At 36.9% G+C, this 101,671-nt stretch overlaps 1 protein-coding gene across 2 annotated transcripts; it reads left to right on the plus strand.

The window, feature by feature from the left end:
- Nucleotides 1-20,823: 20,823 nt before the first annotated feature.
- LOC150090344 (TBC1 domain family member 25-like) lies at nt 20,824-79,003 on the plus strand. 2 transcript variants are annotated; one of them, XM_090369079.1, is made up of 5 exons: nt 20,824-21,043; nt 54,598-54,707; nt 62,813-62,958; nt 65,523-65,623; nt 76,626-79,003. In XM_090369079.1, exons 1-5 carry the CDS (start codon nt 20,978-20,980, stop codon nt 78,585-78,587), a joined length of 2,385 nt encoding a protein of 794 aa, XP_090225205.1. In that variant the 5' UTR covers nt 20,824-20,977; the 3' UTR covers nt 78,588-79,003. The 2 variants fall into 2 exon arrangements, with proteins under 2 accessions (XP_090225205.1, XP_090225206.1); XM_090369080.1 differs by lacking the exon at nt 20,824-21,043 and adding an exon at nt 59,720-59,842 and having other exon boundaries at nt 54,633-54,707.
- The last annotated feature ends 22,668 nt before the right edge of the window (nt 79,004-101,671 follow it).

Here is a 101,671-nt window from a genome sequence, read left to right on the forward strand (position 1 = left end):
AGGGAGAAGATGGGATTTTCCTGTTTGCATCTGGGTGCTTATAATGTTTGAATGATCCTGGGCCGATTTTCAAAACAGTGTTATTGTTGGAGCACATTTAGCAGGAGCCATAATTCAGAAAACAAACGAAATCGCTGTGTCGAAAGCAACCATCTGAAAAGTATACAATGAATGGCCTATTCTGTTCCTTAACTCTTCCTTTGTCAATGAATCTGATTATTTTTCATATATGGGACACAACCCACGCATGTGTATAACCTTAAATATCCGAAGCAGTATTATCTCTCTACACATTAAAAACGTTTTCCTCCTAGTGATATTTATTCGAGCCAATGGGAGAAGAGAGCGAGACAATTACATCACTATAAATGCAATTAATTATTGACAACTGCCTCCATAAAGTTCACCAACTTCGTGCACGTGTTTTGCTGTCTAACGTTTGATGTTCCATTGTAACGTTTTTTGTATATTAATGAATATTGTATATTTAGTCCTGCTCTTTCGGATGCAACAATATTCCTCATGCATTATGGGAAACTAAAGCAAAAGGCCTTTTCCTAAGTGACCTATGTGAAGGCAGGTAAATAATTACATAGTGATATTTTGTCCGACCTTGAAAATGCCGCGCACTACAAATGTACAGGAAAATAATTACATAGGTCATTTCCTGATTAGATGTCGATCACAGTGGCATAGTGTTTATTTGTCTGGCAGCACCAGGGATCTCCCCCAACTCGGCATTTTTAGTCTGTAAGTATTTTATTTTACTTAATCAAAAGTAGAATGTAATACTCTGCATAAGGCCAGAGCGTGTGCTAGTGTGTGTTTTGTGAAGTATTAGTGTGGGTTGTATTGTTCCTCTGGCCACTCATTGTTCCACAGAGAGCCACTTAGTGGCTCTCTGTGGAGAGCCACTAACAACCCCAGTTTCCGTCACCGCCACGGGGAGGCGGGCCAGGGCACATTAGGAGAGGAAAACGCTCTGGCAGGGTGAACCCTGGGGTAGCCTAGGCATCCAAGGAGAGCCAAAAAAAAATTATTGGAAAGGAGATAATGGGGAGACCGGAAGAGGGTGGGATAGAAGGGGTAGGGAACAGAGGGGCAATGTTGCGGCACTCGCCTGATTTAAAAGGGGAGATAGTAAGGGAACCCCTGGTACAGAACGCCCATCCTGGGCCAGAGGGTATGAGTTGAAAAATTGGGTGGTGGGGTGAGCCACCATGCAAAAGGGGTTGGGGTCACCCAGGGTGGGGGAAGGAGACTAAACCACTCCAGGTGGTAGGAATAAAAGAAAATAGGGAAAGAGATTCCTATGGTGGAGCGTGCTTTTTGCAGCTCTGTCCCACACTGGCCCCCAGGCCAGTGTGGGACACCCTAATTTGTGGCTATTACCCTAATGGCCACCGTCAGCATCCCACACCATGCCACCTAGGAAAAGCTACAGCATGGTTTCAGCTTGGATAACCATGAGGCCCCTGAGGGCCTGCATAGCCATCAGTCTGTCCGGTGAAGAGGCTAAGGTAGAAGATGCAATTAATAATAACTTACTTTCATTCACTCAACATTCACACAATTTTACTTTTTATAGTTTTTTCTTACGCTTTCTATTTTCTTTTATATATTAGATTAGATATCGATCAGTGCGTTTCGACAGGTGTGTCTTTTACATAGAAAAGATTTGACTTACTCCGTCATACCTCTACATATTACGTAGAAAAGCGTGCGCGGGGGTTGGCGAGCAAAGCGAGCAGGGGGCGGAGCCCTCTAGTTTGCATTATTTATGTATGTATTTAACAAAATTGAACCAAAGGTGATTCGACCCCTGTACAACCAATTAGTTAAAAGGTACACAATATAATAGTTAGCAATATGCAGGGTATAGAGCAGTTTACAGATTAATTTCGTAACGCAGAAAGTCTCAAAGAATTACAAGAGTTGTTACAAATTACACAGTTTCTACAAAGTATACAATATGGAAATTACAATAAATAACGAATTGATATTGTTCAGAAATAACTTTGTCTCGGTTAAGTTAGTTTGAGGTATATTTTATGACTCAAAAGTCCACAGATTTGTCCATGTAAGTTAAGAGATCAATGCATTATCAAGTGAGCAAAAGTCCATTCAAGCCGCACAGTGAAATACTCGGATTTAACTACAGCTCGAAACCACTACAGATCACACCAACTTATATACTCAGGAAAACTGTCCCAACTTAAGATTATAGGTTGATTTATATGTGCTTAAGATAAAGGTAAGAAATGATGAAGACAACAGAACCAAAGATCATTATTAAACATCTTAAGGCTATCTGTCCATGTCTGGGTTAAGTTATGGTTTTGGTTTTGCCTAGTTAAAGCTTGCTGTAAGTTACCATTTCATCATACCCAAGACATGCTCGATAGGCGATAAATAAGGGGACCTAGCAAGCCAGTGAAGCATGTCAACATTACAGGGAAACTGTCTGCAACATTAGTGATATGAGACCGAGCGTTGTACAGTTGGAAATAAAATGTTATGTGACTATCGCACAGGTTCAGCGGAACTTCGACCTGTAAGATTTCTGTAATCAAAACCAAGGGATGAACGACTATTATAAGAGATGGTGCCCCTTATTACCCAGTGTTCGATTTTTTCGCGATAGTTAAATATAGGAAGGAGCACTTGTTTCAACAGGGCATCGCTCCACAAGGATCAGTTTATCATTGCCTCGCAAACAGTACCACCTCTGTCAATGGTACTTTCTGATACTGGGTGTTCTCAAAGATGAACTAGAATCATCTATAATCCAACTCAGAGAGGCATTGTTGACCGCAGCCTTTCGCGAAATATCTACTAATCATGTTCTGACATTTGTTTCGGTATTCCTGAACAACGGCTTGCTCTGTTCTCTGGGATCGTAAGATATAGGTAGACGGCCCGGCTCCAAGTGCCAGGTCGGCCAGGGTACATGCGTAATTGCGGCCCATCTCCTCGTGGTGTAGACGGACACCGGGCAAACTTTCCAGGTGATCGCCTTCCTACCAGCCAAGGAGCAGAAGATCAACGTCTGTATGCCAAATTTGTACACAGTTTTAAAAGAAGGAAGTATACATAGTGTATTTAGAGGAATAGTTGAGCCCTGTAAAATTGAACGAATTTTATATAATCAGATTAATTAGTGCATAATGTAAATAAATTAATACGTAAATAGTGTAAAGTGTACGTATATTGTATGAATAAGATTATATAAATGTACATAGCCAAGTAAATGGTTATGAATTGTAAATGATAATTTTATGTATCCTTCAACTTTTCTGTTAAAAATTATATCCATGAGGATTCCCGAATAATGCTGAAACAATTTCTAGTATATTGTTGTATTGAGATGTTCTTGATTTTCAAGCGTAAAGTGTACAATGTTATGCTAATGTATTATAACAATTATAAGTGCGTACAGACGTCAGTCCAGAAAGCACTGTATTGTATGATTAAATAAATGAAAAAAAAAAGTTTTCCTGGTGGAAAAGTTATCAGAAACAAGTAAACAACATAACAACACTTATACTGCACAAACATAACATTATTACACACATTTCTAACTTATACAGAATTCTGTTTCATTAGTGTACTAAGGTGGAGTTGTGTACGTTCTGGAGCCGCCCTACATAAGATTTTTTTGCTAACCTTCAACACTGCTCATCTTAATTGTCCGAATTATTTGCTGCATTATTCCTTTCGCTTCAAAAGTAATACTTGTGCATATGTCCGGCCTGATATTCCTTCCCAGAGACTTCCTAATTTGAAATCTCCTCAATTTCGTTTCCTCTGGCTTAAATCTCTCTGACCCGTTCTGTCGAATTCGTCTGTTGTCTCTATCATCCTCCCAGCTCCACTAATCACATGGAACTCTTCTTCGACTTCATTATTTTTGAAACTTGACTTTCTCCAGTCAAAATTTCCTAACAATGAGGTAATATTTCTTGGTGATTTTATGTTTGTAAGTCCTGCTGGCTTCAATTTTGTAGTTACACAGACCCTATTAGTCTAAATGCCGAGCCTTTTATGATTACTAATGACCATACGGAAGTAATTTGTTTACCTACCAGACTATCAGACAACTCTAACCATGCGTCCAACACGTTTCCTCGCTAACAGCTCTCGACAGTATGCAATCAATATTTGCAGTCCTCCTGGCACCTTAGATCACAACTTGGTGATGATTTCTTTTAAACTGGACTTCTCTTTCATGGTCACTCAGACCCTTCGTTTAGCATTACAAGAATGCGAAAGGGGATAATCTGCGTGATTGGATTACTGTTTGGATCCCTGGTTGGATTACTGTTTTAAATTTTCTGATCCCAATATTTGCTGAGATCGTATCACTGCAATTTTTCTTATAGAAATGAAATCCTTTATTCCTCATTCCACCCCAAAATCTCACCCTTTATCTAAACCTTGGTTTTTCAATAACTGTGTTAAGGCTATTGAGATAAGTATGTGGCATATCGCAAATGGCTCGTAAACAAACCTCCAGTTTCATTTTCTGCCTATGCTAAAGTTACAGTAAACTTTCTCTCTCTGTCACACTGCATTCGTTGTTCTCGATCGAAGACTGCTTTGATTTTTCTTACCCCAAACTAATTTTTCATTCTTCAAAACAAGAAAAAACGACCACAAAGAACACGCGGTTTGCAGGCTGTACATATCATAGCCTTAGCTACCTTTGTAATTATTCTCTCTCTCTCTCTCTCTCTCTCTCTCTCTCTCTCTCTCTCTGTCTTTGCAAAAGAAATAGTGTCCCAATTACGCGCCTCCTTTGTGAATTGTTTTGCATTAAATAAAAATTTGAAGGTTTTTCACTCAACAGAAGGTTCAACTGTTGAGATGCAATATCAGAACACGAAAGGACAATGCTTCTTCATAATCTGATTCACTAATCTATTTTAAACCCGGGTAAATAATGTAACAGAGGACATCAATAGATGTGGAAAATATTCTGTTTAAATATTGTTTTCTGATGGTTAAAACTCATCACTCCATCTAGATTAGATATCCAGTGGCGATTACACAGATAACAGCCTCCAGCGAACGCTGAACTTATAAATTCGAGATTGTCTCCGCACGTGGAGGATTGGCGATGTGTAGCGCACAAGAACTATTGCCGAAGAGTTTTCATTTCTATGTAATAACATTTGGGATCGTGGGAGTTTAATGCGAAACTGAAGGTTTTACATTGAACTGCAATATGCAGTTCAGGGCAGTTCAGGGCTAGCCGAGTGGGTCAAGTACCTGCCCGGCAACCCAAAGGTCGCGGGTTCGATTCCCACCTCGGGCTTGGATCAAAGTACTGCAAAAACCTTGGGAGGTGCAATATGGCCACAGAAGCCGATGCGCCAACAACTACCAAATCAAAAAAAAAAAAAAAAAAAAAACTCTTCCCGAGCTAAAGCTGGCCCTAAGCAAAATAAATATCCATAAATGTCCGGGTTTAGATCTTGTGGAAAATGCTGTAATTATCAAATTTGCTGAAATCTTTCCAGAAATACTTCTAACTATGTACAACAAATGTCTTACTGAGGGGATATTTCCAAATCTCTGGAAGGTAGCTCTGATCAAAATTATTCACAAGCCGGACAAAAATAAATCTGATCCCAAAGCATACAGACCCATCTCTCTTTTGGCAAACCTTGGCAAACTATTTGAAAGACTATTAGCACCCAGAGTAGCAGATTTAATTGAAGGCCAAAACTTAATGTCTCCATCCCAATTTGGCTTCAAGAAGGGAAAATCCTGTGAAGACGCCTTGGTCTCTTTAGTTAACCACATATCAGCTTCGAGGGCTAAATATGAAATGGCCATATTCATTGACTTCGAGGGAGCTTTCGATTCCCTCTGGTGGGAGAGCGCTCTCAATCGTCTTACCAAAGCCAAGTGCTCTCAGCAACTATTCCAAGTTATTAGAAGCTACTTCCAAAATAGACTCATCCAAGTAATCTCAAAACAGCAATCTCTCTCAAGGACCATCTCAAGAGGATGCCCCCAGGGATCAGTTCTGGGGCCCCTCTTCTGGAACATAGTTCTGGACAGCTGGCTCACGCAAAAACCTGACAATATCTCTGCCTTCGCCTACGCCGATGATTTGGTTCTTCTAATTCCAGGTCGATCGCGTCTGCAACTAGAACAATCAGCCAATATAACTCTTTCTCAGCTAATCAAGTGGTCAAGTATACATAAACTGCGAATATCTGCCACAAAAACAAAACTGATGATTTTTAAAGGCAAGTTAGATTATAGAAGACCTCCAAATGTAAAGATAGACGGAAAGCAAATCCCTTTTGGTCCTGAACTAAAACATCTTGGCGTAATTTTAGACGACAGGTTAACCTTCTCCTCTCATATTAATCACCTCGCCTCGAAGATTAAGAAGTTCACTGCAGCAGTTATCCGAATTTCCAAATCGGACTGGGGACTAAATAGGAAGACTCTCTTACTATATTATACAGCAGTATTCGTACCAATAACAACATATGCTTCGGGAGTCTGGTTCCATAGAGCCGTTAATGTTAAACTCCGTTCCAAGCTCATCTCCATTCAACGGATTATGCTGCTTGCCATGCTCCGGGCCTGCAGGACAGTGTCCTCTGCTGCTCTGCAGGTCCTTGCTGGAGTCTTACCACTAGACCTGCATGTCATCTTCAAAGGACTATGCTATCGTCTAAAGCATGGAGTTCCCGGCGAGATTCTCGGCATCTCATGCAACTTAACTGCTAACATCAAAGACGAGAAACGGAGAATCTGGAATGAACTTATCAGTGTGTGGCAATCACGATGGGATTCCAGTACTACTGGTCAAGTCACCCACTCTTTTGTTCCTGCAGTTACCTTCCCTCTCAACAAGAGCGTCCGCCAATGGTTTTCTCCTAGCCTAACAACATCGTATATACTTACTGGGCACGGCTCCATCAACTCCAAACTATTTCAATTTGCCTTGTCTGACACCAATCTCTGCTTGTGTGGTGCTGAGGAAACCTGGACGCACATTCTGTATCGCTGCAGCCTGTACCACGATGACAGATCTAAACTACAAGTTGCGGTCAGCAACTTCTCTGAAGGAAATGAAGTGGCGCTGACTGAAAATTCTCAATCGTTCTCAGCTCTACAACAGTTCTGCTCTGCTGTTTTCACTAAAAGAAAGCAACTCTTCTCAAGTTTATCAACATATCAACAACAAGGAACCAACCCAACACCTGCAATGTCTATCGCCTCTTGAAACTGATATCGCCTGCCATCTATTCTCTCTTTTTTTTTTTTTTTTTTTTTTTTATTAGCTGGTACCCCAGTTTGGGCAGCTGTGGATACAGGATTAGCTAACACCCATTGGTATATAGCACTACCTTCAGTGGGTGCGGTTTTCGTTCTTCCTAGGATAGGAAAAGACTGCTGTCTTGTGGTTCCTGGGACACAAGTAATACTTCTGATTAATTACGTGATGTGATTTGCTCTGTGAACATGATACATGTTCATCACACCTATAACATTGTAATTAACACGATTATATGTATATATCATTGTATGTATCATTATATATTGTATCATATATATATCATTGTATATATATCTATGCATGTACATAGCGGATTTGCCAGTTTCTGGCTAGGGGCCGCTTGCTGTTCTTTGTTAATAAAGAAGAAGAAGAACAGTTAGTTTTTTGTGTTTTAATCGCCAAAGCAACTAAGGATATGAGGCGTCAGCTTGTTGTGTCTGTAATTTAATTGCGCGTATTCTTCGGTCAGTTTGCTACTTGCTGGACGAGTTTCCTGAAGACAAAAACCCATGAAGTTCTAATTTAGCCACTTTGTGGAAAGTCCTATAAAAATTCCTCGCGTCATTTAGCGTATTCCAATTCAGGCCTTTTCCACCGATGCATGAAGATGATATATAAAATCTAACAAAAAAAAAAAAACGTAAGAAAGCAAAACCACACAGCGAAACCCACCTAAAAAACAATAACAGATATATCACGGTTTGATAAGCAAACAATCGAATGGATAAGAAGCAAAAAAAATAAAACAAAATTCTCTAAAATATAACACCTACAAGATAAGAAAGCAAATAGCATTTTGAAGGACATCTCTCAAAGATAATCGATCGAGCAAAACAATCATAGACTAGACACCTGAAAGGAAAAGAAACCAATTAACCATGATGAACGTTTGGAAATGAGAAGCATATAACAAGTGACAATTGGTTTGAGACTGTCTGAGATCGATGATGTTGAATAATCCATGTTCTGTTAAAGCAATATCAATACCTCTGAAACAGCTGAATTGTTCATTCACTGTCATATATACCCGCTCTCCCATAACATTTGTTGGTCATCCTCTGCTTTATGACTATAGATCGGAAATATCTTGCAATTAGTTACTGTGATGGGCAAAAGTTAAAATATAATCGACTTTGCATACTTATCATTTATAAATCGCACTGAAATCGTGCCCACTAATCAAGTAACTGATTCAAATGCGCATACGTTATTGCAATGTACACCACATACCGATATTTTAATATGAGTGGTTGAATATGAGCCGGTCAAACTTTGTCAGCAATAGCTACAAGCAAAAAAAGTTACATGAAACAAGACAAAAAATTACAGTATGCTACAATATTTATTGCTATAGATGTTTGCTGTCAATCAGCTGTACGGTGTATACTGTTATGGCAAATAGTAGTCGGACAGAAATTAGTCTAATCAGAGTTAGAAACCATTTTTCCTGTACTGTCTCCAGTCAAAGACTCAAAAATCATAAAGCATTGCCCTCATGGGTAGCACAGTTGGTATTATCACCGCCTCCTCAAATTGGGAGGAAAATGCCCGGTTTAGAATGCCATCAATTATGGGAGGAATTTTTGTGGGCTTTTTCACAACATCGCTGTGTTAGTCATTTCAGACGAAGGCTACATGGTTTTTCTTCCGGAAACTCAGGTTTTTCGTCCAGCAAACACACAAATCGATCGCAGAACTCACGCAATTTACAGATGCAATATGCTATTGCCTGATATCCTTAGTTGCTTTGATGTTTAACGCATATACATAAAGCATATTAGGCATAATGATAAACGACTGTGAAATCATCTGCATAATTTAGAAAACTGTTCAACTCTCATGTTGAAATAGGAATGCAATTCGAAAGTACAACAATTGTTTTGAAAACTACTTGGTGGTTGCAATTACATAAAATTTACCTTATCGCTCTTTAGATATAAGACTATTTTTAGCATACATCATTTGAAACTGTATTCATTTAGTATGGCGAAACGCACATGACACAGCATTTTAGAGAAGCAACAAGAGAAAGCAATACTCGTGATCTGGTTATTAGCAGTAATTCTTCATTCATTAAGAATCTGCAAGTAAAAGACCTACTGGGTGGCTGTGATCACAGTGTGCTAATGCCGAATTTAATTAAAGACATAACTACTGTCAAGGGTAAAGGGAAAGGCCTTTGCTTTCGTAAGGGTGAAAAATGATCTCAGACAGCTTTTAAATTCTATGCATTGGGACCAACTGATGATGTTACCAACAAATTCAAAAGGGGATGTGTTTAGGGAAGATCATAGAAGCTACTGGGCTTTTCATAAGAAGAAATTCTTCGAAAAGCTTTTCGAAGAAACACTGTTCAAGGCTTAGACTTAAATGGAGGTCAGATGAACTACTGAGACACGTGGAAGAGAAGAAAATTGCATGGGAGGCATATAAATTATCACGTGATACAGAAGCCTTTGGTAGATATAAATTAGTCTGTAATCAAATCATAAAGAAGGATAGGCAAGCTAAGGCAGATTATATCATGAGAAACCTTTAGAAAAAGAATGCAAAGAAAAGCAGCAAAGACTTTTATGCTTATATTAACAGCAGAAGGAAGGGATTGAATCACATTGGGCCATTTGATATCTATGGGTTAACTGTTGATGACCCTGCGTAGGCTGAGTCATCAACAGTTCGTTGCTGACAAACTGAATAGGTATTTTGAATCTAAGTGCACACATGAGGAATTCTTTAGGTAAAGTGATGCCAGAAGTTTATCAAACTCTAACGAGGAGCTAAATGACTATGTGATAACTGAAAGGAAAGTGGGATAGAAATTGTTGAAGCTGAACATAAAAAAGGCGCCTGGGGTGGATGGGATCTATCCAATCATATTAAGGGAGGTAATAAAGGAGGTAAGCAAGTCCTTAGCCATAATTATGAGAACATCCTTACAGTGAAGAGAGGAGATGTGCAGGACAGGTGATGTACGAATTTATCCCCAATTCATAAAGGAGGATCAAAAGGTAACATGAATAATTACAGACCTGTTAGCTTAACGTCTGTTCAGGGAAAATAATGGAGTCACTGGTTAAAGAAGTAATGTAGGACTATCTGGACAGAAATGCAATTATGCTGCAATCACAGCATGGATTTGTTAAGGGGGGATCTTGTCTAACTAATCTGATAGATTACTATGATGCAGTGACCAAGTGACTGGATGCAGAACATAATTTTTATATCATATACTTGGATTTCAGGAATGCATTTAATAACCTTGCATATAAAAGGCTGCTGTACAAACTGGAGCAATGTGGCATTAAGGGAAGATTTTGCTATGGATAAAGTAATGGTTAAGTGGAAGAAAACAGAGTGGTTATCAATGGGCACTGTTCTTCGTGGACTAATGTTATTAATGGAGTCCACTAGAGTTCAATGCTGGGCCCATTGTTGTTTTCAATATTTATCGAAAATTTCATTGTTATTTTTTTTAACCATTATGTGGAGCTTCTTGAAAGGATCCAAGGTGCTTGGAGCGATTTAGATTTGAAAAGGGCACTCGTATAAGGAAAGACTTTGTGAGTATACAGGCTACACAGTTTGGCAGTCAGACACCTTAGAGGAGGCTTCATTGAGGTCTATAAGGCTCTGAGAGGAAATGGCAAAATGGAAATTAATGACAGTAATTAGGGTGAGCTACTGCAAAAAGATCATGGGAATATTGGATCTATGGCCTGAGAAATGGTAGCTAAAGTTTAACAATGACAAATTCAAAGTACTGCATATGGATAGCAGTAATTCCTGAGTAACTTATCAATTGTGGTACTACACTCAGGGTAGTGAAAATTGAAAAAGACTTGGGAGGTAATTGTGCAGTCAGATATAAAATTCTCTGAGTGCAGATGTGCTGCCAAGACAGTTCCTGGGGTTTTGTGAATAATATACAGAAAATTTGCTAGCAGGGATAAGGAGGTAATTATCCGTTTGCACGAGGTCATGGTTAGGCCGTACTTCGAGTATTAGTAATTCCAAAATGGCTTATTTTGGAATTACTAATAGTTTCGTCGTGTTCTGAATAATTTCTTCAGCTGTTGGAGACTTATGACTTTTCAAGAGGGTTTAAGCTCGGGAAGCAGAAAAATCACAGAGAACTAAATCCGACGAGTATACAAACGAGGGATGTGATGAAGTGCTTTAATAGAAATTCTTGAATGAAAAGCGCCGAATGTGTAGGGGAGCTGCTGGGTTGCAAATGCCTATCCTCCGAAGCCCACTTTTCGAACGTTTACTGAATATATTTAAAGAAGCTTGACGATTTAAATAATTAAGATTATTAGAAGCATTAAAAAGCGTCTGCATAGAAAAATAACCTCAATCCCCCTGGTAATGGAATGAAGATAAAAACATTTAAGTGTCTGGCTATTTGAGAGGTAACTCTCATAAACTAGGTATCTCACCTAGCGCATACGCTGTACAGAGGTTAAAACTGAATAAATAATAATAATAATAATAATAATAATAATAATAATAATAATAATAATAATGACCATCTCGATTATCGTGTCAACCACCAGCATGGTGCCAAAGAGAATCCATAAGAACCTAGCAGCAATTGACCTTCCAGAGAACGCTTATATGGAACTCCAAAAAACTACGATCCTGAACATCTGTAGGACAAGAAGAGAGTTCCTCGACCAACAGTAATAATAATAGTAACCGGACCCAACCAACAACTCCGTACACTTGATATCAGTACCCATCACGGAGTGGAAAATATCCCAAAAAGGAGAAAAAGTTGTTTTTATAATAAAAATAAAACTGGGTGTAATTTTTGTGTGTTCTCTGGTAGTTTTTCGTGTTTCTTGGACGAAATCACACTAGTTTCCCAAACACAAAAAAAAACTTTTTCTCAAGTTCGACTTCAAATTACTATTGTGCAAAAAAAAAAAAAAAAAACATGCCCATAAAAGCACCACGCGTCATTGAGTAGTTGTAATCCTTATGCTACTCACGAAAGCTGAGATGAGGGTAGGATCATTTGTATAGAGATTAAATCAGAGTGGACTCAAAGAAAGCCTTTGAAGTAGGGCTGTAAAGAATGATATTATTTTCAGAAATTTTTCAGTGAGTTGCAGCAGAATTTTATCTACGATTTATTATACCAAGGATGATTGAAACGTTCGTTGCCTGAGTATGAAGGATTTATTTGAGGAGTCTGGTAACGTGTTACCTCCCAAAATATACCACTTTGGAATCAATACGCTTTTGCCATCCAATGCTGCAATGTGCTGGTTCCAGCTGCCAAGAACGTTTTCTCCTCTTGGGCCTCAAGGAATGCAGCCACTGCAGTAATAACTTCACTACTGCTATTATTTCAAATTATAAAATGGGTGAGAGTCAGATGTTGCTAGATCTGATGAATATGAGAAATGGTCTAAGATTTCAAAGCCGCACTCACCCAGTGCAAATGTGGCAATGACAGACTTTTGAGCAGGCGTTGTCCCGGTGCAACAAGACTCCTTTGCTGAGTTTTCTTCAGCGTTTGTCTTTGATGTTTTCAAGAAGAGATCTGCATAATATGTCCCTGTGACTATCTGCCCTTATTGAAGGAAGAAAGGGACTTGGGAGTTACAATACGGTCAGACATGAAGTTTTCCGAGCATTGTAGACAGGTTGCAAGGAAGGCCCATGGTGTTATATCGATGATTTATAGAATATTTGCTAATAGAGATAAGGACGTCATAATCCCATTATATAAGGCTATTGTTAGACTACGCTTGGAATACTGTATTCGAGTGTGGAGACCGCACCTAAAGAAAGACATTGTTCTTCTTGAAAGGGTCCAAAGACGGGTAACTCGCCTGCTGAGATCGGCAAAAGGGCGTCCATATGAGGAAAGACTTGGAATATGTGGGTTGCACAGCTTGGAAACTAGACGCCTTGATTCAGGTGTTTAAGGCTTTGAGCGGCAAAAGTAAAATGAATGAGGACGAAATTTTCATGGTTGTAAATGATTCTAGAACTAAAGGCCATAAATTAAAGTTACAGGGGTAGAAGTTTAGACTGGACTGCAGGAAGTTTTATTTTAGCCAACGAGTTATAAATTACTGAAATAAGTTACCTACAAGGGCGGTTGAGGCTGATAGTTATGGAAAATTCAAGGGGCAGCTACGGGAGAAGGGAAATGCATAGTTCGTGTATTTCATTTTCTTTTATTATTTATTAATTATTTATTTTATTTTATTTTATTATTATTATTTTACACTTTTTTCTTTTTTTTTTTTGGCTGGTGCAGCATAAGCCTTATGCTTCCTTGCACCACATTGGCCATTACTTATACTAATTCACTATCAACACTCGATCAGCGTCCCAAAAAACCAACACCATGACCTTTCCGGCATAAGGAATTGACTTGGCTTTCTTTGTAGGGGAAAAAGAGCTGCGTTTGCACTGTGTGGACTGCTGCTTTGTCTCTGGTTTAAGTGATGAACCCAAGTCTCAACCGTAGTCACAAAACTTTCAAGGAAACTGCTGGATCTACTTGAAAACGATACAAATATTCATTTAACTTAACAACTCTTGTGCATTTTTGATCTGCTGTCAACAACTTTGGGACAATCATGCAGACACTATTTTAATAGCGAGTAACTCTGTTATTATGTGATATACTTTCATATGACATGCCCAAGATGCTGGCATGTACCGAACATTCGCTCTTCGCTCGTCAATCCCTCATTACCAGATCACGTACACTGCCAACAACTTCTGAAGTGATGACCGTTGTAAGTCTTCCACAACGTAGATCATCTTTCAGGTTCTCCATCCCTCGTTTAAATTCTGCTGCCCTTCTTAATCATGGAATGAATAGGAACGGGCATCCTCCCCCATTGCTGTAACTATATCCTCATGAATTGACTTTGGCGTTAGTCCCTTTTTTCCCAAATATTGGATGACTGCACGGTGGTTGATTTTGTCCATCTTTTCTCATTCACGCGACTTTTTTGACTTCAGGACCTGTAATTTATAAAAAAAAATACTTTTTTGAAACTGCACGAAAATTGGTGGGTTACCATTTGTTATACATTAAGTACAGAAATTTTTAACGCTGTACCACTACTCTTTCAAACTCAGGCCACCAAATTTTCAAAACCTTCCTCGTACATAAGGGGATATAAATTTAAATTGAAACAGTTTTAAATTAGAAGGATAGGTGCAGAATAGATGTTTGCAAAACTGCCAGAGGGTAGTGCAGTTGATTATTGAGACAAACTTCTATCTGGTGTTGTGGAAGTGTATAGTCTGAATAAATTTAAGGAAATCGACAAATTATTAGATGGAATGGACAAGTGATGTGGGCATTTTTTTTTTTTTTGGCCTGATGCTGTATCATCCTTCTTCCTTGCATGGAAGAAGCATTCTACTATTACTATTACTACTAAAATACACAGTAGAAGCTTTTAGCAAGGAATATTTCCTTTCTCAAACAAATACAAGGATTTCAACTTGTATTTCAAGTCACACTGCAGTAAAAAAAAGAAGATAGAAAACAAGTGGTGAACCAGGTCCGAGAAAACTTCTGTTCATTTAGTCTACCAGATCCTTGATAAGTACAAAATTTTCAGGTTAAAAATTTTCAAAAACTCCATGGTCGCATTAAAAAGATCAAATCAACTGGCGATTCCTGAGTGACAAAAATGACTTCTTGAAATAAGGAACAGCTATGCATTATATTAAGTAAAATGTTTCTACAGCAATCCTGATAAGAGAATGGTTTAACAATATATGGTGATGTTTACCTCTAGAAAACAGTGATGCCCCACCTCTAACCTCGTTATTTTCTTCTAAGCTAGAAGGAAATAATGAGGTTGAGGAAGACAAATTTTGACAATTGCGTAAATATATCAAAAATTTGACTTAAAAAATATTGAGGATTGTATTGAAATAGAGTGAGGTTATAATTGCTACTGTTCTTGTAAACGATGAGCATTTCTTCTATTTGACATTTTATTAAATATATTAATTAACGTTCTTCAGAGCAGTTTTTCTTATCTGTGATAATATTTTTATAAGATGTAACAGGACATTCATATTAAAAATAAACTCACGTTATTTGTAATATGTAAAACGCTGCCAAATAACGATCGTTGACATAATTGTGTGAGGACGCTAGTGGAGGATGTTAGGTAACTGAAGGAAGTGGTAGCGTTGCATTTCAAGTGTTCAATTTTTCACAATTCGTGTTTGCATTCGCACGCGTCAGTATTTGAGAATACAGTACACGTCATTCTGTATACCCTCGAGCAGAGTGTTCTTTTAGTGGAATCCTACCCGGAAACGAAGTCTTATACTGAATGTCAACAAAAATTTGTTGAAAACTTCCCTAACATTAATCGCCCATGCAAAGCTGCAATTTTCAAGATAATAAAGAAGTTTCGTAAGTGTCGATCAGTTGGAAATAAGGAACATGAAAGAAGAAGGAAGCAGTTACACATCTTCTTACACATGACACTTTAGAAGATATTAGATAAAAAGTTTTGCATTTCCAAACAAATCTGTATGAAAACTCCATTCAAAGGGGGGGGGGGGGGAATATCAACTGGTTCAGCTCATTCGCTGTAAGAAAACACCCCTGAAACTCTTTCCATAAAGAATCTACAGTATACATGAGTTTCAGTTTCACGATAATGTTAAAAGATAAAGTTGCTGTCGCTGTTTTAAAAATTTACTTCGCCGTGATGATATTAAAATTTTGGATAAAATTTATTTCACTGCCGCAGCGTGGTTTCACCTCAATGGCTATGCCACAGTAAAAATGTGCAGCGCTGAAAATCCACAAATTTTTTTTGAGAAACCCCTTAAATGACCAAAAGTAGTTTTAGCCTCGTAGTTGGGCTCATATTTTTTGAACAAACTGTCACCTCTGATGTTTACTAAGGCATCATAATGAAATTTATTGGATTGCTAGAGGAAAGTAAAAGAGACATCTGGATCCAACAGGACGGAGCAACCTGCTATACCGCGCTCAACCACTGAAATATTGCAAGAGTTTTTTATGTTTTTTATTTTAATTTTTATTTATTTATTTATTTTATTTTATTTATTTATTATTTGTGGATCGAATCATATTACAAGGACTTTGGCCATCTAGGTCTCCGGATTTAACATCCCTAGACTTCTCTTTATGGGGATTAATAACGCTGAAAGCTGACGAGAGCAATCCACGAAGCATTTAACAACTCAAAAGGAGCATTGAAAATACAGTCAGGAGTTTATCGACACAACCTCTTTGTTGCGTCGCTTGCAACATGATCAAAAGAGTGAATTTATATATTGCTAACAACGGATACACTTCCAGAATTGTTTATAAACGGGTCCATGCCAATTCATTGCAAGACAATTCATTGTACGACAGTTCGATGCACGACAATTCGTGCATAGCAATTCGATGTACGAAACAATTTGGTGAATGACATTTTGATATATGTGAAAAATTGGAGTATGACAATTCGATGAAAGATACAATTTGGTTTATGTGCCATAATTCGGTGTATCACATAGAGATCAGAAATTAATAAAATCAATGACATAAAAGGTTTAACAAACAAGAGAAATTTATAAAAAAGAAAATAATATATTTTTTATCAGATTATTTATTTTTTTTTTTTTTTATCATACTTACTGAGTTCAGTCCTGTGGTTTTCCTGAAGCATGAATTGGTTGAGGGTTGGTAAGCTAGAATAAAATTACGAGCGCAGAAACCAGGTGAAAGGAACAGATCATCGTACCTTCCCTTCTTTAGCTAGGAGCGTCGAGAACCTTCACGGGTTCCGGTGAAAATGCCTCATTGTGCCAGAGCACATTTCCATATAGGGGACTCGGACTCCAATTCCGACCACTACCTAATTTCCAGGGAAGCTTACCCGCCTACCCTTAACCCATCTACGATACTAGCCTGTTACTAACTCCTTTTAATAAAAACTATAGTGCGGGTTACAAAACGAACTTCAGAAGATGCGCATTACCCAGCCGGCATCCATTAATGATATTTTTGGTCTCTGGAGCAATTCCCCACATGTGTATTTCCAAAAAAATGAATTTACAAAAGTGAAAGTAAAGTGCGAAAAAAGTTCTCTTGTATCCCATGCTTTAAATTGTCCGTGGCACTTTTTTAATTGGATCTCCTAAAAAAAAGTAGAATCTACATTAAAAAAATGAAGACGGTTATTACACTCCATCAAAAACATAAAATATCAAGAACTGTATCGTGATAATTAAATTCACCATTTACAGCATGACATTTAAAAAGTTTGCATTTTCTGTCTTGCTTTGCTATATAGTCAAATATTTGCTATATTTGCTGAGTACGGTTATTCACCGAATAACCGTACTCACCAAATTGTCGTAGCCACCGTCTTTCACCAAATTGTCGTAGCCAGCGTCTTTCACCAAATTGTCACAAACTCTCTCGTATACCGAAATGTCATGCACAGAACTGTCGCACAACGAATTATCTTGCAATAAATTGACGTGATCCCTTAATAAACTATTATTTTTTTAATTATTCTGATGATAAATTGTATTTTCCTTTGATTGTTTTTGAGTTCACTTTTAAATGAACACCCTGTGCATCGAAGTTAAAAACAGCTGTAATTAGGAAACGTACGTGGTTTTCCAACATAAAAATCAGTACCGAAAGTATTCGAAAAAAAAATAACAGCCTTTTCGTTGTGGCTACAGGTTCTAATCGAGGGATAAAAACTACAGTTCTTCTCTAGAGAGAGAGATGCCAACTATCATCTCCCTATAGTTAGGAATAAACAGCGATCATCCTGAAACGTTATAACCTCTGGCTTGTAGCCGTCAAGGGTATTGTGTACGGCGTGTTCCTTTTGTATGCAATAAAGAGTTCTTCTTCTTCTCTTGGTAGAATTTGATAATGTAAATGTTTCCACAAATGTTCCCATCCTTAAAGTAACCATTCTTGTCACGTTTAAGGCCAGCTCAGTTTACTACTGTACTACCATCATCCTACCAATAGTCATTCACCGCTATGAATATGCCAGACGTCCATTTTGTATTCTGCAGAAAGAGAACACCCACTCAGATGCATGCTTAACGTGTTAGATATATAAGTAAATGCTGCCATTTTATTTCGCAGTTTTATAGCTTCCTTGGATATTGGATTATTAATGAATTCTATTCAACGGAATAGGCTGCTGAGAATTTTGCAAATAAAAATAATTTAAGTTATTTTTACAACAACATGTTCTTTACTAGCACCTGTACAAATCCATTCTAATAACATTTCCATAATAAAACTGAGTATTTCTGTTATTTTAATCTAATCGAAAGGCCTCAAAGATATTAGTAGTCCGTCATTATTATTGACGTCGGTATTTATTATCCGTCGGTATTTATTATCCGTCGGTATTTATTATTATTGTTTTTTTGTTTTTTTTTTAATGGAAGGGTGGTTCGTAGCATTGGAATGGATAAGGATTATTGACATAAAGGATATAGCTTGAAGAATCTGGCATGCCGTCAATGGTTTTAGGAATAATCTCTTTAAGCTCTGTCATATTCGGAGGAGTTTTCCCTTCCCAGGAGTTGTGGGAGGAGGACGGGAGTATGAAAACTCAACTGTTCGGATGCTCTCAAATGAGAGCTGGCGTTAAAAATTAAGTTACAAATATATCTTTTCTTATGTTTCAAACTTAATTTTGTGAAATTTTACATAAAATTTAACGTTCTGATGTGATTTAGCATAATAACTCCAATAAATTGGACCTCTCTCTCTCTCTCTCCGTCCAATATCATATATATTTAAACAATTTCCTGGAATGTAGCTACTACCTCACTGTTAAAACAAACAACTTCAATCCACTTGCGTTACTTATACTCAACTGCCAAACTGAAAATTTTTAATACTGAATACTACTTCATTTTTTTTTTTTTTTGAAAAATGTTCTGATACAAAAAGAATATAATGTAATGTTAGATTTAAAGCTTAAGTACACAATATATAGTACAGAAATTAGTATGGTACAATATAGAAATTTTAACCTTTAAATATAAATAAATAAAAAGAAAAAGACCATTCCCCGGCCACCCCGTCTTGGCCGTCTACAGTGAATTGTGTATTGGCGCTCTATAAAATGAATTATGTTTACCATGTAGGAACCGTGTTTATAGCCTGGTAGAAACGGTCTTTCTCGCTCCAACAGCATTACTGCGATTCGATTGCACGAGTAAAATGCACTTATTGTTCAAAAAATAATAATAATTTCCTTTCATTCGTAATGCAGCGCCGCCAAACTAACAGCTTTTCCAACGATAATTCCACATCATGAGCCAATATCGTTGTGTAGGACCATCGAATTTCCCCTAAAAGGAACATTGGTCAAAAGCCCTAAGACTAGCTGGATGGGCTGAGAACTATATGTATTATGTCTGTACCAGTGTGTTCACGGACCGATTATAATGTTGTTCTGTCAAGAAAAAGTCTAATTAATGCCATTAATTAGTCTTAAAATCACAACTTGAATTCTAGGCTTTAAAGGGCCAAAAATCTATTATAAGTATATATATCCAACCGGATTAGCAACTCTTCGAACCCCGAGACAACAATCATTTTCTAATTCATTATTCATATACTGTTTTGCTGATAAAATCGGATTCTCCAAAAGATGGACTCTAGACAGCTGTCTGTTTGCTTAGAAGGTAACCCGGTATTGATGAGGATGACTTTTCTCTTTCTCAAGTAGCAAAAACTAGTATATTTAAATTAAGTAACTGCAGACTATAAACATATTTTTTTAAGCCAAAGGGTAATTAGCCATTGAAACATCCTAACTGCGTGAAACTAGACAAGTTATATATCTTTACAAAATGGTTGGACAGATACCTGGATAAAACAGGTGACTGGGGATGCGTATTCGCACTTATACAAATTTATTCTTTTCATTTTATTTTTCTTCATAATACTGGATTCCCTGCATCATTTTGCCATTGCTAATACCAATGGTAATTTAAAATGTAATATTTATTGTCATAAATATCACTGCCACCAATAACATAAATTAAGAAAACCTGCATATATATTTTCCACGATTAACACAAGTGAAAAAAACCTACATCATTTCTCTTTCTTTGCAATAAAAGAGACATTACTGCATTTCTTGTATTCAGACTTTATTCAGTTCACCAAGAAGTTATTTTCTCTGTCATCGGTGGCTTAGTCATTTATTTTTATTAATTTTATCAGATATGTCATAAATTCTCCTAATTTATAATTATATATCGTAATGGATAACATCAGTCGTAGTTAATACGGATGATTAAAACGAAAATTTACAGTACATGTATATCAATCAAAGCTTCTGAACTTTGTATCCCATATAGGCGAAATGCTAGAATCGTATTAATAATCTAATAAAAAAAATAATTCAGTCCGCCAGAGGACGCCACTATAATCATGGACGTCAAACGACGTCAGATGAACGACTACGAGGGTTATCCGTGATCTAGAAGTGATCTTTTAGAATGAACAGCTGTTTATAAGCAGAGAATGTTTTCTGCGCTAAGGAATCTAAGCGGGTGTTCAAGAAACCTCTTAGTGACCGGCTGTTTATTCTGTTTACTTCGAATGACCATTCCATTCCCGGTGATTATTCGATAGCTTTAAGCGTCATGGTTTGTGGAATGTCAGAATTCATAAGACTGCATATGAAAGACGCAGTCCGAGTGAAAGTAACGGTAAAGAAAATTTTCTTTTTATAACTTAACTTATTTTATTTAATTTATAATTATTAGATATTATTTATCGATACCTGAAATTGTGAAGAGGAAAATTCTTTGTAGAAAACAAAAAAAGCACCAACTATCTGTTTATATAGAAATTAGTTAAAGCTGTTTTTTTTGAGCAGATGGCGTCAGCTATATGCAGAGTAGTTTATCTTTTGGCGTCATGCACAAATATAAAAGTTGAAATTAATTACAGTACATTCAATTTATTTAATGATTATAAATTCAGAATTATTTATTTTTGTTAAATTCCGTTTGTTGAAAGATAATTAGAATTATTTTTAAAATACTATTATTATTAATCATTTAAAATATCGTAAATATCACCACCCAGATCATCTTATAAAAATAAAGAAAAGAAAAGAAATGTAGTAAATGATAGTTACTTTGTTATCTTTTATCGAAATGTAGTCGAATATAAAATACTTTTAAGCCTTCGTTTTGTAATTGTCTTGGTCTGTGTCGTGTGTGTGTGTGTGTGCGTGCATGTACATATATTGTTATATGTATATTTTAAAAGAAATATAATTCTAATAACTAGCCGGTTTCAGTAGTTCCCTAGTCGACCGGCATTTTCTGTCCAATGGTAGCGATTCTTTCTTCCTTGTTAGCCCACACCTCCAAAATGATATGGAGGTGTGGGCTTCCGAAGACGCGCCCATTGTAGAACTTGACCTCAGGACGTGTATATTACTCGTACGATTATTTCTATGTATAATTTGAATACGCTACATATGTGTACAAAATATGATGGTATTTAGCATTATTAGGACTTCCCATTTGTGACCTATAATATTATCGCCCCTTTAATCGAAAAACTGTTACATTTTTACCTCCATTTACATTTAAAGTCCTCGCTGTTTAGTCGTACTCATGCTCTTAGAACCATGACGAACAAAGAAAACGCTGAATAATGTGGCCGATCAACCTCCTTAATGTATTTATGTAGGTAAAAAAAAAAAAAAACACAGGTGCTCTTTAAGATTACATTTTTCAATTTTAATAGACTATAAAGTATTACTAAGGAGAAAACAGTTATCTGCTCAGTTCAGTCCCCTCCTTACTCCATGTACATCTGGTTCTCTTTCCCGCATAATTCGTAAGCTTGAGTCGCCACTTTTTTTTTCTCCTTAGTGTAAACTTCATGAAATGTAAGTTATAAATAAAAAGTTTCTTCCTTTAATGAGTCAGATAGTGCCGCCGAACAGGAAACAGCATCTTTAATCTTGCACAACAATTTCTTGTGCGTATGCTCTCTAGTAGGTACAAGAAAGCATACGCTTCCAAAAGATTCCTGTTTCATCTACGTTAGGACTAATTCAGCTAGATATGCTCACCTGAAAAAAATATTTCTCTTTTATATCGTTGTAGTAGGGTTTAGGAGCATCAGGGACTAAGGCCATATCTTGCTCCGTGTATATTGTCTGTAAATTACATGTGTACTGTGGCCGATTTTCTGGACAAAAAACCCGAGTTTTCGGGAGGAAAACCATGTTACCCTTGCCTGAGACCGATTAACTCAGCCACGTTGTGAAAAGGCCCATAAAAATTCCTCTCATCTTTGACGGGACTCGAACCCAGGTCTTTCAGTCCGTTGTGGGGAAACGCGAACTTACCAAGTGTGCTACCAACAAGAGCTTATTCCTTTTTTTTATATTAATTTCATTAAGAAGTGTATTGGGACCTCTGCAGATATTTTCAGCATGTTTAAATTAGTCTTGAAATTCTTAATAATGGAAAGTAACGTTAAGTTACCAGCTAAATTTATAAGAAATTTTCAGAACTTCTCAATATATACGCAAAGCATAACTGATGACTCGATGTTAGATATCACGGACCGTTATGTGCGCATGAAAGACAAGCGACAACGATTTAACGGAACAACGGACAATGGGGCTACGAATAATAAGGGATTCATTAACATTTACTGTAAAATCGATCTAGAATGAAATGAAAAGAAATATGCCTGTGTATATTTTATACGTATACAATGTAATATCTATTACATCCAGTATTTTACAAGATTGGAACCAATTTTACCCCCCCCCCCCCACGTTCGGCCTCCATAGCCGAGTGGTCAAAAGAAAGAGTGCAGTAGCACACGCTCTCTGAATAGACCAGGGTTCAAGCCCCTGACTGCTAAATAAGGTCGATCTGCCAACTCGGACTGGACCAGCGTGGCAATTATGGTCCATTTCCCTCAACATGAATCGTTGAGGATGGAAGCCTCCTCAACTCCTCCTGCAGTGGGTTGATAATAGCTGCAGTTGACCTTTTTTACTCCCCACGTTCAAGAATTATTAATTCGTCTTATCTTATTGGATTCAATAGACACAATCCACTAGGAATAAGGGAAATAGACAAGACTGCGTTAGTAGATTAGCACCATATTGATGGAAATTATCTCTGGTGTTATGTGTGTATTAAGAAGTTGTGTGCGCTAGGCGCAAAAGCAACTAAGGCTGTGAGGAGATAGTATATAAACTGTATACTCTGTGGTCGATTTGCCTATTTGTAAACAAAAAACCAGGCTTTCCGGGAGGAAAAATCTTTCCACCATCGCCTGAGACATTAATTCAGCTGCGTAGTAAAAAAAAAGAAAAAAAAAAGATAAATTAAATTCCAAGTGCGATTGACGGGATTTAAACCCAAGGTGTTAAACTCATATTCGAAACATGCACGGTTGCGGTTCATTTTCAAATATAAGCTGAATTATAAGTTTAGATTTCAAAAAAATAAAATAATAATACATATATATGTATAAACTAAACACGAACCATGTCCACCGTGGTCTGTGCTACTAACAGGAAAGACTGCTTCTACAGAAATACAAGCTTAAATACAGGGGTACACCAAAATGGAAAGTGTGCAAGAATATTTGCTGATGCTATCGAGGTAGTGCTAGGTGGATCGGAAAACTGCTAGCTTGGGGGGAATATACAGGCTAAAAGATTAACAGTGGCCACAGACAGAGGTGAAAGTGATTCTTGCACTGCTTCAATTTGAAATGAGCAGTAGCCTGGAAAGCAAGTTGCTGGGGATTTCCAAGACTGCTTGCAGTCATAGCGAAACAAGTAAATACATGAGCTGTGTTAGGGCAACTAAGAGTAGGAACAGGTGCATGTATACTTGGATGTACACCAATGCTAGAAGTATAGTTAATCAATATGATGAGTTTGAAGTGCTGGTCAAGACACCAAAGCCGGATATTGTTGGAATATCAGAGACGTGGTGACACAGCTATAAGCAGTGCAGAATTTGAATTTCGGGAGTACAATGTGTACAGAAAGGAGAGACATTGATAGGAAGAGAGGCAGGGTTTTGCTGTTAGTTAAGAAACACAGAAAATCTAAGGAAGTGCATCAAATTGACATTGGTGGACAATGCAATTGTCCACCAATGTCAATTGGATGCACTTCCTTAGATTTTCTTAGAAATTGAGTCAGTGTGCTCTGACATGAACAATGGGAAAGGGAAAATGAGAGTAGATGTGTGTGTTATAGGCTTAATGAATCTGGTGAGTACAATGATTGTGCAGAGAAATATAGTGGGCCAGTAAATCAGAATATCTTATAATGGGAGACTTTACCTTTCCAGATATTGACTGGAACTTGTGGATTGGTCACTCGCATGCTAGCAAGAATTTTGTGGATTTATTGGAGGATTGTTTTCTACAGCAACATGTTCGAGGGGCAATCAGAGGGAGTAATATTCTTGATCTGATTATCAGCAGTGATTATTCATGCATTAAGAATTTTCAGATAAAGGAACCACTGGGTGACAGTGATCACAGCATACTGATGTGGGATTTACTTAAAAATGTAACTACCATCAAGGGTAAAGGGAAGGGCTTTTGCTTTCGTAAAGGTGACTACCGTGATCTCAGACAGTTTTTAAATTCTATACAGTGGGATCAACTGATGATGTTACCAACGGTTAATTCTAAATGGAAAGCCTTCAGGGACCTTGGAGGCTACTAAGCTTTTCATTCAACTAAGAAATACTGTTCAAGGTTTAGGCCTAAATGGATGTCAGATGAATTAATGAGGCTCGCGGCAGAGAAGAAAAATGTATGGGATGCATATAAATTATCAGGCGACACAGAAACCTATGGCCGCTATAAGCTAATCTATAACCAAATCACAAAGGAGGTTAGGCAGGCGAAGGCAGATTACGAGAAATCTTTGGCAAAGGATGCAAAGAAAAACAGCAAAGGGTTCTTTACTTATGTAAACTCTAGAAGGAAAAGGATGAATCAGATTAGTCCACTTAACAGAGATGGTTTGACTATTGATGATCATGCTCAGGTAGCTGATAAACTGAATGAGTATTTTGCATCTACATTCACACATCAGGATTTATTCAAGCAGAGGAATGCCAGAAGCTATACAAACTCTAACAGGGACTGAGTGGTTTTGTAATAACTGAGAGCAAAGTGGAGGAAATATCGTTCAAGTTAAATATAAGGAAGGCATCCGGGGTGGATGGGATCTATCCAGTTATATTAAAGGAGGCAGCAAAGGAAGTAAGCAAACCCCTCAGCCATAATTATGAGAGCTTCCTTAGACTCGGTGAGGTCCCCATGGACTGGAGGTGTGCAAATGTATTCCCAATTCACAAAGGGGATTCAAAAGATGACACAAGTAACTATAGACCTGTTAGTTTAACTTCTGTTCCGGGGATAATAATGGTGTCACTGATTAAAGGAGCATTGCAGGATCATCTAGACAAGACTGCGGTAGTAGTTAAGACACAGCATGGGTTTGTTAAAGGGAGTTCTTGTCTGGACAATTTGATTGGACACTATGATATGGTCACAAAGGAACTGGATGGAAAAAATAATTTTGATATGAAGGACCTGGATTTCAGGAAAGCTTTTGATACTGTTGCACATGGAAGACTGCTGTACAAATTGGAGCGATATGGCATTAAGGACAAGTTGCTACAATGGATAACGGAATGGTTGAGTGGGATACGACAGAAAGTAATAATCTGTGGACACTGCCCTTCATAGACTAATGTTATTAGTGGAGTTCCCCAGGATTCAGTGCTGATCTCATTGTTGTTTTGTGTATTTATCAATGATATTTATGAAAATATATCAGGCTTAATGTCGAAGTTTGCAGGTGATACAAAGGTTGGCAGGGTTGTTAATGACAGTAAAGACAAAATGCTTCTGCAACTGGATCGAGATAAGTTGGACAAATTGGCTGAGAAGTGGCAACTGAAGTTTAACTAACATTGACAAATGCAAAGTACTGCATATGGGTAGCAGTAAACCAAGAGAAACGTACCAACTGGGAGGTACTACACTCATGGAAGTGAAGAGTGAAAAAAACCTGGCTAATTGTGTGGTGAGATATGAAGTTCGCTGAGCAGTGCAGACGGGCTGCCAGAGCAGGTCACGTAGTCTTGTCAATAATATATAGGAATTTTGTTAGCAGGCAAAAGAAAATGATTATCCCGTTGTACAAGGCAATGGTCAGGCCACACCTTGAATACTGTCAGATATAAAGTTCGCTGAGTAGTGCAGACGGGCTGCCAGAGCAGGTCACGTAGTCTTGTCAATAATATATAGGAATTTTGTTAGCAGGCAAAAGAAAATGATTATCCCGTTGTACAAGGCAATGGTCAGGCCACACCTTGAATACTGTCAGATATAAAGTTCGCTGAGTAGTGCAGACGGGCTGCCAGAGCAGGTCATGGAGTCTTGTCAATGATATATAGGAATCTTGCTAGCAGGGACAAGGAGGTGATTATCCAGGTGTACAAGTCAATGGTCAGGCCACACCGTGAATATTGTGTACAGGTTTGGAAGCCTCATTTTAGGAAGGTTGTAGAGTTGCAAAACGAGTACAAAGATGGGAAACAAGATTGGTGAGGGGAACAAAGGGATGCTTTTACCAAGATAGGCTAAAGTTCTGCAAATTGCAGCACCTAAAGACGAGGCACATACGAGGTGGTCTGATTGTGGTGTATAAGGCTTGGAACAGGTTGAGCAAGCTTAATGCTGATGGGATTCTTCGTCTTGCTCAGATTAAGAACCTGAGGGGGCATGGATTCCAACTCAGATGAAGAACCTGAGGGAGAAAAGATTCAAACTGAGGAAAGACAGTTGCAGAATAGATGTTCGGAAATTTACCTTTAGCCAGCTAGTAGTAGATTGCTGAAACAGACTTGCATCTGTTGTTGTAGAAGTTGATAGCTTAAATAAATTTAAGGCTGAGCTGGACAAGCATTTGGAGTGAATAGATGTGTGAAATGGGAGTTTTTTTTTTAATTAAAAGATAGATATTTATATTTTTTAAATAAGACCAACAAGAATACGACGTAGCGAAACTAGCAGTTCTGAAGCCTTTTGAGAGTATAAGTACCGGGCAAAGGTTTTTAATATTCTACCTCCCCCCCCACCCCAAGATCATGATGGCAGTACCAGATTGGGCATATTACTGGATCGCAGCGAACCTGTTGACTGACTTACCAACACATATTAGGAGACTTCAACATGCCAAATCCCTGGCATGCAGATACAAAGAAAGCACTGTTTTTTTTTTTCTATAAATACTTCCACGGTTACTATTCTTCTGAATTAGCACCTGTAATTCCATCGCTTTCTTTCAAAGCAGGCCGAATACATGAGTCAGATGGTCAACCATTCATTCACAGATAAATTCCAGATTCACAGAACTAATTTTTCTTCCTTTATCACTTTTGCTTCTGTTCTTTTGATCATCCTTCTCCTGTATTTGCTATTACAAAATATAGAAACTAAAGTCCAGTGTCAACAAATATTTTCTGTCTTTCCAATCTTCAATCCATGCATGGTACTAGACAACAACAGGTTCTAATACTCTTCATGTTTGGAGTAACTAATAAGAACACTACAGCTAAAGATCTTTAGAAGTATATATTGCAACCATAGACACGAAATAGTTAGCTATTCCCAGATCATCACACGTCCGTCACTGTCACTACTGTCTCTTTTCCTGATATTAGAAGATACTAATCGGGTTATTGTTTCTAGAATTTTCCCCATTATCCCAATACTGCTCATCATATTCGTAGGACTGACTTCTTACGAAGTAGCAGCTACCAAACCGCATTCTTTCAAGTCATCAACTTGGTAGTTTCCCACTTATTATTAGTTGTATTAATATTGCCACCATGATGTAAGGAAGAAAAACTTACATAGCGCCAGAAAAAAATATACCCACTTCAGTTGCCCATTCCTTCTAATAATTTGTTCCAAGCTTTAAATTTATTCAAGCTGCCCACTTCCACAACACTAAGTGAAATTTATTCCAGCATCACTCTTTGGCCTAATGTAAATTTCTGCATGCATATCTGTTCTTCAACCGTCCTTTTTCAATTTAAATGTCCCCTTCTGTGAGTCATATGAGAAATAATAAAGGTGCCATTAGCATTTAGTTTACTGTTTTAAGCATTACACACTTCATTGTGTCACCATGAAGATGCCTATTTTTCAGAAATTGCCTTTTTCGTTCGCCCAACTCTGTTAATCACTCTGGGCGCCTGATACTAGGTGATGATCTTTTCTTCAATGGAACCTCTCTTTCTTGGCCACTCTCAGCCCCTTGTTGTTTGGCATTACAAGAGTATGAAATAGAATTTTCCACATGATTTAATTCCTCTTTTCTTTGTTTGGATTACTGTTTTAAATCTTCCGATTCTGATGTTTCCTGAGATAGTGTCAGCGAAAATATTCTTGAAAGGACGAAATCTTCATTCCACAGTCTACCTTAAAATGTCGTAAATTATCTAAAACTTTGTTTTCCAATAAATGTGATCAAGCTGTTCAAGAAAAGAATGTAGCATATCGCAATTAGCTTGCATCCAAATCTCCAGCTTCAGTTTATTCTTGTACTAAAGCTCGCAATAATTTTAAAATAGTTATTAACCAATCAAAATTCTATTTTGAACAGGTTAATAGTAAGAAACACTCTCTTCTTGTCCAAATGGTAGTCAAGCATTCTGGTCTCTTGCCAAAGCTATTGGTAGCAACTTCTATCTATCTATACTTCCACTTCTGTCAAAACCTGATGGTTCTAATGCATCCTCAGCTACAGATAAATCGATTTACTAGCATCCTACTTTTCTTCTAACTCTTGTATCGAAGATCTTGGTAATTCACCTCCTGACAAACAAATACACGCGATTCAGTACCTCCTGTAGTGTTCCTTCAGAAGAGTGTCAGAAGAATTCTGAATACTCTGGATGTGACGAAAGCTAAAAGTCCTAATGAAATTTCTCCATTTGTTCTTCAAACATCTGCTCTTTTTATGTGTCGCCTTTTTACACTTTCTTATTCCACTGGTGTTTTTCCTTCTGCTTGGGAATTTGCTCATATCCAGCCAGTTCCTAAAAAGAGTAACAAATTCCTCCCATTCAATTACTGCCCCACTACACTAACTTCTACTCGTCTAAAGTAATGGAGAAATCTATCAATTGACAACTCTTAAACCGTCTAGAAATTTTCCATTTGATCAATGATCGGCAATATGGATTCTGTCAGTGTCAATCCAGTAGTGATGTATTGTCTGATCTTCTGACAGGTTCAATGGAAAAGTTTGGTGAAACACAAACAGTTACTTTTGATATTTCAAGGCTTCTGATCGTGTTTGGCATAAAGATGGGGTGTTTTTTGCAATAGTTTTCCAGTTTTTTCCCTAACCACGCACTTCCGGTAATGATAAATGGCTCTTCTTTCTCCAATTCTTTTCCTGTATATTAATGAAGACTGACTGGAAATCCGCCCATAGTTTTGCTTGTGATATTTCAAGGATTCTGATCGTATTTTTTTTATAAAGATGTTCTAAATATCTAATCGACTGTTTTTTTTTTTTTTTTTTTTTTTTCAATTAGTTATCCAGTTTTATCTCTAACCACGCACCCCCGATAATGATAAACGGCTCTTCTTTCCTCCACCATTTTCTTGTATATTAATGAAAACTGACTGGAAATCCCGTCCATAGTTTTGCTTGTGATAGCAGACTGCCATCCACCTTCCACTTTGAGAAATGAGAAACTTGGCTGTGCACAAAAAGTTTCAACTTTCGATTATCCATTACTAATCCTTTTAAATGCTGATCTCCAGTGGGTCGAAGAACACTTAGTTAATTTCAATCGTTTTAGAGTTGAGTTCTTTGCTATGCGAGTCTTGCGAGAAAAAAGAAGCTACTGCTTTTAGACTCATCTTCGACGACACTCATATTTCTAGACAACATCACATCTATCTATTAGAGATTATCCTGACTTTTAATCTCTCTTGGCGTAAGCACATCACAAATATTTCTTCCTCTGCATCAACAAAGCCGGGTTTTCGTTTTTCTCCCAGCGTTACTTTTGTTCTAAACAACTACTCACTCTCTCTAAACCCCGGATTCACCCTATCATGGAACACTGTTCCCACATCTGTGGTGTGACAATATTCTGTAGTAGGGCCATCTAAAGTTCTCTCAAGCTTCTAGACTTTATTCGAAAGAGGACATTCAGGTTAACAGGTTAACAAATGACCAGTCCCTTACAAAGTGTCTCCATTCTCTATCTCATACACATTCAGTCTTTGCTGCATGTCTTTTCTATAGATAGTTCTATGGATATTGTTCTTTTGAATCGGCATCTCTAATTCCATCGTTCTCTTCCAAACCAGTCCGAACACAATCCGCACAAGTTAACATCCATTCATTACCCAACTCAAAACTCGCAGAACCAAGTTTTTCTCTTCCTCATTTATCTCCCGTACCTCTGTTCTCTTTAACAACCTCCATTAACAATCTAGAAATTCGAGTCTAATGTCAAGTATTGCTGTCTTCTTCTCGGCGTTCAACCCATGCATCTTACTAAGTACTATAAAGCCTTTCATATTTAGGATTTGCGTTTAAAAAAATACTAATACCATTATGTTACTCCTAGTGGTGAAATATGATTCATTTCTAACAGTGCAATTTGCTTATAATTTAAGAAGGCGTTTCAGATAGTTGGCTGATAACTTTTTTTTCATGATCCATTAACGATCTAAAAACAAAAATTCCTAAAAAAAAACAAGAACAATATACAGAAATTATAACTCAGTTATTTCGTTAATAAAGGCGAATAACAAAATAAAACTATTTAATTATGGATCATCCCAAAAAATAGCACTTAACAAGATTACTTAATGAAGAATCAGGTTCATGATTATTTATTTCCAATTTTCTCTAACGACATCTTTTTCATACATATATTTTAGCAAGGCATTTTCTTTTACAACACCTCCATATTTTAAGTTCGACTCTTGAATTGTTAAAATTTAAGAATTCAAAAAGTCTGGAAAAACAAGATTTTTAGAATTAAACTCCTCTGTGACTATGCATTTCACTTTACGTCATTGATGCTATACATTTTCAAGACAACACAGAAGGAACATACAATAATAATATTTACTGATACGATCTCTCGTGGGCGACTGGCCTATGTATGCACTTTTAATTAAATGGGGTGGGTTACTACAAACCTGCTTAACCACCTCTGCTTAATCTTAAGGGCAGTTGATCTATGAAGCTGATGAACGTTATGGTCAACTTGGAGTCAAAATATAAAATATTGTGAGAAGAATTTTCTTTTCGGAATGATTTTTGTTTTTTTATGCAAGACTGACAAGATTTTAGATTATCCAAAAGAAAACCAAAAAGGTTAATCTTTACAAGCAGGTACCCCTTCCGTGGATCTTTGCAACAAGCAATGATAGATAAGTGTAGCTCCTCCAACTTGTTGCTCTGGCAGACTGCTAATTACCGGTGGTTTGCGTTAGAGTGAATGCCATCCTTTCACCGAGCCTTTCAAGCCTGCAGGTTTGCGTTAGAGTACAGTACGGAAACATGGGGTACCCTTTTCTAAAGATTCTGAATATGCGAAGGGAATACAGAGAGAGCGAGAGAGAGAGCGAGAGAGAGAGAGAGAGAGAGAGAGAGAGAGAGAGAGAGAGAGAGAGAGTGAATGCTGTCTTTGCGCTGGTTTAAAATCGGGAAACGATTCCCCCCCCCCCCTCCTTGGTACTAATTTGAAATCGTTTTCCGATTTAAAGACAGTGCTAAGGCGGAGGAAACTCGTTTCTCGATTTTAAACCAGCGCCAAAAGACTGCATTCACTCTCGCTGCATTCCTTCGTATCTTCAGAATCTTTAGAAAAGGGTACCCCGTATTTCCGTATATGTACTCTAACGCAAACTTGCAGGCTTTATTCGGTGGAAAGATAGCATTCACTCTAACGAAAACCACCGGCAATTAACAGCCTGCCAGAGCAATAAGTGGAGCTGCTACACTTGTCCATCGTTCATCATCATCATCATCATAGGTTGCCGTCCCATCTGGGATTGGCGATCAGCATCTGTCGTAAACATCATGGAATAATTGTTCTATTTTTGCGTTGCTTCAAATTATCCGGCCATGATATTCTTCTTCTTCCTCTTACCATTAATTCTTCCAGTCAGAATGATTTGTGGCATTGCGTATTCTTCTTGATGTCTCATAATGTGACCAAAAAAATGTCTATCACTGCTTGTCGCAGAGATCCACGAAAGGTATACCCGCTTTTAAAGATTAACCGGGGGGAAAAAAATCATACAAAATTGTCAAATCGTATCGAATATCAGATTTAATATCAGGATATTGCGTCCATAAAAGAAAGAAATTAGCTTCTAACCATTTTAGGATTGTTTAATGCGCAGCGATTAATGGAATTTTTCCGAATTAAATCTTATCAATGACCCAAAGCTGTGTTTATTAATTTTTTATTTAGTGACGCATGTAATCGTCAGTTGATTACAACTTCCGATTAGTTGTGCATCACAAGAGTCTATTACTGGTCTAGCTGCTAGTCAGACCTTATAACCTTGGAAAGGTGATACGTGGAATTACCAACACTAAGAAACTGAAATATAAGCGTCTGGAATATTGACGGAAACTGAACATTGCTTTCGAAACATGCTATCTCACCCTTGACGTGAAAGGGTAAGTCACGTGTTCTGGAGGATGGAAATTGTATAAACACAGTAACATGTTTATGATAAGCAGCATCCGATTTCACCTAGAACTGCTGTAATGGTGAACTGTCCAATATTGGCAGGCAGTTCTCTGCACACATTATAGTGTTAATAACTCGAAGCTTGCAAACAGCAGCGTGAAAGAGTTAAAGGTTACAAAAACAGAGAGATAAAAATAGCGGAAATCCGAAAATATTTTTATGTGGTTCTCTTTATTGTATAAACGGATCTTATTTATTTTTTATTTTTTTTTAATAGCTTCTGTGTGTTTCCATGTTTATCAGTTTTTGGGACCACGTAAAAAAAGGCCCGCGTTCTTATCCTGTTAATGACGAGAAGAATTTTTATGGGCTTTTTCACAACGTGAATGAGTTAGTCATTCTCAGACGTGGGTTGCATGGTTTTTCTCCCAGAAAGTCAGGTTTTTCATCCAGAAAACAGCCAGATCGACTACAGAACACACCACAGTATAAAAACATAATATTATATACTTTATACGGTGCAATATGGTCTAATTCGCTGATGCGCCTAAAACCCTACAACAAAACTACAATCGGTTTTCTGAATATTCTGCATTACTAATGGACGGATTATTCCACTTCTCCCATTTCAAACTGTTAGCTTGTTGATGATGTGTGAGGATTTTTTTTTGTGTTTTTATTTTTAATTTATATTTTTTCACAATGAATTTTCCAGGCTGTCCCTTAAAACATTAAGTCGTGGTTAAAAAAGGTTTAATCACGACTTAATTGTAGAATCTATTCTGGAAAATTTATTCTAAAAGCTTCAATTCACTCAGGAATCCAGAAAACATTAGTTCACAGCTACTGTTTTCTCACAAATACTGTATGTACACAACTATAAATATATAGAGAAACTCCATTTTGCGTTTTTTGGATTAAGGTTGGTTGTATTAGGTTTTAGGAGCATCAGCATCTAAGGCCATATTGCTCCGTATATACTGTATGTAAATTGCGTGTGTTCTGTGATCGAATTTCTGTTTGCTGGACTAAAAACCCAAGTTTCCGGGAGGAAAAACTATGCTACTCTCGCCTGAGGACAACTAACTCAGCCACGTTGTAAAAACGGCTCATAAAAATTCCTCCCGTCATCGACGAGACTCAAACTCAAGTCTTTTCCACCGATTGTGGGGAGGACGGCGATTCTACCAACTGTGCTATCCTCGAGGGCTTTTGGATCAAACAAAATGAATGTAAAATTGACGAAAATGTAGAGCTGAGGATATAATAATTCTGTACTAAAATGAAAGAATAAACCATACTAATGTACACTAAGAAGCGCTATCTTAAATTTTAAATGGACCTTCATCGTCTGACTAGCCCATATTACGCATGCATGAATTGTGGGTAACAGGGGCTAACCAGAAGTATTAGGTCAGTTGCAGATCAACTGTGAAATTGTAAATACTGGCCATCCACCACTGTTCTGTATTTTATTATATTTTTTTTTCCCTCTCTGTTGGGAACAAGTAATACTCTTTATTAGAGCAGGGTCGTTGACAGTTGGAGACGAAGGACCCTTTCTCTCTGATACTGGGACCTGGAATATATCAGTCTACAGCGGTATTTCCTCAAACCTTTTAACTTTCCCTCCACTCAAACATCTCTGTTAATTGAGATTCTCTTCAGTGGTAAAAAGGTAAAGTGCAGCCATTATCAACCCACTGCAGAATGGAAGCCTCCTCAACAATTCATGCTGAGGGAAATGGACCATAATCTACCACGCTGGTCCAGTGCGGGTTGGCAGATCGACCGTATTCAGCAGTCAGGGGCTTGAACCCCGGTCTACTCAAAGAGCGTGTGCTACTGCACTCCCACTCCTGACCACTCGGCTGCGGAGGCCGTCTTGGCTGATAATTGCCGCTAAATCGTATTCAGAATAAAGCTTCTTTTCTCAAGTGATAATCAAAAAACTACCTATTCTTGAAATTCAGAATATTTATAGTATCAGTTAGAAGACCAAATTCGGCTTAGGGAAATCGGAATTGTTGGATAATAAAAAAAAAAAAAAAAAAAAAAAAAAAGAGTTGAATTTAAAATTTTGCTTTCAAATTAAATCAATTATCTGAATTGGTGAATCCCAATTAGTTCCGACGTATTACTAAAATGTGTCCCTAAAGCAGTATCTTAGTATGCATACAAGTTTGGACGCTTCATTTTAGGAATGACGTAGATCTATTGAATGCGTGCAGAGAAGAGCAACAAGATTAGTCAGAAGCACAAAAAAGAGATACTCTAACCAAGAATGACTTGAACTCTGCAAATTGCTGCGTCTGGAACTAAGCATCTGTGAAGAGAAGCTGATTGCAGTGTTTAAAGCTTTAAATGGAGTAATCAACTACTAGTTTTCAGCATTTACGAGTGAATTACGATTAACTCGTAAATGCTGATGGCGTCCATGCTCTTTCTCAAACGACACGCACGTGGTAATATAATTTTAAATTGTAAAATAATGGTCACAGGATAGATGTGCAGGAATTTGCTTTCAACCAGAGAGTAATTAATTTAGAAATAAAATTCCGCTTGGTATTGTGAAAGCGGTTAGTTTGAATTAATTTAAAGGATTAGACAAATGTTGAATGGGTAGGACAAACGAAGTAGGTAGTTTTTAATGGCTGACGTTGCATCAACTTGCCTCCTTGCATCATTTTGCCACGGATAATAATAAAGAGATTTTTAAGTGATATAAAGGTTTTCTGACTTATGTGGTCCTAATATAACTGGACTGAAATAATGCTGTTGTTAAATTAATATTAAGCAAATATATAGTTAATAACTAAAGGGTTGAACAAGCATTGAATCTGTTATTGGTGGTAAAAGGAAATACGCAATTTGCCACTTCCGTGAACAGTTTATGAAACTTAAATTACGTGTATATATATAAGAACCCGTTGACGTCGTAATTTGACCTGTGATAACTTCAAATAAATAATGATCCTTTTGTCCGCTTGTTGTGGCTTTCTTATTTCAGCTTCTGGGAAAAAGATGATGAACTAAATAAATTTCAACCTTTACTTATCAACAAGGATAGAAGATTGGACGCGTGAGTTTACACTTCTCCTTGTTGTCTAGCGAAAGTCACAAATCAGGACGAGAGTTAGTTTAAATTTATTGATGGCAACAAGGTGTGTCCTTTGTACCCCAATATATGATACGAAGTAACCTTTATATCTTTGGTCGACACACACATCGGTCGGGGAAAAAAAAAAAAAAAAAATATATATATATATAGGTTAATCTTATAAAAGCTTCATTGGATGTAAACGAGCCGCTAGCAGTTGGTTTAAAAATTGGAGATGGTGGGGTAGACGTCTGTTACATTTGTTTAAATTCAATTAGATTTTGGTAAATAAGTTCATTTTTCAGTGCTTGTTCTGGGACTACATGGGCAGCTATGATAAAATTTCGAAACGGATCCAAATCCGATTAAAATCCAATCTAACCCGATTAAAAAAAATAAACATGATTCTTGAACCAATAAATATTTTTTTATCAGAAGTACAGAACATCGGAATAAAAATCATTATACTTCACAAATGAATAGAATCGAAATACAATATTTTCCACCAAGTGAAGAATAGCTCGGCTATCAATTGTTTCCCCTCCCCCAATAATTCAGTCCCTGGATGAGTTAAAAAAAAAAAAAAAAAAAAAAAGAGGAATCGTCCATGCTGTAGAAATACGAGTAAATAGTTTTAGCCTTATTAATTTTTGGAGTATTATGATTTCTTTTCAAACACGCTATACCCTAAACTGTTTCTTTATTTAAGGACTGTTTTACTGATCAAGCACAAATATTTATAACCGCATAAGGAAATTGTACAAAATTTACAGTAACCAAATAACCAAAAAAAGTTCCTGTATCAGCAGTTACCGAATCATAGCTGAGAAGGAAAAAAGGTGCAGACAATTGGAAAACTTATCCGGAACTCGGCAGACACCAGTTATAAATTGTGTTATTATTATTATTATCAGCCATATGGTACAAGGAAGCCTGAGGCTTATGCTGCACCAGCCAAAAAAATTCCCCGAGTTACCCTGACAGAGAAAGAGAGAGAGAGAGAAGTAGAAAGGAATCACCAAGAAAGAGAAGAATGATGATTTCTAGCTCAGTTCAATCAAAGTTTTTTGGGACATTTTAACAAAGGGGGAAAAAAAGCCTTTCGGAACAGTAGCGCAGTTTAGACTTGATAACACAGTTTAAAGACTAATACATTTCTCAATTCGTTGTATAAAATATGAAGCGACTGAAATGCAGTCAATATTCATCACCAAAATCAGGAAGAATCTCGATTTAACTTCGATCCCGCACTTTACCAGAAATCAGAACATACTATACATTCAAAGAATAACCTATATAAACGGTGGTAGGGCTGCTGACCTTGCTTCTGTTTAGTGGTTCCAAGAAACTGTTAAAACCCAAACTTTCAGTGTTGTCAACTTGTTGTTTAACTCTGTGGACAGTATTAAGTATCTTTCAACTACACCTTTTTTTTTTTTTTTTTTTGGATAACTTTTTCACAACCCATTGCGACTTAAAACTCTAAATTACACAGGCGGAACTATAAATTCTTCCCTTCCCGTGAGATTTATGAACGGCTCCCATGTGATCTTTAACAACCACAAACCAGCCTCGTACTCCTCCCCCTCCCAAGGGATAAAAGACCTGCCAGCCAGTATGGTAATTTCGCCAATTTACATTAAAACCTAGTTTATATGCCTAAGAAAGAGATCAAAATATAATCGGATGTGTCAAATTTTTGACGGTTTTGAAATAAGACGGGCATAGTTTATGTGCTAACTAATCGCAGAATACAAATTGCTCAACCAAGCATTTTTAATCTGATCAGTGCCACTTCGTTACGCTAACGATCATTCCACACAAAAAGAAACAACAGTGTAAGGTGTGAGAATGATGAGCTAGTCAGCAGGCAGTTTGTGCTGACACATCCAACATACAGACCACTGGAGTTTATTTTGTCTAACCATAAGTTCTGAATGCAGTAACCTTATAGTTTAATAAGGCTAAAAGTAGAGATTAGGATACAAGACATGTACGAATCTTTAAGTAGTTAATTTTTAACACACAATTTCTAAATTTCGTCGTTCTTCATATTTTTCCTCAAAAATTGCAGCATTCTAAAGCTACAGCGTTCTCTGAGAGGGAAATTGTGCAAGTTATTTTGAAATACTCAGATGAATGGGAAAATTCATTAAAACCATTTTTTTAAAATTCAAAGGGTAATTTTTATAATATGCTTTGTATACACCTATTTATTATTCTAGACATGCAAAGATCACTTTGATTACGTGCTAAAACATCGTTCCTAAGTAGGTCAGATAAACTCCCACTGTTTGCGCAATTGTTTTTTTCCAGAAAGGAGAGCCTTGTAAACATCTTGTAGGCTCTAGAGATCAAAATAAACTAGAGAGCAATGGATGAAACAGTTTTGGAATATGAAAATTTAATTTAAAAATATGAGATTAATTATGCAGGACGAAAATATTTATTTTTTTCCCTAGATAGTCAAAAGATATGTTTTAAGAGCATATCTTGTCGAAAAATATGTTAATTCAGGCCTCCATAGAATTCAGACATTTTGACTTGAACGCTAACATGGATATGGATATCTGAATTAAAAACATAACAAAAACCCAACAAAAACATAAAGCAAATCATTAAATATATTCAATAAAATACTCCTATTTGAATAACGGTATATTTGCTTCTCGTTACTTAAAGTTAGGCTTCTCCTAAAAGAGTCTATATTCAGGCCACAATTGGGCATGTGTACAACTGGGAAATATTTTTGTGTCGGTCATGTGTATTCTGTAGTTAATTTTCCTTTTTTGAGGGTTGAATAAACCTTGATTTTCTAGAGGAAAAACAAGTAACTCTCATCAAAAACTGAGTAATGTTCATAGTATGAAAACAGTCTGGTGGCGCTAAAATTGGAACCTTGGCCATTGCCAAGGTTCCAATGCAGTGCTATCAACTAAGCACTGCATTGGAACCTTGGTGCCAAGGTTCAGAGCAGTGCTATCAACTAAGCACTGGTTCCCAAAAGGGATGTTTAAAAAAATCTTAGGGTTATTTGGTTTGTCACAACCAGTACCGTATCATCACGAGCTTGGTCCCTGGTGCAGCATAATTTATTTATTTTTATTTTTTTATGTGACGTTCTCATTTCCCTCTCTCCCTTCCAAGCTGATGCAGCTGCACTACTATGATAGGATGATACACCACTGGTCACACTGATTACGGAGACGATACCACAGAACCTAACATTTGTGAACCAGCTGAGTCACATCGAGCTCAGGGATCTCATTCGAATTGCGTTCGAAATTCTCATTCGAAAATCAACCACAGAACACGCACAATTTACAGACAATATACATGGAGCAATATGATCTTAGTCGCTGATGCTTCTAAAACATTACTACTACTACAACCTTATACGGCGATGGCTTTGGACAACAGGGTTGCATAATTTCCAAATAAATATAGTATATTATATAAAATTTATTTCACGTATGTATATTGTACATGTCGGCCATAGCTCTTTCTGTACGTAGCCGTAAACAGACTGGATTTGTTAATTAGTACATCGATCACATATTGTGGAGGCATTTCGCCACGAGTTGCCTTGGATTATTACACTATAAATAAAAAGCACTGCTCCAATGGAGAAGTATATTGCTTTTTATTTAAAGTGTATGACACTACCCAGACCCGAGTTTTAATTTTATGAATAAAAAGAACTTCAAATCTCAAAAAAAAAAAAAAAAAAAAAAAAGCCTGTAATAGACAGTAGACGAAAGAAAAAGTTGCCAGACAAGGGGGGAAGAGAGAGAGAGACGGACAGATAGGCAGACATGAGACGTGAAATCATCATCGTCAGCCATTTTCAATCCACTTCAGGATGAAGGCCTCTCCAGCAACTTTCCAGTTCCTTCTGTTTTGTGTAATGGCCATCCATTTACCGCCTACGAACTCTTGAATTTCATTTGTCCGACTCCGTTGTTGTCTTCCAGGTTTTCTTTTAGCTCCTCTTGGGTACCATTCGGTTATTTTCTTAGTCCATCTGTCATCATGTCTTCGAGCTATGTGTCCTGCTCAAGTCAATGTCCTTTACTTGAGTTTGCTGCCTAATCCATGTGTTTCTCTTCTTATCCAACAGTCTGATTCCTAATATAATTCATTCCATTCGTCGCTGTATGTAGTTTTCCGCTTCTCTTCCATTCTTTTGGTGAGTTCCCAAGTTTCACTTCCATAAGTCATGGTGGAGAGTATACACTGGCTCATTATTTTACGTTTCAGACAAATTGGAACATTGCTCCACAGTATGTGACTATATTTCCTGAATGCTATCCATCCAAAATTTATTCGGATGGATAACACTGGAGACGTGAAATACCCGGTTGAAACAAAAAAAGCCACACATCAAACCTTCCACTTCAGTTTAGCTCAGAGTTGACAAGTCAGTCCAGACCCGAGTTTTAATTTTGTGATAAAAATAACTGTAAATCTCGAAAAAGACCACTGATAAACAATAGGTGAAAGCGAAATGTTGGTAGAAAGAAAAAAAAAGACAGACACGAGACGTGAAACAAGCCACTACAAACTCACAGCCATAAATTATCCCAGTTGACACGTCTACTCAGACTTCAATTTCGATCCTTGGGATTTCAGGCAGGTTTCGTGAGGACCTAAACAACCCAGTTTCCACATACATCCACAATATATGAGATGCAAGATAGTGCAGTAAATGAAGTAGAAGTAGTTAGGTCTAGGGCGAAAGCCCCAAGCTATGAACTCTATAAAAATAATTTATATATACAATGTACAATTCTTTTTATATCTTTCATAGCTGAAACTTTCGCCGTAGACTTATGTAAATTTATATTATATACAGACATTGTATGTTATAAACACATACGTATTACTTATATTATAAATGCAAACTTTTATATTTCATTATGTAATAATGATTCTTCTGCAGTTATGATATAAACATATTGGTTAAATCGTCCGTAGCCTAGTGGTCAGGCGCGCGTGTGCATAGGTACACGTGCCTTGAGTGACCGGGGTTCAAGCCCGTGGCTGCTGAATACGGTGCGGTTTCTTGTATTCTGTGTATCTTGTAAACTCCTCTGATCGTTTGGTCGTCCCGGAGTATAAACAGAAAATTTATTTATTTAATATCCGCGAATTTTTTTTTTATTTTCTGGTGGAAATAGGTCAAATAGAATATTGAATACTTCTTACAAGTGAACTTTCAACATCATGTCGAAATCTCCTACTCTCTTGAAATTTTGTATATAGGTAGATACTGTAAAGAGAAGATAATAAGCAAAATATAGTTGGCGATACAAACTAAAACATAAAAATATTTTCCAAAAGTATATTCCACTTCCCACCAGATATAATTTAAAGCCTTGATTACGGATGGATTTCTTTTAATTAAAGAATATTGAATATAAGTATAGTACTAACTAACTCCTAACACATAAATATCTTTCAATAAAATTAAACATTTTCAAAATATTTCGTTACAAATTAGAAATAATGAATGACAGAGGCCAAAATTAAGGTTCCAAATATAAAATTTCAGTGTTTTTACTCAATAAATTCCCATCCCAATGACGACATACTTTTTTTTATTATTTTCATCCCTCATTTATATCGCTTTGTTCAATTTTTACAAGAAGAAAAAAGGAATAATTAAGGGGAAAAATGCCAATGTCTGGTTTGATTACGTATATCCGAAGTAATAAAGACATACGAAACTCTTTTAACTATTACATTACTGGTTCATATGTTATCTTTCTGCTTATATCATCCTGATTTGCAATGTCCGTTGGTGATTTGCTCAAACACTTCAATTATTAATTTTGTATCTAAAGAGTAACTCATTAAATTCTGGTTATTTATAAATTCGATTCCTGGTGAAGTCATTTCGAACGATATATTTTTTGTTTCTTTATTTTATTTTATATTTATTTGTTTAATTGCTTTGTTTTGTTGACCTTCCTCTGGACAAGAGGTGTTTTTTTTTTTTTTTTGCGCATCAGCTATTTAGACAATATTGCCCCGTGAATTTCCTGTTTTGCTGAACGAGAAACCATGCAACCCCCACCTGAAACCGACTAACTTAGCCACGCTGTGAAAAAAAAGCCCATACAAAATTCCTTGTTTCATTGACGAGATTCGAAATCGAGCCTTTTTCCACCCGGTGTGGGATGGAAAAGGTGCTACTGCGATGGCTGACCTCGTGGTAGCACAGTTGGTAGGATCGCCGTTCTCCCCCACACCGGGTGGAAACGATCTGAGTTCGAGTCCCGTCGATGATGTGAGGAATTTTTAAGGGCTTTTTTCTCAATGTGGTTGAGTTAGTCTGTCTCAGGGTAGCATGATTTTTTTCTCCCGGAAACTCGGGGTTTTTGTCCAGCGAACAGAAAATCGACCACAGAACACGAAAAATTTACAGACAATATACACGGAGCAATATACTGTATATGGTCTTAGTCGCTGATGCTTCTAAAACCTTACTACAACAACAACCTTCTACAGCGATGGCTTTGGACAACAGGGTTGCATAATTTTGTAAATAAATGTTATTACAGTTGCCATTGCATAATAGTGAATTCGCAATTGCACCAATAACAAAAAATAAATGAAAAATTGCCAGCTTCAAAACCTTTTAATGTTCGCGGGTCAGTTGCAGCAGATTAAACGACTCAGCGCTTTCTTCAGGGAATAAAAAGATACACCAAATCAGATGCCAAACTGAAACTAGGTAGTTATTGCTATAAACTGTATTAAAATGAGAAAAAAAATATATGCACGCTTAAAAGCCTCTTTATCGCTACATTTTATCCAAGAGTAGAAAATGATTTTATCTGTTTCTGATAGCACGCTTAAACTACCTATTATAAGCCATTTCGTCTAGGAAGTCTAGACAATCAACCGAACACAGATACACTTATCAGCTTGCACAGTATTTTTTATCGGACTGATTGCTGTTGGCAGGCTGTATGATGAAACTCCTTCTGAATATCTGCGATTCTGGAAAGAAATGCAATATCTACGAACAGATGTCCACTCATTGCATCCAAATCATATGTTGACTACCAAACTTTAGTGGTCAACATGTGATCACAAATGAGCGCTGAGATACCAGTAAAATGCAGTGCAACTGAGCACTGATAAGACAATTTCAAAAAGAATACGATAACAGAGTGGCGTTATGTTGTTTTGAATTAGTGCAAAGGTAACTCAGGTCATGAGGAACCTTTACATCACGTCTGTATTTTTTTTTTTTCTTTCTGCAAATTGGTTTATCTCGGTGAAAAGTTGAATTTCTAATGAAAAGGTGTGTAGTTGGTGTTTTTTCAATGGTTTGCACGTTGTGTGTTCCAATGTGTACGACATTACAAATACTAGATTTAGAACTGTTTACTGAATGCAAGGTATGTGGGTCATAACAATGAAATTCTTAACCATAACCATTCGCGTTACCATATAGCTGTACCATAGTGGTAACAACTTTATTTTAAAAATACAGTAACTAAAATTGGAAACGAGACGTTAACCAGGCTTGCCGCATTACGCCAAAAGACAGCGATCTTAGCCATAGCGCTACTCGCGTGAGCCAAATATTAGCTATTATATTAGGGTCACCAAGAAAGCTGCTTTCAACTACCCATGTGTTTTGTGTCTGTAAATTGCATGTGTTCTCTGGTCGATTTCCCTGTGATAGTTTTAATAATATTTTATTAAGAACTTTTAATCAAGCTACATATTTTTTTATTTTTTTTATTTATGTTTATATTATAGCCTTTGGTGGCCCCTAGACATTTGTCCAAAAGTGTTAAGTTTGTGTAATGTGTAAGTGTGAGTTTATTAGCATTAGCATTGGCAGAGGCATATGATGCAAGAAAGCAAACTTATGCAGAATCAGCCAAAAAAAAAAAAAAAAAACTTCCACTTCACCTTTCCGTTCAAAATACCTGTCCAGCTGAGCCTTAAATTTATTTAGGCTATCAACTTCCACAACAAGGGATGGAAGTCTGTTCCACCAACCAACTACCCGCTGGCTAAAGGCAAATTTCCACACATCTATCCTACATCTGTATTTTCTCAATTTGAATTTATGCCCTCTCAGGTAATTATTCTGAACAAAAGGAAGAATCCCATTGGCATTGAGCATGCTCAAACCATTCAAGGCTTTATACACCTCTATCAGATCACCTCGCCGGTGCCTAGTTCCAGACACTGTAATTTGCAAAACATAAGCCTTTCTTCGTAAGAGCAACCCTTTGTTCCATTCACTAATCTTGTTGCCCTTCTCTGTACTCGTTCCAACAGCTCTACATCCTTCTTGAAATGAGGCCTCCAGACCTGTATACAGTACTCAAGGTGTGGCCTGACCATTGCCTTATACAAGGGAATAATCACTTCCTTATCCCTGCTAGAAAAATTCCCTGCCAACCTTTGTATCATCTGCAAACTCGGACATTAAGCTTGATATACCATCATCAATATCATTTATAAATACAGAAAACAATAATGGACCCAACACTGAACCCTGAGGGACTCCACTAATAACATTAGTCCACGATGAGCAGTGTCCATTGATTACTGCTCTGTCTTCTCTCCCTCAACCATCCCTTTATCCATAGCAGCAATTTGCCTCCAATGCCACACTGCTCCAATTTGTGCAGCAGTCTTCCATGTGCAACAGTATCAAAAGCCTTTCTAAGATCCAAATATATAATATCAAAGTCATTCCCTGCATCCAGTTCTTTTGTGACCATATCATAGTATCCAAACAAATTTTCCAGACAAGACCTCCCTTTAACAAACCCATGCTGTGTCTTAACTACTACCGCAGTCTTGTCTAGATGATCCTGCAATGTTCCTTTAATCAGTGACACCATTATTATCCCCGGAACAGAAGTTAAACTCACAGGTCTATAATTGCTTGTGTCAGCTTTTGATCCTCCTTTGTGAATTGGGGTCACATTTGCACATCTCCAGTCTATGGGTACCCTCCCTGAGTCCAGGGAAGCTCTCCTAATTATGGCTAAGGGTTTGCTTACTTCCTTTGCTGCTTCCTTTAATATAACTGGATAGATCCCATCCACCCCAGGTGCCTTTCTTGTGTTTATCTTCAACAATTTCTCCTCCACTTTACTCTCAGTTATTACAAGATTATCTAGCTTACTGCCAGAGTTGAATACACCTCTGGCATTCCCCTTGCTGAATAACTCCTCATGTGTGAATGTCGATGCAAAATATTCATTTAGTTTGTTAGCTACCTGAGCAGGATCATCAACAGTTGAACCATCGATATCAAGTGGACCAATCTGATTCATCCCCTTCCTTCTAGAGTTTACATAAGTAAAGAACTCTTTGCTGTTTTTCTTTGCATCCTTTGCCAAAGATTTCTCGTAATCTGCCTTCGCCTGCCTAACCTCCTTTGTAACTTGGTTAAAGACCAGCTTATATCTATCATAGGTTTCTGTTATATACAGGGCAATCAAGTTACATAGATGAAAGATAATGAATTTGCAAAAAGATCGCGTCACATAAAAAATCTTTTTTATGACGAACGAATAAAAACTTGAACTGCTTCGTGGGCTCATTTTTCCTTGGCAACGAACTTCGAAGGTTCTTCGTAAGATGGCGCCTCCATCAATGAATTGTTTTGAAATAGTTATCAATGAATGATAACTTACCCCAGGGGCTCACATCTAGTGAGTATGTGCTTGGCACATCCAGGGTACTAAGCTGGATATCATCATTCTTCTTTTTCTTAGTGATTCCCTTCTCTCTCTCTCTCCCGGGTAATTCAGAAATTTTTATTTTTTTTTGGATGTGCAGCATAAGCCTCAGGCTTTCTTGCATCATATGACTAATAATAATAATAATAACGATTCCTAACAGTTATCGATGAACGATAACTATTTCTAACAGCCTGCCTTGCTGGACGAAAAACTCCAGTTTTTCTGTGGGAAAACCTTGCTATCTATGCCTGAGAACACCTAACTCAGCCACGAGTGAAAAAAGCCCATAAAAGTTCCTCGTGTCATCGACGGGATTCGAACCTTGTCCAACCGGTGTGGGGATGGTGACGATACCACTGTGCTGTTCGCACAGACTGAGCCACAAATTATGTGCATAAGTGTCTTCACAGACCGATTTACATGTTGTGGGGAGTGAAAAACCTGGGATACCCACGGGAAAACTATTTCCTCTGCCTGAGGTCGGCTAACTACAGCCCCCGTTGAAAAGGTCCTTCCTTGATAATTCGTTCCGAATTTAAGCCCAGACCTCACCAAACGAATAACAAGTGGAAAAATCACTACACTGTAATTGGTTTTATCTGTTTTTCTGAAGAACTCTCTATTCAGTCGTGCTTTTCTGGAAGGCTCATTGAGTATGGTTTTTCTGGAATGCTCATTGAGTATTGTTTTTTTGGTGGTCTATTTTTGGGTCTCTTTTTTTGTAGAGAACCCGCTAAGTTATGGAGGGCTCAACGTATCTCAGTGTGCACTAATAAGAAAGTCTACCACAGTGCATAATTATTGTTTTGTCTTTGAATTGCATCAATTAAAAGGGTTCACAGCTTTTAACAATTAGTCAAAATGAAAATACTCATATATAACATACTGTTAAAGACACCAAAACTTGCAAATGTTTAAAAGTTTAGGTCTTATTATGCATAAATTTAACACAGGGTTGGTAATCCTGGGCGTCACTTTATTATGTCTGTAAATTGCATGGTGTTTGTACATCAGGTTTACCTATTTTTCTGGATGTAAAACACAAAATTGAGGGTGTAAAATCCCTTGCAGGTACCACAAAGATTATTATTGCTGTTCTTCTACACTGTATGAAAAAGCCTAGGATTGAGCCCTACTAGGGAATAACTTTTACGGGCTTTTACACTTGATGGCTGTGTTGGTCATTCTCGGCGTGGTTACTTCATTTTTCCCCTAGAAATTAAATCCAGTTCTTTATTAGGCAAAACAGAATACACAATTTTCAGACATACTGCACTAATCCCTCAAACAAACTGAGTTAAAAAAAACTGTCAAACTTGTCTACGTCTTGTAGCAGCAGCATTCCTTGATTCTTGTTAACCTTATATCATCATTGAAATTTGACATGAAAGTTGCCCTTCCCGACCTGAATTACATCGAACACATCTGAGACACCCTAAGAAAATGCATTGTAGCTCATACAAACTGTCCAGGGCAATCAGCTGGAAACAGCACTTATGAAAAGCGAGATTGATTCCACATGAACTCATCAATACCTTGATTTGTCGATGTGCCTCAGATGCAAAACATGCCTGGTAGTTGCTGAGGATTATAAACAATATTAAAGTCATTGTCCATGCACATGCCATCCAGCACAGTGTAAAAAAAAATGTGTGCCTCAAAGCTTACAGTAATTTTCTTCTGATGCATCACATTCAAATAAAGCTGCAAATACTGTTTACTGTGAAATTGCTTTGAACTTTTGTGACATATACTGATGGGAACTTAGCTTCCACTGCATTCTGAGGTACGTATATCATTACATTTACTCATATTGGTTGCATATTCTGTGATCTACTAATTCTCTGATTAGTGCATATTGCATATGCCCCACACCGGGTGGAAAAGGGCATATGCCTAAGCCCATACTCACTGGTATGGGCATGGCACACCCAGGGGCCTGAGGTGGATATCATCATGCTTCTCTTTCTTGGTGATTCCCTTCTACTTCTGACTCTTGTTTTCTCTTGCGGAGGTAACTCAATTTTTTTGTGGCTGGTACAGCAAAAGCCTCAGGCTTCCTTGCACCATATGGCTAATTATAATAATAATTGTTCAGCATTTTTTAATAATATGCAGATATTTCATGCACCCTTTTTTGCTGATACTTAAAAGTGGCCCAAGGCTAAAACAGAAAAGCATCTTGACTATATCACTTTAAAAGTATGAAATAGTGGTCAAAATCTAGTATTATATTTTAAATATTTCTGTTTTTCTTGTACGTATTTCCTGAAAATTACAATCTACAGAAGTTCAAATCCAATGTCAATAAATATCTTCTTTCGTCTTCTCAACCTCCAACCCAAGCACGGTACTAAGTACTATAGGTTCTAATACCTCTCGTGTTTGGGGTTCACATAAAAAAAAAAAGAAAATGAAGCCCATTCCTTTATTAACTCCTTTAGGTCGGGTAGGGCAACTTTATTATAGGCCAAATGAATCTGATGAGTATAATGAACAATTGTGCAGAGAAATAGAATGGGCCAGTAAATCAGAGTGTCTTATAATGGGGAATTTTAATTTCCCAGAGATTGACTGGAATTTGTGGGTTGGTCACTCACACACTAGCAAGGCTTTTGTGGATTTATTGGATGATTGTTTTCTACATCAGCATGTTCGGGAGGCAACTAGAGGGAGTAATACTCTTGATCTGATTATCAGTAGTGATTCTTCATACATCAAGAATCTGCAGATAAAGGAACCACTAGGTGGCAGTGATCACAGTGTGCTGAAGTGGGATTTACTCAAAGAGGTAACTACCATCAAGGGTAAAGGGAAAGGTTTTTGCTTTTGTAAAGGGGACTACGGTGGTCTGAAACAGTATTTAAATTCTATACCGTGGGACCAACTGATGATGTTACCAACAGCAAATTCAAAATGGGAAGCATTCAAAGAACTTATCTTGGAAGCTACTAGGCTTTTCATACCAACAAAGAAATATTGTTCAAGTTTTAGGCCTAAATGGATGTCAGATGAACTAATTAGACATGTGACAGAGAAGAAAAATGCATGGGATACATATAAATTAACTTTAATGCCCTGTGCATTTAATTTTCCAAATACATTACCACCACTCCCTTTTGGCATCTCTCATAAAGTGGATATAACTTCTCAACTGTGATGGCTTGTTGTATTACCTGGGTACTTGTCCGCCCACTGATGATGAAGCAGCACAGCTTCGAAACGATCATCTGGGTGGTGGTACCGCTGAAAATAAATAACAGTAGTCTTCTCTACTAGAGAAGCGTTATTTATTTGAAGTAATGCAATAGTAGCTATCTCGTTGTGAAGGAAACCACATTATGAGATACAATTAAAACGATGTCCTCTACGCTACATACTTAGTTCAAAAATATGGGCTAACTATGGTGTATTTACACTGATACTATATAGTTAAATATAAATTAACATGTGACACAGAAGACTATAATAGATATAAGCTGGTCCGTAACCAAGTTACAAAGGAGGTTGGCAGGCAAAGGCAGATTACAAGAAATATTTGGCAAAGGATGCAAAGAGTTCTTTACTTATGTAAACTCGAGAAGGAAGGGGATGAATCAGATTGGTCCACTTGATATCGATGGTTCAACTGTTGATGATCCTGCTCAGGTATCTGACAAACTAAATGAGTATTTTACATCTACATTCACACATGAGGAGTTATTCAGGGAGGGGAATGCCAAAAGTGCATTCAACTCTGGCAGTAAGTTGGATAATCTTGTAATAACTGAGAGTAAAGTGGAGGAGAAATTGTTGAAGAAAGGCACCTGGGGTGGATGGAATCTATCCAGTTGTAGCAAACCCTTAGCCATAATTATGAGAGCTTCCCTGGACTCAGGGGAGGTACCCCATGGACTGGAGATGTGCAAATGTGACCCCAATCCACAAAGGAGGATCAAAGGGAGACACAGGTAATTACAGACCTGTTAGTTTAACTTCTGTTTCAGGGAAATTAATGGAGGCACTGGTTAAAGAAGCATTGCAGGATCATCTAGACAAGACTTCAATTATAGGTCAGACAGAGCATGGGTTTGTTAAGGAGAAATCTTATCTGACTAATTTGATTGGATACTATGATGTAGTCACAAAGGAACTGGATGCAAACAATAACTTTGATATCATATATTTGGATCTTAGAAAGACCTTTGATACTGTTGCACATGGAAGACTGCTGCAAAAATTGGAGCAGTGTGGCATTGGAGGCAAATTGCTGCTATGGAGAAAGGGATGGTTGAGTGGGAGAAGACAGACAGTGGTAATCAATGGACACTGCTCATCATGGACTAATGTTATTAGTGGAGTCCTCAGGGTTCAGTGTTGGGTCCATTGTTGTTTTCTGTATTTATAAATGATATTGATGATGTTATATCAGGCTTAATGTTCAAGTTTGCAGACAATACGAAGGTTGGCAGGGTTATTAATGACACTAATGACAGTACACTGCTGCAACAGCATCTAGAAAAGTTGATCCGATGGGCTGAGAGATGGCAAATGAAGTTTAACATTGACAAATGTAAAGTACTACATATGGGAAGCAGTAATCCCAGAGTAACATATCAACTCTGTGGTACCATACTGACAGTGGTAGAGAATGAAAAGGACCTGGGTAATTGTGCAGGCAGATATATGAAGTTTTCTGAGCAGTGCAGATGGTCTGCAAGAGTAGCTCATAGTGTCTTGTCAGTGATATTTTTCTAGCATGAATAAGGAGGTGATTATCCCCTTTTATAAGGCAGTCATCAGGCCACACCTTGAGTACTGTATACAGGTCTCGAGGCCTCATTTTAAGAAGGATGAAGAGCTGTTGGAATGAGTACTGAGAAGGGCAACAAGATTAGTGAACAGAACAAAGGGTTGCTCTTACGAAGAAAGGCTTAAATTTTGCAAATTACAGTGTCTGGAGACTAGGCACCTGCGAGGTGATCTGATTGAGTTGTATAAATCTTGAATGGTTTGAACATGCTCAATGCTAAAGGGATTCTTCCTCTTGCTCAAAATAATCACCTGAGAGGGCATAAATTCAAATTGAGGAAAGACGGTTGTAGGATAGATGTGCGGAAGTTTGCCTTTAGCCAGCGGGTGGTTGATTGCTGGAACAACCTTCCATCTTTCGTTGTAGAAGTTGATAGCTTAAATAAATTCAAGGCAGAACTTGATAAACATTTGGAACCAGGGGATGGGTGAAATAAGGGGTTTTTTTTGGCTGATGCCATATAAGCTTGCTTTCTTGCATCATGTGCCCTTGCTAATGCTAACTGTAATTTCCTGAGATTTACCATAAATCTCAGGAAGTGTTATATACCAAAGTGTTATATAAATTATCCATAATTTGCTCCTTAACTGGAATATTTTTAATAGGAGAAAGTTTACTAATAATAAAATCAAGTTTTATATTGTTGGTGTACAGGGCCATGTGAATTAAACTGATTATTTATGTAGAATACTCACTGAGGCAGCTAATGCCACAAAACATCAGTATATTGTATGCATAAATTGGATGCTTTTATCAGTCTGCCCTACTCGCTTGTTATTGTCATTACTGTAGTAGGGTTTTTGGAGCATTAGCAGTTAACACCATTTTGCTCCCTGTATGTTGTCTCTAAATTGTGTGTGTTCTAAGGTCAATTTTCTGTTTGCTGGATGAATAATCTGTGTTTCCGGGAGAAAAAAACATGCTACCCTCACTTGAGATCGACTGTCTCAGCCAGATTATGAAAAAGACCCATAAAAGTTCCTCACATCATCGATGGACTCGAATTCTCGCACATAACATGATGCTTATGATTGCTGACCCTTCACACAGTGCAGAAAAAAATCTTTGTTTTTTTCAAATTCAGTCAAGATGGGGAATATTTAATGACTGAATTTTTACACAATGTGGGCAAATCATTTGGTCTCTGAATGGGTTTGTATTGTTTTCTTTCCATAAACTGAGGTTTTTCATCACACCCACCACCATAGAATACAGTCAGTTTACCAACATAATACACAAATGTCTCATAACCATAGTTTCTTTTGGTGTAAAAACAAATGGAAATAATGATTTCAGTTTTGAAGATGAAAAACAAGATTCAGGGTGAGTACACCAGTGCCAGATTTTTTTTAAAATATAAACTTTAGGAATTGACTTGGAATGTCGACTTGCTCTACTCTGTTTGAGAATGCATGTATGTATGTGTGTGTGTGTGTGTGTGTGTGTGTTAAGCGGCAAAGCAACTAAGGCTGTGATGCATCAGTATATTGTATCAGTATATTGTGCTTATTTTGATTTGCCTATTTGCTAGACTTAAAATCACAGTTTCCAGGAAAAAAAAACGACCATAAAAAGTTCCTCACCATCAACAAAATTCAAACCCAGGCCTTTTCAATCATATGTAGTAATATAGTTGCTATATTTTTCCTACTGCCTTCAAGCATTCTTATTTCTGTGCATGTCTTGATGTATGCATCAGGACATATACATGTACCTGAAATTTAGCATTTTCAAAAGAAAATTTGAAAAATTTTCTCCAGGAGCCTCTGTTGTTATATGCATCTGTGGACATTTTATTTAGAATCTGTAAATGTATATCTTGTCTATGGCTCACAAATTTATCACTGTGCCTCTAACCCTGGCCATTTCCATTGAGTATAAATTGAAAAGGGTGGCAATTTGCACTCATTGGAAATGTCCACAAACTATAATCACCGCCATCCACAAGAGTAGTTTGGAAACTTAAAAAAAATATCTTAAGTCTTATTTCTGTACAAGATCTGGTGTATGCATGTATATGTACTGGTAATTTATTTTATTATTTTATTTCTTTTTTCTTTTCTATTCATTTTGTATTTTTGATCTTCTGGGAAAGGAAATTAGCATTAGTAAGGGCATATGATGCAAGAAAGCAAGCTTATGCAGCATCACCCAATTAAAAAAAAAAAAAAAAAAACTGCTCCCATTTCACCCCTCCCCATTCGTTCCAAATACCTGTCCAGCTCAGCCTTAAATTTATTTAGGCTATAAACTTCCACAACAAAGGATGGAAGTCTGTTCCACCAACCAACTACCCGCTGGCTAAAGGCATCTGTCTTTCCTCAATTTGAATTTATGCCCTCTCAGGTGATTATTCTGAGCAAGAGGAACAATCCCATCAGCATTGAGCATGCTCAAACCATTCAAGGATTTATACACCTCAATCAGATCACCTCGCAGGTGCCTAGTCTTCAGACACTGTAATTTGCAAAATTTAAGCCTTTCTTTGTAAGAGCAACCCTTTGTTCCATTCACTAATCTTGTTGCCCTTCTCTGTACTCAAGGTGTGACCTGACCATTGCCTTGTAACACAGGATAATCACCTCCTTGTTGCTGCTAGCAAAATTCCTATATATCATTGACAAGGCTCCATAACCTGCCCTGGCAGCCCATCTGCACTGCTCAGCAAACTTCATATCTGACTGCACAATTACCCCCAAGTCTTTTTCACTCTCTGCCTCCCTGAATGTAGTATCACCCAGTTGGTACGTTTCGCTTGGGTTATTGCTACCCATATGCAGTACTTTGCATTTGTCATGAATGACTATATAACCACACAAATATTTAGCTCTCATATCTTAGTTATTCTCAAATTTACAAAAAAACATTATAGTAAAAAGATATAAGTTTATTTATGACAGTTATTTTTGTTTTGTGAGAATTTTTGATATATAGACTGCTTTGGTTATAGTGCACTGGTTCACATGGCACATGGTTTATCATGTATTAACTTCATCTCTCAGAGTGTCATACCCTGAGAGATGAAGTTTGCAGGGTGTCATACCCTGAGAGATGAAAGGGTCAAATCTGGAATTTCTTCAGAAAGTTTGAAAATAACAACAGGATGTGATATTTTTTTACACAAAATATATTTTCTTTTGTCCCTGGGATGTAATGTATACCTTTCACCAACACTTATAGGTTTAACAGAATTTTGCATTTAGTGTGCATTATAAAGATTGTGATCTTCAAATCAGACCTCCCTCCTCCCACACACACACACACAACAGGTAATTTTTACTAAAAGCACTAATACCAGTATCAGCATTAGATAAATACCCTTTCCAGAATTGTTTTCTATAAGCAGCAATAATTCCTTCATGTTTTACCAAAATACAGTTGTGCTACAAAAACTTGATGGAAGTATTGCTTAATAGAATGTCTGAGCACATGTTTGCCTAAGAAGTTATACAATTTTTACAAAAATTATAATTAAATATACCTGATTTTTTGCATTTCATAAAATCTTTATGGTACTAATTTTTTATGTAATTTTTTCATGACATTAGGCCTTACACACATGAAAAGTGCAAGGCCTAATGTCATATTTTCACACTTTTTTTTATTGTTTTTGTTTCTGATTGCATATTTTCTTCCATAAAGCATGAAAGCATGCTTTATTTTCCATTATGCCCTTGCTAGGTTTTGCTTAGCAATTTGATACCATTAGCTTTATTACTGCTTTTTTCTGAATGTTTATAGCATTTTTATTAATTTAAGGAAATATTAAATATATATCTTGCATTTTAGTTATATGTTTGGTCTTCATTTGATTATTGTATAATTTGACTACAAGTTATTATATATATTTTTCTCTCTGTAGGTGCACGGACATGCTAGCTCCTCTTACACTAAAAAATTGAGTTTAGACCCTGGGCACACCAATTTTTCAAGGCTTCGAAGCCTCTTGTGTCGAGCATTTAACATCCAAGAGTAAGTATAGTGATTAAATTCATTTTAAGTCATTTATTTGCACAATATTCCAGAAGCAGCACAGAACCAGGATCTGGAATAGGAATCTGCCGATATTTACCATTCCATTTTCTCTGTTCTAAATTCCCTGTATATCATATATTCTATTTTGATGTGATTGTCTACATTTTATTCCCTCCCATCCCACTAAATTCATCTAGTGTTGTGAAAGTGGATAGTTTGAATTGATAAAAGGAGGATCAAAGATGGGCAAATGAAGTGGGTATTTTTTTTTAATGGTTGATGCTGCATGATCTTGAATCCTTGCAACATTTAGCCACTGTTAATATTAAAAGTAACACCTGATCCACTAAATAGTAGCAGTCTGGCCATAAATCTCTAGTTGTTGTCGGCAGACTCAAGGCCAGTGGCACATTATACCTTCATGGGGCCCAAGGCAAAATGGAATTTGGAGGCCCCATCTAAAGAAAAAGCCAATAAAGAACATTTTAAATTTCATTTTATTGTGACAACAAAACAAACAAATTATATGACATAAGAATATAAAATTTCATCAAAATAGATAAAACCATTTTTGAAAAAAAAACATAATTTTCAAATTAATCTTCAAGTAAAATTCATTGACCTTAGCAATTAGAAAGTTGAGTTTCTGATAAAAAAAAAAAGAAAAAAAATCACTTAAAAATATTAGTATTAACTCATTTTAAAAATGAGTTTTTTGAAACAGTGATTTTGGGGGCCCCCCCTGATTGGGGCCCAAGGCATGTCTTTTTTGCCTATAGGATAATGTGTCACTGCTCAAGGCTTGCACTCATTCAATTTCCAGATACTCTTTTAGTTGAATTTAAACACATAAATTTATAAAAACATTTTTCATTCTCACAGAAAGCACCCTAGTGTCTTGGAGCTTTGTGGCTGAGACCATTATATTTAGATAACTTAGGTTTTGATTTAGGCTATTCTTAAGTCCTTTTGTTATGAATTTGTTTAGACAGAGCCGGCCCGAGGGGGGTGCGAACGGTGCGAGCGCACAAGGCCCCGCGTTTCTGAAGGCCCCGCGCCGCTGACTGATTTTGCAGAATAAAAATGGCTTCATTTTTTTTTTTTTTTTGTTTTAATACTGTCGCAAAATCTAGCGACATCGCCATAAAATGGCCATATTTTTAATATACATAAGAAATAAAATGTCAATAATCATACTATTTATTAACATTATCTGAAAGCTCGCCAAAAACTCTCCAAAGAACACGGAAAAATATATTTTATTTCAAATATATTTAAAATATCTCTCCTTTCAAGTCACTCAGACGTACGATTATATGTTGCCAGCGTTTGCATAGTTATCGTACTCTAAAGGCTATATATACCACCGACTAGGTTTTCTCGGCCCTTTTTCGCTTTCTACCTTCGAGAGATCGAGTGAATTCGAAATTATTCAAAAAGTCGACTTAAATTTTCTTCTGAGAAAATTTTAAGTTAATAATACTGGTTTGACCAAAGCACTTATCCTGCAAAGGAATTCCAAAGCACAGTATATGCCCTTCGGAAGTCATAATTTGAATTTAGTTCTTGGAGACATTTCAAAATTATCTTTTCTTGCAAATTCATTTTTTGGGACTTTACAAAGCATATATAATATTTTTGCAAGTTCTGTGATACGCTGGGATATATTAAAAGAGCATGTCAAACATCTTACTCCAAAACCACTGTCAGCAACGAGGTGGGAACGTCGCCTCGAAAGTGTGAAAAGTGTGAGATACCAAGTACCACAATTTTCTCTAGCTTTGAAATACCTTTATGAACATACCAGTGACATGAAAACGAAATCCAATCAATCGAAAATAAACTTACTTCATTTGAATTTTTATTAAGTTTGGTCATTTGGTATGACATACTGAATGAAGTAAATATTGTGAGCAAGATATTTCAAAATTCAAATATAGATACTGCAAATTCACATTTAAAAGGCCTTTTAATTTTTTTTTGAACAGTATCGTGAATCGGGATTCAAATCTTCTTTAATAACTGCAAAGGAAATAGCTGAAGAATTACAAGTGACATCTGAATTTAAGAATCAAAGAACTGGACGAAAAACAAAGCAATTTTGTTATGAAGGAACCGATCAGCCTATTTAATCAGGCGAAGAATATTTCAGAATTCAATATTTTCTAGTCATAATCGATAGTGCGATTATTTCTTTTAAGAAAAGATTCGAAATTTATCACGAACATGAGACGTCATATGTTTTTTTATATAATTCGGATAATATTCAAAAACTGACTGAAAACGATCTTAAATGTTGCAAAGACTTAAATGCTACCTTGCAAGACGATATTGATTGCATTGATTTATTTAATGAAATCAAAATTTGTCGTCGGGTTTTTCCTTCCAGGAACACAATATTACAATATTTACTGAAAAATAATTTATTTGAATTGTATCCAAATTTTGTTACTGTTCTGAAAATTATATTAACCTTACCAATTACCGTCGCATCTGCAGAAAGATCTTTCTCAAGATTGAAAATAATAAAAAATTACTTGAGATCTAGCATTAGTCATGAACGATTTACCTCCTTAGCCATTTTATCTATCGAATCCGAAATAGCCAAAAAACTAAATTATGATGATATTATCAACGAATTTGCTATAAAACATGTAAGAAAATGAAACAAAAATCACATATTGTGACCTTATTCGATTAAGTCGCATACCAAATTGTATTTTATAAGTATATGAAGCAATTATTTTTCTTATTTGATTTATTAAAGATTTTTTTGTGATTGAAATGTTAAGTTTATTAAAATAATTTAATTATTTATCATTTTCATGTAATCCTTACTAAACCAATTTGTGCAATGTAATAAATATCAAAATGCAATCAATTATTTTGTTGTACGAATTTATATCAAGGCCCCGCAAGTCAACTTTGCACCGGGCCCCGCTTTTGTTCGGGCCGGCCCTGTGTTTAGATGACTCACAAGAATTGGTCAAATTCAAGTGCAGCGTGCAACTGCTGTAATTTTTTTCTTGTATGTAAAAATTCCTGTAATAGGGCAGAGACAAAAGTTGTTTGAAGTGGATTTTGAAACAATTAATGCATTTATCAATCATTCATGGATTTTCAGCCTGTTAATTATAGAAAACATTTGGACGTTGACTTCAGTGATGATAAAATGGTAGAGTTTATCAATATGATTTTCATTTTTGCAAGAAATTGGCATACAAGTTTCTTTTTCTCAAAATGATAAAAAATATTTTTAAATTTAATGGTTACAAAATTTTAACATTGACTTAACCAACCTGTTACACTGACTTTTAACAATACAGTCTAATTAATATGTAACTCAATAGTAAATGTTTTAGGGTTATATATTTCAATGTGAGCATTAAAAATAAAATGAAAATTTTATGCATCTCTGAATTCAAGTGATTGTAGCTAAAAGTCAACCATTGAACCGTGATAGCTGACTTTTAGCTACTATCACTAGAAGCTATAAGTCTTTTTTTTAATGGCAAATGAAAGTTAAGAGCTTTCGACTACCTTTAAAAACTATGATAAAAATCTGGATCAGGTTTGATATACAGTATGTTGACAGACTTTTATCTCTCTTTTGAAGAAATGCATTTAATTTAATTCTCATTTTATAAGGCCGTTTTTATCAAATAATGTTAAAATATGATAAATGATATAATAAGTAAATATCAAAATTTAATATATGAAAAGAATGAGCATATAGTTATTTTAGTCATTGCAGTTGTTAGTTTGAAGTGCAGGACAATTTGAAATTCTGCTGTGACCTGTCACAATAAAATAAATACCTGAAGACTTATGAACAAGTAAGCAAAATTTATAAACAATGATCACTTATGTATCATTATGTATTAGTATTTTTACTTCAAATTCCATTTAAATGGGTAAACAGTTCTCATGAAATTACAGATTACATGTACAGAATGACCAATCATGGTGTGTTTTCTAAGAAAAAATAATTTTTTTATTTATGTTAAATGAAAGTAAATATAAATAAAGAGTACGTAGTGATGAATAACAGTGAAAGTTTTTCATGATAAAGCTAAATATTAAGAAGATGTCATTGTTTGTAAATGTTTTTTATAAACAAAAAGCTTGGGATATTCATTTTATTCTGATAGCATTGCATATAGATCAATGTTTCTTAACCTTTTACCACCTGTAAAAATTCCATTCCTGTATATGTATATATATGCTTGGAAAACACAGGATCATTCTAATCGATCTTATAATGATACTAGACCCACATGAAATTCCTTTGTTGCTTATCAGTGGACTACATGTAGGTTAAGAAACATCAAAATTAGCATAAAAGGTTTTCTTATACTGAATGGGTTTTGAACAGAAACATGTAGTTAGACTAATGAATAAAAAAAAATTTGTGTTAAACAATTTTATCCTAATCAGCAATTTATAAAAGTATGCAGGTATTTCAAGTTGGTCTTAGAAGCCTTTCCTTGATGTGATTGCACTAAGGTCACATAGTAATAAACATACTTGCAGTGGTACACATTAGTGAACTCTATGTTTTTTGGTGTACTCCTGTTGTAAACCTTTGACCAGTAATGCTGCCACTGACAAAAACAGTTTTAGAACTCCTCTTTGGAAATACTCTTCAGAATGCATGTCCATTTCTCTGTAATGTCATCAGTATTGAAACTTTTTTTTTTTATTGAGGTTTCTGTTAAGATCTTTTGTGTCAAAATCAAATCAGGTTTAGAAGGTAATAAAGAGAACTTCTTGTGAATATGAAACTTTTTTGCTCTAATGAGTTAAATTTTCACTTTAAATTGTGGCAATAATGTAATTTTCCTTGTTCTTGTTTTTGCAAATGCATGTCTCATTTAATTTTAAACATTTTGCTACTGCTTGGTATGCACTATCATGTTTTTGTTCTTCAAAGTTATGGAAACAAGTTTATATGCTTGGAGCATTGTAATTTGACTTTTTGTTGTCTTTTTTTGTCTCCACTTTTGCAGGTCGGTAGCTGCCATTTAGTTGCAATTGTGGACATGTTTGTTGCTGAGTGAACTGTACACTTGGAGAGGTGCAGTAGTCGTTAAAATTCAGTTGAAGTGACTTTCTGTGGGAAAATGTGCGAGGTATATTTTAAGATAAAGCTTATTGAGATAATATAAAGATTTGAGATTGATTTAAGATAAGGGTTATTTTAATATAAAGCTTGTTGTGATCATGGAGTGCTAAGGTGGATGATGAAAAGTGACATCTCACTTGTTAAAGGTAAGGGCAGGGGTTTTAATTTCAGGAAAGAAGATTATGATAGTCTAACACTCTAAATATCCATTATAACTGGGAAAATACAGGTGAATTATAGAATAACTTTAAAGCCATCATAATGGAAACCCCAAGTGCACATATACCAAATGAAAATGAAAATATAGCATTTGGAGAAGGGATGAGAGGAAGACAAGTAAGGAAATGGTTAATTTAGTAAAGCAACGAAAGATAGCAGTAGACAGTTATAGAGTGATGAACAGCTCCAAGCCATATAGCTTAAATAAATTTAAGGCTGAACTAGACAAACATTTGGAGTGACTGGATGGGTGAAATGGGAACTTTTTTTTTTTTTTGGCTGATGTTGTATAGGCTTGCTTCTTGTAACTGTTATATTAGCATTTGCATTAGTTGAGGCTTCATGCCCCAACTAATGCAAATGCTAATATAACAGTTACAAGTTGATCTGTAACAGAATCACAGAAATGATTAAGCTTGGTAAAGAATAAGTATGAAAAATTACTTGTTGAATGAGCAAAGAAAAGGAACAAGAAATATTTACATATATATAAACACAAATAAGAAGATAGCAAATCAGATTGAATCCTTACACAATGGATGCAGGAAGATGTTAGATAACCCAGCTGTAGTAACTCATGAATTGAATGGGTGCTATTCATCTATAATTACAGATGAAAGCCCCTTTATGGCAAAGGGAAACTGAACACTGTAAAATCAGTGATGCAGAAATTACAGTATTCACTAGAAAAATGTTTGAACCTAAAGGTAAGTTGACACCCCAGTGGAGATTGCATATACCCAGTTATTTTAAAAGAAGTGAGGAAATTCATCAAGCCATTAAGGTTAATCATGAGTGCTTCATTAGACTCAGCGGTGATTCCCTTGAATTGGAGAGGTGCCATTGTATTCTCAATTGTAAATATAGTATGACTACATATTTATTGGTCAGTCTGACTTCAGTGATAGGTAAAATCATGGCAGCAGTGATTAAGAATACTATATAAGTTCATCTAGATAGATATGGTTTTCTCGATGGAACACACAGCCTGACTTTCTAAAGGGAAAATCTTGTTTAACTAACCCATAACAATTAGGACAGTGTTACTCATGAGTTGAATGCAAAAGATAATTTTGATATCCTTTATTTGGACTTTGGCAAAGCATTTAACTTGGTCCCATATGAGAGATTTCTAGATAAACTGCAACATTGGGATCATAAGACCTTTAGATGGATAATACAACAGCTATAGTACAGTGGGACAAAGAGTTTTAATTATTTAATTGCAGCCATTAATTACAACCTATAGTGGTTGTACATAAAATTGTAATTAATTAATTAATAGGTACTCTTTAAGGATGGGATACATAAGTGGAACTTTCAGGGATGATGCTTGGACTACTCTTTTTTGATTTTGCATCAAAACTTGCAGATGATGTGAAGATTGGGAGAGTGGTCAATGATCAACATTAAGCAGCACTCCTCCAGTGGCAACTACAACCCAGAATAACTTATACAGTGTAATATGTATAAGTTATTCTGGGTTGAATTTAAATACTAGAGCAAGAAAGAGATTTGGCAGTTATGATACAAGTGAACATGAATTTATCTATGCAGTGCAGACAAGTAGCAGCGAGAGCCCATTGTTTGCTGTCAATGATTTAATGAACAGTTGCTTTTAGAGAAAGAGAAGTTTAAATTCTGCTGTGAGACTACATTTAGAATACTATGACCAGGTATAGAAGCCACACATCTGAGAAAAAGCATCAAAATTCTTGAAAAGGTCCAAAGATAGGCAATATGCCTGATGCAATTAGGAAAGGAGTATCCATATGAGGAGACACTTCAAATATGTGGTTTACAGAACTTGGTAACTAGTTACTTCAGTTACTTATAGGGGAAATCTGACTGAGATTTATATGACACTGAAAAGGAAATGAATGAAGGCAAAATGTAATGGTATTAAGTGACACTTGAATCAGGTGGCATAAATTCAAAATAAGGGGATAGAATTGTGGAGGAGAGGAATAAATTGCCACTATGTGCAGTTTAAGCTAACAGCTTGAAGAAATTCAGTGACCTGCTGGAAAAGTATTTATAGGCAGAAGAAAACACAAGGAATAGTGATTTTGTTTTCTTTCTTTCTGAGCAGCAAAAGCCCCCTTACACTTTCTTGCACTGTATGGCTAATAATAACTTTCTTATGATTATTGGGATGAAAAAGAAAAAAGATGTGGACTACAGAATTTGAATGACAAATGCCTGTGAAAATAACAGTATTAACAAAAGTGAAATTGGTAGGATATTTGGGTTATTTTTGTTGTCCCTCTTTGCTGTCCTTAAGAATATGAACAAAATTAAAAATGCCATTCTCCATGTTAGTGCTCTAAGGAAGAGGAAGAAATTGTGAGCTGCTGAATCAGTTTTGTTTTAGTCATTCATTATATAATATTCCTATGCAAGATACCATATGAACTGTTTTTTTTTTTTTCTTTTTTTTTTTCATTATTATGTTGCTTGCTTGCAATAAAGATTATTATAATTGATAAAAATTACAAGCAAATATGTAACAGATTTTTATGTTTCTTGAGTTTTCTTTAACATTTAGCACCTGAGAGGGTATCCATGGTATTAAGTGACACTTAATACAGTGATCACTTTTTAATCTGTAATTTAAATATAACAAGCATCTTTTCAAGTAAAATTTGTTTTGTTTTCTTTTTTTTTTTTCTCTCAGTTCTTATCATAGCAAACTTTCACTGTATTACTATAGTTATTATTTTCTTTACATGCTATTTTTATTTTGCCTTTTTTACAGAGAATTTGTGCTTAGCTATCTAACTAAACATAATGGAGAAGGAAGATATGCACCTCTTCTTTCTGACTGGGATTTTGCAACTGCTGTTAGTGAATCGTCCCATCCTCACCTTAGACTTCAACTTTCTTTGATGAAATATGGAGAAGGCAGGTATCTTTAACTTGCTTATAGAAGTTTTGTTTTTTTTTACTTATTCTTTTATTTTTTATGTGGTAAGTACATTAGTTTTACACCAAGAAGCAAATCAACATTTTCATTACTAGTAAGGTAGCTCTTTAGCTTTCATTTCCAATTGTAAAATATCACACAGTGATTGAGTTTGCTACTGGCAGATGTTCCAGAACAGCTATTGCGACTTTATTACTTTTGAATGAACATCTCTTTAAATGAAACAGAAGATGGGATGTCCCCACTTTTGTCATTTCACAATAATCAATGCACTCATCTTTTGCACTCATAAAAGCTGAGAAATGTGGCCATTTCTACTGGCCACACTTCTCAGCATTATGATTCCTCTTAAGGAAACGACTCATAACACAAGACCTTTAGCATACTATTAAGAAAAACAAATGCAGCTGATACTCATCTTATATGGTACTACACTCATGGAGGTGGAGAATGAAAAAGACCTGGGGATAATTGTGCAGTCAGATATGAAGTTCTCTGAGCAGTGCAGACAGGCTGCCAGAGCAGGTCCTGGAGTTTTGTCAATGATATATAGGAATTTTGCTAGCAGAGACAAGGAGGTGATTATCCCTTTGTATAAGGCAATGATCAGGCCACACCTTGAGTACTGTATACAGGTCTGGAGGCCTCATTTTAGGAAGGATGTAGAGTTGCTAGAACGAGTACAGAGAAGGACAACAAGGTTGGTGAGAGGAACAAAGGGGTGCTCTTACCAAGAAACGCTTCAGTTCTGCAAATTGAAACTTCTAGAGATTAGGCACCTGCGAGGTGATCTGATCAAGGTGTATAAGGCCTTGGTTTTAGCATGCTCAATGCTGATGGGATACTTCCACTCGCTCGGATTAAGAACCTGAGGGGGGGCATAGATTCAAATTGAGGAAAGACAGTTGTAGAATAGATGTGTGGAAGTTTGCCTTTAGCCAACGGGTAGCTGATTGCTGGAACAAACTTACATCTGTTGTTGTGGAAGTTGATAGCTTAAATAAATTTAAGGCTTTAGACAACATTTGGAGTGACTGGATGGGTGAAATGGGAAGGGTTTTTTTTTTTTTTTGGTTGATGCTGTATAAACTTGCTTTTTCGCATCATATGCCTCAACTAATGCTATGCAGCTGATACTCATGGGCAATCAGCCAACATGATGATGAAATTTGCATCTGCACACATTTTACATCAATATTTTCATTAATATCTAATGATCCAGTTTAAGTCCTTGCTATTAAAATAATTTTTAAAATAATATAAATTTTCTCTGTTTCTAACAAAGGGTAGAAAGGAGGGGAGTGGTTATGATTGAAAAAATAAAAGGACATCCATCAAAAAAAGTTTCCCTATGTCACTGTAACTAGTTAAAGTAAACCTATCTCTTGGTACACAAGTTGTTTCAAAATTAAGCAATTTTTTTAAATTATATTTTATATAACCAAAGTCAAGAGCATTTATGAACACTCTCCTGTGTGATAAAAATTTTCATTGGTCAGTGAGACTTTTTTTTCTTACAGTCCCAGTTACCAAATTAACTGCCAATATTTTGAATTTCATTTAGAATTTTATGTTGAGGTTAAAGTAGGGGACCTTGAAGTTTTCTTTCTTTCAGAGAAAAGAGGCATCACATTAATGCTAAAAACAATTACTGTGTCATAAATATAGTAATGGTTTTTAGCATTAATGTGACAAGTATTTTCTCTCTAAGAAAAAAAATTCAAGATGCCCTCCTTTGGCCAGATGATAAAAATTACAAACAATGGTTCAAAAATATCATCACTAACCCCAGGGGCTCACATCGGGTGAGTATGGTCTTGGCACACCCAGGGTCCTGAGCTGGATATCATCATTCTTCTCTTTCTTGGTGATTCCCTTCTACTTCTGACCCTTGCTCTCTCTCTCTCTCTCTCTCTCTCTCTCTCTCTCTCTCTCTCTCTCTCTCTCTCTCTCTCTCTCTTGGCTGGTGCAGCAAAAGCCTCAGCTTCCTTGCACCATATGCTAATAATAATGATAATAATAATTTGGTAACTGAGGCTGTTACCAAATTAACAAATATAACAAATGTTGGTGAAAAGAATACCTGAATGCATTAATTAATTGGCCAATTAAAATTTGAGTGGTGCCAGTGGAACACACTAGTTTATTAATCAGTATATTAGTTTAATGTTTATCACATGGAAAAGTTCTTTCTTCTGTTTATCAAAGATTGTTAGATATTTCTATACTGGTGAAAGTTAAATTGCAGATACGGAAACTATTAATATGTTCACCTATATGCTTCATAGAATTTGTTGAAACTTATGACAGGAAAGTCAACTAGAATTTTTTAAATGCACAATTCTAAATTTATTTAGTTGATTATATGGTCTAAAAATTCTGTAAAAATAGCCCTGCATAAACGAATGAATAATATTTTCTTTAAAAATTTTCATGGCAACTAGTGTTGTTTAAAAATTGTATGATGTTGATTATTGTAAAAGTGTGCAAAGCAAAATGTATTGAAAATTAGTGCTAATCTTATGAAATTTCATTTATGCAGATTTAGATGAGTGGGATGTAATTGCTCCAGCTGATATTCCTCTTAAAATAGATGAAACAATATGCGAGCACCAGTCATTAAAAGGAACTATTATAAATTCTGTAAGATGAAATGTTTCATACTTTTTTTAAAACGTTTTATCTTTTGAATTGTACATATCTAACGGAATATTTAAATAATTAGTTACTTTTGTGATATTGCTTTAAAATAGTTAAAAGAAATTTAAAAGAAATCTTAAAGAATTTTGCATATTATCTTGTATAATATACAAAACTTTTTTCCCTGCTTACTGCATTTATTTGAGATTAAAATTTTTGGTGCATATATCAAAAATGTACCAAAATTTATCAAAAATGTCCTTGTTATTGTAATTTATGTTAACTTGTTATTATCATTTAATTTTATGTTAAATTATGTTAACATAATTTATGTTAATATTGAAAAAAACACAAAATTCCAACTATAGAAACATTTCAGACAACATATATATGTTAGCTTTAGCGAAGAGTAGAGCATACCTGATAGACATGTCTTGCTAAATCTATGGAGTACAAATCAGTAATATAGCAAAGGCTTAATTAATCGGTACACACCTCCAAATTATCTGTGTATTGTCACTTTGAAGATTTAAGTAAGATAAAGATAAAAGCAAAGTAAAGTATACACGGATACAACATTATATCCCAAACTAGATAGCGTAAGCTTAGTATAGTATAGTATATAATATAATATTGTCAATCAATCAGTAAAATCTATTAATCCTCTTAAACTTCACTGTCAATTAAATTGTACTTTTTAACTAAATACATATAACGACTTAGATTACAAATGTAACATAATTAATTAATACATGACTTGATACAGAAGTTGTATAAATGGAATTCGTAGATAATACTCAATACTGAAAAATATATATAGCATTATAACTGTGTTGGGATACAAGTTTAGGGTTATAATTTTGTACTGAAATTGAAATTTTATTGAAATTAAATCAAAATCATGACTCAGACCAGAGCAGCAAAGCAAAAGGCTCAAGCTAATGGGAGTGCTGTGGCTCATGGGAGAACTGAGGGGGGGGGGGGCAGTTGCCCTCTGAATCACAGCCTTTTAAAATGCACTGCTTGCATGATGTTTGTGGAGCAATCGGGTATGGGACATGATATTGCCATGGGGGGTGTCTTTGTGTGTGCGCGATGTAAGGAGTGTAAGGAAATCAGGCGACAACTCAGTGCTGTTATGGGCCTATATGAGAGCTTGAAGGACAGGGTGGATGCCCTCGAAGGAAGTAAATTAAGGGGCCCATCAAGCTCTCAGCTGCCCACATCAACGCCAGAGCTTGCACTTGGTCATCATGCAACACAGCAGCAACCCCCAAGGCAGAATGCGCTGGTCCCACAGGAATTAGTAGTTGTTGGTGACTCTATTGTCAGGGAAACGGAAAACATGCTTTATAAAAAGGATAGGTGGAACAGGACCAGGGTATATCTGCCAGGGGCAAAGGTTGATGACATTGTAGAGCGGATATCATCTTTTAAGGGCACAAAAGGCGATATAGTTGTACACATTGGCACTAAAGATATTAAGAGTAGGAGACCGGCAGAATTACTTAACAAGTACAGATCACTGTTGAAAAAAAGCCGTGAATTAGGGTTGAATTTGAAAGCATCTGCAATTCTGCCCAGACACGATAGGAGGGAGTATATAATGACAGCCTTGTCGATCAATTTGACCCTGGAAAGATTGTGCAAGGCTCAAGGGATAGAATTTTTTTCAGCCTGGTCTGTACTTGTTAACAGGAGAGACTGCTTTTACAGGGATGGGATACACTTAAATAGAAAAGGTGCAAGAATATTTGCTGATGCTATCGAGGCAGAGTTAGGTGGGTCGGAAAACTGCTACTTTGGGGGGATACAATGACTAATAGATTAACAGTAGCCATTGGCAGAGGTGAAAGTGATTCTTGCACTGCTTCTATTGGAATGAGCAGCAGCTTGGAAAACAAGATGCAGGATATTTCAGAGACTGCTGGGAGTCATTGCGGTACAAGTAAACATATGAGTTGTGTTAGGGTAGCTAAGAATAGGAACAGGTGCATGTATACTTGCGTGTACACCAATGCTAGGAGTTTGGTAAATAAATTTGATGAATTTGAGGTATTGCTCAAAACATCAAAGGCAGATATTGTTGGGATATCAGAGACGTGGTGTCACTCAGATATAAGGAATACAGAACTGGAATTTGGGGAGTACAATGTCTACAGAAAGGATAGACAGGATAGGAAGGGAGGAGGGGTTATGCTATTAGTTAAGAAATACATAAAATCCAAGGAAGTGAAGCATGTTGATATAGCTGGACAGTGCAGTGTCAAGTCAGTTTGGTGTGACATAAGCATTGTGAGATCAAAATTGAGAGTAGGAGTGTGTTATAGGCCTAATGACTCTGATGAGTATAATAAGAAACTGTACAGGGAAATAGAGTGGGCCAGTAAATCAGAGTCTTATAATGGAGGATTTTAATTTCCCAGATATTGACTGGAATTTGTGGGTTGGTCACTCACACACTAGCAAGGCTTTTGTGGATTTATTGGATGATTGTTTTCTACATCAGCATGTTCTGAAGGCAACTAGAGGGAGTAATACTCTTGATCTGATTATCAGTAGTGATTCTTCATGCATTAAGAATCTGCAGATAAAGGAACCACTAGGTGGCAGTGATCACAGTGTGCTGAAGTGGGTTTTACTCAAAGAGGTAACTACCATCAGGGGTAAAGAGAAGGGCTTTTGCTTTCGTAAAGGAGACTACGATGGTCTGAGACAGTATTTAAATTCTATACAGTGGGACCAACTGATGATGTTAACAACAGCAAATTCAAAATCGGAAGCATTCAAAGAACTTATCTTGGAAGCTACTAGGCTTTACATACCAACTAAGAAATATTGTTCAAGGTTTAGATCTAAATGGATGTCAGATGAACTAATGAGACATACAGCAGAGAAGAGAAATGAATGGGATACATATAAATTAATCGGTGACATGGAAGCCTATGATAGATATAAGCTGGTCTGTAACCAAGTCACAAAGGAGATTAGGCAGGCAAAGTCAGATTTTGAGAAATCCTTGGCAAAGGATGCAAAGAAAAGCAGAAAAGAGTTCTTTACCTATGTAAACCCTAGAAGGAAAGGGATGAATCAGATTGGTCCACTGGATATTGATGGTTCAACAGTTGAGAATCCTGCTCAGGTGGCTAACAAACTAAACAATTATTTTGCATCTACATTCACACATGAGGAGTTACTCAGGAAGGGGAATGCCAGAGGTGAAGTAAACTCAGGCAGTGAGCTAGATGATTTTGTAATAACTGAGAGGAAAGTGGAGGAGAAATTGTTGAGGATAAACATAAAAAAGGCACCTGGGGTGGATGGGATCTATCCAGTTATATTAAAGGAGGCAGCAAAGGAAGTAAGCAAACCCTTAGCCATAATTATGAGAGCTTCTTTGGACTCAGGGGAGGTACCCATAGACTGGAGATGTGCAAATGTGACTCATATTCACAAAGAAGGATCAAAGGCTGACACAAGTAATTATAGACCTGTGAGTCTAACTTCTGTTCCAGGAAAATTAATGGAGCACTGGTTAAAGAAGCACTGCAGGATCATCTAGACAAGACTTCAGTTATAACAAAACCATGTTAAGAGAAAGTCCTGCTGTAGGCGCCTCCGTAGCCAGGTGGGAAGGAGCAGCAGTGCGTAGCACACGCTTCTTGATTAGACCGGGGTTCGAGCCCGTCACCACCAAATATGGAGGATGCGGAAAGGTCAAGGAATGACCACCGCATATCCCGGAGCAATATGGCCTTAGTTGCTAATGCTCCTAAAAACCAAACAACAAACAAACAAACAACAAACAGAAAGTCCTGCCTGAACTGGATGCAGAGAATAACTTTGATATTATTTATTTGGATCTTAGAAAGGCTTTTGATACTGTTGCACATGGAAGACTGCTGCACAAATTGCAGCAGTGTGGCATTGGAGGCAAATTGCTGCTATGGATAAAGGGATGGTTGAGGGGGAGAAGACAAAGAGTTGTAATAAATGGACACTGCTCATCGTGGACTAATGTTATTAGTGGAGTCCGCTCGGGGTTCAACGTTGGGTCCATTATTGTTTTCTGTATTTATAAATGATATTGATGATGGTATCTTAAGCTTAATGTCCAAGTTTGCAGACAATACAAAAGGTTGGCATGGTTGTTAAGGACACTACTGACACTATGCTGCTGCAACAGGATCTGGAAAGGTTGAGCAGATGGGCTGAGAGGTGGCAAATGAAGTTCAACATTGACAAATGTAAATTACTACATATGGGAAACAGCAGCCCCAGAGCAACGTATCAACACTGTGGTACTACACTGACAGTGGTAGAGAATGAAAAGGACCTGGGGGTAATTGTGCAGGCAGATATGAAGTTTTCTGAGCAGTGCAGATGGGCTGCAAGAGTAGCTCATGGTGTCTTGTCAGTGATATACAGGAATTTTTCTAGCAGGGATAAGGAGGTGATTATTCCCTTGTATAAGACAATGGTCAGGCCACACCTTGAATACTGTATACAGGTCTGGAGGCCTCATTTCAAGAAGGATGTAGAGCTGCTGGAACGAGTACAGAGAAGGGCAACAAGATTAGTGAATGGAACAAAGGATTGCTCTTATGAAGAAAGGCTTAAGTTTTGCAAATTACAGTGTCTGGAGACTAGGCACCGGTGAGGTGTATAAAGCCTTGAATGGTTTGAGCAAGCTCAATGCTGATGGGATTCTTCCTCTTTCTCAGAATAATCACCTGAGAGGGCATAAATTCAGATTGAGGAAAGACAGATGTAGGATAGTTGTGCTGAAATTTGCCTTTAGCCAGCGGGTGGTTGGTTGGTGGAACAGACTTCCATCCCTTGTTGTGGAAGTTGATAGTCTAAATAAATTTAAGGCTCAGCTGGACAGGTATTTCGAATGAACAGAGGGGTGAAATGGAAGTTTTTTTTTTTTTTTGCCGATGCTGCATAAATTTGCTTTCTTGCATCATATGCCTCTACTAATGCTAATGCTAATTTGGAGCCGAGTACGGATTAATTAAGCCTTTGCTTTACCTTACTTTTATCTTTGTCTCACTTATATCTTCAATGTGACAATACATGCAGTGGCGTAGCTACCATATAGGCCAGCAAGGCAATTGCCTCTGTGCCCGGGCTCTTTAGCAGCCCAGTGTCTTTGGCTGTCTCCTGTTTTTGTAATTTTCATTTATTAAGTAGGGGCGCAAACATGTTCTTTGCCTCCGTGCCCGAAAAAGTGTAGCTACGCTACTGAATACATGAATAACTTGGAGGTGAGTACTGATTGATTAAGCCTTTGCTATATTATTTATTTGTGAATTAACACAGTACTTTAAAGGATTTTTACAGGTGTTGATTACCCAGATTGAAAGGAAAAACAACTTCTCTCTGCAATAATCAATATTTGACATGGCATTACCAAATGCATTAATCAGGCCTAAAGATTAATCAATCATAGGCATATATTATCTGGAATATTCTTTAGCAATCTCTATCATGAATTTACCAACATATACTCATAGATTTAACTAGATATGTCATTAGGTATTCCCTACTCCTTACAAATGCAAATGTATATACACTAACATATACTATACTTTTCATTTTGGTCTTATACACATACTGATACTGCAATTGTGCTAACACATAATCTGTTTAATAAATATAATAAATATGAGGGATGATCATTTAATTTGTGGACTGGTGCATGACCTTATCTTAATTGTCATCATCTGAACTTCTGTGGATTTTTTTTCTTCTTGAAATACTCTCCCTTGAACGTTACACAACTTCGCCACCATCGTATCCATGCATTAAATGCTTCTTGCGAGACATTTTTTGAAAGCCTGCAAAGTGCTTCCATTGTGGCTCTGCGAGCATCACTGTCGGATGCAAAGTGCTTGTCTTTCAGAGCTTTTTTTAAAATGTGGAAACAGGAAGAAATTGCACGGGCTAAGTCCAGTGAATAAGGGGGATGTGGCAGAACTTTGGCACCTATGGCAGTGATCACTGGCTGCACATTATTAGTCATATCGGGCCTGGTGGTCTTTATGGAGAAACCACTTCACACCAGAAAGTTCTGACATTTCTCACAAATGGCATGGCAAACTTTGACTCTGAGAACTTCAGAATATGCTTTCTTATTCTAGTTGTTCCACGAGGCATAAAATGTGTAACAAAAATTGCTTTTATGTCAAAAAACACAGGAAACAATTGTTTGTCAGCCAAATGAGAAGCTTGAAATTTCTTAGGTCTTGGTGAATCAGAATGCTTCCACTGCCTCGACTGTTGTTTTGTTTCTGGATCATAGTAAAAAATCCAAGTTTCATCACAAGTGATTTAATTTAACAAGTTTTGACCCTGTGTTTCAAAACAATCAAGCATTTATTTGCACAAGTCTACTCTTTGCTGTTTTTGTTCTGGAGTGAAATTGTGTGGAATCCAGCTGGCACAGATTCACAAAATTTTCAGATGATCTTTCACAATATTGTGAGCACTACCATGTGAAATGGACATGCTAACAGCTAATTCACAAAGGGTAATTCACCTGTCTTCATCCAAAATTTCCTGAGCTTTTGTGATTTGCTCAGGAGTTATTGAGGAGGAAGGCTGACCAAGTCTTGGGCCATCTGCAACAGACTCACAGCCTTCACTGAATTTCTGTGCCATTTAAATATAGCTGTCCTAGCAAGATACTCAATACCATATGCTTCATTCATCTCTTTAACTGTTTCCCATGCATTTCAGTCCCATCTGGCGCCTCCGTAGGCAGGTGGGAAGGAGCAGCAGCATGTAGCACATGCTTCTTGATTAGACTGGGGTTCGAGCCCATCACCACCAAATACGGAAGATGCGGAAAGGTCAGGGAATGACCACTGCATATCCCGTAGCAATATGGCCTTAGTTGCTAATGCTCCTAAAACCCAAATAACAACAACAACAGTCCCATCTGACACAATAACAAACTGTTCAGTCCAAATTATGAGTAGAAAGTTGAGTGTGAATAAAGAATAGTAAGAAGGAATAAGAGAGGAAGTATAGTAAAAGTTAACAGAGATAAAAACCAAAATATGTCACACACTAAAAATAAAATAATAACACTAAACTTATCAAACAAGAGAACAGATTGATAATAAATTAGAAAAAATATATATACCAATAATGATGGTATAAGTTGGGGAGGAGGGGTTTAAATATTTCAGTATAAAGTTTAAAGGGGGAGAAATTGTTGCAGATCCTCTTTGGAGGAAAAATTGTTGCAGATAAACATAAGAAAGGCACCTGGGGTGGATGGGATCTATTAAGTTATATTAAAGGAGGCAGCAAAGGAAGTAAGCAAACCCGTAGCCATAATTATAAGAGTTGCCTTTGACTCAGGGGAGGTACCTATCAACTGGAGATGTGCAAATGTGACCCCAATTCACAAAGCAGGATCAAAGGGCGACACAAGTAATTACAGACCTGTTAGTTTAACTTCTGTTCCGGGGAAATTAATTCCACTCAATTTTAAATATAAACTATATTCGACAAAATCTCTAAAATCATTAATTTTTATTTCATATTTTATGAGAAAACTTAAATTTCTTATTCGTTTTTCACCATTTTGCCATGGAGATAAAAGTTCTTTCATATTCCACAATTCCGGATAGCATATGTTTAAAATTTCTTTCAATCCCTCATTGATAATAGGATCTTTATTTTCTTTATTTAATCTAAAATTACTCTATTGCATTAATAACGTATGCTTAATAAGGATAAGTTAAATGTGTTCTTACTTTCGATTTTGATTCCTTCAAATTCTTTCAACTTCAACATGGTCTCAATTTTAGCTTCATAATTTCCTTCAGAATTTTTCATATTAGCGATAGCATTGATAGTTAGAATAATTAATTTATCTGCTTTTACAAAGTGATGCTGCGACTTTGTAAATCTTCTGAAAGGTAAGAGAGCTCCTGCAGAATGTCGATCATTAATGCTAAATCATTAAGACATTCCAGATTGAAAAGTCGGTTTAATAATCCAGAATATTTAACTTCTGATTCAAAATGTTTGCACAAAGCAGGATAATTCCTCCAACCCTCAATTGCTGTCCGCAAGCTACAAGCTGGACATTGTGGCTCGAACACATGACCAATCTCTATAGTTTCTAGCAACTCTACATCCTTCCTAAAATGATGCCTCCAGACCTGTACACAGTACTCTAGGCGTGGCCTAACCATTGCCTTGTATAATGGGATAATCACCTCCCTGTCCCTGGTAGCCCATCTGCACTGTTCAGCGAACTTCATATTTGACTGCACAATTACCCCCACATCTTTTTCACTTTCCACTTCCCTGAGTGTAGTACCACACAGTCGGTACGTTTCTCTTCAGTTATTGCTGCCCATATGCAGTATTTTACATTTGTCAATGTTAAACTTAAGTTGCCACTTCTCAGCCCATTTGCCCAACTTATCTAGATCCAGATGGAGTAGCATACTGTCTTTACTGTCATTACAACCCTGCCAACCTTTGTATCATCTGCAAACTTGGACATTCAGCTTGATGTACCTTCATCGATATCATTGATAAATACACAAAACAACAATAGGCCCAGCACCGAACCCTGGGGGTCTCCACTAATAACATTAGTCCACGTAGAGCAGTGTCCACAGATTACTACTCTCTCATCTCCCACTCAACCATCCCTTTATCCATTGCACTAACTTGCCCTTAATGCCATATTGCTCCAGTTTGAACAGCAGTCCTCCATGTGCAATTATATCAAAAGCTTTCTTGAAATCCAAGTGTATGATATCAAAATTATTTTTTGCATCCAGTTCCTTTGTGTCCACATTGTAGTATCCAATCAAATGGAAGACTACTGTACAAATTGAAGCATTATGGCATTAAGAGCAAAATGCTGCTATGGATAAAAGGATGGTTGCGGTAATCAATGGACACTGCTCTTCGTGGACTAATGTTATTAGTAGAGTCCCGTAGGGTTCAGTGTTGGGTCCAGTGTTGTTTTCTGTATTTATTAATGATATTGATGAAGGAAGGTATATCTGGCTTAATATCTAAGTTTGCAGATGATACGAAGGTTGGCAGGGTTACTAATGACAGTACGCTACTGCAAGAGGATCTAGAAACGTTGAGTAGATGGGTACTGCATATGGGTAGCAGTAACCCCACAGTATCATATCAGTTGTGTGGTACTACACTCAAGGTGGTGGAGAATGAAAAGGACATGAGAGTAATTGTGCAGTGAAATATGAAGTTTTCTGAGCAGTGCAGACAGTCCGCAAGGGTAGCTCATGGTGTCTTGTCACTGATATACAGGAATTTTTCTAGCAGGGATAAGGAGGTGATTATCCCCTTGTATAAGGCAATGGTCAGGCCACACATTGAGTACTGTATGCAGGTCTGGAGGCCTCGTTTTAGGAAGGATGTAGAGCACCTGGAATGAGTACAGAGAAGGGCAACACTATTAGAGAATAGAGCAAAGGGTTGCTCTTACATTGTCTGGTGAATGGTTTGTGCAAGCTCAATGCCAATTGGATTCTTCCTCTTGCTCAGAATAATCGCCTGAGAGGGCATAAATTCAAATTGAGGAAAGACAGTTGTAGGATAGATGTGCGGAAGTTTGCCTTTAGCCAGCAGGTGGTTGATTGCTGGAACAAACTTCCATCTGTCGTTGTAGAAGCTGATAGCTTAAATAAATTCAAGGCAGAACTAGACAAACATTTGGAGTGAATAGATGGGCTAAATGGGAAGGTTTTTTTTTTTTGACTGATGGTGTGTAAGTTTGCTCTCTTGCATCATATGCCTCTACTAATGCTACTGTATCTGTTTGTCTCTCTCTGTCTGTCTGTGTGTGCGTGTGCATCAGTTTGCATTTATTGGAATGAAACACTGGAATGCCTAATAGGTTAGCCCTTGTGAAGCATGAGCTACAGTTCAGTTGAAAGGCTTTAAGAAATTCCCCTAATTGTTAATAACATTTGAGCCCTTTCCAAATGAGTGAAGTGGCAAATAACTGGAAATAATTGTGATCTGCATTAAAAAAATCTCTCAATCACCATATTCTCAAGATCTTGTTCCATCTGATTATCATTTATTCTGATTTCTTCAGTGCTTCTTGAATATAAAGGGGTATAGCAACTCAACACATCCATAAATGGACTTATAATTTTTTTTTTTTTTTGCCTCAAAATCTGTCAAACTTCAACATCTCCTTGTCCAAAATCTGATGAAAAGAGTGCTATTTCTTCACTTCTTATATTTATTATATGAAACTTCAGAAATCTTAGACTAAGAATACTATGTAAATGTAGCTGATGTGAATTCTTACTTATTTCAAAGCATAGCACAAACAAAGATTAGCATATCTGAAATTAGAGTTGGAGCGTGTCTAATATTTCACACACTAACTGGGCTATCACTATCTGAAGAGGTAGCAGTGACTGTCATAACTGCTGGTGATTGTAGAACAAAGATCAGAATAACAAGGCTAATGATTCTTCTGCATGAAATCTAACATAGCTGGGTTGTCTGGTACAGTAGTACACATTTCAATTGACTGTGGTTTGAGCTCACCTGACTGCTAAATACAGTAATGTTTTTGTATTCTCTGCCTCTGCCTTGTAAACTCCCCTACATGGTCATCCCAGAATATAAGCAGAATTTTTATTATAAACCTGATGTAGCCAAGTAGTTACCACAGGAATGGTAACTACTTGGCTTGGATTGGTAGCAAACACACATTTCAGTTGACCATGGTTTAAGCTTATGTGATTGTTAAATGTGTTTATTGATTATATTCATTTTCAAAATAGTTATAAATTGCTCTGACCTAATAGTTGTGCTAGAGTGTAAGCAGAATGTTTTTTTTTTATCTTATATTTTTAATTTACTCAATTTGTTATTATACAACAATGGATATATTATTCCTTTTAGTTACATTTTAGACTCTGCTGTTTGTCGAACTGTGCATGCTTAATATCCGATTTTTTTTTATTTTGTTTAGATGGAAAAGACTGTTCACCTGGTCCAAAGAGCATTCAGTTTCAGTGGTAACAGCAATAAAAATAAGGATCCCATCGAGGAAGGAATGACTCGTGAAGAATTTAAAAATCTTTTTGATAATGAAGGTTGTCTAATACGACCAAGGGAATTACGGCTTATAGTTTTTAAAAAGGGAGTTCAGCCATCCTTGAGAAAGAGAGTGTGGAAACATATCCTTAATGTTTATCCAGAAGGACTGAATAAGCTTGAAATGCATGCTTATATAAAAAGAAAATGTGCTGAATATGCTCGACTTAAGTATCATTGGAAGAAAATGATTCAGGAAAATGAAGTAACAGAATCAATGAAGGCTATCATGAATTTAGTAAAAAAAGATGTTCGGCGCACTGATCGGACCCATAATTTTTTTTCTGGGCAGGATGATAATAGAAATATTATCAGTCTTTTTAATATCTTAGTTACATATGCCTTTAATCACCCCAGTGTATCTTATTGTCAAGGAATGAGTGATTTGCTGTCTCCCCTTTTAGTAACAATGAGAGATGAATGTCAGGCTTACATATGCTTTTGTGCACTAATGCAACGTGTGAAAACAAATTTCAGCCATGATGGGTGTGCTATACAGAAGAAATTTAAACACCTTTCTGAACTTTTATCTCATTTTGACCCTGAATTTTATGCATATCTTCAAGAACAGGAAGTCAAGGAACTACTTTTTTGCTATCGATGGCTCTTATTGGAATTGAAGCGTGAATTTGCCTATGATGATGCCCTCCACGTACAAGAGGTCTTATGGAGTTCGTTACCACCCAATCCACCAGAGGGAGAACTTCGGTTGTTTGAAAAACAGTTCATTTATTTCAATTTAATCTCATATGAGACCTTGACTTCTGATGAGGATTCTGATTTGTACTTGGATGAAAATCATTTCTGCTATTCTGAAGAGAGCAGAAATTCTTCACAAAAGAGTAGCTGGCCAAAATTTGGCAGCACAGATTCTGGTAGTTCTGAGAATATAATTGTGCTTTCTTCAAGGAGTGATCCAGGCCTCACCACTCCAAGGTTTTGTGCTTCTTGTCATATTGATGAGTTCAACAAAACTGTTAATTGCAGCCATTCATCTTGTAGTGATGCAAAATACTGTTATTGTCATTCACAACAGTGCAATGATGAATCAAGAAAAAAGTTAAGCTTTTGTCAGACATGGACTTATGGAGATTATGTAAATAGTTGTTCAATTATCAGTAATACGTTAAAGAAACATTCAAAAGTTTACAATGTGATGCCACTCAAAAGCAATTTCAGCACGGACACCTGGTGTCTTTCTAATACAATCAGTTTAAGGGATATCCAGCAGAGGAGGAGAATTCTGTGGACTAAACATAAGTATATGGTCAGAAGATATTTAGAAAATGACGGCTTTCATTCAATAAACTCTACCAGTGAAAAGAGACACAGACATGGTAGTACTGATTCCAAATCAAGCACACATTCCAGTAGTTCTGATGATTCAAGATGCTCAGAAACTTCAAAGGCTATCCAACCTTATAATTCCGAAAGCATAGGATATGCATCAAAAGAAGCTTCATCTGTGGAAATACTCAATAATGAAAAAAATTCAACCTGTGAATCTGTTAATGATCTTGAGGACTCTGGTTTAATACAGTCAGGAAGTTTTTGTGTAGAAGCTGTTGATTATGATGAAATGATCACCCTTCCATCTCCAGATGAACTTGGTGATGGGAATCCATTTCTTCTCTTTTTGTGTCTGTCACTACTCTTTGAACATAAAAACACCATCTTAAAAAATAACATGGGTTATACAGAACTGGCAATGCATTTTGATAAAATGGTGAGAAAAAACAAAGCACATCCCATCTTAAATCGGGCTCGTTCCTTGTTTTCAGAGTATATAAAGAAGAGTTGGAGTCACTATAATGCTGCAATTAGTGCTGACTGGTGAATGTTATTATTCCAGCAATTGGATTCATCCATATCTAATTTATCTTACCTTGTGATAAATAGTTCTTCAAACAGTGTAACTCTTCTGTTTTGTACTGCATGATGATACAGTATGTAAAAGAAAGGTCTGGAGCAAACTCAGAGATAAGGTTGTCTATGTTACACTGAAGTGCTAGAACTGCTTTGAATTGTGCCATTTACATCTAGTCGACTGAATTTATGAAATTGCGTTGTTCTCTACTTCACCTAGAGGGAACACTTTTGTATATTGTTGTATTATACTGTTATATTTCCTTTGGATTTACTAGCTATTCTAAGAATTTATTGTAATTCCAAAGCCTTATGTTTTGTTATTTTTGGAACTGTTAATAGAATTTATTGTTTTGTACGCACATAAACTCATGTGCAGATACTGCTATGAAATGTTTTATGGGGGCAAGATAAAATATATAGATATTCCATCTCATGTAAAATAAAGCATGCTTTATTGTAAATAAATGCTGCAGTTCTATGCAGCAATTTATGTAACGTGGTTTTGCTTTCTAATTTGATTGCAGAAACATTCTTATATTTCTGAAAAAATCATTGAGCCAAGCATTTTTTAGATGTGCACCCTGTCTGTTCCCAAAATGTTTATACAGTTGAAGCTCTCTATAGTGACCCTCTTTTTAACATCCTATATGGTTGGTTCTGGCCAATTTTTCATTAATACCTAATACCATTTTATGAACAATTGATATAACGCCCTTCAGATATAACAACTTTTTCTCATTCCCCTGGGGGGGTTGTTATATAGAGCTTCGACTATAGGTGAATTGAACTATACATCTTTACCATTAGGTACCAAAAGAGAGGAAAAAGAATAATACAGTGCATATTCCTAACAAAAACAATTTTCCAAATTTCAGTTTTGTACCACACATATAGACTTGATGATTGCTACACCTGCTTGTCAACAAATGGATTATAATAACTAGAAAGACAGCGTACTTTGCTTATATGTAACAATTATTTTCTGGCTCTGTCTGTCAACAAACTGCTTTTCCAGTGGTGGTTCACCAACAACTTTGACATATTCACCAGTCAGCTAATTGCTTTGATGTGTCATTTTATTTATTGAAGTTACTGCCAAGACTGCTTGGGAGTAACATGATCTTTTTTAGAATCATTTGAATCACAATACAACTTTATAACTTCAAATGAAATTATACATCTGAATGATTAATTGACAGACGTGTGATGTCAAAGTAGCCAGTAGCAGATATTAGAAAAGTTAAATTGTGAACGACTTCAGCAAATTTACCTTTTACCAAAGTCATTCATGCTGTGCTAAAACTGACAAAACATATTTTTAAAGATATAAAGAAATTTCTGTTTATTTGTGATATGGCTGAGGCCAGAAGAGTTTACATATTTGTTAAAACTGCAAGCATAGTAATAAAAGTTAATCGCTACCTTTCTTAAGCATAATCACAGTGCTCTTATCTATGTTTCTAATTTCAGTTTTGCCCATTTACATTGAATTACTCCTCCTTAATTCAGAAGAGCATTTTGAAGAATTAAAACACAATCCCATTGCATATTTCTACCATCAGCATAAAAGTATTTTTTGAAGATAATTCATCCCCTAATTGTATATGTATCTTTCATGGGCTGGAGTTATTGACAGCAATTGCAGCCTACACCATTACATAACTACCGCCAACTGTGTCTCCTTTATGTTAGCCAAATGCAATCGATTCCCAGCTCCCCCCCAGATCACTGTCTGTTTCTCAACTGGTACACTGCAAATGCTCATTACATAAATTTTTACATAATTTATTTACAATTACTATGTATGTAAATATGAGTGAGATCTTATTTAATTCATAATCTGGATTATTTTTATGCTAATATAATATTTACGTACAGTAAAATGTAAAACAAATTTGTGTATATATGCTCGGTGATCACTGAATTATGGCCACCCCATCTGTAATTTATTATGCTGCATAGCTCGCAGTATAAAAAGCTGAACAGCTTCATATGCTAGAGAAGTGGTAATATGCATCTGGTTGTGCAAGTCAAAGTGATAAAGTAGCAGTTATAGGATATAGTAAAGATATGGAGTTCAAAAGGGCATGATTGTGGGAGCTCATCTGTTGGATACTTCCATATGAGAAATGCCGTGTCTTGTCAGTTGCTCATGGCCCACTGTGATTAAGGCGTACAAAGGATGGTGCCAAATGGGTCAAACCTTCTCCTGCCAACAGAACCGTTAAAGGATTACACAAGGTGGATCTTCATGGTGAGCAAATAGTGCAGCACGTTTGGGCTCCAAGCACGTATACATAAACATTTGTTCTGACACTCCTAAATTAAGAAGTACTTTGTGGTTCTGAACATTCTGCTAAAGGTTGAGCAACACTGCTCTAGATGACAGCATTAAGAATCTAAGTAAAGACTATCGAACAGTTTTTATTCAAATCTTGAAAGACTCGAAAGTCTATCTAAAAGACTATAGTATGCACAATGGCCCATTTCTCCTGGGTCCAGTCATGCTATCAGAACCAATTTAAATGAGCTTTTAATCAAGCAAATGCAGAACATAAAGTAGTCTGTAGATACATTTTGACTGGGTACAGGTCTTCCTGTAGATTCAGCAGTCCCTGGGGTAAGTTGCCTTGTGCTAAGTTTCGATTCTTTGCAATCACTTTTGAAATTGGTTCCACAGTTTGCTTACAATCTGCAAGTGATGTTTGACCACTAAGACAACATTGGCTTGCGTCCATTACTCAATTACTCTCAACCTCAAAGAATGTTACTGCAACAGATTATATTAGCAAAACATTCTGAGGGCAGAAATGTTTCTAATGAGTAGGTTGCTAATGCCAGGGAAGCATGCTGAAATAATTTCAAGGGGGTGTGTCAGGGTAGTTAACTACACAAGAATACTGTCTTAATTGTTTAACAGTAATGTCAGAAGCTTTGTCAATAAAATGAGTGAATTTGAACTGCTGGTTAGGACAAATAATGCTGACATAATAAGGCTTATGGAAACAGTGCCACCCAGAGATAGGAGATGATGAGTTTCAGTACGGTATGAACAATGTATTTAGGAAGGATAGGGCAGATAGAAGGGGTGGTGGGATCATGCTTCTTATCAAAACAGCCTGGGTGTGAAGAAAGCTTTCCCGGATTCAGATTTTTAGCATTAGTAGAGACATTTGATACAAGAAAGCAAGCTTATGCAGCATCAGCCAAAAAAAAAAAAAAAAAAAAAAACCCACTTCCACTTCACCCCTCTGTTCGTTCAAAATACCTGTCCAGCTGAGCCTTAAACTTATTTAGGCTATCAACCTCCACCACAAGGGATGGAAGTGTGTTCCACCAACCAACCACCCGCTGGCTAAAGGCAAATTTCCGCACGTCTATCCTACATCTGTCTTTCCTCAATTTGAATTTATGCCCTCTCAGGTGATTTTTCTGAGCTAGAGGAAGAATCCCATCAGCATTGAGCATGCTTAAACCATTCAAGGCTTTATACACCTCTATCAGATCACTTCGCTGGTGCCTAGTCTCCAGACACTGTAATTTGCAAAACTTAAGCCTTTCTTCGTAAGAGCACCCCTTTGTTCCATTCACTAATCTTGTTGCCCTTCTCTGTACTCGTTCCAGCAGCTCTACATCCTTCTTGAAATGAGGCCTCCAGACCTGTATACAGTACTCTAGGTGTGGCCTGACCATTGCCTTATACAATGGAATAATCACCTCCTTATCCCTGCTGGAAAAATTCCTGTATGTCATTGACAATACTCCATGAGCTACTCTTGCAGCCCGTCTGCACTGCTCAGAGAACTTCATATCTGCCTGCACAACCACCCCCAAGTCCCTTTCTTGTTTTGCATGTTAGTATAGAATCTGTATGGTGTGAAATGGAAGCAAAGGTATAATGAGATTGGGAGTTGTTATTTTGTTATTTGGTTTTTAGGAGCATTAGCAACTAAGGCCATATTGCTCCGGGATATGCGGTGGTCATTCTCTGACCTTTCTGCATCCTCCGTATTTGGTGGTGACGGGCTCGAACCCCGGTCTAATCAAGAAGCGTGTGCTATGCACTGCTGCTCCTTCCCACCTGGCTACGGAGGCACCAGATTGGGAGTAATCTACAGGCCAGGTGATTGTGAAGGTTATGATGAGAGCCTCTGCATGCAAATGGAATGGGCAAGTAAGCATATACCTCTAATTTATTGGAGCAAATGGGAAGGAAAATCAATATGGGGGACAAAATTTTTAAATCAACTAGATGATTGTTATTTGTATCAACAAGTCAGGGAAAGTACTAGGAAAAAGAATATTCTACACCTCACCATTACCCATGAACCAGATGACATAATACAGCTGACAGTACAGGAACCAGTAGCAGGGAGTGATCATGGAGTTCTAAGGTGGATGATGAAGAGAGAGGTAGCGGTAGTTAAAAGCAAATTGGGTTATAATTGCAGGAAATGAAATTACGACGGCTTGAGGTGCTGCATGACCTCTATTAACTTGGTAGATGTGTCACGGAGAGCAAATACAATTGAATTATGGTATACCTTTAAAACATTAATCACAAAAGCTTTGAATGCATATATACCATTAAAAAATTACTCCATGAGGAGAATTCCAAGTTGGATGAGAATAATGAACTTTCCAGATTACTTTAGCAGGAAAAGAAGGCATAGACAAGTTACAGAGCAATAAAAAGTACTGAAGCCTATAACAGCCAAAAATTGATCTGTAATAGTGCCACAGAAAAGGTCAGTCTGGCAAAGGCAGATTATGAGAAATCACTGGCAAAGAGAGCAAAGGACAAGGATAAGGAATTCTTCACATATATATAACAGCAAAGAAAGACAAACCAGATTGGATCCTTATGTAATGGGATGGGATAGTATTAGATACCCCAGCTGATGTTGCATATATCCCCAGGGGCTCACATCTGGTGAGTATGGGCTTGGCACACCCAGGGTCTTGAGCTGGATATCATCATTTTTCTCTTTCTTGGTGATTCCTTTCTACTTCTCTCTCTCTCAGGGTAATAGGGAAATTTTTTTTGGCCGGTGCAGCATAAGCCTCAGGCTTCCTTGCACCATATGGCTATTAATAATAATAATAATAATAACTCAACAATTACTTTGCATCGATATTTACAGAATAAAAATCCTGTATGTCAATGAGAAATTATGGGAGTGAAGTTGAAAAATATGTAATTAATGATATTGAAATTTCACATGATTATTAATGAAATAATTTTCAAGCCTACAGGTGAGTAAGGTTCCTGGGGCTGATGGCATACACCCTATGATAATTTTAAGAGTGGCAGCAAGTGAGTGCATTGAACCAATAAGGCTAATTATGAGAGCATCAGTGGATGCGGGAGAGATTCCATTATATTGAAAAGTGCCATTGTATCACCAATAGATAAGAGTGGTTCTAAGAGTGTAGTGGGAAATTACCGACCAGTTGTTCCAACTTCAGCAGCAGGGGAAATTGTGGAGGCAATGATCAAGTGTGGAATTCAGGATCATTTAGATGCATGGTTTTGTAAAGGGAAAATCATGTTTATCAAATCTAGTTAGCTATTTTAACAGGGTCACTCATGAGCTGGATTTAGGGAAAATTTCAACATTGTTTATTTAGATTTCAGCAAAGCATTTGACTCAGTCCAACATGGGCAGTTACTTTATAAGCTGGAACAGGTTAGAATCACAGGGAAAATCCTTATATGGATAGCAGGATGGCTTCAGGGTAGGAGGCAGAAGGTTGTGATAAATGGTTATTACTCAGATTGGGTAAATGTAAGAAGTTGAGTTCCCCGGGGATCAGTATTGGGACCATTGTTGTTTTCAATTTTCTTAAATGACATCAGTGAAGAGATAAAGGGCGTGATGTCTAATGCAGATAATGTAAAGATTGGTAGAGTAGTTAATGATCACCGCCAGGCAGAGCTTCTTCAGAGTGACATAGATAGACTTCAGGGATGGTCAGAAAAATGACAGCTTTGCTTTAATCCAGCAATGTGCAAGGTCTTACACCTGGGGAACAGTAACCACAAAATAACTTATGCGCTTGATGGAGTTAAACTAAAGTCAGTAATAGAAGAAAGGGACTTGGGAGTTACGAAGCAGTCAGACATGAAGTTCTCTGAACATTGCAGACAGGTTGCAAGGAAGGCCCATGGTGTCCTATCAATGATTTATCAAACTTTTGCTAGTAGAGATAAGGACGTCCCATTATATAAGGCTATTGTTAGAACAAACTTGGAATACTGTGTTCAAGTATGGAAACCACATCTAAAAAAAAACATTGAGTTCTTGAAAAGGTCCAGATACAGATAACTTGCCTGGTGAGATTGGCAAAAGGGCGTACATATGAGGAAAAATCTTTGATTATGTGGGTTTCACAGCTTGGAAACTAGACACCTTGGAGGAGACTTGATTGAGGTGTTTAAGGCTCTGAGCAGCAAAAGTAAAATGAATGAGAACAAAATTTTCATGGTTATAAATGAATCTAGAACTAGGAACCATAAATTCTAGTTACAACGTGAGATGTTTAGACTGGATTGCAGGAAGTTTGATTTTAGCCCGTGTGTTAAAAATTACTGGAATAAGCTACCTACGTGAGTGGTAGAAGCTGACAGTTTGGGGAAATTCAAAGGTCAAATGCATAATAACCTACAGGAGGAGGGAAATGCATAGGTTGTCTATTTCCCTTTTCTTTTATTATTTATTTTAAATTTATTATTATTATAGTACTCTTTTTTTTTTTTTTTTTTTTGGCTGGTGCAACATAAGCCTTAGGCTTACTTGTGCCATATAGCTAATACCAATACTAATACTAAATCATTCAAGTGGTGCTTTTTCGAAATTTTCACACTATGAATTTCAAAATTTGAAATTCATAGTGCGACGAATAAATGCAAAATAAAGAAGTGGCTTTTGAAACCTTTGCACAGAGGTGCAAGTTTTTGCTAATGCCATTAAGGAGATATTAATGGTTCAAGGAAACTGCTAGTTCGGAGGGTCAGAGAAATCAGCACACAGTTAACTCGGGTCAGTGGTATGGGATAAAGTAAATTAAAGCCCACTCTGAGAGTACTTGTCTAAGCATTAGTTACCCTAAATGCTGAAAGGGAAACTGTAACAGAAGCAGAAACCACTAACAACGTAAGATCATATGAAAAAACACTTTTAAGAAACTATAACGGGTGTATCGGGTATTTACACCATATCATGCTGCATACATATTATGTTCATAAATTGCATGTGTTCTGTGGTCGATTTTCCTGTTTGCTAGATGATAAACCATTATCAGGGTAGTCGAAAGCAATAAAGTACAAAACTTAATTTGTCTGTATAGTGGTGCCTAGAGTACTGTAAAAAAATTAAATGAATTTGAGGGTTTTTTTTTTTTCAAGTCAAAGAGACTTGGTGCCACTCAGAAATACGAAATGAGGAATTTCATTACGGCGAATATTGCGACTTCAGGAGGGAAGGGTTTGATGAAGTGAGTGCATGATACTTCTAATCAAAACTGCTTGTAGATGGAAAGGATGTTCCCTTCATCAGATCAAGGTAACACGGGTGTTGCTTCAGTGTAGTGTGAAATGACTTGCATTAAAGGGAAGATAATAGGGAGGGTTTATTGTCGTAGACAGTAGCACAGTGGTTATAATCACCATTCTCCCTGCCCTGGGTGGGAAATGCGGCTTCAGTCCCACCAATAACACGAACTTTTATTCACTTTTTTCAACTGCGGGTGAGTTTGTCAGTCTTAGGTAAAGATGTTTTTTCCTTCTGCAAACTCTGGTTTCTCATTTAGCAAAAAAGGCTAGTTGTTGTTGTAAGGTATTTAGGTGCACCAGCGACTTAGACCATATTGTGCCATATTTAATATGTCTGTAAACTGCATGTGTTCTATGGTCGATTGCCAACAAAAAACCCGAGTTTCCGGGAGAAAAAACCACGATACTTTTGACAGAGACTGACTAACTTAGAGATTATACCAACTGTGCTACTCACAAAGGAGCAAAACAGGTAAACTGGCCATAAGATGCAGGCAATTTACAGGCACAGCATACTTACAGCTCATAGCTTTACTTGCTTTGGCACTTACACACAAATGTGGGACTTACAGACAATCAAATTATTTCAGTTTGTATAAGAATTTTAAGAAAATATGTAACAAAATCACTGTGGTGTAAGCTTCGTGAGCAGCACAGTTTGTAGAATCACCGTTCTTCTCAAACTGGTTTGAAAACACCTGACTGAATCTTGCCAATGACGTGAGGAATTTTTATACACCATTCGATCCAGGGGCTCACATCTGGTGAGCATGGGCTTGGCACACCCAGGGTCCTGAGCTGGATATCATCATTCTTCTCTTCCTTGGTGATTTCCTTCTACCTCTTTCTCTCTCAGGGTATTTTTTTTTTTTTTTTTTTGGGTGGTGCAGCAAAAGCCTCAGGCTTCCTTGCACCATATGGCTAATGATAATAATAATAATAATTTTCGTAACGTGTTTTTTTTTTTTTTTTTTTTTTGTAGTTGTTGGCGCATAGGCTTCTGTGGCCCTAATGCACCTCCCAAAGTTTTTGCAGTACTTTGATCCAAGCCCGTGGCGGGAATCGAACCCGCGACCTTTGGGGTGCCAGGCAGGCACTTTACCCACCAGGCTAGCCCGGTCGGCTTCTTCGTAACGTGATTGATTTACTTGTTCTCAGGCGACAGTAAAAAGTAGTACTGTTTTTTTCTCCTAGAAACTTGGGTTTTTAACCAGTAAGCAGGAAAATCGATCATAAAGCACCCAATTTACAGAACAGACATAATTAACATATACGGTGCTATGTGCCTAAGTTGTTGATGCGCTTAAAACCCTACAACAACAACAACAACAACAAAAACAACAGATGTAAGACGGATGAAAGCTGGTTATAAGAAAGCACTAGCAATGAGAGCTAACAACATTGATAAGGAGTTGTTCTTATATGTGAATACAAAAAAAGAAAGTAAATCAAAGAGGTCCCTTAATTGGTTGTAGTAGGAGGTTCATTCAAGTCCAGCAGAAATGGTAGTTGCATTGAACAGATGCCTTTGAAAGATATTTGCAGTCGAAAGCTAGTTAGAATATATGGGAAATATTAGTGTGTCAATTTGCTGTAAAATGAGTGATAGGATTTCAGAGAAGCATGTTTTTAGAAAAGCTACCGAGGTTAAAGGAAGGTAGGGCGCCAGGGAATTGTTCAAATTTATTCAGTTATGATTTAAAAGACTGCAAATGATTATATTAAACTGTTGAGAAAACCGTTGAAACCCCAAAGCGCCATTAGCATCTGAAAGTAGTTCCTTGAACTGCAGAAGCGTTAATGTCTCCCAAATCGACGAAGGTGGCGCTAAAGAGGAATTAGGTAACTAACAAGTGGTCAGGGAGTTTGACTTCTGTAGAGGCTATGGTTAAGAATGCGATTCAGCTCCATCTGGACAAGAACGGTACCTTGAATAGATCGCAACATGGGTTCGTTAAGGGGAAGTTATACGTGATCAATCTGGTAAATTACTATGATGAACCATAAACAGTTGCCGGTAACAATTTTAACGTTATATATCTAGACTTCAATAAAGCTTTTCATACCATCCTTCATCGAAGACTGCTATACAAATTGTAAGAAGTGGGAATTACTAATAAGATTCTACACTGAATCGCAGGCTGGCTAAAGACAGAAAGCAGAAGGTTGTCATAAATGGTCCGTCTTCGGGAGACCACTGTAACAAGTGAGGTTCCTCAGAGCATGGTAACAGGCCCCCTCCTATTTCTAATTTTCATAAGTGGTATTGACTTGGGTATTCAAGAGAAGCTATCAAAGTTTGATGATGATTTCGAGGTGAGAAGAGTGGTTAACAATTCAAGCAAAGCCACGTTGCTTCAAAAGATCGATTGGATATATGGTTATAAAAATGACAACTAAAGTTTAATGTTTCTAAATGTAAAGTTGTATATTTGGAGAACAGAAATTCTGGAGTAATATGGTTCAAGAAGAAAAAGAAAGGTGATAAGGTTTAACTTTGCATGAAATTTTTCATGCAGTATGAACAGGTAGCTAAGAAGACACATGGTGTCTTGATGTTGATTTGTAAAACCCTTGCTAGTTGGAAAAGAGGTAATTATCCTTCTACACCACAGGACGGTTAGACTGCATTTGGTATACCAAATTCAATTCTGAAGATCGCATATAAAGAAAGACAGAACTTATGGAGAGGGTACAAAGAAGGGTAACCAGATTAGTGATGAGTGCAAATCGATGCACATATAGAGAAGCTTAGAGGGTGTAGACTGCGAATTTTTCCAACTAGATATCTAGAAGGAATCCTAATTGATGTATATAAGCAGAGTAAAATTTTTGAGGAACGTCTGTTCTCCTTAGTAGATGACACAAGAACCAAGCAAATATAAAACCTGTCTTATATTAACAGAATTGCAGAATATCCACTTTTCTGCTATTGGGTTAATATAAGATAGGTATTTATTTAGAGGATTATATATTAATGGAATAACAGAAGATCCAATCTTCTGTTATTCTGTTAATAACAGAAGACTGAATCACAAGAAGTTCGTATACAGCAGCGGGTTGTCGAACACTGGAATATATGTCCATTTATTCCAGTCTCAATGTGACAATAGTAGTAAGTCTGGCTAAGTTCGAAGCAGAATTAACTGGTTACCTTGTGGAAATTGGAACAGTATGAAATTCCGTTTATTTTATTTTATTTTTCACTCGTTTTTTTTTTTTTTTTTTTTTTTGACAGAAAAAACCAGCGTCTTTGGGTCATTTGGATCTAATGATGTAAGGACCAACTGTTTTGAGTTTGAAATTTGAAAGTTGTAATATTTGGGTATAAATTTATTTGGTTTAGGCTGTATTCGAGTTTTTGTGTTTGTTTCTTAGCTTGCACCAGTGTGTGTATCATATCTGTAACTTCATGTGCAACTAATGTAATTTTATGCAATATATTGCAATTCTATCTAGAAAATGAAATATTTTGCTTAAATTCATCTTAGTATCGAATTATTGTTATGCGGTTTTAGGCGCATCAGCGATTTAAGCCATATTGCGCCGCGTATATTAGGCCTGTAAAATGTGTATTTGGTCGATTTGCTGATTGCTGGATGAAAAACCAGACTTTCAGGAAGAAACCATGCTACCCTCACCTGAGACTGAATAACTTAGCCACATTGTGAAAAAAAAAAAAAAAAAACCATAAAAATTCCTCGTGTCGGGGGACCTTGCCTCCTAACGGGACGCGAACTGAGGTCTTTTCCACAAGGTGTGGGGAGGATGGTGATTACACCAACTGTGCTACCACGAGGACTGCTGAGGAGATCTCATGAAGGATCTCACTGCCTTTTGGGCAGCAGTGTGGTGTAGATTATTTGAATTCATTCCCTACCTCAGTAGACTGGGTGAAGAATTTGGTCGAATTCAAAATGAAGTTGGACGGTCACTTTGTAACGACAGGGAAAATATGACTGATTGGGATTTATTTATTTTTATTTTTATATTTATTTTTTTGGCAGTTGCAGAAAAAACTTGCTTTCTTGTATCATTGCGCCCTTCTAATAATAACTAAAAATCCTGATAACCTGCTGCTGTATTCCCTTTCATGACATCACAGTGACAACTATCGACTTTCTGTAGGATGTTAAATTACATCGATATATCAGCATTCCGATAAATTCTTGTCACATCCGTGCGTTAAAATTCTGAAGGGTAGGCCTCCTTTTCCTTGACCTTGTGAATCCTTCGTTCTCTTCTTACTCATCGTGATCTCAGCTTACTTCACACCTTTCGCTGTCCTTTTGTCTTCACAACTGACAACAAACTCATCGCAAAAAAGATGCAAAGTTCTATGCACATACATTGTCACACGCACGCACACACCTATCTGTCTTTCTCTATCTATCTACCTGTCCATTTATCTCTCTCTCTCTCTCTGTATTGCCAAATATCCTGTTAGAATTATAGCGTCTGACACATAACAAATCGTTCTGACAGTTCCTTGCTAGAAACAAACCCAGTTAGCCATTACCTCCTACATCAAGAAAAAGTCTACATGCATATTAATTAACCCTGAAGAAGTCTGTCCCCCTGGGGCATATAAATCAGATGTCTTTAAATAATGGGGATTCTCATAACTTACTTTCTGACATTTCAGAGATAATTTCTAGTATTTCTTCAGACTAAAGAAGTCTAGCTTACTGTCAGGATAAGTGACAAATGCTTCTTCCTGAAAGGAATTCAGCGATAACTGGATGATATAAGCCTAATACTAAAAAATTCCCCATTAAACATCCAAATCTCTGGTAATTAGAAATTTAAGCATAAATTTTGTTCGGTAGAGAGGGGAATAAACATCAAATATATATTTTCTAAATTTCATAGGAGGTTTTATCCATTAAATCTCCACCTGCTCTGAGTAAGTCCCTTCCTTCAATTATTCTTACTTAGCATAAAATTATTAAATTGAAATCACCATGAAAAGCGTTAGGACAAAAGATGTAATGTGTGTACATGAAAATTATAGAAAATTTTTTCATTAATGAAAAGACAGTATTTTTTCGGATGATTTTATTGACGAGGTAGATGTACATAGAGGGAAATACTAACATATAGAAATACTTCCTATTTTTACCTAGTTCACTAGATATTCTTGTTAGTTTCTCTTGCAAAAGTTTCTTCCGAAGATAATCATAAACTTCAGATGCAAAACTTAGCTTGAGTGATAGTTAGTATTAGCAAATGATGCAAAAAAGTAAGCTTATACTGCATAACCCCGCCCCCTCCCAAAAATAATTCCCATATCACCTGTCTATCCCTTCTAACAACTTGTCTAGTTCTTCCTTGAGTTTATTTACAGTTTTTTTTTTTTTTTTTTAAGAAGTTTATTTAAAGAAGAATCCTACTTCCACAACTATACATGAGAGTGTGTTCCAAAAATCCACCATTTGGATGAAGGAAAACTTCAGCACATCTATCCTGCACCCATCCTTCCTCAATTTTTATGATCACTGAATTTTGAATTTATGATCATCATGTGAAAGTCCGAGAAAGAAGATGCCATAAGCACAGAGCTTATAAATTCATTCAAAGCTCTAAACACTTCAATCAGATCTCCTCGCAGACAGCTGGTCTCCAGACGCTGCAAATTGGAGAAGGATGGTCTTACCATAAAGCTTTTCATGGGAAGGCCATCCTTTCTTTCCCTTACACCAGTCTCATTCCCCTTCTCTGCATCTGTTCCAGCAGCTCTACTTATTTCCAAAAATGAGGCTTCCAGACCTGTACGCATTACCCAAGAAGTGGTCTGACCATTGCCTTATAATGTGAGAATCACCTCTTTATCCAAGCTTGCAAAATTCCTGAATATCATTGACAAAACGCCATGAGCTCCTTTTTATTTTCCACTATCCTGAGTGTAGTACAACAGAGTTGGCACGTTAATCTTGGATTATTGCTTCCCATATGTAGTACCTTGCATTTTTCAATGTTAAACTTCAACTGTCATTTCTCATTCCATCTGCCTAATTTTTCTAGATCTTATTACAACAGCATACCTGCATTACTGTCATTAACCATCTTGCCAACCGTTGTATCATCTGTAAACCTAAATATTAAGTCTGATATACCTTCATTAATATCATTAATAAAAAGATGTTTTCAAAGTATTTAAAGTCTGCCTAAAGATATAGTTATTGCTGAAAAACGAAAAAAATCTCAGGTAAGCGAAATCCTGATTAAAAATTAAAAGAGGAAATCACAATAAGTCAGCATTTGTCCGATTTTACGAATATTAGCGGCTCTCGATTACACAAGTTGTCTGTCCAAAATGTCGCAATATCTTTTATAAATAAATATTGAAAACAATAAAGGACTGAGCACTGAAACCTGGGGCCTTCCCTAATAATAGCAGTCCACGAAGAGCAGTGCCCATTGATTACCACCCTCTGTCTTCTTCTCCCACTCAACCACCCATTTGTCCATTGTAGCAATTTACCCTTAATACCATTCTGCTCCAATTTGTACAGTAGTCTTCCATGTGCAACAGTATCAAAAGCTTTCCTGAAATCCAAGTATATGATATCAAAATTATTTTTTGCATCCAGTTCCTTTGTGACTGCATCGTAGTATCCAATCAAATTGGTTAGACAAGATTTCACCTTAAGAAACCCATACTGTGCCTGAACTGTAATTGCAGTCTTGTCGAGATGATCCTGCATTGCTCCTTTAACCAGTAACTCCATTATTTTCCCTGGACAGAAGTAAATTAACAGGTCTGTAATTATCTGTACCACCCTTTGATCCTCCTTTGTGAATTGGGGATACATTCGCACATCTCCAGTCCGCGGGGACTTCCCCTGAGTCCAAGGATCCTTTCATAATTATGGCTAAAGGCTTGCTTACCTGCTTTGATCCTTCCTTAATATAATTGGATAAAACCAACCACCACAGGCGCCTTTTTTAAGTTTATCTTCAGCAACTTCGCCTCCACTTTCCACTCGGTTATCACAAAAGTTTGTAATTGTTATGTTATATATAACTACAGTTCTATAAAATTTATATAAAGTATCATTATCATTGTTACAAAAATTACTTCAAAATATTCCTATTATTTCAATTTTTTTGAAAAATCTCATTCTTTTATGTAAAGCTGTACAGCTTTACATAAAATAATACATACTTTACATACTTGTGTGATAGCATGAAATAAATTACACCTGCATTTAAAATATTCTTGAAGACTGGCAAAACTTTAAACTATTAAGAGTTATTAATGATTTTAAATGACTCTTAATGGTTAAAGTTATAAAACATATACAGAACATGTTTTATAACGTAACCAAACTAGTCAAAACATGTTGCGACATGTATTGACTAGTTAGATTACTTTATACAATGCTGTAATGGACACCGTTTTTAGAATATCTCACTATAACATAAATATTTTCAGTCCTGGACGACCTTATTACACTGGCCAACATGATTTTTATCTTCCCTAATATACCAGCTGTTTGCAATCAATTTTTATGCATAGATTAGCATTATCATTAGTAGAGGCATATAATATAAGAAAGCAAGCTTTAAGTAGCGCCAGCCAAAAAAAAAAAAAAAAAAAAAAAATCAACATCCATTCCCTCTAAACGTTTGTCCAGTTCCTCCTTGAATTTATTTAAGCTATCAACTTCCACAACGGCAGATGGAAGTGTGTTACAGCAACCAACAACCTGTTGGCTAACGGAAAATTTCAGCACATTTATTCTACAGTACAACTGTCTTTCCTCAATTTGAATTTATGCCTCCTCATGGCGATTAATCTGAGCAACAGGAAGAATCCCATCAGAATTGAGCTTGCTTAAACCATTCAAGGCTTTATACACCTCAATCAGATCACCTCTCAGGTGCCTAGTTTCGAGACGCTGCAATTTGCAAAACTGAAGCCTTTCTTCGTAAGAGCACCCCTTCGTTCCCCTCAACAATCTTTTTGCCTTTCTCTGTACTCGCTCAAGCAACTCTGCATCCTTCCTAAAATGAGGCCTCCAGACCTATACATAGTACTCAAGGCGGGTCTGACCATTGCCTTATATAAAGGGATAATCACCTCCTTTTTCCTCCTAGCAAAATTCTTGTAGATCATTTTCCCATGACGACCTGCCCTGGCAGCCTGTCTGCACCGCTCAGAAAACTTCATATCTGACTGCACAATTACTCCCAGGTCTTTTTCATTTTCTACCACCCTAAGTGTAGTAGCACACAGTTGGTACGTTCTTCTGGGGTAACTTATACCCATATGCATTTGTCAATGTTAAACTTCAATTGCCACTTCTCAGCCCATCTTCCCGACTTTTATAGATCCTATTGCAGTAGCGCACTGCCATTACTGTCATTAACAACCCTGCCAACTTTTGTGTCATCTACAAACTTCGAAATTAAGCCTAATATACCTTCAACAATATCATTGATATATACAAAACAACAGTGGACCCAAAACCGAACCCTCGTGAACTCCACTAATAACATTATTCCATGAAGAGCAGCGTCCATTGATTACCGCTCTCTGTCTTCTCTCACTCAACCACCCTTTTATCCACTGTAGCAACTTGCCCTTAATACCATTCTGCTCCAATTTGTGCAGCAGTTTTCCATGTGCAACAGTGTCAAAAGCTTTCCTGAAATCCAAGTATATGATGCTAAACGTTTTTTCTGCATCCAGTTCCTTTGTAACCAAATCATAGTATCCAATCAAATTTGTCAGACAAGACTTTCCCTTAACAAATCCATGCTGTGTCTAAATTATTGCTGCAGTATTGTCTAGATGATCGTGCAATGCATCTTTAACCAGTGACTCCATTATTTTCCCCATATCAGAAGTTAATCTAAGTGGTCTGTAATTACTTGTGTCGCCCTTAGATCTCCTTTGTGAATTGGGGTCACCTTTGTGCATCTCCAGTCCGTGGGACCTTCCCCTGAATCCAAGGATGCTCTCATAATTATGTATAAGGACCTGCTTACTTCCTTTCCTGCCTCATTGACTATAACTGGATAGATTCCAACCACCCCAGATGCCTTCCTTATGCATCACAAACTTCACAAATTTCTCCTCCACTTTGCTCTCAATTATTACAAAATCCTTTATCTCCCCATTACAGTTTGATAAACTTCTAATGTGGGAATGAAGATGCAAAATACTCATTCGGTGTGTCAGCTATCTGAGCAGGATCATCAACAATCGAATCATTCATATCAAACGGATCAATCTGTTTCATCCCCTTGGTTTTACATTTTATATAACTAAAGAATTTCTTGCTGCTTTTCTTAGCATCCTTTGGCAAATATTCCTCGTAATCTGCCTTCGCTTGCCTAACCTCCTTTGTGACTTGATTACAGACTAGCTTATATCTGCCATAGGCTTCTGTGTCACCTGATAATTTATATGCATCCCATGCATTTTTCTTCTCTGCGAGGCGTGAAGTTATGTTATATTGGAAGCGTGAAGTTATGAAACTCAAGTTTAGTCTGCAGAGCAAAGCTCTGGCAACGTCCCATCCCTTCCATTATGCAACATGATTGATGTCATATGAGGTTATGATGAGCATCATGTCAAGATCCAATCTTCCTCACATTTCAAGGATATAGCTCTAAAACGGTGTTTAAAGGATGGTCTCTGGATAGACCACCAGACATAATCTATTGCTGTCTCAGAGGCATCCCGTTGATCAGCTAGTGTATAATCTCGCTGCCTCTACTTTGGCAGATAGTGACTGGAGGAATTCCAAGTAGTGTGTATGTTGGAGGCATTGTCGAGGCCACGTTATGTCAGGGAGCTGGGTATATTCTTGGTGTGTGTAAGTCATGTAAAAAAATTTCGTTAGATTATACAGCATGCTCCAACCACCTTTTCTTTAATACTTGATATATTATGTATAGTCAAACGAATAGAACAAATTTATCTTTGAAAAGATCTAAACCTCCTAAACTCTTCCTCGTTCATTTCACAAATATAAGTGGCCTCAGTTCCCATCTCAAAGATAACCATTTCCCTGCCAAGCCCCACTTACTTTTCCTGACGGAATCCCAATTATCGGTTGATTCAACCCAGTGCTCATCTCAATTGTCCCAATTATTCGCTGTATGATTCTTTTCACTTCAAAGGTGATACTTGCACGTATATCCACTCTGATATTCCCTGTCAGAGACTTAATAATTTGGAATCCCCTCTTTTCGATATTCTCTGGCTTGAAATATTTCTACCAAATTCTGTCAAATTTATCTGTTGCCCCTATCATTCTCCCAACTCCACTAATCACTTGGAGCTCTTTGACTTCCTCCCTTTGAAAATTGATTTTCTCTAATCCAACTTTCCTAACAGTCAAGTAATTTTCCTTGGTGATTTCAAGGTTTACAATTCCAGTTGGCTTCCGTTTTCAGACGGTCCCAGCTGGTCGAGATGTTGAGGCATTAGCAATTACTAATCGCCTAGCACAGATTGCTCGTTTACCCACCATAACACCAGACAGTCCTAATCACATAGCGCTTAATCTTTTTTTCACAATCATTCAAGTACACGGTCCAGGTGAGTGGTCCTCTAGACACCTCAGATCACAACTTCGTGATGGTCTCTTCTCCAATGAAGCCTTTTTCATGTGGCTATTTCTCAACCTCGTGTTGGTTGACATTACATGTGCAAAATGGGATGATCTGCGAGATTATTGTTCTTCTTTTCAATGGTTGGATTAGTATTTTAAATCTTCTAATGTCAGTGTTTGCTCAGTTCGCGTCAGTGAATTGTAAGACAAAATCCTTTATTCTACATTGCACTTTACTTCGCGAAATCTCGCCCATTTTTACTAAATGTGCTAAAGACTATTCAAGATAAGAATGTTAGACATCACAATTGTCTTGCATACAAATCTCTACATTAATTTTTTTGCTTATACCAAAACTCGTAAGAATTGTAAAGCAGTTAGTAATCAGATTTTGAACGGACTAAGAGTAGAAAACTTGCTTCTTGTCCAAATGGTTTTCAAGCATTTTGTTCTCTTGTCAAAGCTATTGGTTGCAACTTTTGTCCATCTCTACTGCACCTCGGTTAAAATCCCAAGGTTCTATTGCCACCTCAGCTAAAGATAAAGCTGACCTGCTAGCATACTACATTTCTTCTAACTCGTGTATTGATCATCTTGGCAAACCACCTCTTACCATTCCAGTATACTCAATTCAATGCCTCTTATAGTCTTCCGTCAAAAGAATGTTAAAGAAATTTTGAACTATGTTGATGCCAAGAAAAGTCTGAATGGTATTTGTCCACTTGTTCTCAAACCCTATGCTCTGAAGCTTACTCCTGTTCTGTGTTACCTTTTTACGTTTTCTTATTCTATTGGCGTTTTACCATCTACTTTGAAATTTAAACCCACGCACGGTACTAAGTACTATAGGCTCTAATACCTTTCGTGTTTGGCGTTTTCATAAAAAAAAAAAAAAAGAAAAAGAAAAGAAAGAGAGAGAGAGAGAGAATTATGAATATCTGGTGTTAACGTTATTGCAACGTTATGAAGATATTTTCTGCCGAATGTCTTTGAAAATTCGTTTTCTTCATTCCGATTTCAGCTTTTTCCAAAATTTCGGAGATATAAGAGTCTCTGAGTGGCAAACATTTCTGTGCATATAGTACATTATTTGTTTGATTAAAGTATTTTAAAATGAACAAGACTCTTTTAAAATAGTATATGTATGATATATAAAATTGGTCGCTCATTAATATATTGAAATTTCAATATATCTTTCAATGGAGACGTGACAGACACATAATTTCGGTATTTTTGGAATCAGCAGATAATTCCAAAGAAATGATCCCACGAAAAAACCGACTTTACGGGAGAAAAAACCGCGCCACCCTCCCCTGAAACCCGACTACCTCAGCACAACTGGGCAAAAGGCCCATAAAAATTCTCGTCATTGACGAGATTGCGAACTCCACCGAATATAAGGAGGATGGTGATTATACCAACTGTGCTACCCACGAGAGCATACGAGTACATGAAACAAAATTAAAAAGTACTGTGATATCAAGGCCGAAAAACAAAAAGAAAAAAGCAAGCTAGGATTTCGTGAGAAAAGCCTTTGTGATTTCATCTGACACCAACTAACTTATCCGCGGTATAAAAAATACCCATAAATGTTTCTGGCGTCATTGACAAGATTTGATACTGGACTTTTTCCGATGGAGTGGGAGGGATGGTGATTATAATCACTATGCTACCCTTAAGCAGTTGTCATTTTTGTTACTCGATGACCCAAATTTGTTGTTTTCCCCTTCGGCGATCACCACTTGGCCTGCGCCAACAGAAGATCAGTCAGGGTGTCTCCTGTAGATGAGCCACTTAGCATGTTGCAACGACACTCGCGGCAACACAGTGAATATAATCACAGTCTTCCCACAACGCCCCCGTTTTCAATAAACTCAAGCCAAAAACAAAAGAATTTGTCGGGAATTTTCGCCTTCGATGCCTTCCGTTTAAGCTCAAGTATGTGGTTAATCCTAACCAGGTCACAGAAATTGATATTCTGCTCGAAAATGCAGTCGAAACCACTTCAGATGTGATTACATGAATTGAGACTATTAAGGATAGAAGCCTCAACCATCTACAAATTTCAATGTCATCTTCAACTCTTGGAACATGACATCGAATTTGCTTTGAACAGGTCGAACAAAGATTATTCCTCAGGACCTGATCTTTTGAATGAAAACCAAAAATAATTAGCTCACTGCCCACCAAACTTCTTCAGAATCTCTCTTTGGAAAGGTTAGGATATGTGTGTGTTAAGAGCCAAAGCAACTAAGACCATGAAGTGTCACTAAAATATATCTGTAAATGGCATGCATTCTTCGATGGGTCTGCTGTTTGCTGGATGAAAAACCCCAAGTTTCCAGGGAAAAACCATGAATGCTTCCTCCCCTGAGACTGACTAACAGCCATGTTGTGAAAAATTCCTCGCGTCATTGACAAGATTCGGTTTCAGTCCTTTATTAAGAAGAAATGAACTGACACATCTCCATGAACATCAACATACTTATCTTCTGTTGGATCCCAGTAACGATTACACAGATTAAGTTGAAAAATCCCTCCAGGACAACCTCATCAAATGTTCTAGTCTCGTATACTGATTATAGATGCAAAGTACACAGAATATGTTTGGAACAATGAACACTTCTGTGGAAAATGCAAGAACAACACCTGTTTCAATTGAAATTTGAACTAGAATTATGGACCTCCAAGTAAAAATTAGAAAACAGGAAGTAATTCTAGCCAGAAATCGAATAGGTTATACACAACTCACTCATCTGATGAGTGAGGTGGGTCATAACAGGAAATAATCTTCCGCAGTGTACGCACTGTTTGATACCCCTCACAGTGAAGCATACACTTACTGAATGTGCCCTGTTCAACAACGGTCTGCTTTCAGTTTCCTCCCAGTTCTACAAGAACCTTTGTCTCTCTGCCATATTATAGGTAATGAAAAACTCTGTGAACTTTTTCTTTTTCTAAAACGAATTCAACTGTATGAGCGCACCCTTAGCAGTCATCATACCTAGCCTCAATCACTTTGACAAGCGCAATATGCCTAAGCAGCCTTTGCGCCAGAAAATCCCATAACAAAAACAGACCAGAAAACCTCTTCCACTGTGTTATCTGTGAGGGGCTCACTTCGAAAATACAAATACCCAAATCACTTGAAAACAATTAACATAATGCCTGCCTTCAATATTACCACAAATTCTACCTTCAGTATCACCAAGATTTGGAGAAATCTTGTGAATTCAGTCGTGTAATTAGGCTCCCTCTAGCAAATTTCCCGTATTCGTGCTTCCTCCTATTCAAAAGTTACTTTCCAAACCGTTCTGTACAAATTCAGAACGAAATTCCAGATCTCTCTCTTGAGTTTTTCCCCAATGGTCCATTTCAGGTCCCATGGGATAGACCCTTGAGGGGAGGGGGAATTTGGAACGTCGTTTTAGATGACTGGCTTACTAGTAATGCTGATCTTAATAATATACAAATTTAGGCTTATGCCGATGACTTTTCAATCATTGTTCATGGAAATTCAAGGAACTCAGCATTCTACTTTCCACATATCCACCACTTCATTATGAAATTCAAAAAAATTGCTGCTATGATCTTCAGAGTGTCCAGGCTTGACTGGGAATTAAAGAATAATAGCCTACACCTCTTTTATAAAGGTGTTTTCATATCTGTTTTAACGTACGACTCCTGCATCTGGTTTAGACGTGCTGCCCTTCTCTATGCACGGTTGGCACTACTCAACGATCTTTTCTTCTGGCATTGTTAAGAAGGTGCAGAACAGTATCTACGCTTGCATTACAAGTTCTAGCTGGAACTTCACCTTATATTTAAAGGATTTAGTTATCATATCAGAAAAGGTATACCACTAAATTCTGCAGATATTTCTTTTCATGTTACAGCGGATCCTAAAAATGGAAAGATTAAATGCTGAAATATTATATTGCAAAAATGTCAATCTAGATAGTAAGGCTCCTCCAAAGGAGCTACGACTTAAATCCCTAACATCTCGTTTACTTCTGACAAGAATATGCAAGTGGTTTTTATCTGTACTTTACTCATTTTACCTTTTAACGGATCAATTTTGCATTCAGCGTACGGTACGCTAAATGCAAAATTGCACCAGTTTAATCTTTCACCTGCTGATGCTTGTGTCTGTGGTTTCGTGGAGGACTGGTGTCATGTTCTGTTTCATTGTAACCTCTACCAAGATCTTCGTCAAATAATATTAACCGTATAGCGCATGAAATCCCTCCTGAGATTTCATGAGCTTCAACCGTTAAAAATGTCAACGATTCTATGAATCACACTCACCATAACCTACTCAGTGTACACTCCTTCAGTGTTTTGAAATCCTTCTGATGAACTGAAGCCCCACCACTCTGATGGATCATGTGGTGGGGCATGTCTTCAGAACTTTTTGGTTGAATGCCTTTGGTCTGCATCTGCGCCTACTAGCACCACATTCGGTGCTTGAATGCTGGCACCAAACATGTTTGGCGCGCGTTCATTTTATTGTATTCTTCCTATTTACACTTTTATTTCTTCCTTTTTCAGTTTCTTCTATCCTCTTATATTTGTGATTCTGTGTGAGATTGAGAGTCTGCGCGGTAGCACAGTGGTATCGTCACTTTCTCCCCATACAGGGTGGAAAAGGCCTGGGTTCGAATCCCGTCGATGACGCGAGGAACTTTAATGGGCTTTTTTCATTCCGTGGCTTAGTTAGTCGGTCTCACGCGTAGATAGCGAGGTTTCCCCCCCCCCCCAGAAATTTAGGTTTTTTTCGTCCAGCAAACAGGCAAAACGACCAGAGAACACACGCAATTTACAGACAAATAAATATAGTATATGGGTAGACGTAAGAAATTACGGGTGGCCCTAATATGAATTTTTGTGTGAGATTGAGTGTGCATAAATGTACTGCCCCACCCG

Source organism: Mastigoproctus giganteus, chromosome 2 (genome assembly GCF_048544385.1).
Source record: "Mastigoproctus giganteus isolate SK-2022 chromosome 2, ASM4854438v1, whole genome shotgun sequence".
Classification (NCBI taxonomy): domain Eukaryota; kingdom Metazoa; phylum Arthropoda; class Arachnida; order Uropygi; family Thelyphonidae; genus Mastigoproctus; species Mastigoproctus giganteus.

What these genes read in the sequence shown, in the direction of transcription:
- LOC150090344 (XM_090369079.1), top strand. Translation starts at nt 20,978, where the DNA reads ATGGTTTGTGGAATGTCAGAATTCATAAGACTGCATATGAAAGACGCA. An exon ending in CGAGCATTTAACATCCAAGA is followed by an intron (nt 54,708 to 62,812) that starts GTAAGTATAGTG and finishes CCTTTTTTACAG; the next exon opens with AGAATTTGTGCTTAGCTATC. An exon ending in AAGGAACTATTATAAATTCT is followed by an intron (nt 65,624 to 76,625) that starts GTAAGATGAAAT and finishes TATTTTGTTTAG; the next exon opens with ATGGAAAAGACTGTTCACCT.